At 40.0% G+C, this 144,179-nt stretch overlaps 2 protein-coding genes across 2 annotated transcripts; one reads left to right on the forward strand and one right to left on the reverse strand.

Moving 5' to 3' along the window:
• Window positions 1-42,321: 42,321 nt before the first annotated feature.
• LOC149287165 (ATP-dependent 6-phosphofructokinase, platelet type-like) lies at window positions 42,322-78,089 on the forward strand. The gene is made up of 22 exons (XM_089493227.1): window positions 42,322-42,412; window positions 48,714-48,787; window positions 54,397-54,474; window positions 54,885-55,074; window positions 55,306-55,471; window positions 58,927-58,971; window positions 59,063-59,171; window positions 59,288-59,383; window positions 60,826-60,918; window positions 61,635-61,760; window positions 62,255-62,319; window positions 62,978-63,047; window positions 64,137-64,283; window positions 65,119-65,189; window positions 66,449-66,536; window positions 68,105-68,257; window positions 72,912-73,076; window positions 74,190-74,287; window positions 74,742-74,871; window positions 75,734-75,833; window positions 77,177-77,282; window positions 77,936-78,089. The coding sequence occupies exons 1-22, from the start codon at window positions 42,322-42,324 to the stop codon at window positions 78,087-78,089; spliced, it is 2,415 nt and encodes an 804-aa protein (XP_089349353.1).
• Window positions 78,090-79,205: 1,116 nt separating this feature from the next.
• On the reverse strand, window positions 79,206-99,061 carry LOC149287166 (presequence protease, mitochondrial-like). Its single transcript, XM_089493163.1, has 27 exons — window positions 99,024-99,061; window positions 95,691-95,793; window positions 95,386-95,492; window positions 94,740-94,891; window positions 94,282-94,396; window positions 94,086-94,182; window positions 92,588-92,748; window positions 91,684-91,810; window positions 89,061-89,149; window positions 88,489-88,617; window positions 88,287-88,400; window positions 87,380-87,476; window positions 87,145-87,279; window positions 86,175-86,313; window positions 85,718-85,834; window positions 85,427-85,556; window positions 84,593-84,713; window positions 84,346-84,422; window positions 83,606-83,771; window positions 83,363-83,463; window positions 83,036-83,156; window positions 82,725-82,784; window positions 81,922-82,034; window positions 81,711-81,836; window positions 81,065-81,210; window positions 80,545-80,647; window positions 79,206-79,299 (listed from the first exon to the last, which is right to left on the reverse strand). Exons 1-27 carry the CDS (start codon window positions 99,059-99,061, stop codon window positions 79,206-79,208), a joined length of 3,078 nt encoding a protein of 1,025 aa, XP_089349289.1.
• Between the last annotated feature and the right edge of the window lie 45,118 nt (window positions 99,062-144,179).

Genomic DNA, 144,179 nt, shown 5'->3' on the forward strand with positions numbered 1-144,179 from the left:
TTATTGGCTCATATTAGCTTCTGTCACTTCATCACGTGAAGCACATGTAACTTGAACTGCTAAGCACTCGATATATTCTTCTGTCACTTCATTTCATGCCTCGCAGCTTCACTTTTACTTAATATAGCTCCATGTAGAAGCTCAGGTGCGCTTCTGGCTTGATCACGTTGACAGCAGAATACACAATCACAATCAAACTTACAATTTTACAGCGATTCAAATTATGTAAAAGGTTTGTCAGGCTAACTGCTGTGAAATGGCATTCAGACCCTTGGCAGGATTGCAAAAAGTAGTTGGCTTTTCTGATTACAATATTATTCAGATAAATTGTCAGCTTCTCTTTATAGAACGCCAAATGGGGAAGTATGGTGATTGACCTAAAGATTGTTTAACTCATTCATGACGCCAGGATTTCTATAATAAAAGTATAGTATTGCTGTAAATGAAAAAAAAAAGCTGTTTTAAGCTTTTTAAATAATATTATATCCTGATATACTGTATAGCTAGATTCTGATATTAGTGATAGAAAAATACAGTGTCTTCAAAGAGAGGTCATCATACCTGGTCATGAAATCACCTAGACCTCCAAGTGTATCCTATATGATGAAGACATGAAAAAGTCTATATTGTTAAATACTGCTGTACATCCTTAAAATCCACATTTCAATATATTATTTTAATTTTACTGAAATAACACATAATATATTGTGCACAAAGGCTTTCAGTGAGTTTTTTGTATTTAACCAAATGAATGTAGACAATATAAAAAGCATATTGCATTTCAAACAAATCAAGAATCATCTCAACTTCTATGTGGTTCTTTCTCTACCTCCTAATAGATTGTAAGCTCAAAAGACCAGGACCTTCCTCTCCTTCTGTACCATTAGATCTCAACGTGAGTTAATATGATTGTCAATTTAGTATACTATAAATTTTAATGTTATTATTATTTTTAACTAATTAAATTTTCACTCTCCTTTTTATTACCGCTACCAAATCTATCTGTGATTTATATAAGAAATTTAATTTCCACTATAGAGAAATACACAAATAAATGACTTAAAAAATATGCAGCTGGGTGGCACTTGCTTTTACTTGAGAATTATTAAGAGACACAATTATAACCAGACATTGGAGTTCTCTGCTCCCCCTGAACCATCCAACTTCCCATCTAGTAAAATGGCAAGTAGAATGATTTTGCAGAAAATTGGAATGTGTGGGACACTGATAAACCAGTAAAAAATTGACATGATTTTTCTTTTAAAATACTTAGTAATGCAGTACTGCATTCTTGACATTATATGGCTCAATGTGAGCTGTTGGCAATAGATAAATACAATATCATAATAAGAACACCATGCAAAATATGTGCCATGAATACATAAGGTCTCTCTCCACTTATGAATTCAATTCAACTATTTCAGAGATAGACATAGAGGATAAGCAAGCAACACTTGATATAAGATATAGGCAATTAGGTCTGGTTTTCTTCTTTAATACATATGCCATCACATATGGTATAACTGGAATTTTCAGCAATCTCAACTTGAAAGCTAAGTAAACATTCCAAAGGTTTTGTTTCCCTGCTATAGATAGATCAGCTCTCCCTCTCAAGCATTTTCTGGGGTGGTTGACGTTCATTACAAGATGTTACTTTTTTCTGGGGTCAGCTATGATTTGCATACCCAGAATATATGGTCAAGGTTAAAAGTGGGTACACGTGTCAAGCATTCAGAGTCCAGTAAATCTAACAGGTGCTGCTTATTAAAGCAAATCCAAACTGCCCGGGAAACAATCAAGGACAGGGTGCAAAAGATTACATACAGCAAAAGAAAAAAGGCTTTAATTAAACATTACAATGCCAGACATACTGATAACAGAAAAACCTATCTCAGATCACTCTAAAACTAAACTTAATAATATCTTTCAAAATCTTTATCAAAACACCAGCCTTTAATAGAGAGGTGCAAATGAGGGAATTGAAAATAAAAATCTCAGGGCTCTGTGGCCCTCAAGTTACTTCTGTCAAGTGTTTGTTCCACATATCCACCATCCCCCAGTAAAGTAAATCTTCCTTACAATAAGAAACACTTTATTACATTACATAAAAGTACAAATCTCAGTAGTTCTGTGGACCTCCAACTTCTACTGTTGGGAGGCTGTTCAACATATCCACCACCCCCTCAGTGAAGCAAAATAATGGTGATTGATAACTACCAATTATTCAATTACAACCCAAACCGCAAAGAGGTAAAATGATCTGCTAGGTGCCCTAACAATTTCTCAGCAGTAAGAGACCATTTGGGAATATTTTCTTTAGACAGTTGCTTGCTAGCCTGATTGATAAGTATCATTTTAAATTGGAATCGGTTTTGTCTAGGACACAATGCACAACCATTTGCATGAAGATTCCCAAGTACACACACAATGACTTACAGGTTACAGATAGCGATCATGAGCAACTCCCAAGTACTGGCATGGTGTCTCATGAACTCTCTCATCAAGTCGCACGTGAGTCTGGATTTTGTATATCACAAGAACTCACATCCACTCAATGGAAACTATTTTCAGTGGATATGTGACTTTATGTATGGGTTGGATAATGCGAGCGTCTGCAGCTTTAGTTAAGTGACATCAGTTGAGTTAACCCTTTAATCATTTAAGTGAATACCGTATTTGCTCGATTATAAGACGAGGTTTTTTTCAGAGCAAATGCTCTGAAAAATACCCCTCGTCTTCTAATCGGGGTCGTCTTCTAATCAGACCTCAAATAGAGTCTGATTAGGAGACTAAGATCCAGATCCCCCGCACAGCTGCAGGGGACCTGGATCCTCCTGTCTCACCCCCCCCCCCATCATACACACACTTACCGGTGCTTCCTGCTGTATTGCCGGGGCAGCGGGTTGACGTCTACGCGATCCGCGTAGACAACGTCCGCTGCAGCCGGAAGGAGGTGTGGCTAGCAGCGGGGGTTGTCTGCGTCCGTCGCGTAGACCTTCCCCGACTGTCAGAGATCTCTGATCTCTGACAGCCGGGGAAAGTATACGCGACGGACGCATACAAACCCCCGCTGCCAACTCCACCTCCTTCCGGCTGCAGCAGAAGGCGACGTCAACCCGCTGCCCCGGCTGGAAGCACCGGTAAGAGAGGGCTGAGAGGGGAGAGAGGGGAGAGAGGAGAGAGGAGAGGGGAGGGGAGGGGGGGGAGAGAGTGTGTGTGTGTGTGTTAGTTAAATGGGGGCATAGGGCATTTCTGGAGTGGCGTTAAGGGGGCATTTAATAGAGCACTCTGCCTCCTGAAATGCCTTATACCTCCCTATATGCCACTCTGCCCCATAATATGCCTTTTAACCCCCTAAATGCCAGAGTGGCATATAGGGGTATAAGGCATTTCTGGAGGCAGAGTGCTCTATACAATGCCTTTTAACTCCCTTAATGCCACTCTGCCTCCTGAAATGCCTTATACCTCCCTATATGCCACTCTGCCCCATAATATGCATTTTAACCCCCTAAATGCCAGAATGGGATATAGGGGTATAAGGCATTTCTGGAGGCAGAGTGGCATATAGGGGGTCAAAAGGCATACCATGGGGCACAGTGGCATATAGAGGGTTAAAAGGCATATCATGGGCCACAGTGCCATATTGGTGTGGCAAGCCTGGGGGCAGATGTGCGTAACTGGGGGACAGGCTGGAAAATACAAGAAATAAAAACAAAAAAAATATTTTTCTCAATCATAGCTTTTATTAAAAAAAATAGTTTACATGAATTAACATTTACTGGTAAAACTTTTTTCCTTTAGGGTCGTCTTATATTCAGGCTTTTTCTTTTTTCCTAAGTTAATATTCAGATTTTGGGGGGTCGTCTTATAATCAGGGTCGTCTTATAATCGAGCAAATACGGTATATCTCCCAATGTCGATTTTCTAATGTTTGTTGCAGTATGTATACTTTTGACATATATCTAGCACTTTACTTATTTAACTGAGTTTGACTTTGCCTCTGCCTGGGGAAAAATATTGTTGTACATAAGTGATTTCACCCATAGATGTTAGCAGTGCATTGCTATGTTCCATTCCTCATTTTTCGCAAGGTTAATTCTCAACTTCTCTGGAACAAACGGTCTACAGGTGAAAACTGTCTGTTCACAAAGCAGATGTGATAATAGCTACTGCTGACAGGAGAACACACAGCGTGAAAGAGTTATTCTGAAATGTTTGGTGATTTTTCTTGTTTGTTCTCTTCGTGCATCTGAGTTGAGACGGAGTACATATAAACCTGAAGGTGTGGGCTAACAATATTATCCCTCCTAGGCTTAACCTAGTTAATCTGTTGATTTTAACAAAAGCTAATCCAGAAAATTGATCACAAGCTGAACAAATGACAATGTGTGTGTGTGGGCGCATGTGAGTAGTTGGGTGGCACAGCTCATAGATGGAAGAAAACACATATACTGTACAGTAACTTATTATTTCCTGAAGCTGCTCAGTTACTCTACTTTGTAAGAAGCAGTAGCACCGTTGACAAGATCAGTTCCTTTAGACTGTAAGCTCTGCAAAGCTGGAACTTCCAAAGTCTATATGTTTATATCTGTTTCCCCTTGTACAGAGCTGCAGCTGCTTGGAGAAAGAGACCCAAATCCTGATCCTGGAATGTACACTCACACTAAAACACACATACAGACACTCACACTAAAACACACAAAAACAAACATGCACGCAGACACTGAACACTGACACATACTTCCACTTGCCCTGCTGCCCTCCCTTCTACCCACCAATGGTTGTGACTGAATTGTGGCGAGATAAAATGTTTCATTTTACTTTATGGAAGAAAGGGCTGAGTGGATCCTTTTTTCTATAAAGTTTAATTAGTGAGACAAACTGTTTATCTTGCCACAGTTCATCATTTGGTTAATGAGCATCCCTGACATAAAAGTGGGAAGGGGATGCAGAGTCCCACACTGAAAGACTATTATGGTCTTAGTTCTGGCTGCTCAACCATCCTTGTCCTCCAGGTGGCATTATAAGGCCCATTCTCTCATTCCCTGCTGATGCATATCTTGTTATATCTTGGAGTCTTAATTCTCACACTCAGCTGTATGCATCAGGCATCTTTTGTGGCACGTCAGATGTCAGACAAGTATTATCATCTATGTAGTGAGCTATTTGGTGGTCTTTTTGGTGCATCATTTGGTGATTGGCTTTCCAATATTCTTGTCCTTGGCTTGAACTGGCTAGAACAGGTGTTCTCAAACTGCGGCCCTCCAGCTGCTGCAGGACTACATCTCCCATAATGCTCCTTCAGCTAAGGGGCTGGCTGAGGAGTATGGGAGATGTAGTCCTGCAGCAGCTGGAGGGCCGCAGTTTGAGAACCCCTGGGCTAGAACTTTGTCTGAACTCTGCCTGCCCTGACCATATGCATAAAACCTTGACTATGATTTACATGTTGCCAGTGTTAGCAGTTTAAACAAAGCTCTACATTTCTGATACAAAATATACATTTAATTCTACTGTACAAAATGTACCTTTACAATAAACTTTACCTCTGCAACACAGTGCAAAACCTAACAAATAAACTAAGTACATTTTTGGTTACTTGTTATGGTCTACAAAGCTTTTATTTATCTCCCACAACTTAAATAACATGTTTGTTTTTGTATAGCATGAGTGACAATGTTGATATTTATGTGTTTACTTATTTGGTGAAAATACTGTATCAATGGATTCCAAAAAAAAATAAATGTAGCCCCGAAACAATAATCCAATGAATGTAATTCACGCACACACATAACTATTTCACTTCTAAACAGGATTTGTACACTAGGTTTATGGGAACTGCAATGAGCACAACGATGGCACCACAATATGCTAACCTTCTTATGGCCGACTAAGAACATAGACTCCCTGACTTATGTTGCCACAAACCTTTAAAATATTACAGCTACAGGAATGACATATTTTACCTATGTAAATGTAAAATGTTTGTTAGTAATCATTACAACAACAGAAATTAATAGAATCCTAATTTTATAGGGGTAATTTTAGGGAAATGTAGTGTCTTTTGAAGAATAATAATAATAATAATAATAGTAGTATTTCCTTTTTTCTATTATTAGCTTAATATAAAGGCTATGATCTAATTCTATGTAGTTTATTATTTTAGAGAAAAATAGAAAAAAAGTGCTATGAACTCTGGCGTACTACATTTATTATTTTAAGTAAAAAAGAAAAATCACAACATCAGAAGTGACAAAATTATGAAATAATAGATTAATGATAAATGGAGGTAAGGAATTTATTAAAAAATATCAATTGTAGGAAGGAGTGAGACATGAAAGAGGCTGTGAGTGTGACACGCATGCAGTCTCAGTGATTAGTTTAATATATAATTTGCTTGTTCTTTCATGATCCATAACAGCAAGGTAGGTTCTAAACTGCATTACCATCTATTACAGAAGGAACAAGGCTGATAACCTGTACAGATTTTCCTATTTCACTAATTGCATTTTCTAAACCTTTATTAACACCACCTCTTTCATTAAAAATTGTACTTCTGGTGCAGGATGTTGCTGCCCCCAAGTGGTAGAAAAAGAAAAGACAATGAAATTGTTAATAGTTCTGCATAGCTATTAGACCAGAACTGGTCATTTGGCACACTGGGCAAATTCCAGATGGGTCCCTGGCCAACAGTACCCCATACTCCACCAGCAGTGTGGCTGCTACAGCACGTGGTCAGGGTCTGGATATGTCCGCCCACATATTTTAAGAGCATAAAAATGTAATGTGCATTAATATTCTTTAAAATTTTTACATGTCCCTTGGTCTCTGTCCACGTGTATATTCTAATTCCAGTTTGTACGTACCATAATATTGTATATGATTCTTTATTTCCTTGATCTGATTCTATCATAAACATAATATATTTGTATTATAATTTCACAGACGATAAGATCATTGGTCTTGTCTTACGGGTTTATGGACTATGACCTCCTGAATTGTTGAATTCCTTTATGTATTCAGATGTTTTCTATATTTCTCTTTTTTGTCTTGTCCATGACATTCATATTGAGTCTTCCCTAATACTTTTTTTTTCGTGCAAACTATTTTTATCCTCATTTTAGTGTTCTAAAAAAAACATCTACCCTTTACATGTCTATTTCTGTTGCTGCCTTTCATGTCTTATTTAGTTTTCCACAAACTGATTTTCGGTGCCTTAGCACTTCCCACCCCATCTATAGTGAATTCTGCCATTCTTCCTCCTCTTTTCTCCACTATGGCTTCATCTACATCAAGTGCTCGAGGCTCTTGGGGCAGTGATGATTAAGAATTAAAGAAAAGCAAATGCATTGAGGTTGCTTCATAAGAAAAAGCTTATAAACTAACAGCATGTAATGAGCAATATCCAAGCAGCATGATCTAAGCTAGACCTCTTTGCAATCACACGGCCAGAAGGAAGGAGCAGATGTTAATATTCTCTTCTTTGGCAGCGAGTCCCAGCTCTCAGGGTGAACTAAAAAGGCAACATATTTCCCAGGGGCTTAGTCCTACACACTCCATTCTTACAAGATTTCAATGGCTACAAGCACAAAATCACATCCAACAGCATAATGCAAAATGTGCGTTTCAGCCACATCTAACAATATACAGTATTTACTATAGATATGGTCATAAATGCAGGGGTGGATTAACAAGGGGGCAAATGGGGTAATTGCCCCACGGCCCCTGGTGTCAAGGGAGCCCCACTTTGCCCAACTTGCAGAGACAAAGATAGACTCCATGATGGGCATCAATGATGAGTTAGCTTTCTGGATCTCCCAGCAAGAAACTCATTTTTGTTGTAGTCACATGTGCCTTCTAAAGAAAAAAGTAATAGAGTTACTATGTCAGGGTCACAGAGCCATCAGCCTGCAGCTACAGGAAGAGAGATACTCTGCAGGTAGGGTTCTGGGATCAGTGTTAATGTGTGTGCGCATCTGCGTATGTGTATTTATCTGGGGGTGGTATCTCTGTAGGAATACATGTGGTTATGCTTATTAGCATACCCGTGTTTGTATGTATGTCTTTGTGTAGAAACAATGAAGAAAACAAAGATGATCTATAAGGGGTCATTCAAATGGAGCATTCCTAGCTTTAATAGGAATTTGTAAAAAAAAAAATAAGAATTACCCGTTTATAATGCAGCTGAAAAAAAAAATATTTGAGCATAATGAGCATATTAATCGGACTGACCAATCTCCAAACAATAATATTACTAGCCTCCAAACAGTTGATCCAAATATTATATTTCATTTAAAATTGAATTATAATTTTCCTTTCTTATGAGAGGTACTAATTATTTTAAACTTAATAAAAACAGTAGAAGACATTTTCTACAAAAAGTGGAATGGATCCCTCAATAAATAATCGGTAAAGTGGGGCAAATGTCAATTTTTGTAATTATTAATTTTACTAGGTATGGTAATGTCATAAAATTTTTTCCTTAAGGATACAGAAACGAAATCTTGAGACCAGACAGAGGTTACATAGACTATCCTACGGTGAGTTACCATGCAGGAGAGTCTCAGGTTTTATCTCAGGTTTATCCTACCCACAAAGGCAGTCTAGAACACAAACCCAACAACCACATTTTGTCCTTGACAGGTCTCTTTAGAGAGGTAAACTAGGTTTGTCTTTAGGTAAAGTGAGCATGGAGGACCATGTCGAGACTAACCTTTGTTCTTGGATGGTCAAATTACCAAGGGAAAAAATTAAACAAATTTAGTGTGAGGCTAACTTAGCTGAGGACTGAGTTAAATAACCTGCCCTATGGTGAGTCCCCCCTTGGGAGAGTCTCGACAGTAAGCCCATTTCCGCCACTACAGAGGAAAAGTTTTCATCAGCCTGCCTAATTCTTTTGTGGGCAGAATCAAACCGATAAATTCTGTTTACAGCTCTATGATTGACACCATAAATGATAGCATGCAGATGCAAATAACTTCAATTTCTACTTCAAAGATATAACCTTCATTTTTGCGACTGGAATTTACAGTTTAAGAATCCGTTTGTTTCTTTCTCAAAAACACCAAAAAAAATAAAAGGTATAAAAAGTTTAACTTTCTCAGAAGACTTTTACAGTGTAACAGAATGATTGTACCTTATAAAAATTGTTATAAATAATACCCTGCGCACACAGTGATAGTCAGTCTGTTAATATGACTCTAAAACACTTATTTTTTACTTCTACAGAATGTTCCCTTTGACAACCAGTACAATCCAGTTGGTTATTGAAAGAACATTTCGGTAAAGAAATATAATATATATATATATCAGCGACTGTGCCAGCGAAGTAGACAAAATTGAACATACGCCTACTGAATGATGCATCTAAATAACGATACATTTATTTGGAAGCATCTTGATGGCATGACCCACCTTGGTAATGTGGCTACCCCCTACTATTCCATTAGATCTTATAATATTGGTTGTCATGGTGATAGAAGCGGTTACACTTGACTGTATTACGTATAAATATTTCAAATAGAAAAGGAAAATCAAGTGATCTCAAGAAATGGCAGATCCTACATTTTTTGTTCATGTGCAATTTAAAAAGTAAAAGTAAATTAGAAGGAAATATTGGTAGAAAGAATTTATAAAAACTATTCTATATCATAAAAAGTAAAAAAAAAAAAACAACAAAAAAAAAACCTCCATAATCAAACATGAATGGCTGAATTTAAATTTTTTTATGTGCTATATACCCTTTCCGATAAAGAGAAGCAAAAATGGAGAGAATGTTGTTGCCAATCATAACTGAATAAATTGGTGTGAAGGGAGGTAAATAAATATGTCGGTTCTACAGTTAGTCTGGGAGATGGCATTTTCAATAGCACTTGATATTGTAAGTCTAACAGTGCCATCCCCGCTGCAGTTTGACACAAGATAAGAAAACATAATTAGAAAAACAACACCGCCAGGTTTATAGTTTCAAGGCAATGGGTATGACACAAGAATGCAAATTAATAACTCCTTTTTAAAGAGCCATTTAGGGGATAATAAAAATATGTACTAAATGTTATTCTACTTTTAGAAAACTTTATCCCAACTTACTACATATTTCAATCAATAATACATGGCCTATAAAGCTTCATATATAGAGCAGGTCCAGACTGGTCATCTGTTACAAAGGATCGGTGGGCCGCTACCCAATATCGCTCAATACAAACCCAATCTTATCGGGTGTGCCGGCTGTATATGCCCAGCCACACAATACATGAGCATAGAAACATGGCCTGTGGCCTATGATGTATTGATGTCACTAGGTGGCTGTTGGCCTTAAAGCAACAGGGCTGCCTCGTTATCCCCAGTCCGGCCCTGCATAAAAAATTCAAGATTGACTAAAAGGGTCTTGCAGGACAGCCAAAATTAGACAATGTATTCTTTATGGAAATACTGTATATACATGGACTTCCTAACCTTCAGACAAAGGCCAGAGTGACCAGCTGGATTTGAGCTTGTTGGGTCGGTTTTCGTGTGGCATGATTTGGCTCTTGCCACTTGGAGAGAATGCCCACAAGTTGAATGTTGACAGTTGCGCTGTGTGTGTCAAGTATGGCTTTTGATTTAACATTTTCATCACCTTTGTAAATTCCTACAAACGTTTCACGTTTTTTCATTTTAAATGAAAATATATAACAGTATCACTGCTATCCATTCATTTAATGAAGACCTAAAACTTTACATTGATTTTATCCTGTGCATTTACTGGTTTGCGTAACTAAGATTAAAAGCTGACATTTCCATAACCAAATACATTGATAAAAATATATATACTTGCATATTCTCATATTAGAGATTGGAGACTTATGGTATAAAATAACATACCAGTTACATGTTTTGTTAATTTTAATTAATAATATAAAAAAGGAGATTCAAAAAAACTCCAGATTTTTTATTATGCACTGCCATCTAGTGGCCAGGAGAGATATGATATACAAAAAAACATGTCTTCATGTCAAAATACCATGAAACAATCCCCACATAGTACCAATGTCAAAGTTAAAATTAAGATCACTTGTCATGAAAAACAATATTTGACCGCGCACAGATGTTATAAAGGATTAGATCAGTGGGTAAATGAGGACTGAGTGTATTTGTTTTTATTGTTATCCCCCTGCATTCCACAGTAAAATGGACGGTGGGAGGCATTGTAGGGCACTAAAAAATATATATTTTCAAGTTGCACCCTTTTGTGCCACGTGGCATTTGAACAATTTTTTTTCTTCTATATGTTGACCCCTCCATTCCACAGTAAAGTTTTATTGTTGGGCTCCATTTCTTCCCAATATGTTAATCAGTATTTTAAACTCACATTTAACCTCAGCTGGACATAGGATAAAGAGTGAGCAAGCATTACTCCCCTAAGGTTTAATAAAAAAATCGGAGGAAGAAAAGGGGGCCTTGCCTTCTACCCTGTGCTTATTAAGAGGTCAACAGCAGGTTATTAGGAGCTCAGTTTGTGGCGTCTGTCACCCTGCTAGCTTTCTCTATGGGGAGGGTGAACTGTCTGCCGGTGGAGAAGCATGGCCAGTTGTGGAGATCACGGATCTCCCACTAACAGGCCCAAAATGAAGGGAGCGTGAGCTCTGTTCCTCTAGACCTCTTTTTCTGTGCTCCCTTGTGATATGGGCTGGGATTGATGCTAAACGCTACACACTGCAAGAGCCCACTGAAACACAGGCGTGTAGGAAGAGACCTTGTGTTCTCACCATTGGAGTACCGTGTTAAGAAAAAAAGGGGAGGGAGAAAGGAAAGAGAAAGGGAGAGTAAGAAAGCGATAAAGACAAAGGGAGATATAAAGGGAGACAGAGAATGGGAGACACAGTGAGAAAGATATAAAGATAAAGATAAAATGGAGAGAGATGATGGGAAAGGGAAGAGAGATAATGAGAAAGGAGAGAAATAGGGAGAAAGAAGAGAGATAATGAGAACGTGGAGAAAGAAAGGGGAAATATAGTCCAGGGACAGAAAAGGGAGATAGAGAAAGGGGAGAGATAATGAGAAAGGGGAGAGAGAAACTGTGTTTGTGATTTAAAAGTTTTCACATGTAAGCAAGTAAGCATGTGCCTGCAAGGGCAAGTGTAAACCAGGATGTTTGTGTGTAAGGGCGTGTGTATGTATGTGTGTATTGACTGGCGTGTATGTATGGGCAGGCATTCGTAATGGCACTGTATATATTGCTCTTTCTCTCTCTATATATATATATACTATAAAGTAATAGAATTATTCACTCTAACACATTTTTAACCCAGGAGGACGATTTCGTATTACTTTTTTTTTTTTAAATGGTAACATAAGTTATTAACAGGATCTGTAAATAAGATATAAGTATGTAATGTAAACATACTTAAAGTTCTTCTTTGTTAGTTGGAAATCCTCTAATTATAAGGTTATTTCTTATGTTTATAGCAAAAGTTTCTATTGATTACATATGCAAAGTGAGTGACAAAGGACACCCCTGTCTAGTACCATTCTTCAAATGAAACCAGTATGAATTTATTCCCACTATTCTTGCTGTTGGCATGAAATTAAATAGACGTGATAGCTCTGTGCATCCATTCAATAATTCCAAAAACCTGAAGAGTATAAAGCATATATACACCCACTAAAAGGCTTTTTTTTAGCATCTATTGACAGGGTCAGCAGGGGCGTGTCTTTTTTTATTCAGATAATCTAGTATATTCATTCTGGTATTATTGCAGAACACTCCTGGGTACACAACTAACTTCGTCTACATGAATCACTGTCGGCAAGATCTCCCGCAAAAAGTGTAGCTACAATGATAAGGAAATTGGACGGTAATAATAGACTTCCATAGCTACTTTATCTGGCTTAAGGATTGGGAGGATATTTGCTCTGAGCATTTCATCAGGAAAACTTGTGCCTTGGACAATCACATTAAATGTTTTTGTTAAATGTTCTAAATAAAAAAGCCTATTTCCTCAATTTCTCCATATTCATATTTGTTTTTTTCTAATTAAAATTGGATTAATTTTAGTCTGAATATTTACCAGTTCCTTGATTCTATCTTCAGTTAGATCTTCTTTGTTTTCTGCTGATAATTTATAAAAGGAAATATATAATTCTGATAAAGAAGCACCCTTCTCTCTTAGTCCTGTTTTTAAGATTTATAAAATATCCTCCAGATTTTCACACGTACTTCAAAGAAATAGTCAATAATTTTTGCGATATAATCTCTTTTATCTTTTTTGTACATAAATGAATCATTTAACCGCCAAGTAGTAAAAGGTTGTTTCATTAAGTTATCACTAATTTCAAAGAAAATCAGGCTATGGTTCGACCAACATATCTCCTAAAACATATCAATCCAAGAAAAATGAAGAGCTAAAAGAATAGGTAAAATCTCTTTTTCTGGGACGGTTCACGCACCATATATCAAATAAATTAGACATTTTCACAATATTATTCAGAGATTTGAATTGTTTTATCACTTTTTATCTGTTTTATTTGATTTATTAATCTTCTTGTCCATCCCTGTATCCAAAACATAATTGTAGTCTCCCGTGATAACTAATATACCTTCTTTAACCTTGTCCACCCTTTCCAAAACCTTAGTGAAATAGTCCACTGGAGTAACATTCGGTAATTATGCATTTAATAAAGTATATATGTCATTATTCAACCTACAAACCACTAGCACATATCTATTAGATTTGTTCGTTTGAGATTCGTATGAATTTTGTTTTTAATGAAAATTGACTTTCGTATGAATCTCCAAACAAGGACATTCAATTTTGTTAAGTTTGTTCATTTGTTTGCCTGCCAAGGATGAGTTATCTCTCCCTCTCACACATACAGGCTTAATCAAGCTATGATTAGCATTTTGGCAGCATTCCCAGAAAATGCAGTTAATGTTGAAAGTAGTTACATGTGTTAAGCATTTAGATGCCACTAAATCTAACAAGTGCTGCTTGTTAGGTATTAGCAAATACAAACTCCTCGGGAAACAATCAAGGACGAGGTGTAAAAGATTACTTACAGCAAAAGAAAAAAGGCTATAGTTAACCAATGCCATAGATATCTATACTGAAAGATACCCTATTCCGGATTACTCTAAAATTAAACTTTAAATAACAACTTTAACAATCTCAACCAAAACACCAACTTATATTAGAGGGGTGAAAATGTTGTTCTTTTGACCCCAAGGTTCTTCTGCTGGGAGGCTGTACTGCATATCCACCACCCTCTCCTTAAAGTAAGTCTTCCTTGTATTAAGTAAAACATTATTACAATAAATAAAAGTAAAAAAAAAAGCAAAAACTAAATTTCAATACGAATTCGATTGATCCTTTAATTCCCATCCAGCCTGGAACTATGCAATAAAATGTTTAATAAAATGCTAGACTCCAGAATCTCTAAAAAGCAGCATTCTCAGAACTTCTTCAAATGCTGGAGAAGTGGAAATAATCACATCAAGTGCTTTTGTTTTAATATGAAATCATAATTCCTTGAAATACGATACAAGTTAATAGTTCCGATAAAGGGAATGTAGTCTTTCCCTTTATTACAAGTACTAAAGGAAAGTACTCAGAGGTTGGGCAGACTAGATGGGCCTACTGGTTCTTATCTGCCGTCACTTTCTACGTTTCTATGTTTATTGATATTGAATTACAAACAGTCATACACAAATACATTGTATTTGTAATGCTTACAAGAATTTTAGGCAAATAAATTTTCTGTAACAGACGTGTACTGGCATGTTCTTTAATTCCTTTTACAAGCACACCTTTTTCAACTAGTGTTCTTAGCTTTCAAGGTGCTGCTAGTTTCATTTCTTCTTGGTCACAACGAAGACAAGATGACCTAATCTTAGGTTAAGAAGGTTAAGAAGGGGAATTTGACAGAGTGGGGCATTAAACTCACTTTCATTTTTCATCCAGTATCCAGGCATTAAATGTACTGTAAAGTATTGAATGGTATTCTGATGTAAGGTGGCAGGGTCAGTGGGCAACAGCCCCTCTGCCGCCAAACTGGGGGTTTCCAGGCTTTATAAAAGGGAAATTCAGAAATATTTATTAGACTTTGGTGCCAGCGGAAAATTAGACGAAATTTGTCCGTCTCTGTCTTCAGTTAAAATTTGTCTAACATTTTGGTTTTAGGAAATCCCATTCGTCTGTCCGGTTGCCATGGAAACAAGAAATAAACACAAAGAAGAAGTTGAATTAAAATGGCGAGATTCTCCTCCTCTTAGCGTAGTTAAAACGGTGGCCGCATGATTAAGACCCAATTATCATGGGGCAGATAAAAGTTTTTGGTTAAACAAAGCCAAATATTTATACAAACTATATTTACCGCACTGTATGACCTGATTTTTTGGTTCACATGTCTCACACGAGATATGTGCAGCGTGTCTCTCAAGGTGATAGATCTTTCATGTGTCAGCGCTGACATAAGTAGGAACGCAGCGGAAACCAGCGAGATCAGGTTGACCGTGGATCCGGGGAGGAAAGCCCTACCCGGAAGAAAAATGGCCTGGCTAAAACAGCTTAGGAAGTGATCGGAATCGCTTCCTAAGCATAATGGTGTTGCTGATATGCTCCGAGGAGCAACCACAAGTGCCATCCTGTAAATGACGTTGCCGTCATTCACAGGATGGCATCAACAATAGATCAATAGATATGAGTTCATAGAGGGTCTATCCAGACCCTCTTGAGAACTCTCGAGCTCCTCCTGCAGGTTAAATGTAAGTACTGCATCCAATTATGCAAGGTCAATGATGACCTAATGACTAATGAGTGATTAGTAAAAAAAAAAAAATTGTTCAAAAATGTTAAAAAAATAATAATAATAATATGGTAACATGTAAAAATCCCCACTGCCACCAAAAAAAAAAATATTTTTTTTTAATAAGCAAGTCCTAAAATTCTTTATCTTTACAAAAATTCCAGCATGGAAAGAGTTAAAATATTGGTATTACAAATGCCCATAGGGTGTCTCATATTAAAAAATGCATGAGTGGATGGGGTAAATTGAATTGGCATGGGGGCAGTAGGATCAGATGTCTAAATGGCATAAAAATACACACCTCACAAAGGCGGCCTTTTACCTCGCAAATAACCCTACAAACCCATGCATGGGGGGTATCACTGCGCTCAGGAGATGTTACTGAACACATATTGGGGTGTTGTTAGACACGGAGATATACCAGGAGCGATAAATTTATACCTGAAGTACAACATGTGTGAAAAAAATTAAAAAAAAATTTACTACCATAAAGTTTCACAAAGGCTGGTGGTAAAATTAGTGCATGGAAAGGGTTAAAATACCAGGGGTGTCTAGTTTTTAAAAATATATGATTTGATGGGGTAACTTGCATTGGCCAGCTTCAAAGATACCCGAAATGGCACATGGGGGAAAGAATTACCAGATTTGGAAAAAAAGGTTTTGAAATAGCAAAACGCTACCTGTACTTATTGCCCCATAACGTGCAGAAAAAAGCAAAAAAACATAAAAACATTGGGTATTTCTAAACTCAGGACAAATAGTAGAATCTATTTAGCAGAAACAGTCATTTTTTTCTAAATTTTTCACCATATTTTATACTTTTTTTAATAGTAAATATGATACAATCAAAACAATGTCATCTAAAGAAAGCCCTTCTTGTCCTGAAAAAAACAATATCTAATGTGTGTGGGTTCAGTAAACAGGAAAGAAGAAAATTACAGCTAAACACGAGCAGCGCAGAAATGTTAAAACGGCCATTGTCACGAAGGGGAGTGTTCCCTCTAAGCTGTGCGCTTGTGCACGCGCACATAGCTTTAAGAGGGAGCGCACACGAACAAAAATTGTGCGCCCAACCAGTAGCGTACCGGGGGGGGGGGTCCGCTACTGGTTGTGGACACGACACCCCTCCAGAGACGGACAGTAATGTCCGCCGCTAGAGGTGCAGGCTCTTAAAAAAAATCAACGGAGCGGGAGGTCTGTTAATGCAGACCTCCGATCCTGCCCCCTTGCGATGCGTGCGGCAACTGATGTTGTGCATCGGGATTTGATGTCATATATTCCGGCGCACAGCACTGAAGCCACGCCCACCGCCTCCACTGCACTGGAAGGAGAGGACACAGAAGAGGAAGAACGAAAAGGAGGAAAAGTGACAGTGACAGAGAAAAGGTAGGAAAACATTCTGTGAGAGTGAATTAGTAAGTGTGTGAGAGTGATGGGTGTTATGGTGTAGTTTAAACTGAATGTTTGTGAATGAGTGTGTGTGTGATAGCATGGATGTGTAAGTGTGTGGGGGGGATAGCATGGCATAGGGAGGCTGTAATCATATTCTTATCATGCTCAGGTTCCAGCATGTACTGGCTGCCTGAGCATGATAGGAGTGAGATTGCTGTTAGCAATTATATTTTTTTGTTAAATTTTGGTGTGTTAACCACACCTTTATTAAAAGTAAGTAACACACCAAAATTGGACAACAAATTCGATAACAATATTAATATATATATATGATTGCTAACAGCAATCCCACTCCTATCATGCCCAAGCAACCAGTACATGCTAGAACCTGGACATGATAGGAGTGTAATTGCTATTTATCATATATATATATATATATATATATATATATATATATATATATATATATATATATATATATATATATATTGTTGTTGATTTTTTTGTCTAATTTTGGTGTGTTACTTTTAATAAAAGTGTTTTTTTTGTTTTTGTTTTTAAAGGTGTGTGTGGGGGTCATTTTCGGTTTCAGTCAAGTGAATGCTAAATTTTCAGGTCCAGAATTTAAATTTCGGTGCATATATATATATATATATATATATATATATAGATACTAGGCCAGACACTAAAGTGGTAGGCCTACACCACATCAATGTTTGGCTTAGTATATAGTGATTGGGGTTATGCTGCATTATTGTCAATGTCTGGCTCAATGTATAGTGATAGGTGTTGTGTTGTACCACGGTCAATGTGTGCCTCTGTATATAGTGATAGGTGTTATGCTGTACCACCGTCAGTGCATGCCTCAGTATATAGTGATAGATGTTCCGCTGTACCACTGACAGTGTTTGCCTCAGTATATAATGATAGCAGTTATGCTGTACCACCCTCAATGTTTTCCTCAGTATATAGTGATAGCAGTTATGCTGTACCACTGTCAATGTTTGCCTCACTATATAATGTTAGCAGTTATGCTGTACCACCGTCAATGTTTGCCTTAGTATATAATGATAGCAGTTATGCTGTACCATCGTCAATGTTTGCCTTAGTATATAATGATAGCCGTTATGCTGTACCACCGTCAATGTTTGCCTCAGTATATAATGATAGCAGTTATGCTGTAACACGGTCAATGTCTGCTTCAGTATATAGTGATGGTGTTATGTTGTACCACCGTCAATGTCTGCCTTAGTAAATAATGATAACAGTTATGCTGTACCCCTGTCAATGTTTGCCTAACGATAGAAGCTATGCTGTTTTAAAGTGTGTGTGTGTGGGGGGGTCCCACGTACAGGATCCACCCCAGGTGCCAAATACTCTAGGTACGCCCCTGCGCACAACAGTTTTTCCCAATTTTTTTTTTATCCTTTATGCGGCCTGGAGCCTCCGCTCGTGATTCGCTCATAATTTACTTATGCAGTGAGAATTTCACCTTTAAAAAAACATTACAGTAAGTAATACTGTTGTGTAACTAATACTACATTATCACACTATAATGTAGTATAGCATATTGTGCGCACAAAATTTTGGCTCTGGGAAAGTTTTTGAACAAGAGAAATTTTCTGCGCACACCACCTAAGAAAAACTAGAGGGAACATTGACGAAGGGTACAAAAAGTAAAATCAGCCTTTGTCACGAAGGGGTTAAACAGTTATGGAAAGGGTTTGGATATTCAATAGTACCAGGAATGACGTTTCAAATGTTGGAATTGGTAATGTAAGTATTACATTCAGCAGAGTAGACAGTAGACCCAAAGGAGAAAATCTGTCATAAAAGGTGATCTGAAAGTACAATTAAATCGAAAAAGATTGTGCTTTCACGGGTAATGGAAATAGAAGAATTTTCTGCTGAGAAAGACTTTTTTTTTATAACCATGGGCACTAAACACTAAAGCCAAAATATTATTATGCTAAGGTGTTTTGTTCTTGAAATCCAGACAATTCAAAAACATACCAAACGGCCAGTTTCAAAATCCAAATTTTGTAATGCCGGATAAAGACAAATCTATACGAATTATGAACTCACACATAACATTTTGTCTCGCTTAGGCAATCTGAATAATACATCATGACATTCTATGACACTTATTTATAACACACTGTCTATAATTGATCACTTAATGACAAGTTTAGTAAGACAGGATAGGAAAAAGCTTTATTCGCTCATATGACATAAATGTAGATGAATAAATGCATACCTTGTGAATATAGGGAGTTTCCGAAATTGTCAGAAACAGAAGCGCTGAGAACAAAATTGGTGCGGCAATCAGCATTAGGTACTGCAACAATTTTCAATCATTATTTGTCAAAATAGAATTTCCATACCGCTGTTATTGCTTGACACCTTTAAAACAAAGATATGTGACTACTTTTGTTCTAATTATTAAATTATAAATAAAGCTTTTAAAATCCAGATAGCTCCTCTGTCTATAAAAGCAACCTAATGTACAAAATGCATGAAAAAACACAAAATTATTGCAATTAGAGCACCATGTCTGTGCATTTCTTTATTTTCCTATTGACTCTTAGTTCCATTGTATATATAAATATTTTTTATTGAATTCTTACACATTTAAACCAAGTTCTTAGATCTACATTAAATGGACACTCCAGGCATTATATGCACTTTAATGCATATGATAGGTGTGTGGTCAGTTAAAATATTTTGTAAATGCATGAGGGGATTCTGCAGAAACTCCCCAAATACATTTGCCTTTTTCCTTAACCCCCCCCCCGATACTAAATGCCCTGTCGAACACTGTGGGTTCCAGTTTAGACCCTGCTGCGCATGTATTAGGTCTTACCATTCATTTCAATGGGAGCACTTTCCTGCCACTAAGTAACTGCTTAAAGAGGTTTTCATTAGAAGTACTTTACTGCCACTGATTTTACTCCTTAAACAGCCAATTCTATGGGAAGACATTTCGGATCATGGAGGAGGAATTTGTAAGATTTTGCACCATGGTGCTTTCTTCATTTTGGATGAATGCATATTAAAGTCCTCACAGAGGTTTAGGGTTACCCACAGAGTAATTTTATATGCATTCTTCTATACTAGGGGTGTCAGAGGCCTTAAATTGTCCCTTTAGTGGTGGCAATACAATTTTCTTGAACCAATATAAGCCAAAATCAAACTACGCACCTTCTGTTTTCGGCCCACTTGGATTCTCATTGTGGTGGATCCACCTCAATGCTTAGGCCTATAGCATCCATACAGATATCGGTAGAATAACTTTACTCTTCCTCAATAAGATACTGGACACAAATATGTGGGCAAGGGCTCGGCCACAGCGTTATTGAACAAATATTTATCGACAGGCCAACTTGAGGACATTAACCACGTGCCAGCTGATGGCTGATTTAGGCAGTTACACCCAACTAATACACCAAGAGCTTCAAACCAGTATCATTCGTCAGCCCACACTGGCTTGGTCTGTCCCCATTTCCGCAGGTTCCGCATACCATATAGTACTCTTAGGTGACCACTGCAGCTGTGACTATTAATAATCCATATTAATCACCAGAGAAATTGATTAACAAACCAATGTCAGCTGACGACCAAGTCAGCACGTCAGGCAGATACACCCATCATATTCACAAAGAGCTTCAAATCAGTTGTATTGGCCACCACTGGCTTGGTCTCTCCCAATTTCCGATGTTGTGAATACCAGTATTAGTCTTCTTCGCAATCCATTCCAGGCTGGAGGGTGGGAAAGGTCCAGATCTTCTCCCTGCCTGATCCTGGTTGAAAAGGAAGTCTTTAGATACCTGCTCGATACAAAGTTGTAAACATGACCAATGAATGAGAAGGACACAAAGCATTCCTGCATAGGCCAGTAGTCATATCCCCCTTCCCTATTGGCCCCCTTCCTGTGTCTTGTACGCCTGTCCTTGCGAGTGAGCAGTTCCCGGTATACTATATGACCAAAAGTATGTGGACACTCCTCCTAATTACTGAGTTTAGGTGTTTCAGCCACATGCATTGCTAACAGGTGTATAAAATCAAGCACATTGGCAGCCATCTCCATAGACAAACATTGGCAGTAGAAGGGGTCATACGGAAAAGCTCAGTGACTGTAAACGTGGCACTGTCATAGGATCCCACGTTTGCCACAAGTCAGTTTGTGACATTTCTGCACTGCTAGATCTGCCCCGGCCTAATGTAAGTGCTATTATTGTGAAATAGAAGCATCTAGGAGTAACAACAGCTCAGCCACAACGTGGTAGACCACGCAAACTCACAGGTCAGGGCTGTTGGGTGCTAAAGTGTGTAATAATCGGCGATCCTCTGTAGCATTTCTCACTACAGAGTTCCAAACTGGATGAAGCGGAAAGCTGACAAAGGATGAAAGCGAACCAGGCCTTCATCCAACATTAGTGTGTGACCTCACTCATGTTCTTCTGGCTGAATAGGCACAAACTTCAACGTGTGGAGAGCCTTCCCAGAAGACGGAGGACCAAATCCATATTAATGTCCATGGTTTTGGAATGGGATATCCAACAAGCTAATATAGCTGCCATGGACAGGTGCCCACATGTTTTTGCTGATATAATGTACCTATTACTTAAATAATACTGTCATAAATCGACTTAATCTTCTCTCCTGAAATTTAAAATTACACCTTGCTCTATTAATCCTTTCTAGAATGAACATCCCATTGATGTTGAATGCCTTCATATATTTGAAGGTTTCTGTTTCATCTGCTCTCCTTCTTCTCTTAAGGTCATGACATTATTTCGTTAAGCATTCCATGCACTAAGCCAAAAAAAATAATTTCTCTCAATCATTTCCTATTTTTTGAAACGACATCATCAAAATCAGAAATAGAAACTAGGATCAGAGAGTAAAATGACAAAGAGGGATATTTTTATTTTTTCCTTTTTTTTTTTTTTTATACTTTATGGTAAACTTTACCGATAGGTATTTTGACTTTGGGGTGGAGTAGCTTTTAGCATGTTTCTGCATATAAGACAATAAGCTAAATATAAATCAATTACATTTTTATTACTCGTTTTTATGCTCACATAGCGTGCGGAAGCATATCCAGCGGCTGGTCGGACGCTGCACCACCAGATTGGCTGCTGGAGTGTGTAGTCTTTTCGGCCGGTAGCCCTCCTTCCTTCTTCGCCAAATTGTCTCTGCTGGCAGAAATATCATTTATTTCTTGTTACAATAATGTACATATAAAAAATCAGAAATTTTTATTCTTGTAAACCTGTTGCTTTCATTAAGATGGTTTAATTGCATTATTACTCGAGTGCTATTGTTGTATGTAACATTACTGTTATATTTTTACACTAAATATTTTGTGTGTGTGTATATAGTTTCATTTCATTTTCATTTTGTGTGATATCACTGGTTTGGGAAAGGCTTTACCCAAATACGGGTGAACTGTTTTGTGTGACTAGGGGAATAAATGCTCCATGTTTGTATCAGTAAATTAAAGGTAAATTATAGGTAAAGTCTTTGAGCAACCAAACATTGCAATTAACTACTCATTAAGAATCAACAATTGCATTAACTTAACTTTCTTTTTATCTCTTATAGGACAAAACAGAGAAAAGCATCTCCTGGAAATTGCAGGTACTGCAGGATATTGTATTTCCACCTCCTGCATAGGTGGGGAAGAAAATTACTTGGGGATTGCTGCCTAGCATACATACGTCAGCTTTCCAGAAAGGAAACTTATAATTCCAGAGCTGTTTGCCTACACTGATTAGCAAGTTTCATATTTATACCTCATTTATGTATGATGAAGAGACCTAAGAGGAATTGGGTGAGCAGGAAATGCGGGCATTTTCAAACATGAATAATAGTGTCAAAAAAACATAAAACGCAGAACAAAAAACCCCCAAACATATTAATGGAATATAAAGCCTATATATCCCAAATATCCCAATGATAAGTACATAGCTTTAAAAAAGGCCCATTCATATATGCATATATATATACGGTTTATTAGACATGTGCATTCAAATGCTTACATTTTAAAACATTTTTTTTTGCCGATTTCATGAATTTGTATGAATGTCTGGAGGGACATTATGAATGAATGAGGAGGGACCACAACAAAGCAATCAACAATGAAAAAGAGGGCTCTGAATTTTCATTTGCATTTTGTTGATTTTTCATTCTAGCTCACTCTTTCTCACTGTCACATTCTTACTCACGCTCTTTCACACTCTCTCTTGTTCGCTCTTTCAACCTTCTCGCTGAACATATTTGTGTCCCTGTCTCCACTTCTTCTCTTCTTGATCTTCCGTCTAATTTCTTCGCCTGCTTCTCCGTTAACTTCCAGAGCGTGTCTGCAAAAGTGGTGGAGCCTCCACAAACGCCCTCTCTCCCAAATTAAAACATGGGGGAGACGCTGCCCCTGTGGGGCGAGCCATGGCTCCTCCATTTTGGCTGAAGTACTCCATGAGACCAGAATACTGCAGACAGCTTCATGGAGAAAGAGAAGTGTTTAAGAGAGTATCATAGAGAGTGAGTGAGAGCGTGAGAGAGCATGAAAGCCCCCATCTGAGCTGAAAAAGGCTTTTTTGTCTTATACATACAAATTATTGTTATATTCTTCTTCTTATAATAATTGTAATATGTTATTGTTATTACTATTATTACATATTTAATAATTGTAATCTATATAGTATACATTATTATTTATTTTAAAAAAAATACAAGCCCAAGAGAAAATGGAGTCTTTATTGCTGATACCTTTTATTGAGGATGCAAAGTCGCAAAACTTCTGTGTTGCCCTTATAGATGGTATCAACTTATACTAAAGAATAACATTACAACAATATTAATAGGAATGGTAAAGCTCCCAGGGTCTATAGTTGTTTTAAGCATCTGGTTTTGAATTTTTAGTTACCCATTCTTTTGGAACCAATGACTGGCATAAATATTGTTTTATAGCATTTTATTTTACTAGCATCAGTGCCCAGATCTATACTGGTTAATTTAGCAGATATATTTGTCTTATTTTAGGTAATAGACCAAGCTTTCAAACAAAGCTATGGAACCAAATGGGTCTTCGTCATGAATTCTGATGAGCTTTAGTTTTGATAACTTTAAAGGTGTATAAAGTATGAATTATTAAATGTAAAATAAAAATATTATATAAGGTAGTTATTATTGATTCATTATTTACGTTGATACTTTTCACCAGAAATAGATGTACAAGATATCACTAGTCACATCGTCAATGTTGGCTAAATGGATTTCTCGGAACTTCTCACTAAACGTTCTGCCGAAACTCTCCATACTATTATTGAAACTGCCAAATAAAATGAATTATCCACAGTGTGCGTATGCTCACACCCAAATTTCCATAACTGAAAAGTATATGCAATCAACACACCAGAGGGCAACTGGCCAAACAGAGGCAGAACTAGCGTCTTTTTTCCACCAGCAAGAAATCTCCATTACAACTCATATGTATATATATATATATATATATATATATATATAATTATCTTTTATTTATATAGCGCCAACAATTTACACAGCGCTTCTTACAATACATATATTCAAGGGGTCTGACAAGACTAGACAAACCGTGGTGGAGAGAGCTCGGCTCGCAAGCTTACAATCTAAAGGGAATGGGGTGACAATCATAAATAGAACATGAATAGAGATATGCACGCACAATCAGGGCCAGGCTGAAGATGACTTGGTGGCCTTGGCACTTTAAGAACAGAGGCCGCCAAATGAAAGAAGTGGGGCTGCTGTCAGGATACTCGTGACATTACATTTTAATCTCACACAGCATGTGGCCAGAGATATTCAGCTGGTGGTCGCATATTGCTACGCCCTTAGGAGCAGCAGACGAGATGATTGTAGGGCACTGTTGGCCATCGGCCCATCAAGCATTTGCCAGGTGGGCGACATGGCCAGTCCATCTATCTATCTATAGAGCAATCTATCTGATAACTAATAAAGATCAGACTTAGGTGTTAGTATGCCGTAAAATAATTATAATACATTATAATATAATTAGTATAATAAATATAATATTAAATCTATGGTAATTTAACATTAATGTAAAAACACAGATAAAGAAAGAGTCAGGGAGCCTGCTTGTCACAATATTCCTTCTGATGGATTTGTCTGATTCGTTCACTCCCTTGCTCCTTTTCTAGAGCCAGGACATTTCTGGAAAAGTGAATGTCCTAGCACTTTATGAATAGCTACTTTACATAATTACAAGTATGGTATAGCAAGGAATTGGATGTTCAACAGTATTCTATTCTTTCATTCTCCATCATGTATGAACCCATCAATGAAGTCTTATTTTATATTTCTTGTATTCGTTTTAAGAGTGTTTAGATTAGAAACTCCTAAGAAATTCAATAAATTCAGAAAAAATGGAGAAATTAAGCCTTCAAGGGGCAGAACATCTTTCAGAAATGTGCAAAAGGATCTAACTGAAAAGAAAAAAAAAGTTCCAGCCCACACCACCCACATAATGCTATTTTGGATGCTTGGAAGTAGCTTCACCTACCCAGGTAAGTAAAAAAAAAAAGGTTTCATTTTTGCAAAGCAGGATCAAATGGGCAGGTCAGGTGCAGCCCCATTAAGGGGTTTTTGGTATAAAAGAGCCGTAGAAATTCTTCAGCATCACCCCGAGGACCTCCACAGTTCTCTGCGCCTACACTACCTTACAAAAAAGGTAAGATTTATTTTTTACTTCTCTTTTTGTTTCATGTTTTATCATTATTTTGTATTTTATTTTAAACTACATTTTATATGTAAAATGAAACGTAATTATTTTATCTTTTTTTTTTTTATAATTTGTATTCTGGCACTTTAGGCCAGCTTGGGATGACATTTTCATACTGTATGCCAATATTCAAAAAGGGGACAAAAAGTGACCCGGGGAATTATAGGCCTGTTAGTTTAACTTCTGTTGTGTGTAAACTGTTTGAGGGTTTCCTAAGAGATGCTATTTTGGAGTATCTCAATGAAAATAAGTGTATGACTCCATATCAGCATGGGTTTACAAGGGATCGGTCCTGTCAAACTAACCTGATCAGCTTTTATGAGGAGGTGAGCTCAAGACTGGATCGGGGTGAATCGCTGGATGTCGTATATCTTGATTTTTCCAAAGCATTTGATACGGTGCCACATAAAAGGCTCGTACATAAAATGAGAATGCTTGGGCTGGGGGAGAATGTGTGTATGTGGGTAAGTAACTGGCTCAGTGATAGGAAACAGAGGGTGGTTATTAATGGTACATACTCTGAGTGGGTGACTGTTGCTAGTGGGGTACCACAGGGGTCAGTTTTGGGTCCTATTCTTTTTAATATATTTATTAATGACCTTGTAGAGGGATTGTATAGTAAAGTATCAATCTTTGCAGACGATACTAAGCTCTGTAACGTGGTTAACACAATAGAGGACAGCGCACGATTACAAATGGATCTGCATAGGTTGGAGGCTTGGGCTGGGATGTGGCAGATGAGGTTCAACACAGATAAATGTAAGGTTATGCACATGGGGAAGAAAAATCCAGGCTGGGAATATGTATTAAATGGGAAAACACTGGGGACTCTGGATCAACACAGTAGGGACACAATATGTATATAGGTTGAACTTGATGGACTTTGGTCTTTTTTCAACCTTATGAACTATGTTACTATGTTACTATGTTACTATGTTACTATGTTACTATGCCATTTATAAATATTAAATATTTTCAGATACGATTATAGTGCTTTGTTTAAACTCATTAAAAAACTGGCCAAATGCTTGTTTAACCCCTTCAATCCCAGGGGTTTTTGGTACCTCAAAGCCCAGAGCAATTTTGCCATTTTTGGGGTATGTCGGTTTAGTGATGATTCTCTTTTCCTGTGAGTAGTGTACCCATGTAAACTATATATTGTTTTTTCAAGGAGAGATAGAGCTTTCGTTTGATACCATAGTTGGATGATTAGCTGAAAATTTAGAATGAGAAATTTAGTAAAAACTAGCGAAGATTAGAAAAATAAACTCATTTTTTTTTACATTTTCCCTCTGAATCCTCACAAAATTAGGTAAAGTGATGGAAAATCCCTTCCAAGTTCAATTCAGGTGTCCTGATTTCAGAAATACCTAATTTATATAGATTTTCCAGACTTTCCCAGCACCAGGGAGCATACTATTAGGTGTACAATTTTGTATAATTTTTATGCCTATGGCTTAACGGGTTTGGGGGTTGTGAACGGGGGCAGGAGGGTTATACTGGCTAGATGTTATGCTAGGGCAATGGGATGTAAGGTTTTTTAAAGAATTTTTTTATTATCTTTTTTTATATATTTTTTTTAAAATAAATTTTATTTAAATTTTTTTTATATATTTTTTTTTTAAAAAAAATTTATTTTAATTTTTTTTACATTTTTTTTTTTACACAGTAATGGTTAGAGGTCCTCCTAGGGACCTCCTGAACATACCAGTGATGTCACAGTGACATCACAGCTCATATTATAATTTTTTTTAGTATTATTTATATTATTATTTTAATGATTTATTTAATATTATTTTTAAATGACTAACCGTTTTTTTTTTCCAGCTTTTCTGTTACAGGCCGGGAGGGAGAGTGAGAGAGATGGTTTCTCACTCCCCTCCCCGCGATCCCCCTGCACCGATCACACTGTGATCTCTATGCAGGTCCTCACAGACCTGCATAGAGATCGCAGCGTCTCTGTGCCTCATCGGAGGGCAGGATATCCCCGCAGGGGATATCCTGTCCTCCGATGACCTTCCGGGTTACGTCAGGAATGCCCGATCGCGCGTTTGCAACTGCGCGATCGCGCGATTGGGCAGTTTACCGGTAACAGCTTACCGGCTTTCATGCCGGAAGCTGTTACAGGCGATCGGACAGCAGAAAGCCGGCAAAGCCGGCTTCTGCTGTCAGTGGGGAGTCCAGGCTGTCAAACGACAGCCTGGTCTCCCGTGCAGCGGCAGGGATGTGTCCCTGACGCTGCACGAAGGGCTGGACGTACCGGGACGTCCATAGGGGTTTCTTTGTGGGCGTTTTTTGGACGTCCCGGTACGTCTATAGGGGATTGAAGGGGTTAAATGAGAATAAATATGCATCTCTCAAGGTTAGTGAACTATATTTTCAGTTAGTAGACTGATTTAACAGCGATTCCATATATGAGTGAAAGGAAATTCCCCATTCAATTTTTTTTCAAATTATTTTTATTGAAATGTACACTTTTTATGCCTGCTACATCTTTATAAATAATCACTTAATAATCAAACACTGCCTGCTATTCTCCTTACTAGCCACAAGAGGTCAGCTTTTACATGTTTGTCTAAAAACATTGCAGTGCATTCGGATTCGTTCGTATTCTAATCGTAACAAAAAAATTTTGTTAATTCATACAAATGTCTGAAAATAAGATGAGGCTCATGAAACCAAAAAAAAATGTATCAAAAAATTTTTGTTTGCATTTACATTTTTTTTCCCCACTCTCTCTCTCTGATTCTTACTCACGCTCTCTCATCCTCCCTCTCAATGTCCTGGTTTTGTTTTGTTTTTTGGTCCTCTTCTCCCTGTTAGCTATTCCTGGCCTCCTGCAGCGCTTTTTCTACAGGGCAGAGCCTTTACGCACACTAAGAAGACAACCTCGCCCCAGATTAGAGGAATGGGGGGGGGAAAGACTGTCCCTGTGGTGCGAAAGTTCTCCAAGAAGCCGGAGTAATGCAGAAAGGTTCACGGAGAAAGAGAGTTTCAGAAGCGCTTCTCTTTCTCTGCAGATCCATATTTATTATTCTGGCCTCTTGGATAGCCTCTCCCCTATTCCTCAGATCGGGGAGACAGAAGTGGCCGGTGGAGAATGTAGGATGGCATTGAGAGGGGCGCGTGAGAGAGAATGTGGACGAAGAACTAATCATTCTTGGTTCATGTGCACAAGTCTGACCAGACTCCGTAGGGCGATTGCATATATGTATATATATATAAATAAATATATATATATACACTTAGTTTTTATGATGCAAACTTTTAAAAAAACTTCTGGTCCTATGCCAGGAAAGCCTTTTACATGTAACAATTTCATCCCACCCACCAAGAAGGAATCCATAATAAAATAGCCTTTTAGTACCACAATATGCACTATTGATCCTGTACAAAAATAATAAAAGCAATCACTTACCTTTAGGTTAAGTTGCGCACCAATCCCTCAAAGGTTTTTTTTTTTTTTACGCCACTGTTGGCTAGAAAAAGCTTCCATTGGGAGAACTTTATGCGCAAATATGCAGGGGGTCTCATCAGACCCTCCAAACTAGCTTAGGAGCTAGGGGACAGGGGACGAGGCAAATGCATATGAAGGGATCCTACAGTATACCCCATTCATTTGCAAGGAGAACCAAATGACAAGGGGCCGCTCAGCTATCATACCCATTAAACTGCAGCAATAACATGAAAAAAAAACCCAAAAACATATAAGGGTAACAATATCTATGACGATATATTTTTAAATAACGAGAATTTGTTTTCTGCTTTTTTAACCCATGGCGTACATCATAATTCTCTGTTTATTTCAGATGATGGCATACAAACTCTTTATTTCCCTGGCGGTATGCTGTCTTTTACCGAACGTCTTTTCAGATCAGCATTCTATATGCCGTGAAAATATTAGCTGGGATGATCTGCTGGATGAATTGCACAAAATTGTAAGTCACGTTTATTTTATTTATATATATATATATATAAAAATTCAGGGCCAGATTCATTAAATAATAATTTTAACATTATAGTGTCAACCCTTTCTTTCTTTCTTTCTTCTAGGACCACAAGTTTGCCTTTCATTGTGAGTTATCACCCAGTCACATGATTTGTGAGCCAAAGCATCTTCTTCGAAAGGTATGCTGGATAAGAGAAAAATGAACAATTCAGTAAATATATCAATACATCAAATGAATGTTACATTCCATTATAATAAATGATTACAAAAGGTTTGGAAGGTTTTGGGCAAAGACTGATCATGTGTATTTTTGAACATTTTTTGTGGCATGAAAAATGATCCATTACGAAGAAAAATCTTTGAAATACTAACCATTTTAGTATGTGTGGCAGTGCATGATTATTCATTAGGCATGCTAGGAGTATGCCTAGGGGCCACCAATGGATCCTTAGCAGGAGCTCCTTGTAATACTAGTGTGGCAGGTTCCACCACGCACAAGAAGGAGTGGAACCAGCTGCTTAGCAGATAAGCAGACTTGTTGTGTGTGTGTGTGTATTTATATCTGATTATATGGCTGCTTTTGTGTGTGTGTGTATAGAGGCCATGGGGGGTCTTAATCCGGCAATGATTACCGATGAGAAAGGTCAAAATGTTTGAATATTTCTAGCATTTCTGTACTTACTTTTTATGATGATCACTGAGACTGATCAGCGAACTAAAGAGTTGTTAATCATTAATATTGGTGAATGAGAAATCTTAAACAATTCAAAAAGTGACACGTTTACGCCGCCGATATTGATTTGTGAATCCGATCAATAATCTGTGATCAGATAGTAATCGGCTACATGATACAAATGTAAAAATTCTAATAAAGTATTTTTTATTAATAATGTTTTTGTTACCTTATGGCTTCTTCTCCTCAAGCCTGTGGGGACTGAAGAGACAAGCATTAACCCCTTCAATGCCACAATTGTAGCACTGAAGGGGTTAATGCTGCCCGATTGCTCTCAAGGAACGATGGTGCAGCACAAAAAAAAGGTGTACTTGCAGTAAGTTTTCAGCAAAATTGGGCAAACTGCATGTTTTATACCCGAGATTTGATACAGTAATGGGATCAGAGTAACTGTGTAATCAGATAACCAGTTTTGTACCCGCTGAGAGCACCCAATATGTAATCTGTAATGTCTTTGTAGTTTCACAAAATTATTTGTAGTTCTGTATAAATACACTGTACATCCCTCAAAGGATGTATATTTGGGCAGAACCAAGAGAACCTGGAGGGTCAGATGTTTTGAAGAAACTGTTAAAATTATTACTCTTTAAGAACATTTTTTTTAAAAAAAAAGTATTGAATACCATGTAATATTAAAACCTGGGTGCACATGTTACGTCATCTATTGCATAACTCCCAACCATAAGCCCCCAAATCAGGACTTTCCCGTGCAACGTGGGACAGTTGGGAGGCATTCTAGTGCCTAGTTGCCCATAGGGACCTCTGTGACTTGGCTCCCTATTTTAGTTCACCGAACATTATGTCTTATATCTCACCCAAAGGAACCAAAACAATACCCTTTGTTTCACTCTACTAAACCTCCATTTTCTGTCTTTCTTTTATTAGGTTAAATATGAGAAAGCAGCCGTTTCTCATCTACTCCATGAAATGATCCAAATATTTCGTAGGCACCAAACTTCATTACCGGGCCTGAAAAGAGTTCGAATATCTGCCAGTCAAATCCTTGAGGACCTGAAAACCTCTGTAAGTATTAATAATACTTAAAATAATGTGGGGGTTTTTTTTTATTTGTGATCCCTTTTAGTGGGTCAGAATTAAAAACTTCAAACAACACATAAAACCTGCAGAAAAAGAGATATCTAGTAAACAACACAGGGCGCCAATCTAATACTGAATAGACTTAAATTAATATTGTTGCATTACAAAAATCAATGCTTTCCGTAATTTTATTAGTTCAACTCAGCTGTTCTCTTTTTCATGCAAAGAATCCTCTTCTAAAAAGCGAAGTCCATGAGTCGGTACAAGAATGCTTCTCGAACATTAAGAATTTCCTAGAGAACAATGTAAGTATAAAATGACTAATGTTATGGTTACTGGAGTGGATGGGGTTCTAGGAGAACATCTTATTATATATATATATATATATATATATATATATATATATATATATATATATATATATACTGTATTGGCTCGAATATAGGCCTATATTCTGGGTCTAGCGCCCGACGCCCGGGACATGCAGTTCCGGGCGCCGGGCAGGCAGCGGGGTTAGGATACAGATCCCCGCAGCGGTGCAGGGGACCCGTATCCTACTCTCCGATACGCTCAGACAGCCTCCCCTGCCAGCGCTTTCAATGGGGGGAGTGCCGGCACGGGAGGTTGTCTAAGCGCATCGCGCAGACGTTCACCGGCTGTAGCGATGCGCGCGTAAACAACTTCCGCTGCCGGCACGTCTGCATGATGTGCTTTAACAATCTCCCTTGCCCACGGGGGGAGTCCCGGCAAGGGAGATTGTTAAAGCACATCGTGCAGACGTGCCAGCAGCGAGAGGTTGTTAACGCTTGCATCGCCGCAGCCGGTAAACGTCTGTGCGATGTACGCTAACAATCTTCCTTGCCGGCACTTCCAACGGCGGAAGTGCCAGCACCGGAAGTTGAATACGCGTGCTGCTCCGAGAGGACGTAGCTTAGAAAATCATAGAGAATACTAGCGTTGTGGCTCGATATTTAAAGACTGGACCTGAATGCAAAACTTGAATATTATAAATCCCCATAACATCTCTATCTCCTGGAACGACCTGGACCACCTTGTACAAGTGACAGGCGCCTTATTGTTCTATGGTTTGGGTTTTTTTGTTCAACATACCTTGGACAAATACATGTTAGGACAGCATGCAAGTAAGATTTTCTCTCTAACCTACACGACAATTTTTAGGCTTATTCTCATCTCTGAAATGTCCTTCCATTCGATTTCCCCCATGTTTTAAGATAATTATACATTTTAAGAGCACTCAAATTCCACGACACTATATACACAGACTAACCTCTTCTCGACACATGGCCAACATTTCCAATGGAACCATACCTTCATCCCAAACACTCTTTTGTCACCTACTCTAGAATTTTAGAATCTTAGTGACGCTTTCCTTAACTATTCTTTTTCAGGCAGGCAGTCCTTGCGCACTGGACCAAATTTTGCTCATATGCGAAGAAATGATTCAACGTATTGAAAACTGTAATTAGTAATCGCTAAGGCTTTTAATATGTGCATTTTTAGCTGGCATGTTTTTTATGCTCAGTATGTCTACTCTTTATTTTTTTTTAACTCAAACCAGTAATTTATTTTAACACATTTTGTCATGGCACTTGTTTGAATAAAATATGACATTAATATTTTCACTGTGTCTGCTGTCCTAATTTAATCTTAAAATCTTTAAAAAACAAATGGCCGGAGCACAATTTATACAATTTTAGGAATAGTAAGAAATGCAGTGGAGCTGTTTGTCCACAAGATGGTGCTAGAAGAAAAAAAGGCAAATTTATACAAATAATTTGAAAGTAATTATTTGTCATATACCGGTATTTTAAATACTCGTTAGATAGTTAGTTTGATTAAGTGTCGGAGAGGGTTCAGAAGAGGGCTATAAAAAAAGTAAATGGTTTGCAGGGATAAAAATTATCTGTAAAGACTTAAGGCATTTAATATGTATGGCTTGGAGGAAAGAAGCCATATGATAGGAACATGTACAGGAGAGAAGTTTATTTCAGAGGAGACATGTTAGAATAAGAGGTCATAATCTAAAACTAGAGCATCTGAGGCTTAGACGTAATGTAAGGATGTTTTACTTATTTACGGTCAAATCAGGGGTAGGCATCGGCATTGCTCTTGGTGGGCATTTACTGGGATCTGTGGTGGATAATTTAATGATGTTCTACAGACCTTCACAAACCTTGCCACAGACACTGGTGTCCTTGTACGGACACTTTGCCTATCCCTGGGTCACATTCTATGTGTCTAAGTGCAGAATTTCACATCAGTACATTAGATGGCAAAAAGCATCCATTGTCTTCCATCCATAAGACAAAATGTCCTTGAAGTCAAGGGCAGAACAAAGCTCCGTCACTGTCTTCTGAGTAGACATTAACATTAATGCAGAGGACAGTCCATTGATTGCTTTATATTTTCATTTTCCAGAGATAGAGTGTGACGGATGTTGATGCTATAATTATGGATGTTGGCTGTTTTCTGTATTGAGAATGTTATTTCCTGTAAAATCCCTTGTGAATTTATGGGTTGTTGAGCCAAACCTGAAATAGCTGATGGGCTACAAGTACAGTTAGATAATCATTAAATATCATAGCTGCCAACAGGCTTGTCTGGGCTGAGAAAGTAAAGTTATGCCATTAACTGTTAGCATATTTTCCTAGTTGGTCAACCATTCTTGACCCCAACATCCTTCGGGCTTATTAACCGTGGAAGAGGTTAATCTGAACCGAGTTAAACGCCTCATACATGTATCTTGTGGTTTGTAAGGACAAACACCATAGTGCACAGCGCCCAGGACTGCCCACTGACGTCAGCGGGCAGTCTCACTATATTATTTTTATAACGTTGGTATATATCTATAATTATTTTATATATTATTTACATTTTTTTTATTTGTGCTAACATAATTGCAAAAGGTTTTCTAATGATCAATCAGCCTTCTAAAATGATAAACTTGGATTAGCAAACACAACGTGCCATTGGAACCCAGGAGTGATGGCTGTGACAAAGGGCCATTGGAACACAGGAGTGATGGGAGTGAGAAAGGGCCATTGGCACACAGGAGTGATAAAAGGCCATTGGAGCACAGGAGTGATGGGAGTGATAAAGGGCCATTGGAACACAGGAGTGATGGGAGTGATAAAGGGCTATTGGAACACAGGAGTGATGGGAGTGAGAAAAGGCCATTGGCATACAGGAGTGATAAAAGGCCATTGGAGCACAGGAGTGATGGGAGTGATAAAGGGCCATTGGAACACAGGAGTGATGGGAGTGATAAAGGGCCATTGGAACACAGGAGTGATGGGAGTGATAAGGGGCCATTGGAACACAGGAGTGATGGGAGCGATAAAGGGCCATTGGAACACAGGCGTGATGGGAGTGATAAACGGCCATTGGAACACAGGAGTGATGGGAGTGATAAAGGGCCATTGGAACACAGGAGTGATGGGAGTGATAAACGGCCATTGGAACACAGGAGTGATGGGAGTGACAAAGGGCCATTGGAACACAGGAGTGATGGGAGTGATAAACGGCCATTGGAACACAGGAGTGATGAGTGGCCTCTGTACACCAATGAAGATATTCCCTTGAAAAATGTGATTCTTTCAAAAACAAGGACATTTCTATGTGAATGGTGGCGTGTTTCTGTGTGTGTGTGTGTGTTAATGGTAATATTGGTTCAAAAATGGAGGGTACTCTGAAACCTCACAAATTTATGTGGTTATACATCTTACCCTATGAGCATTCTAAAATGTATCAAAAAAATTTTTGGTAGGTTCCCTGAGACCAATAGGGCAGTACACATTTTTGTTAGGATCATACGAACAGTGGAATCCTGTGAAGACTGACTTGATCAGACCCCGGCGATCTGTAAAGGCGTTTTGTAAACAACAGCTCCTGTAAATTGTTTACCGACTTGGGTTATCTTTCAGATCTCGATTGTTCAATTATCTAATGCTGTCTGCAAAACAAAGCAAAGAAATCTCTTTCCAAACAAGCAATTCTGTTAATCTAAATTAGCGCTGCCAAACAGCAGTAATCACACCAGCGACGTTTTGAAAGCAGACCCTAATGCGGTGTAAATGAGATTAATCCACTGGTCGCAGAGAACGATAAAAATATCGGACCAAAAAAACCGATATCTTTCTTTTTGGGGATATGATTTTTACTCGTCGTACCTTGGAGAGGTCAACTACGTTCACTGGAGGAGCAATAATGATCGGTCTGAGCATTTCATGGACGGGCCATGAATGTTTAATAAGGTGGGTCACAGATCTTTCAAGAGCGGCTTTTAGATCCTCACGGAGTGCGTAACAAATACATCCAAATTATATTAATGTGGCTTTACGCCACCGGTTAAAAAAAAATAAAAAAATTCCCAGAATAGTTCATTCTAAAGAATGATCAGGTCTTCGGAATCTACAAATCTAATTACCTGAACATTCTTTAGTATAATTCCATCCATTTTGATCACTGCGGATCTAAGTTGTCCCCCCTTGTCCGGCACTGATCTTCAGAGGACTTCCAAGGACCTTTAAAAGTAGAAACTTGTAGAAACCTATTTGTGAAAAAAAAAAAGAAACACAATGCATTTAGAGGACCACACATACGGCCCTCAATCTTTTCTTGTCAACTTCCTAGCAACACACCTGTCGCACGTATATAAATACATTTAAAAAACAAACATAGGATCAGACCTTCCCAATCACTGGACCTTCCGTAATGTAGAGATTTTAACCTTTAAGCGCCACTTATTTTTCAAAGTACTTTTTTGTACGGGTGGTAGATAAGTTGAGCAGCTTCCCATCAGAAGGGGTAGAGGTTAATACAGCGAGGACATTTACACATGCATGGGATAGGCATATGGCTGCTGAATCTAAGACAAGACCAATGACTGATTTGACTGGTTTGAGTCTTTGCATCAGGAAAAACGGGCGACATTATGAAAGTAAAACAATCAGCAAAAACATTTGCTTTGCATTAAAGGTGCTGTTCCACTTATACAAAACATTATTTGCAGTCTCATATACTAAACAAATAAACCTTAACAGACCTATCAGTGTCTGTTTTTGTACCACAACTAGTGTTCCCTGCAAAATAAATACATTTAATAATTGACAAATTATTTCCATGGCGACTGCTCTATAATTAGCGCTTTGCTCCAGAATATCTTTTTATAATTTTGGCTCATCGGGGTGTACGTGTGAAAAGTGATTATGGCACAAAGTTTTAAAAGCGGTCTGATTGCCATAACAATGAAAATAACGGTCCGATCAACGGGAACATTCTACTGGTTACTATGGTAATAAGACCACTTTTTTAAACCAGAATCACTTTTTAAGCTCTTCCATTGTATTTTTTTCCCCCGCCTGTTTTTAGTTCTATAGCCTTAGGTGATGGTTGAACGATTGTCACGTTATGCATAACTAACTATAGATTTCTCCTATTACCTGTCACAGCAGACATGAGTTGACGAGAACAAAAGGGTTAATATCACTTTTCCTTATTTTTAATGGGTAGCAACCAAATCCCCATGATGAATAAACCGTGCGCACGTAAAACTGCTGGGGGCAGGGGATTCCTAATCAGTAAAATACCTCTGAGTGTCATCTACTTGGGAGTTTGGAATTACAGGTAACGTCGTTTAAGGCATTTTACTGGACCCGGGATACTCGTATCGATTGTATCGTAAGAGTTCTGTAACTGTGTAAAAGATGAGCGAGGGAGAGGGAGAGAAAGCCCGTGCAAAGCCTCTGGAAACCAGAAAAGCAAGAACTGGTTTGGCTGTGTTTAGTGTCAATACCGCACATTAAACTGGTATCAAGCTGCTAAAGGTGTATTATGTGGCCGCATCCCAAACTGGGAGTGAGTCTGGTTCAAACTGGTGAAATTCGAGATAATTTGTTTCTTAGAGAGGAGGATTTTATGTGTGTGTGTATGGGGGGGGGGGGACAAGTTAAATTGCCCAGCACCTTTTCAGCTCTGTCCAACACCTATTCACCAAATGGCACTGCAATCAAGGCATGGATAGACTAAGGCGAGGCCAAAAAATGAACAAGAATGGAATCTTTACATCTAGACGGCCCGTATGGTTAGATATCCCAATGGCTGGATGTGGCATGTATTCCGGTGCTGTGGTAAAAACACTAGAATGGCTTTATAACCCCCCCTCCCCAGAAAATACATCTTAAACCTAAAATACTCCTCACCCCATTCCCTCAAGATTGTAAGCTGTCAATTCTCGTCTGCGTAAACTGTTGGTGCTATATAAATAAAAGATAATAATAAAAGTCCCAAGGACGGCCCTGACTTTGGAGAGTACAATTCAGATACTTCCCAGGTGTCTATATGTAAGAGACCCTTTGTCTGTATTTCCTCCCCAATGTCCCTCTTTTCTAGGCGCTCAGAATGTTTGATGGGTATGAGTGTGTCACGGTGTTCCACATTCCTCAATGTCACCGATTAAAGAAACAGCAGGAGGTATTATCTATGGATGTGACATGTAGCGTTACTATTATTAGGCCAGGCAGGGGAACGTGCCTACTCGATGCACACAGGCTAAATATGCAGACACGTCTCAGCCTGCCGTTAGGTGTCCACCATACTAGAAAGGTTACAGGCTGACCTAGAATTAGACTTACGTTTAAAAAAAATAATTCCTGGGTTTCGCCTGAACTTTCCAAGTGTAACACTACTCCTCCCCCCCCCTGACTCCGAGTGTGTGTGGGGGGTGAACAGAGTTCAGTCATGTCCCCTCTCTGCCATTCCTGGGAACTTAATGGCTCCGGCTCCCTGGAGCCCTCCCTTACAGGAAATTCGCTGATGCCGGTGGGGGTCCCGCTAATGTCATGTGACACACAGTTATTTAACTGGAAAACAGGCGAGTGATCTGGTAGTGACCCACAGAAGCAGCACTTCTCCAAGAGTCTCTGGGCAAAGCCTGGGGAGTTCCCGGGTACACCTATTACATGCATGTTTAAATAACCTCACTTCTGCTGGGAGGCTGTTCCATTAATCTACCACCCCTGTCGGTGTCCCCAAATAGCCCAGCACAAGTCAACTTTGTCCCCAAACAGCCTGGCCTGTGCCATCTTTGTTCCATATACACCTTGCCTGTGCCATCTTGGTCCCCAAGGCTCAAACATCCTGCTAGTGCCATCTAGTGCCATCTTTGCCCTTCCACAATTTTACATCTATGATACACGCAAACACATTAACTCATGCTCTCCCTCATTCAGACAATTCATCCACATATTAACTCATGCTCTCCCTCATTCAGACAATTCATCCACACATTAACCCATGCTCTCCCTCATTCAGACAATTCATCCACACATTAACTCATGCTCTCCCTCATTCAGATAATGCATCTCACTCATTTACACTTTACTCCAATTCAATATTCTTACTACCCTCTTTCTCACTATGTACCCCCTCTCCCTCCCTTATCACCTTCTACCCCCACTCCCTCCTTTATCACTTTCTACCCCTTCTCCCTCCCTTATCTCTTTCTACCTCTTCTCCCTCCCTTATCTCTTTCTACCTCTTCTCCCTCCCTTATCACTTTCTACCACTTCTCCCTCCCTTATCACTTTCTACCCCTTCTGTCTCCCTTATTACTTTCTAACCCCTCTCACTTCTTTTTGCCTACTCACTATCTACCCTCTCCCCCTTTGTAGTTCACTCACCTTTAAGTCCTGCGGCCGGAGAACGAGGCTTCTGTCTTCCTGCTGTGCCGCGGAGCGCGATGCTTCACTGCTGGGCGCCGGATATGACGTCACATACCGGCGCTCAGCATGAAACGCCGGCACCGAGACGGAGGTAGAGGCCTCGTGGAGGAGACTGAGGGGGGCCGAGCGGTTGCTAGGCGCCCCTCTCTCTCCTCCGCGTCAAAAAAAAAAAAAAAAGCGCTTGAGGCTGCCATTGCGGGATACCCATCTACGGTATCTTCAGTGTTAATTTCTCTTTATTTTTTGTTTACTGACATTCATACGAATCCCAAGAACAGGAAGTTATGATGGCTGCTCACGTAATAATCAAATAAAGTGGCTTTCCAATACGCAGATTATAATATATATTTTATAATAAATGATATACATCCGTAAAGATCATTCTAAAGATTGAATTAATGTAATAGATTGTATATTGTCAATTTTAATAATATTAATAATAATAGTGCCCTTTCAATAAAATGTAATATGTGAGATTTGACAGATCTGTCTTAACCCCTTCAATCCCCTATAGACGTACCGGGACGTCCAAAAAACGCCCACAAAGAAACCCCTATGGACGCCCCGGTACGTCCAGCCCTTCGTGCAGCGTCAGGGACACATCGTTTGACAGCCTGGACTCCCCCCTGGCAGCAGAAGCCAGCATCGCCGGCTTTCTGCTGCCCGATCTCCCGTAACAGCTTCCGGCATGAAAGCCGGTAAGCTGTTACGGTTGAAAGTGCCCGATCGCGCAGTTGCAAACGCGCGATCGGGCATTCCCTTCCGGGTTACGTCACTGCTGACGTAACCCGGAAGGTCATCGGAGACGCTGCGATCTCTATGCAGGTCTGTGAGGACCTGCATAGAGATCACAGTGTGATCGGTGCAGGGGATCGCGGGGAGGGGAGTGAGAAATCATCTCTCTCACTCCCCCTCCCGTCCTGAAAGAGAAAAGCAGAAAAAAAAAAAGTTAATTCATTTAAAAAATAATATTAAATAAATCATTAAAATAATAATATATATAATACAAAAAAAAATTATAATGTGAGCTGTGATGTCATTGTGACATCACTGGCATGTTCAGGAGGTCTCTAGGAGGACCTCTAACCATTTCTGTGTAAAAATAATATATAAAAAATAAAAACAAATGTAAAAAAATTTAAATAAAAAAAAAATTAAAATAAAAGATATAAAAAAAGATAATAAAAAAATTATTAAAAAACGTTACTTCCCATTGCCCTAGCATAACATCTAGCCAGTATAACCCTTCTGCCTCCGTTCACAACCCCCAAACCCGTTAAGCCATAGGCATAAAAATTATACAAAATTGTACACCTTATATTATTATTATTATCCTTTATTTATATAGCGCCAACAGTTTACGCAGCGCTTAATACAATACATAAATTCAAGGGATATGACAAGACAAGAATTGACAGACTAAGACAAACCGATACATTTGGTGGAGAGAGCCCTGCTCGCAAGCTTACAACCTTATAGTATGCTCCCTGGTGCTGGGAAAGTCTGGAAAATCTATATAAATTAGGTATTTCTGAAATCAGGACAGCTGAATTGATAAACTTGGAGGGGATTTTCCATCACTTTACCTAATTTTGTGAGGATTCAGAGGGAAAATGTAAAAAAAAAATAGTTTAATTTTCTAATCTTTGCTAGTTTTTACTAAATTTCTCATTCTAAATTTTCAGCTAATCATCCAACTATGGTATCAAACGAAAGCTCTATCTCTCCTTGAAAAAACAATATATAGTTTATATGGGTACACTATTCACAGGAAAAGAGAATCATCGCTAAACCGACATACCCCAAAAATGGCAAAATTGCTCTAGGCTTTGAGGTACCAAAAACCCCTGGGATTGAAGGGGTTAAAATCCTGTATGAACGGGGTAAATAAACATCAGGATGCACGGCCTATGAACTCTTCGAGGGGGTCGGAATCAGTACAGCCTGGGAGCCTAGCCGGGCCCTTCTTCCCTAGCGTATCGCCTCGCCAAGACCCTGAATGTAAGAACCGCTGCGGAAATCTAATCAATCGTTCTGGAGTTCCATGAGTTTTAGGGATTACAGTTGAAATTCTGCTTGTACACAAAACATAAAGATCAATGGTTAATGTGTTTTATCTTTATATCTATATATATCTCTAGATATATATATATATGTATACATATATATATGTATGTATATATATATATATACATATATTTCTCTCTTTCTATCGATATATATCGGTCTTCCTTGCATGCCTTAAGGAGTAGTCACATTTATCTCCAGCTGACCCATACTACTGCCTCTTCGGAATGTGTCTCTGAGGTAAGATATGAAAGCGGTATGTCCGCCAGCCCCTCCCCGCGCTCCTCTACACATTCATATCACTTCCTATGTTACAGAACGAGAAGCCCGACTGCGCAGGATTCTCTCACCCTTTTCTGCTTTGATGTCCACAGCTGTCCAGTAAAAGCCCTCAGGCGCCTAACCACGCCCACTTTCGCATTCTTGACATTGGAATCGCCAGCCTATCGCCTGCAGCCTTCCGTTCTGCACGTCCCGCACAACTCCCAGCGACTTGAAAGTACCAGGGAGGGGGGCGTGACCAAAGATGAAGGGCGTGTCTATCGAGTAGCGGGCGGGGTTGGTTGACGGTATCTTGAGCTCGGTTGCTCAGCAGCAGAGCTGTCAGAGGGACATAGCAGTGGGGCGCCGAGAAGAGGAAGCGGCCTCCCCCACACCCGTCAGAGCATATTTTTTATTTATTGCATATATAGATATATATATATATAGATTATTTTAAAAAAGCTATTGCAGAAAGACGAGCAGATGTATACTTACATCTAGCAGACTATAAATATATAGATATTTATAATTACAGGTATATTTATTATTAGTGTTTAGAGGGTGAGAGAGAGAGGCAGTCATGGCCCAGCCAGCAGATAAGAAGTTTTTCGAGAACCTGTCCGGATCTGGTAAAGCAATTGGAGTCTTAACCAGCGGAGGCGATGCCCAAGGTAAGGTCACCTATGGCCGTCTTCATCTTCTTTGCAGTGGCGAGAGGGCCATCCTTTTCATTCCAGGTGCTGTGGACTACAACTCCCATCTTTCTGGGCTTTAATACACAGCAGCTTGAGTACCAGATGTTGTAAATTCTGTATTTTCCGTGTACAGAAAATGGATTCCTATCTCATCACTTCGTTTGGCCGCTTTCTATATGTATTGTAATGGCAAATACTGTGTTTTAATAATGTCAGCATGTATTGTTATCATTATTATTATATAATATACGGTATATGTTATTATTATATAGCACCGTCATATTCCATAGCTCCGTATGTATATATATATATATATATACACATCCCTATATTAGTCAGTTAGCCGCAAACAGGATGTTAGTGGCCAGCTACGGGCAGAATCCCTCCATCGTTTGGCCTGAGTCCTCCCCTATGGCCCATACAGTATGATTCTGCCCAGTGTACTGTACATCACCCTTTGGCCTTTATCTCAATCTATATCTCTTCTCCCCATCGCATAGAGAGGCCTAATAGCACATATAGCATCCTATACGTGTCTCTTTTTGTCTGGAGTCCTATAGCACTTTGTCCACTAGGTCACCCAGCATCCATCGGCACCCACCGTGCCCATAGACAATGCCGACGCACCCCAAAAATACGGCTGTGGCGAGGCCAAGACAGATTTTCTTTTAGTGCAAAATCTCTGACATGAACAGAATCACGGCGGGCGAAAGCCCCAACACCCCCCCCCCCCTCCGAAATAATCCGCATTCAATAAATGTGATTAGATTCATTGAGCGATTCCTGGAGGACGATAACCCGACCGAGAATAATCCTCTACCTGCAGAAATAGCAGAACACTTTCTAAATCGGTTTGACCCATAGGTATAAATAAAAACTCCGGAGCAAATTTCTAAATGTGGAGCAGTTACCATGGAAACCAGTGGAATGTTAATGCTGATTGCGCTTTGTCCTAGGGGGTTAAGACCTCCTGCACCTGCAGCCATCCTTATCCCCCGGGGGACATATGGCCTGCATGAGTGACAGCGATTCATTTCAGATGTTAACCCTTGTCATGGCTTCATTTGTAGCAGAGTCATCTGCTGTGTGATTACAATTCACATCATCCAAGCCAGTTACGATCTTGCTGAAGGTGGTAGGAGTCAGAGTGCAATAGAAAAGGGATTGGTGCAGTTTGCCAGGAAAAAAGCCTATGCTTTGTTGTTGGAAAAGACTAATGGTTTGTAAGCTGAGTGAGATAGGAGTTGCAGTCAAGGCACATCCTGAGGTCAAGTGGTTGCCGAGCTCTGGCCTACACCCATCCTTCTTCGAAGGCAAGCTTCTTGTGAAACCATTTTCCAAGTGCTACAAATCATGGGCCTTCAATAACTTGCATTCATATAATGGCATTAAAAGCTTAGCGGCAGTGACTGGGCATGCAGACTGTAGTGACAGGCCACCTATGATGGGAGGCGGATCCCACACTGGTTGCCTTGTGCTGCATTGCAGGCTTTTCAGTTAGTGATCACCCCACCTACAAATGTGATGTGAAGCCGTTAGCTGCGTGTTATCCCTATAATGTGACATATACCGTGGCAAAGTACAGATCTCCCTCGTACAGCCCAGACATGGATCGGTTACACATATGCTGGTGGGCGGTATATGCAATGTATAGAATATACTATCTGTTGCCGTATACACTGACGCTGTCCTAGTAAAGATTGAGTATCGGGGGGGATTGGGTGGTCATGTCAAATGTCAGCTATGACCAGAAGAACACCCAGTTACTGAAATGCAATGGAGACAACTTTGGCACACAGATCGTTAACAGTGTATCTATAGTAAATTAATAATAATGTATCGATAATAAATAAAATAATAAATAAAAAAATGTATTGCAAACCCAGTCACAGAATCCCACCGTCACCAGGGAAACGGCACCTTCCAGAACTAGCTTTTGTTAACTAAAACTCCCATCATGCTGAGGATAAAAGCCTGCGGTGACAGCCTGCTGGGAGCTGCTCTTCAAGTTCACTTTGTTTTACTGTATCTGAATTATGTTGTCGGACATGCTCCTGGGTGGTAGATAAGTGGGACAGCCTCCCAGCAGAAGTGGTAGAGGATAATACAGTGAGGGAATGTGAACATACCGGTACATGGGATGGGGGCATATGGCTCGTGGTCTGAGGTTGTTACGGGAGGAAAAACGGGCGACTAGACGGGCTGAATGTCTTAATGTTCTTGTGTTTCCTCCATCTATTCCATTTGGCTGCCTGTGCTTTGTGGGAGTTGTGTACCCCCTGCGAGACGCCTCCCCGTTGCTGTCTGGGTGTACGTGCCGCACGCTCACTCCTCGACTGCCTTCCTATGAGTCACACAATCTGGGAGGAAACCCTCTCTCTGTTACAGCATCGGCACCGTGGTATTCAACATACAGCACTCATTCATTCGGGGGGGGGGGACTCTAGAGATATTAACCCTTTCATAGCCCACCAGGAAGATTGGATACAGTCGCTCGCCAAAAGGGCTACCGAAATGGCTCTTAATACTGCTCGTCAAGGACTGTACTTAAATATAAACTTAATTGAGTCACCTGCATTCAAGCAGGGATATCATCCATAACCTACTGGGAGCAAAAGTCTTATATATGATCACAGCAGTGTAGGCTTTGAAAGGAGTCCATTCCAGACTGTCCTGAGAACCTGCCCCTTTACCCCGAGATGGGGCAAAACCCCTGAGACTCGGGGTCAAACCTCGAGAGTTTGCGGGTATGATCATCGGGTGCTTCTAGCTTTCGGGTTCTGTAAATGTGCCTCGAGAGCCTCCCGTCTTTAAGGCACACATGCTGTATAGGGGCGTATATCTCAGGTCTGTACCCCGAAATATCCGGAGCATTGCTTGAGACCCTGGAGGTATTTGTGACCTGCCCGAGGCGCAGGAGGCTGAGTGCTTTCCGATAATGACTTCCATGAAGTGTGAAGGCATAAAGAATCCATGGTATAAATCCCTCCCGGGGCCCGGGGCGCAGTCGTTGGGTATTGATTACTGCTTTCGGTATACGGAGGAGATCGGGGGCAACAAGGTCAGCGATGGAGCATCAGGTGCACATCTTCTGTGTGACCTCCCAAGGTCATCAGAACTCAGGAATATTTAGAAGCGAGATTGGATTGGCGGGGGAGGGGATTTTTTTTTTGGTCATCGGAGCCCGTAGGGGAGAAAAAATAAATCAGCAGCCAGCGGTTTAAAAATAGACCTTTTATCCTTAGCTTTTAGCAAAGGAGGCATTTGCTTTTTGTGTCCTTCAAACATCTCAAGAGCAGAAGACAGATTCTAGCAGAGCTTTCCATGTCCCAGAGGCACCCCAAAGGGTTAAAACACAGTTTGGGATCCTCTCGCTTTGGGGGGGCACACGCGGTACAGGTTTTTGGGGGGTATGAGATCACACTGCCTGCTCATGGACCAGTTGCTGTTTTTTTTATTAGTCCACCTGTGTTAAAGCAGCATTGTCTTTAAAACATCAGCATATTATCCATAAAGAGGAATTTAAATAATTACAATAATATTAAATGGACTGTTTGGTGGCTCTTAACAAAATAGAATTGCTCATTATAAAAAAATACTAACATGAGTAATGTACGGCATGATTATGGGCCTTATCGCTATAGAAACCAAAGGATTAACCCATTCCATTGGTTGCTATAGTGAATAGACAGTGTTTGTTCAGTGGAACCGTTTATTATGGAGTAAGCTGGGGCCCTAGGTATGGTATGAAGTGGTAATAGTAGTGCTATCACCATAGCAACCAATAAAACGCTCCAGCTCATAGCTCCGCCGACCTCTTTCTGGATGATCTATTTCCTTACATTAAAAATATATATCAACGTAAGGGAATATCAGCTGCTTTTACTTCCCATGAAGTATTTGGATATAACTTCAGGCACCTTGTACGTGGGAAAAATCCCCGCCGTGACTGTGTAACCGGCTCGTCGCCGGGCTGATTACATTCATCGTGTTACTATGAGAACATCAGATAAAATAAGAATCGGGAGAGCCGGTATTTTTTTGTCGTTGCTGATAAAAGTTTTACTAGAAATCCAATAAGATTATTATAAAGGTGCGACGCGGAGGGATATTCACTAAAGGGAGAGTTGTAGTTTTAACTCATTCATTATGAAGGGCCAACACTGGTAGAGCTTGGCTGGCCCTGTATAATGAATAACTTAATGCTTAAGGAGACGTAAAAGAAATCTCACTGGTTTTACCATACATTATACAGGGCCAGCCAAGCTCTTCATTCAGTAAAGCTCACTGGGGTTGGACCTTCATAATGTATAGTGAAGCGAAGGTGCTGAAACACAGCTCTCCTGTCAACGCACTATTTAGTGAATAGACCCCATTGTATCTTACAACTGCCTGGTGGTTAAGAGTCAAATGCAAAGAAAAACAGATGCTAAAAACAGGCGGAACGGTCATATTCTAAACAAAGTGCCGTTCTCTGCCGGGTTAATGTATATTATAATATTATGACCGGATAGAAGTGTTGCGGCATTTTATTTATCGCAGCGTATTGATTTCCGGTGACTCGTGGATTTGATGGATTGGGAACGAGAGACGATCTCTGCTCATTACGCAGTCCTGACAATTCCCCCCGCGGGAACGTTTTGAAAAATATTTGACGTGGAATTTTATGGCAGGGAAGACCCTCTCTCCTCGCCTGCCCGTCTCTCCCGATGTAAAGACTCTTCGTCAGTCGTTGGTCCCGATTCAGAAGCCAAATCCCTATCCCATCTATGTTCAAATCCCTGTACTGTAGTATCTTCTACCACCTCTGCTAGGAGGCTGATCTGCTGATGTGACATCATTCTGCATCTATATGCACCCTTTTTTAGCATTGCACTAACCGTGATTAAAATGTATAAAACAAAAAACAAATTCAGTTTATTATAATGGTGAAAAATGAGCAAAATATGGTTGAGATGAACAGCTTCGTTCCATACCTGGGGACCCTGGATTAAATATTAACCCTTTAATGGCCCATTATGCATTAAGCGACTCATCAAATGTGTTAACCTAATATCGGTCGTCATGGAAACCTTGACTTGCCGTTCTTTACAGATACACTTAATTACGTCACCCGCATGAAAAACAAAGATATCAACCATAAAATACCGGGAAAAGCACCAATTACGGGTGATTAATGTATCAGTGTCGATGACTCGGCTCCAGACGGTGTGGCCCTAAGATTTCGGCTCTTCGCCCAGAGACCGTGGAGCAAAAACCCAGAGAGTTCTGGGGTATGCTTTACAACTTTAATTCACTTAAAAAACATGATTTTTATACATTAACCTATTTGGGGTTATTTATGATGAACGTTCTGATCCAAACTTTTAGAATTGGGTTTCCTGATGAGAGACGGATCCCCGGTTTATCTGATTTAGATAGAATGCAGGATTTAACGAGTTTTATTACAGTCGGGGGAATCCGTGTATTGCAAAACGAGGCCCGTGTCATCATTGTCCTCATCTGACTTATTACTTAAAAGTGATTTTTGAATGGAGATGATATTATGACTCGGTTACGCACCGGACAGGAATGCTAGATCTCATAATGTTTTATTCATAGCAAGTCAACGGTTTGTAGCTGACAACACCTGGGAGGCAAGGGGGCAGTCGCTGGTTTAACAAGGAAGTTGGTGTTTTTACCATGTAATCAACGTGCATCCTATACACAACCCTGCCACAGAACTCAAGATGAATTATACGTGTACGAGTATAAACTGGATCATAAATCCAGCGCAGACGGGGTTAATGTAAATGACTATTGTAGCTGGAAACGGCTGATTTTTAATGGAATCTCTTCACAGGCTTACAGAGGCCCTTTATCGATCCCATCACTCCTGTGTTCCAGTGGCCCTTTATCACTCCCATCACTCCTGTGTTCCAATGGCCCTTTATCACTACCATCACTCCTGTGTTCCAATGGCTCTTTATCACTCTCATCACTCCTGTGTTTCAATGGCCCTTTATCACTCCCATCACTCCTGTGTTCCAGTGGCCCTTTATCACTCCCATCACTCCTGTGTTCCAATGGCCCTTTATCACTCCCATCACTCCTGTGTTCCAATGACTCGTTGTGTTCGCTGATCCAAGTTTAAGTTTATAAGGCTAATTGATCATTTGACCCCAAACCTTTGAACAGTAGTGTGTGTGTATATATATATATATATATATATATAGTAAGCGAGTCTGTGCCTTGTTGTATTCTGTATTTGGTAAAATCTGTGTTTTTCCTCCCCGAGGTATGAATGCTGCAGTTCGCGCTGTGGTGCGAATGGGAATCTACGTTGAAGCTAAAGTGTACTTCATTTACGAGGTTAGTTTCTCCCACCTTTCTTTGTTTTTGCAGCTTAAATGAAAGTAATTAAATCATAAAATATTCCTCTCCGAGATCAAAGTTCACGTCAGAAATCAAAAGTGAATTACTTAATGGTGCAACACCCTGTATCATACGCAATATCTATTATTTTTTTAGTTTTCTTTTTCTATGAGAGGTAGACAGCTTGTGTAATTTTCTGAATATACTATATTTTCGGGAACCTAGGAAAATGTAAGGTTATGCATTTGGAGAAGAAGAATACGTTATGTCATGTGTGATAAACTCAGCTTTATTATGAGAATATATAAAATAGATTTAAAAAAATCTTCTTTGTAATAGGGAGGAGTTGATAGTATCTGGTTGGGCAGACTGGACGGGCCGAATGGTTCTATGTCTATAGTTATATTAGCAAAAAAGTTAGCTTATTTTGTATTGTTGTTATCTACAAATTCCTAGGAGCTTTTACGAATAATTACTATACCAGCGAACTTCTGGGCTCCGGCTACCCAGAGCCTTCCTTTGCGTGACTGACATCAGTGGGAGATCCCGATGACGTCAGTGGGAGTTCCTGCTGACGGCAGCGGGAAACACCCCAGTTTAAGGAGAAAAAGGGCAGGGAGCGGGGCGTGTCAAGACCCCGCGACCCGGAGGATCGGCAATCTCTGGGTCAAACCTGGAGAGTTCCTAGGTATGATAATAACTAAATGCAGGATTAGACTAGACAGTCAATCTGAATACACATAGAAATGGGAGAAAATATAAATTATTACAATTTAACCCCTGTTAGCCGATGTTAAATTGCAGTCCCAATACTTCTCATGAAATAGGGGGTCCAGCACTCGTTTTAGGAGGTTATGCACTGAATTCTGGCTATTTTAGCATGAAATGATAAAATGATTTCTCTAAACACATCTCTAATTTAGTTTGAAGGGCAGAATTAGACGCGATAGGAAAGGGTTAAATGCAGCGCTGCTTATTTTTCACACTTTTAAATAAATGGCAGCTTTTACTTCCTGTTTGATGGGAAACTGAAATATTCCGCTACGGCGCGTTCTTCCAGGAATTATCTCCCTTCTTCCTAGGGGGCTCTCAGTTACTTGCCGTTGGCTAGTTCATTTGGATTTGTCTCGCATGTAAGCAGAAAAATACCATTTCTAGAAAGTTTCCAAAAACCTTAAAGCATGAAACTAGAGTCGCCAAATCCAAATTGCCCAAAAAAAGCCCCCAATGAGTAAGGAAGCTCAACTCCAATTATACATTTAGCTTTAAACGTTTCTGAGGGGGTAATTACAGCTTCCAAACGGAATCCCGTGTCCTTTTTAACACTAAAGGAAACATAAAAACGGCTTTTATTCTGTAAACTATCCCTGGAAGTCAACGCTTGTTGTTTCTAATCCGAACCCTAAAGAAAAAGGTTTTAAGTAACAGAAATAGTATTTTTTTCTATAATTTACCTCTCCCGTTAAGGATTTTTGGTTTTAATGGAGAGTTGGCTGGCGTCACTGGACATTTCCCAATAAATATAGGCTTTTTGGGTTGGCCCAAACGTTTTGTTTTACGAGGCTGGCTACGCGAAATGGGAGTTGTACTTTTGGCAGGCTTCCAATATTTTCAGGGCTTTCCCCTCCTGCTCAGTGGATTATGGAAATAAGTAACCATATCAACAGGGAGATGATCGTTTAACCCAAAAAATAATGTTTTAGGATAAGACATATCAAGAAAGATAAAAGGATCTCAACATGTATAGTGTGGAGGGGAGAGAGAGAGGAGGGAGGGGAAGAGGGAGAGGGTGAGAGAGAGAGGAGAGAGGGAGAAAGCGAGAAGAGGTCATAGTCTAATATTAGCGGGTTAGAGGCTTAGATGTAATATAAGAAAGTTTTACTTCTTATTTATCGATTTTTATAGCGCCATCGTATTCCGTAGTGCTGTACAATGGGTAAAAAGGACATAACAAATAGTACATAACAATTTTCACCTACAGAAACAAATGGTAAGGAGGGCCCTGCTCAAAAGAGCTTACAATCTACTTCACTAAGAGGGTGATAGACAGCCTTCCAGCAGAGGTGGTAAAGGTTCACACAGTGGTGGAATTTAATCAAGGATTGGGGTAGGCATACAGCTCTCTGAGTACAAAACGAGACACGAAGGCTGAATCCGTTTGAAGATTTCTATAGCAGACCGGATGGGCCAAAGCGTTAATGTGCCAAACCCTGGCTAAACGATAATTAATATAGCCTTAGTGAGTTAATCATAATCATTCGAAAAACGCAAGTTGGAGGAGGTCACCCGGGGTGATCCAACAGTCAGAACATGCGGCTGATTTAACCGAAAAATGTCAGAGCGGATTAGAGTCTGTTTGGCCACGCAAGAATAAAGTAGGGCATTTAATTGAGAAATCTGTCTTTTCAATAGTTAGCATAAAAAAGCACTGAGCTGCCAGCGCAGATTTATAATCCAAAATACTTTAATTTTAATAAAACCTCTGTATAAAAAATAACATCTATATTAGGTATTGCTTCTCGGCAGAGGGTGGGGCTATCCACATGTGGGGGTGGGGCTAGCCATTAGTGGGTGGGGAGTAGGCGTGCCCAGAGAAGCATGGCTCACGGCAGTTAGCAGACCTCTCCCAAGTCACATGATCTCACAGTAATTTACGGTTTCCGTGCAGTTACACGTCTGCTTTCACAGGTGAATAAAGTAGTCGTTTGTGCAGACAATGCGTTTCCGGTACATTCTGATTGTTTCGGTGGGAAGATCTGTTTTTTTTTGACGTCTTTAAGTAACGTTTACATCTGGGGGGGGGTTGTGTTTGGTAAAACAGAAAAGCGACAAACAGCTTTAGACACAGAGTATATGAAACTTGTTTAAACAGAACTTATCCCCCGGGGCTTGCATTCCAGGCGAACTTAAATAAACATCTTTACTACAGAAACAATTATTACAATCAGAGGTTTCCATCTGGAATTCTAAGGCACAGAGCTGGCCCTGTGAGGGTTTATTTGTTGCACCTAGCCTTTAAAAAACACATAAGTCTGCTACTTAGCATCAGGTGACTTGCCGGGGTTACTTAGGGGAAATACTTATTGCAGGGCTATATCATTATCTTTGTTGTCCCAGGGTAGGCTGCCAAGGCGCTCTCTCTTCTGGGGGGGGAGTGGCTTCACATAAAGGCGTGGCTAGCCAAGCATAGGGACGGGGCCAGCCTCAGGGAGCCTTTAGTGAGCAAGAACTGGGCGGGGATTGGGGGAAAGTGGGCAGGGCATGTGTAGGAATGGGGCTTTGAGAAGGAAGAGACTTACCCAAAGTCCCGTGGAAGCAGAGCTTCGCCTGGAGACTTCGGATTAACCCCAGAGAGATCCCAGGTGTATATTTGTTTTAAAGTTTCTATGGCAACAGCCCATTAGTGCGGGCTATTGTGTCACATTACATTTTTTTGTGTATTTACGACTAATAGGAATGGTTTTTAGTTATTATTATTTATTGTTTTATATAGCGCCATCATAATCCACAGCGCTGTACAATGTTGCATTTATTAAGTGTAAGTGGAACAAGAGCTTTAAAAAAACCCAAAAACAGGCATCGTCAGTTATTTTTAATGATATCCCTGAGCAAATGATTGCCTACCGTGAACAAGTGGTTAGTGATTCGAAGTTGGACCGTTACCAAAGAAATGTTAGCAGCTGATGAAAACCAGCGAAACCAGTCTCCTGCTCTCCAGACACAGTCCAGCTCACACCGTTACCGAGCCGCAGAGTGCAGACGGAAAGGAATTTTCCGAAGAATACATTCTGGCAGACTAACATTTCGACACGGACGCAGAAATTGATTAATTGGTATCTTTTAATGTGATCTACATCATAAGAGGGTCCCCGAGACCACCGAGTTCCGTGTAGCATCTTTGGCCTCTCTATAATATCTGAGAATTCCGTTCTGGAACTATAAGGATAAGGAGACAGAATGCCGTCTTCACCATTTCTTCCAATTAGTCTGGAATAATAGTTTGTTGTATTCATTAAAGGTGTTCTTCCACTTAGTTAAAACATCATCGTGTTCTCTAGCATGACGACATGCAAATAAACGCTAGCGGGTCTGTCATTGTATGGATGACATTTGAAGGTTTACTCATAAAAAAAACCAACAGAAAATCGTTCACGAAACGTTTCCAGTTTCTCAGATTTTTCTACCGCATGACAATGAAGTGTTCCCAGCAAAAAGTATGACTGACGGCAAAGTGTTACCCAGTTAAAGAGATACTTCAGTATCCCATCCTGCCCCAAACAAGAACGAGTGCATAAAGTTACTTTAAGTGTTTCAATAGGCATTCTTCAACTTATAAAGAAAGCAACATAACTTTAGGGGAAGCTGCAGCCCCAAAGCTGCAACACATATTCCCCACTCCGGGTATTCATTTCTCAGTCTCTGCTGTTGAAGCAGCCAATCGGCAACAACGAAGCACCCTCTATCAGTGCGAGCACTTACCCAACATGCTTGTGGGTGGTCTGGTTAGACCCACCTAGAACTCTCACACAAGCCAGTGATGGAGCTGGATGGTAGTAAGCAAGGTGCGCAGTTTAGGAGAAACTTAAAGGGACCGCTCGACTATCCTATGTGCTGAAGTGTTCCTTTATAGAATTATTTCCGGAAAGGGTTTGGACCGCAGTACCCACAATGCATTTCAGTTATTAAAGTGTAATAATGATTAGTGATTAGGCTAATGTTGCATTTAGTTACAGAACTGTTACATCCGGCAGAGTAGGTGGAACAGCACCTTTAAATCCATCGAAGCTCCCTTGTCAGATTGTTAGTTCTTGGGGAATATGGGGGGAGGGCAAATATTGGCAAATGAGAGGAATGCATATAACATGGCTGTATCCCCTGAACGCTGCATATAATCGGGAGAAATACAGCGTTATTGTAATATCTGCGTTTGGGAAACAGGATAAACCAGCTTCCCAATGTAAATTTATTCTGCAAACAAAGCAAAAAGGATCAAATTACCAAAATCGACACTATTTTGGCCTTCTTAATAAGAGTGCATATTAAAGTACTTTATGGGTAATTTAATATGAATTAATTCAAATGAAAAAATAAAGCGTTCTACCTTTGGGAGAAGCTGCAGCTCCCGTGGTGAGGGGCAAGCTTCAGCTGCCCTCCTTTCATCTCCGTAAGTGAGGATGGATCTCAGACCCTGCTCCAGGCACCAAGAAACCTACCTGAATGCAGGGCCAGTACCTGAAGCTCTACGTGTAATTCCACATACAGCCACCAGGGTGTCTAGACTAGCAGCATTTACCCACTAACTGGATCCCTTTTGTACCCCTTGGTACGTGTATTCTATGTATTCCTCCCATGTAAGTGTGTTTTGGACTGCGTAGAGCACATTGGCATGCTTTTTTACTGGGGCCCCTTGACTCGAGTGGCCCTTCTAAATACCGCCAGCCTTCCCACGGTAACAGTGGGGGTGCCGATCACTGTAACATTACATGGACCCGGAGATCAGTGAGCCAAATAAAGCCCTCTTAGTAACCATTAAGACACCAAATATATCCTATTCTACTGTGTCATATATTTAATTGGGGTGCCATTGTTCTTTTCCGTTGTAACAGGGGTACCAAGGAATGGTGGATGGCGGGGACAACATCGTGGAAGTATCCTGGGAAAGTGTGTCAAGCATCTTACAAGTGGTAGGTACAGAATCATTATGAAAACGCGACCTCGGGCATAATTAATGCCGAAATGGGAATATTAGAACGTTTATGTAAAATCAGATTATCTGCAGGCATCAGGACAGCGCTAAGTGTCAAATACACAGCATTATTATTATAGACAGAGCACCGGGCATGGTATTAAAATATTAAATGGCTTTTGGTTTTTAATGTTCTATATTTTAAGATAATGAAGATTTTCTAACTGATGGATTATACTAAGTTAGATCTTGAAGATTCTGAGTTAATGGTTGGCTGGATGAAAAATGTTACCTGCAGAATATGGAATTTGGCAACCAACTGTTTGGAATGAAAGGAAATAAAACGGGTCGATTAGGGGGCTGCTGGGTATTTCTGTTTTGTCAGTAAGCTCTTGTTCCTTGTGTCAGGGTGGGACCGTCATCGGTAGCGCTCGTTGCAAGGCATTTCGGACTCGCGAAGGTCGCTTGCAGGCCGCTTGCAATTTAATTCAACGCGGAATCACTAACCTGTGCGTTATCGGAGGAGACGGCAGTTTGACCGGGGCAAACCTTTTCCGAACCGAGTGGAGTGGCCTTCTGGAGGAGCTGGTGAAAAACGGTAGGTCGTGTTTCGCCCCCCATTGCATTTCCTCCTTCACTTGAGTCCAACAAACCATATTTTACACTAAAACATTTTTGGATCAAACTCAGTAATATCCAAGACCCAACTATAGCAGACCCAATCCCCTCAGAACCAGTACATCTGTTGTCCTTAGCAGTACTCTAGGGACTTTTTTTGTGGGTGTTTCACCAGTTGTTGACGTTGTTTAATTAAATGATATTATTACAGGCAAAATTGAGCCAGCGGCAGCAAAGAGCCATTCACATCTGAACATAGTGGGAATGGTGGGATCCATTGATAATGACTTTTGCGGAACTGACATGACTATCGGGACCGATTCTGCTCTGCACAGAATCATTGAGGTCGTAGACGCCATCATGACCACAGCCCAAAGGTAATCTTACACAATAGCCAGTTTGTGGTACCCTAGATAGGAGCCTGGAGTCTGGAGTAGGGAAAGCTTGCGTGTGCAGGGAAGCCGAGGTTTATAGAGTGCTAATGTATCATAACGCTCTACCACAGCTACAAAACTATGTTTAATATATCGATTAAACCCCAAGTCTTCAAACACGGGGAAATCATGATTAATGTTACCCTTTTTCGCCCTGTTACATATGTATACATGTCTCTGTTCTGATCCCCAAGTCACAAAGAGCACTAAATAAAGTCCAGGTGTCACCTATATGAAAAATATATAGTTTTGTCTTATATTTAATTTTTGCAGTAGGTAAACATACTTTTTGGCGTTAAGCTACAATGTAGATGTAGTGGTGAGATCTCATCTAGATGATTGTGTGCGCTACTAGAGAGATCATCTCCAAAACAACGTAATTTATTCTGGAAAGAGTCTGGAGAAGGGCTACCAAAATGTCTCTCAGTTTGCATGATAAAAAAAAATTTCAGAGGAGACAGAAGGAACCATGTTAGACCCTCTGAAATCTCACTCGAGCCAATGCTGGAGCCGGCTGGAGGTAAGTGCTGGTGCGATAGCGTTTGGACGGCTAGATGTTCCTCAAGGCAAGGAGATGGGGTGGAGGGGAAAAGAGATGTTCCCCATTATGCATTTCGATGGGAACAAAAGCAATAATATAAGGGGACACACAAATGTCACGTGCATTGAAGTGCATGGGATGCCTGGAGTGTACTTTAAAAATGGCATACTGTCACAACGCTATGGTCAAGGCAAGCACCAGAAAAACACTTTGGTCTTCATGATGATTGCTTCAGATCTAGCACTTTGCAGCAGAACTTGTAATCTCGCCTAGATAAATATATTTCAGGTTATAAATATATTTCAGGTTATAAATATATTTCAGGTTATAAATATATTTCAGGTTATGTATATTAGAAGACAGGAGATCAGGGAAAAGGATAATGAATCTGCCCATCACTTTAACCGTGAACCACTGGTGGTACCTGAGGTTCCAAATCCACCATTCTTGAATGTGAGGGCTCATAATAAGTCAAAAACACTTTGCTGTCTATTGTTACAGCAAACAAATTAAAATACATGAAAATATGGACATGACTAAGACATACGCCGTAACACAAGGTGTGTAACCATGGGTGAGGTAATGACTTTGTGCGTTGGGTGTGTCTTTTAGATATGTCCATATTGACATAAGTGTATTTCGCTTTGCTTGCTGTGCTGTGTATAGTTTAGGGCTTTTGTCACATCTGACACCAGAAGCTTACAGAGCTGTTGGCATAGAAGCTATTGTTAGAAACAAACCAAAATGGCGGCCCCTCTCTGTCACCCCAATGATTCATGTGTTACAGTTTGAATTCTTGAACGACTCCCAGCTGGCAAACGCACAGGACATGCCGGACAACGTGCTAAACACTCACACAATGTGACACCGGCGTACTCCGGCCCCACTGGCTTCCACTTGGCTCTCAATCTCATATTTGGGATTTTGTTGAAGGCGATAAATGACTGGGATTTACTTACAAAAGAAAACTCATTTAATGTAGACAAATGTACATAAAATAATAATATTAATATTAAATATTATTTAAACTAATATGACATATGTATATACTTATATATACATATTTAATATTATTTTGTTAATATGTACTAACAAAAAAAAAATTAATATTATTTTATTAATATATATATTAGATGCTAATACAATAATAGGAATATATAATGGGGTCCATGAGCACTAGCTCCCAAATCAGTAACATTAAATAGATGTTATTTTGCTTTTAAGTTAAATTTAAAGGTCACGGCACAGTAAAAAATACTATTATTAAAATTGTAGGTTTTAAAGAAAATAATTTTTTTAATGGCAGCGGGTTGTCTTTCGTGCCCTGTAAGATTATCGTGGTATCGTAGTATTGGGTCCTGCCCGTGGGTGATATCTGGTGTTATTCTGAGCGCGTTTTGTCCCTGTCCTTGTTTTGTCAGTAGCCGTGTCACCAGCTGACAGCCCGGGGTTATTTTCAGTTAACATTTTCCATTTTGTCACACATGGATTTCAGCACGAATTGTAATTGTGACAATTGCTGGCGACGTCGTGAAAAAATAGTATCCAGACCTGCTGATGGAGTTTACTAGAAATCAAAGAGTAAATGTGCCTTTTTTTTTTCTTTGTAAAATGATTATTATTTGTGTTACCGGGAAAATGCAAAATATACACAGGGTATAATGTAAAATAAAAAGCAGCTCGGAAAGCTATATGACGAGCCGGACAGGAAAGCTACATGCGCTGCCTCTCCTAGCACGGTTCTGTAATGAGGAACATGAGATTTTTTAAGTGAAAAATGAAATGTTATCCATTAAGGTAACATGAAATGGATCAGAAATCCAGCGCATGCACGGTTAATGTTGTAAATGACTATTGTAGCTAGAAACGGCTGATTTGTAATGGAATCTCTTCAGAGGCGTACAGAGGCCCTTTATCACTCCCATCACTCCTGTGTTCCAACAGCCCTTTATCACTCCCATCACTCCTGTGTTCCAATGGCCCTTTATCACTCCCATCACTCCTGTGTTCCAATGGCCCTTTATCACTCCCATCACTCCTGTGTTCCAATGGCCCTTTATCACTCCCATCACTCCTGTGTTCCAATGGCCCTTTATCACTCCCATCACTCCTGTGTTCCAACGGCCCTTTCTCACTCCCATCACTCCTGTGTTCCAATGGCCCTTTATCACTCCCATCACTCCTGTGTTCCAAGGGCTCTTTATCACTCCCATCACTCCTGTTTCCCAATGGCACGTTGTGTTCGCTGATCCAAGTTTAAGTTTGAAAGGCTAATTGATCGTCAAGAAACCCTTTTGCAATTATGTTACAGCTATATACACACATTATATATATATATATATAAGCGCATAATGGCTTCTTTTAGATAACATGTGTTGGTCTTTTTCACACCTTTTCAATTTGTTTTCTCTTTCTACTTCTCACCCTCTCTTTCCCTCCCTCTTTTTCTTCTTCGTTCTCTCTCCCTTTCATTTTATGTCTTCTTTTTTGACCACAATACTATTTAAACTTAGAATAAGGCTGGCAGGTTTCCACAAACTCTTTGTATTTCTTAGTTAACCAAGACCTAAACTGATTGTGTGTAAATTGATTTGTGACAACACACAGGGGTTGTCTTTTATCTGATTGCCTTAACCGATTGCAGAGCAAAGTGCTACCGGCCTTGGAGAAAAGCCAGTCTATACATTCCGGAGTCTTCCGGGGAAGTTCCGTGTTAGTTACATTTCACGTACAGAGTCCGGTTTTTCATGTGTTTGGTCGGTTGTCATTTATATTTAATGTGGTGCTTGATGTCATGGAGGAGGCGACTTTTTCAGGTTCATTGGCCCCTACTAACAATGTCCCATTTTTCTTGCAGCCACCAGAGGACCTTTGTTTTGGAGGTCATGGGGAGACACTGTGGGTAAGCAAAACTGCTAGACTGTTACTATGACAACCATCATTAAGTCAACAAGACTTTGACCGATGTCTGTTATATGTTTTTGTCTACCCAGATACCTTGCCCTTGTCAGCGCCTTAGCTTGTGGTGCGGACTGGGTGTTCATCCCTGAAAGTCCTCCAGAAGAAGGATGGGAAGATCTAATGTGTAACAAACTATCCGAGGTGAACGATCTGTGGGTTGTTTTCCGTAAAGTAGTCAATCAGCATCATCTCTGTTTTCCTGTCTCCGAACGAAACCATAGTCTCCTATTCAAGCGTTTGCTTTTTGTTTATCGTAGAACCGCGCAAGAAAGAAAAGACTGAACATTATCATCGTCTCAGAAGGAGCCATTGACTGCCATAACAATCCGATCAGTTCGGAACGGATTAAGGATGTAAGTATTCAATTTGCTGGACCTGAAAGCTTGTAGATAAGTGTAGTCCCCGTCATTATTCTCATTAAGGACGACCCGCTGTAACTCCACCGGCCATTTTGCGTGCCCCGTGGAGGGGCAAAGGTTTAAAAGTGATCTCATGAAATATTACTTTTCCGAAAGGGTAGTGGATGTATGCAATAGCTTTCCAGCAGAAGTGGTAGATGTTAATACAGTGAAGGAGTTTAAGCAAGCATGGGATAGGCACAAGGCCAAGCTAGATATAGGGTCAGGCCAGGGACTAAGGAAAGTCTTCAGAGGTTGGGCAGACTGGATGGGCCGAATGGTTCTTACCTGCCATCACCGTTATTGAGTGCGCTTCACTACTGTGGAATTCTAAGTCAGGAATAAATGCTTTATTTATCCATTCACAACATATTCATAAAATATCCTTCCACTTGTTCTTATTCTTTAAAAATATATAATAATGGATATTAAAAAAATAAACTCCATGCAGTGCAATATAATATTTCAAATACAATAAGAAACCTTGCACAGGTCTAATTAAAATATGCAAGGTTTTGGTAATCTGAGAAGCGAAAAGACCCAAGTTGTGTACGATAGGAAACTTGTGTCTGGAGTCAATGAAACATTGTTTAAAAAATGTATCAATACTTTGAAGATATTTAGTGCTTTTCATGGACTTTTAAAAGTGAAATATATTTCCAAATTTGTTTCTAGACGACTACTGCTAACCAGCTGGCTCCTAAATTATTTACAACCCCCCCTCTCTTTGATTGTGTCTTTCCCGAACCAATTATTAAATAATAGGATGCTGAATTGCTCTTCTCTTCAATTGATTTTATCTTTGCCAAAAACCAAATCAAGAAAATTGTCAAGAATTCTCTCTCCTCCCTTTTTCCCCCCATTTCACTCTCCCCCCACATCCTTTTTGCCGCATCTCTGCCACATGTATGTTTATTTTGTGTCTCTCTCTTCTATCGGTCTCCCCCGTCTCTTGCCCTCCCTCGTGCCTGCGCCTGTCTCTCTCTCGAGGAATACACCTGAGGCGGGCCGTCTTCATTCATTATCATGGCACACCATCTGGTGACCATCAATGACAAGACCTATTTATAATCCTCAAGCCGTAATTAGAATCCGTCTGCTGTAGCTGTACGTGTACGTGCTTCGTGTCCGCTCCCCACCAAAACTTATCGTGACGACTGGGGGTCATGTATCCTGTCGAGAGGGGGACGTCAGCTGATGAAGATGGGGGGATATAAATCTAAACAAAAGAACAGCTTCAGGTGGCCCATTTATCAACAGATTTAAATGTTTCCCTTTAGACCGCCAGATATTTTAGGAACTAAATCCACATGGCGTAAATGCTTTCGATACTATAAAATATATTAGTAAAAAGGCAGAAAAATGTCATTAAACAAACTTTTTGAAACTCTTTTCAGCTGGTGGTCAAACGACTGGGATTTGACACGCGTGTAACTATACTGGGTCACGTTCAAAGAGGTGGAACACCTTCAGCCTTCGATAGAATATTGGTATGTTCTTTGGGGTCTTCTGGATCTTTATGAGCTTCCCTTCCCTCGGCCCCCGTGGTGTACCCATTTTTTTTTAAAGCAAATTGTAGGAGGAACATAGTAATTGGTTTTTATTTGAGATGCATGTTGGTTTTTTTAGAGTTTTGTTTTTTTTTGACTATTATAGGCATGCTTGGCTACGAGGCACATTCAGTGACCCAGATTCCAAGCCCCTGAGTTGATTAATGCATTAAGAAGAGTCAACTCCAGTGAGCTTCTACTGTTTGAGATAAAGTAGGCCAGTATAATATGTAAAAACACACACCATTAATGACGTGGAAGTCTCCTTCCAGCAGAGACAACTATATGGAAACAGAAATATAGAGAAAATGTACCACTAATTTTACTTAATTGTTCCTTCTGAGATGATTATTCCAAGTTCCTTATCTGTCATTAAATTCTATGTTAAAAATATGCCAAGCACTTTTAAGGGGTTAATGCATTTTTGTGAGACGTCCTCTTTTAACTTTTTTCCGCACTAATTCGCTCCCCTTAGAGGAAACACTGCGATGTTGCTAGCCAAATTATTTAGGAAGCCCCCCAACGCAAATGTTTATAGAATGAGAAGGTACAACCGAAACCAAAGTTCCATTGCAAGTATCCATACTGTCTGGGGCCGCAGTTGTCCCGTCCTGTTCTATATATCGAGAAGGACACCTATTTCCCTTTCTGTATAGGCAAGTCGAATGGGAGTCGAATGCGTCTTGGCCCTCCTCGAGGCTACACCGGAGACTCCGGCCTGCGTGGTGTCTTTATGCGGAAACCAAGCTGTACGTCTGCCGCTCATGGAATGTGTGCAGATGGTACGTATCTGAGCCGCTTTAAAGCCGGGTATTAACTAAAGCTTGTCGGACGTAGCAGGCATTACCATTGGCGCTGATTCTTTTCCATCCGTAAATTAACCATTCATAATTGTCCACCAAACTGATATTTTAAAGTCTAATTGGATTTCTTATCAACTTGGAATACATTTTTTTTGGGTCTTGGTGTTGAAGGAAGGGGAGACCAACACTGGCCCCCTAGAGAAGATTGGGTAAAAACTCTTTATCACTCAAGACATACCTTACATACAATATTAATAGCAATTCAGTATTGTTACACATGCCTATGATCTTCTTTCTTGTCTTGCTCTTCTTGTTCATGACATTTAAAAGGACAGGTCCGGTTTATTTTATTTATTATTTTTTTTAAATAATTTGAGCAGCAGTGAAACCAAGATCTAGTCAACGGGCGACTTAAACCAAATTTAACTCATTAGTGACTGATGATATGTCTTTTGTTTTTTGTCATTTGTAAGACCCAAGAAGTCCAAAAAGCAATGGATGAAAGAAGGTTTGAGGATGCTGTGAGGTTGCGTGGAAGGTACGTAATATTAACTAAATCTGCAAAATTTGTGAAAAAATATACACTTGCAGTGTGGTTTTATGAGCTTCTGCCACATTTACTCTTTGGTTAGGGCGAGTCACGAATTGATTCATTCTAGAGGATTTATAAGGTCAAAAATCTATTCGGTATTGACTATTAATTTAACATTTGAAGAAATTAATTTGAGAAAGAGGTAATTTGGTCACATTAGGCTAAAAAATGTGTGCTTTGTCCATTTTCATAAATAAGTCAGATTCTCTTCTAAGCCCTTTTTCTGATAATTTAAAACATAAGGATCAGGACAGGTGAACCAAATCCATACATGTAAATACATTGTATGTTGAAAAAAAGTGTGGCACATAACTGGGTAGCAGTAAATTGTCTTATAAGCCATCTAGTAAAATCATATTGTCTTCTGGAACACATTTTAATCTGTTAAAAGACATCTTCAGCACTATATTCATATTAAATGTATTTTGGGGTCCTTTGTGATAGGACCCCAATGCATTTAATGCATAGTTCCTTTAATATACATCAGCACATAACCAAAGGCTGTAAAATTAGAAAATTAAAAAGTTCTAAAAACATACAAATAAACATACCAAGTAAGATAAAAAAAAGGTTTTCTCGATAACTGTGTCTATTGTGGTTTTAGGAGCTTTGAAAACAATCTCAACACATATAAGCTACTCTCCCATAAGAAAGCCGTGTCTGAACTCCCGAAGGTAAGAGACGTTGTTTGACGCATGCTATAAAATAATATCGCATACAGAAATTCAAACCAGGAAAGGCAAGTTATATTCAGGAATTGGCAACAGTCTAGAAAATTGTTCATTTGCTTTGTGATGTCATCTAATGTTTTGTAGCAGCATCAACTATACACCGAACTCCAGACCACAAAGTTCATCATTAATGCTTCCCAAATATTTGCATTAAGGACTCCTCTTGGTGTCCTACGTAAAAAACAACATCTAATATAAAATCAGCAAATTGATATTCTGACCTTTCTATGTATAAATTGGTCTTTTGTATATGGAATAATGAACAAAGTACCAGATTGACTCAACCCGGCAAGACTAACTTGACCGTCGGACTTCTCAATCATTTCCATAGCAGTTGGGTTGACTGCCGTTGAGTGAAACTGAACAGTAGTTAGGTTGAACTTGATGGAAACTTGATAGCGATTCAGAGCAACTCATCGAGAGACTTGAAATGGGTTAATTCGGCCAAGTTACCTCCTCGGCTTGAGAGCTACCAGAGTCAAGCAACACTTCTAGAACCCTATGTATTCATTCAAGAACTGGAGCTTGATATCTGAGGAGTTGTGGTTGAGAGTTCTTTTGATGAACTGCATCTGTCAGACCATTTTAATTAGATACAGAAGTTTGCTATGGCAGTCTGGAGTCTGTATTTCCTTGAAATACTCCCAAGGTCATTATGTGAATGCACTTAGGTGTCTATTCACTAATCCCTGTGGTTAATGACAATTTACCATCCGCCATTCATTCTCTGGCTTCATTGATTTCACCTTGGCAGACCTGGAAGTTTCAGTGCCCAGGTTACTACAAACCTCCCGAACGTTGGACCCCCTATGAGGAACTGAAAAGGCATTTAATTTAAAGGCCAATTAGGCCGATTTAACTCAACAGTGTTTGTCCCAAGCGCAAAAGCATCGTATAGAAATTATTGTCGGTACAACTTCAGTCTCTTGACAGCCCTCTACGAAACAGCAGATGAGCGCTAGAAATGCTGTTCTGACTGGCATATGATAGAAATGTTCTGTTTCCTAGTATATTTTTTTTTGTCCTTCGCAGAGTAATTTCAACGTGGCGGTTTTAAATGTCGGAGCTCCCGCAGCCGGTATGAATGGGGCCGTGAGGTCTGCGGTCAGGGTGGGAATTACTGAAGGACACAAAATGTTTGCAGTCAACGACGGATTTGAAGGATTTGCCAAGGGGCAGGTTTGTAATTCCATGTCTGCTATAAACATCGTATAATTGTAATTGCCTGATTAGCACTTCTAACCATTAATACACTTGGCACGCTTATTCAAGGATGCTGTAAGAGCTCACCATTGCTTGAGTAGCTTTTTGACGCTTTTAGAAGTACAGAGCAATGGAATAATAATTCCCTGCCTGTTATGGTTATTAAAACATGCAATTAAATACTTTATATGCTTATTTCAGATTTAGAAAATCAGGTTTAGGATTTCTTAATTTAGGAAGTTCTCTCTTTATGGTTACCATATCACATCATGGAACATGCCATTTGTTTAGATGGTGTACATACCCCTGATTAGACACTCGTGTAATCTAAATGAGTGCCCCTTACCTTAAACACCCCCAAAGAAGGACAGTTTAGTCACACTCAACACATGAGAAATGATGTGAGATCATATTTGGGATGTGGGTCCTCGCCTCTTTAGGGCTGAGATAGAGTTCCAATGTGTCATTGAGACCCTGATAGATGGTATTATTTTAATCCTACAAGCTATAAGGTCAATGAGTTTTAAAGAGTTAAATTACTAAAGTCTATGGAACACAGAGATCTGAAAAACTCTGAATGTCGCATGAATTAATGAAAATGCCTGAGGTTGAATGTGCTCATTCTATCCTTCAATGGACATGGACATACTGTGAGTGTTTCTTGTTCTTCTGTGTCCTGAGGTGGTGCTTTAAAAATAATAAATGCATCTATTATATGACGCATGCGTGTTGCTGCAGTTACATGTAGCACAATAGGGTTGCCGAAGAACCAAACCATCACACATTCATAATAATCCATTCTTTCTCTTAGATTAAAGAGATAAAATGGGGAGACGTTGGCGGCTGGACAGGTCAAGGTGGATCACTTCTTGGAACTAAACGGTAATTGTCATAATGAAACAATATCTGCATAGTGATTTAAATGTGTGTTAGAGCTCATTCTATTCACTGACTACATGGTCTTGATGTGGATGAAATGTAGTGAAAGCCGACCTAGGCCCTCGCAGACCGGACGTTGGCCAACACCGGCCACACACACCGTCCCGTGGATGCTTCACACATTAGGCAGCTGCCTGAGGAGCCATTTTTATATGGGGTATAACGGGAAGCAAAGCACATTTTTGCTTACCTTCTACATGCCCGTGTACCACATTTTAATGCATTTGGAGGGGCTACATAAAAGAATTCCACTATTTATTTAGGGATTTCATGGATTTTACGTGTGACTTTGGTTAGACGATAAATTATTTTATACTGTAATGCACTACCTTTCAAAGGTTTGGGGTCACTGAGCTGTTTTCATGGAAAACAAGGACATTTCTCACTGTAACATAATTACAAAAGGGTTTCTAACGATCAATTAGCCTGTTATACATAAAATTGGATTCACGAACACAACGGGGCATTGGAACACAGGAGTGATGGGAGTGATAAGGGGCCATTGGAACGCAGGGGTGATGGGAGTGATAAAGGGCCATTGGAACACAGGAGTGATGGGAGTGATAAAGGGCCATTGGAACGCAGGAGTGATGGGAGTGATAAAGGGCCATTGGAACACAGGAGTGATGGGAGTGATAAAGGGCCATTGGAACACAGGAGGGATGGGAGTGATAAGGGGCCATTGGAACACAGGAGGGATGGGAGTGATAAAGGGCCATTGGAACACAGGAGTGATGGGAGTGATAAAGGGCCATTGGAACACAGGAGTGATGGGAGTGATAAAGGGCCATTGGAACACAGGAGTGATGGGAGTGATAAAGGGCCATTGGAACACAGGAGGGATGGGAGTGATAAGGGGCCATTGGAACACAGGAGTGATGGGAGTGATAAAGGGCCATTGGAACACAGGAGTGATGGGAGTGATAAAGGGCCATTGGAACACAGGAGTGATGGGAGTGATAAAGGGCCATTGGAACACAGGAGTGATGGGAGTGATAAAGGGCCATTGGAACACAGGAGTGATGGGAGTGATAAAGGGCCTCTGTACGGCTATGTTGAGATTCCCTTTTCAAAATCAGCCGTTTCCAGCTACAATAGTTATTTACAACATTAACCCCGTCTGCGCTAGATTTCTGATCCATTTCATGTTTGTTTATATATATGTATAGTGTTTGGAATAAATAGTTGTATTTGTATTGTAGTACTCTTCCCGCTAAGTACCTGGATAAGATTGCAGACCAGATACGCGCTCATAACATCAACGCCCTCCTCGTTATTGGAGGATTTGAGGTAATTGCCGCAACCTTTAATTTATTCACTGCCTACAAAACACACACAAAAAAATATGAACATAACGCTGCTAACATTTTCATTGATCGTCTATTTCAAAACGATTTGTTTTCATCTGACACAGAAAAGATTTAGATAATAATAAGTAGATTGAAAACTTTTCATTTCAAACTCTTCCAAATAATAATAATTATTATACACAATATCACAAAACAAAAGTAATGTGTTTAGAGTACAGATCCGTTAAAATTGTGCAAATTTTGCTACAAATTGGAAAGCTATTACCATATAGTTGCATATATATATATATATTTATATATATAATACATATATGTGTGCGTATGTATATAGATTATTACCGTATTGGCTCGGATATAGGCCGCACTTTTTTCCCCCACTTTAAGTCTTTAAAGTGGGGGTGCGGCCTATATTCGGGGTCTAGCGCCCAACGCCCGGGACATGCAGTCCCGGGCGCCGGGCAGGCAGCGGGGTTTGGATACAGATCCCCCGCAGCGGTGCAGGGGACCTGCATCCTACTCCCCGATACGCTCAGACAGCCTCCCCTGCCAGCACTTCCCACGGGGGGGGGGTGCCGGCACGGGAGGTTGTCTAAGCGCATCGTGCGGTTGTCTAACCGCACGATGCGTTTTACCTCTGGCCCCCCGCCTGACTTACCGGAGCAGACTCCCGGGTGTCTTGCGGGGCCGGCGGGGGACATCTACGCAATACGCGTATACAACTTCCGGTGCCGGCACTCAGCGTATACGCGTATTGCGTAGATGTCCCCCGCCGGCCCCGCAAGACACCCGGGAGTCAGCTCCGGTAAGTCGGGGGGCAGAGGAGGACAGTGGCAGCATATCTCGGGGGGGGGGGGGAGTGGCAGCATATCTCGGGGGGACGACAGTGGCAGCATATCTCGGGGGGGGGGCAGTGGCAGCATATCTCGGGGGGGGGACAGTGGCAGCATATCTCGGGGGGGGGGGCAGAGTGGCAGCATGTTTTTTTGGTGCTTTTTTAAAGAAAGAAACTTTTTCTTTAAAAAAGCACCAAACTTTTAGGGTGCGGCCTATATACGGGGGCGGCCTATATCCGAGCCAATACGGTACATTGTGTGTGTGTGTGTATATATATATATCTGTAATGTATGTATATATGTTGTATGTGCATATATATATATATAAAGAATGTTAAAGATGGCCCATTTGGTGATTGTTTGAAGCTAGCATAGTTTTAGAGGGTATTATTTTTTACAGATTAGTGTTTTCATCATTAACGTTTGGTACAACCGTTCTTTTTAATTATTGCTCTCCAGAAGTCCTGTTATTATCAGTTTTTGTAAATTGGTTGTGTAATTTCTGTTGTTTTTTTATATTGTTTTACTCGACTCGTCTTTTATTTGTTGACTTGCCTTTGATTTTTGTCGTGCGTAGCGGTTCCTTCCGTAGTGTGCTGTGGTAGAAATGGCTCTCCCCGTGGCTCCCTAAGACATTCGATGTTAATTCTATTCTCCTACAAAGATCGTGTCTTGTTTTTTTTTTCCTCCCCACGCTATAAATGACGCATCTCAGGCCTACCTGGGACTGCTGGAACTGGCCGATGCCCGAGGGAAGTATGAAGAGCTCTGTATCCCTATGGTCATGGTCCCGGCCACTGTCTCCAACAATGTACCGGGTTCTGATTTCAGCATTGGTGCAGATACCGCTCTGAACACTATAACAGATGTAAGTCGGATCAGATATGTTTGAGTGCACTTGAGTAACACATTCTATAAAACAGTGCCTCTGTTTATTTACCAGAACAAGATTATCTGATGTACATCACATTTATGTAAAGGTCAAAGGTTAAGATATAACGTAAAGAAGTTTGAAGTTTTACTTTACCAAGAGGGTGGTAGATAAATAGATCAGCCTCCCAGCAGAAGTGGCTAATATGGCGAGGGGATTTAAACATGTATGGCATAGGCATACATCTACTGAGTCTAAGACAAGAACATGAACTTGTTGGTCTAGGTCTTTACAGCAGGAATGATGGGCAGACCAGATGGGCCGCATGGCTCTTCTCTGTCATCAAGTTCTATGTTCCTGTGTAAGTTCTATGAGGTTCTGGTAAATAAACGAGCAGGCGGCGGTGGTATGGTAAGTACTGCATGCTGCATGGTGCTTTCTAATCCTCTCCGGCATTTATTTTATGAATCCATCGCTTGCATCCGCTGCCTCGTTCCATTCACAATGTCCGTAGCCCAAGTTCTGTAGGGCTCTGCCCGCTTGTTGGCGTTTAATTCCTGCTTCTTTCCTATTTTGTGCTTCTGGTTTTCAACTGTAGTGAATGTTGTCCGTCATCAATTCATCCCACCTGTCACACGAGAACACGAAAAACACTCCGCTCAATCCCAGCCTCCCCTGACTCCGCAAAGTGCTTTTCTTTGTGAAACGCTCTGCAGAGGTGTTTGGCTCGCTGCCTGCTGCCTCGAGAACCGGTTGGCCTAGGGGGCGAATGCATTGGGAGCGCATGAGTGTGCCCCCCTCAACGCCTGGGGAGAGAGGCAACATAAAACACTGCTTGTGGAACACTGTCATCAGTGAAGCACTTGCCGTGTGCTTCACTGATCCCTATAGGCATAATTAACCCTATGCTGCCCAGCAGGAACAGTAACTGTTGCAGCCAAGGAAGGTCACACAAATAAAAATGATGCCACTACCCCAAATAACCCATAATATTCACTTTATTTTACTTGTCCCCAAACCTGAGCCCCAAAATGGCCCAAAACTATAAATAAAAAAATAATATATATATATATATATATTAAAGATCACAGTTAACCATTCCTTCTGGGAAGAAGTGCCATTTCCCCGCTGCATTCTTCCAAAATAGTTCTCCTTTACTTGGGCCACGTCGCTGCTACTTTCTACTGGTGCGCAAACCTCTCTATGTGAATATGGCTCATATTTCACTAACTGCTTCATCGAGGAAGTATGACCCTCTGTCCCCTCCGTAGGGCCGCAAACATAGGATGTCAAAGTAGCAGTGATGTCATGCAAGTGAAGAACAAAGAACTTCTGCGCGGAAGGAAAGCTAAATGCAATTTTCAATTATATTTATATTTTTATAATTAAACTTAGTTCCCATTTCATTGGATATATATATATATATATATATATATATATATATCCAATATCGTATTATATATATATGTATATATATAATACGTTTCAGTCTATTATCATTTAACGATCTCCGATACAGTCGCATGTAGCTGAGACAAATTACTTGAGTATTGTTGCTTTAAAACTCGCAAATACATTACATAAATACATCGAGCCATCCAGCCATACATCTAAATGTGCTTGTATGGAAATGCGTGCTATATATACACGTCATCATGGGTGAGATTTTCTAAGACTCTTCTTAACAACCAAACCATTCCTTTCTATAGGCAATGTGTTTTATTAGATAAGTTATTTAGATAAATAAATATATATATATATATAAATAAAACTTCTCAGGTTCTCAGGACCTGTAGAATTATTCCTCGCTATTATGTTATCTCTGCACTATTTAAGTTGCTGATTGGTTTAGGCAGCCTTTGTAATTTGATGGCACTATATAAAACAATAAATAATAATAATGTGTCCAGGGCAGGAATAATAGATAATTCTAGTTCTGCCAGCTACCCAGTGGTATAATAATCCCTTCCCTTTAAATACTCGCAAAGCAATTCTACCCGTTGATAAAAGTAGTCGTGCCCGAAGCAGTAAAGGCGACGGTTCCCCTTTTTTTCAGTAAAGTTACAGAAATGAACTCCTGATATAATATAACACTAACCGAAACCCGTCTAATCCTTGAATATCTAACATTTCCGTAGTCATCGGAATAGTAGTAAATTAGACCAAAACGCTGAAATCTCACCCAATCACAGCTGGTCGTCTGAAAGGCGCTATTTGTCTTGGCTTTACTTGATATGAGCGATTCTCCACCGCCAAAAGTATTCTTGCAGTCTGCACCTACATAAAAAAACACCGTTACATGCATTTTAGCTCAATCTGAGCCACTGAGGTTTAAATACCTTTTAGAGTTTATTAATCCGATTACCAATAAATAAAAAGAAACACCAGCTCCAGGAAGGATTAAAATGCATTTAACTATTTTCTTCTGTATCTTTCCGCTAATAAATAAAATGCAGAATATAACGATGATAACACAAGAATATATATAGACGATGATCCTGCTTCTCTAAAATTCTAACTGCAATAATTCTTTAACGACTGCTGATTTTCCTCCGACACTCACCATTAATTCTTATTCCCGCACTAATACTGAACTATCTGAACTCACTGCAGAAAACAAGTGGAGTAAAGGTGATGCTTTTTATCGGTCGTCGAAGTAGAATTAGAGCAATAGCTTCTGAGACAAATAATGGGGATTGGTCCTGAAGAAGAGGCCTAAATTGTCCTAAGAGCTTGCACTCTAATTCCACTCAGCCAGTAAAATGATCATGTTGACTCCGCGTGCTTCTTATATTCCCATGGCTGACATGGTAACACTTTCTACTCACTTCAGAAAGGAATGTGCACCAATGCAATCCCCCCCCCATCCATTCTTTACTCCCGGGCACTAAAGATGTCCACTCGCGCAGGTTTATTAACCATTTTACGGAGTCGGCAAAGTATCGCCGGCAGAAGAGCGCTAATTTCATTTTTCCGCCTATGGGAAGCCAGACCTCCCCACGCACGGCAGGGGCCGCTCGCACTGAGTAAGCATGTAACAGTCTGCTAACGTTATTCACGGGGCTGCTTCAGGCTTTTGAGAGTTTGCTCCAGTTGGCCGAGGCTCGCACTCGCTACGAGGAGTTTTGCATTCCCATGTGCATTGTTCCCGCCACCATTAGCAACAATGTCCCCGGCACTGATTTAAGTCTTGGCGCTGATACCGCTCTCAATGCTATCATGGAGGTAAGAACATTTTTACATTTCAACTAAAATAATAAACATGAAGTGCGTCGTACACTAAACAAACAAAGTAATAACTGTAACGGGGGTCACATAATAAACAATAAATACATCTGCAAAATGTACCGTTTAAAAAAAACAAAACGGGGGTCACATAATAAACATTATACCGTTTTTTACAGGGATCTGTAACGGGGGGGTAACATAATAAATATAATAGAAGAACATTCTGAAAAATGAAGTGCAAACGGGCAGGAAAGTGTTCACCAAATTCCAGTTTATACCCTACTTATTGATTTTTTAAAAACTTCATTCTGGAGCGGTAAAGATGGCTGCCAGTCGGCTCAGTGGTTGCACCGCCGGCACTCTAGGGTTAAATGTATGCACATGGCATCAACGGCACATAAAAATTATAAATCTGTGGATGACAAAGTCTGCTTGATGTGCAGTTTACCTTTTTATCTAAAATCCCTACGACAATATTAGACATACTGTACCTCTTTCTACAGATTGAGACCTCCCTAGGTCTCCAGGCACATGGCTTCCCACCTCCCAGGTCAATAAATCAACTAATATAACACACTGACTCTGCACAGCGCCCCCTGGTGACTATAAAAATCTGGACAGGGAGATAACCAGAGCTCTTATTTATTTGCATGCATGGGACATTCCTACGGCTCGTCCCCTGAGCACCCCCACTCCTGCTCTTTGTGGGAGGGGCCACAGCTGAGTTGCGGAGGCGGGTTAACCATGAGCAGGGGAAGGTCTAGCTCTCAATAATCTTGAATGATAGTAGATGGGCTTTAGAGAATAAGTAAGCGGGGCTGAAAGATTGCTCTGTCTAGGACTGAAGGTCAAATACTGCCTCAGATGTCTCGCCTCTGATCTCCAGAGCCCATGGGCCAAGTGGGAATATTTGTAGGGGCCTCATTTCTGTCTTTGTTCCGAGATTTGTTATTATTATAACTTTTTAAAAACAAAGAGACAAACGGCATTTAATAAAATAAGGTCATAAACTGTTTGGTTTCATTATTTTAAATAAATTATCTATTTTCACACATAAATGGCCATTACTGACTGAGGAGAGTCTTCCCAATCGACAGTGTTCCTCTGAGGTGGGCAGTCCAGCATTGAAGCAGTTAAAAAGGGGTCTTCATATAAATACATTGTTCGGTGTTGCCTTGAGCATGCGCAGTGCAGTATGACAAGATATCTGTTTGCAGGGGACTTAAGCCCAAAAGCAAATGCATTTAAATGTTCCTCCTCTTATTTTTTTAATTACCCGGCTTACGATTCGAGATATTCAGAACGTTCAACCTTTAAATAATATATTAGTGAATTAGTGTTATTGCACACAAAAAAATTATAGAAATCTGGTTAACTCAAGGTCAGCTTGCATTGAATTTTTGTAACATACATTTTATATCAGACTTGCGATCGCATCAAGCAATCAGCCAGTGGGACAAAGCGTCGGGTGTTCATCATTGAAACCATGGGAGGATACTGCGGTTATTTAGCCAACATGGGCGCCCTGGCTGCCGGTGCTGACGCCGCATACATCTTCGAAGAACAGTTCGACATCCGTGAACTCCAAGTAAGAAACCGGTTTGATTCTAGGCTCAGCATTAGCGTAAAAACGCACCCAGAACGGTTCTTGAAAGTATTTCATTTTTTTCACAAGGGGATACATCTGTATCGGCCAAAGCGAAGGTTAGGTCTTTAGTCGAAGTTGGTTCCTTTTATTGGGCCAACGTAGAAAACGTCCTCAGAGGTCTCATCCTCAGATGGAATCTAAGTGAGATAAAGTGATATGAACTGATCATATTACAGTGTACACAGTATGGACAAAAGTATCGGGATGAATTTGGGGTGGAAGAACTTGACCGAATGCAGAGCCCTGACCTCAACCTCATCGAACACCTTTGGGATGAACCGGAACGGAGACTGCGAGCCGGGCGTCTCGTCCAACATCAGCGCCTGACCTCACAAACGCTCTACTGGATGAATGGGCAAAAATCCCCACATAATCTCTCCGAAAAAACATTCCCAGAATAGTTATAGCTGCAAAGGGGGGCCAACTACATATTAATGTCTATGTATTTAGAATGTGATGTCATCAAAGTTCCTGTGTAATGGTCACATGTCCCAATACTTTTGTCCATATAGTGTATATACATGAGGCATATTTGGTAATACTCGTAAGTGATCTATATCCCCGCTGTCCTCTCCTCCATGCACTTGCTCAAATACAGCCAAGTACTTGATGGCTGTGGCCCCTACCAGCCCTGCACTCCTAGCTGACCCTAGACAATGCTTTAGCTCATTGTTGTCCTACCGGTGGCCCACAGGCTAGATGCGGCTCACCAAATGTGTTTAAAAGCTCCACGTTTTATCTGAAAAACGCACAGGTTTAGTTATATATTTTAAGGGCTGTTTGCGGCTGTCCACATTGAACTTCAATGACAACTTTGGGACAACTTTTGACCAGTGTCCATGGAAGACCTAAACACCATCCAATGAAACTGGGTTAATTTAATATGGATAATAGTATTAAGAGTGGGAGTCACATTTGGGGGTTACGGAACGGGGTTTATCTGTATTGTTTGAAGGAGCTGCTGGTGGAGGTTCTTCTGCAAAGAATGTGCCGCTCGATAACCCCCACGCACCGCTCCACGCTGACTTATATGTTCATGGTTACCTTTCACAGGCAAACGTGGAACATTTAACGGAAAAGATGAAGACCACCATCCAGAGAGGTCTTGTTCTCAGGTGCGGAGATCTATGGAATAAGACAGACACTAATAAGTGTCGGAGATACACAGGAGGAACTTAGCTTCGTCTTTGGGGCATTTAACATCAACTCGACCCAGATCTGCTCATTATTAAAGGGGCACTCCTCACCTCGCATGCCCTTTAATGCATACGATGGCTTAGTGTTACCTTATACTTTAAAGTTCTTATATGCATCTCCTGCTCAGCACTGCACATGCGCAACTCTTCCAGTTGATTTTAATAGAAGTGCTTTCCTGCTTACAAGCAGCCGAAAGGGACAATTGTGGACAGCAGGGGGGAGGGGGTTTCGGAGGTTTTTTTTTTGTTTGTTTTACAAAGTAAGATTGACTTTAACAACTTCAAGCTCTCGTTCTTAGAGAGAGAATACTGATACACTGGCATTATTGCCCCTATGAATGTCCATTTAAATAACTTATTAATGTTGGTAACAATGTAACCGATATCCTATGAATTACTCACTGAAAAGCCTTATCTGTTCACTTAGGAATGAGAATTGTAATGAGAACTACACGACGGATTTCATATACCAGCTGTATTTGGAAGAAGGAAAAGGCGTGTTTGACTGTAGAAAAAACGTACTGGGTCACATGCAGCAGGTAAGGCCGGCCAAAGGGCTGGAATTTGGGAATGGTTGCTACAGAAGCTGGAAATATCCTTTTAATTATTATGATGAGAGTTGGTACCGTGTTAGCTGTAGAATTACACGAGACAAGTGGAGTTTGAATGATACCTTTATTGGCTAAATGAGTAAATACAGATTGCAAGCTTTCAAGACCTCTCAAGTCCCTTCATCAGGCATGTTATACAACAATGTGATTATGCCTCCCTGTGCAAGGTGAAATCGTTTTAATGAGATGCGAAGCCCCTCCCCTTTCATATGTCTGGCGAATGTGGCAATGATATGGGCAGGGCCCCAACCTGATGTCATCTGGTGAATTGGCAGACAGTGCCACCTACTGGCCATGGCTTGCAATACCACAACAAATACCTCTAGGAAATATCACCATTTAATGTGGATCCGGGGAGTTGCGGTTTCAACTCCATGACTACACTGTACATCATTAAGACTGAGCTTCTGCTGCAGAAAGAGCTTGGCTGCCCCTGTATGATGCATAGTTAAATCAGTGAGATTTCTCCGTAGTCCCCTCTCCCATTAAATTATGCATTATACAGGGCCCACTCAGCCCTGGAGGAATAGTGAATTGATAGGGATGAAACCACAGCTCTCCCTTTAGTGAATAGACCTCTACGCTGGAGACGTCTGCAGAACCACATAGAAAAAGACTGACGGATGTATTTATTCAGTTGTGTTTCAGTGCGATGTATTTATGACTGCGTGCCCCAATCTGCAGGCATTTATTAACCCTTTAGTAAAAAAAAAAATCTCACGTGACTCTCAGGCAGCCTCCAGAATAACAGCAGACTTCTCTAACGTATGCATTGCATTTTGTTTCATAGGGGGGTGCACCTTCTCCGTTTGACAGAAATTTTGGCACAAAAATTTCTGCAAAAGCCGTTCAGTGGATTTCCCGTAAACTAAAGGAAACGTATCGAAAAGGTAGAGACTGATTTAACTATTCAGGTCCTTGAGTACATTTCTCGTTGTACAAAATTCCTTCCATGGCGTGTTGGTGAGTTAGTGAAGAAATGTCTCAAAAAAAAAACAACAACCCTAAAATAAGAGGGTGAGAGGTTTGATGTAATGGAAGAAATGTTAAATCACTGAGAGGGTGGTAGATAAGTGGAACAGCCTCCCTGCCGATGAGGTGGAGGGTGATATAGTAAAGGAATTTAAACATGCACAGGATAGGGATATGGATCCGGAATATAAGACAAGAGCGAGTACTGATTAAGGTCTGAGATAATAATTCCCCCTTGATATGGGTCGTCTCCTTTTAATTAATACATTTTTTGTTTAATTTTAATTTATTTAAAATTACAATAAGAAAAGGGTAGAACATGCATTTAAAGTTGAGTGTTTATTGCATTTCATTAGTGCCAAAACGTATATTATTACAGAGAGATCAGAGAAAGGAAAGGGGGAAAACCCCCAAAACAGAATTCTGATTCATGATTCAAAAGACAGAAAATTCAGATCATGGACTTTAGAAAGGTTTCAAATAAAAATGAGCCGACGAAAGCCGTCTGTTAGAAAACTTCTTATAGATGACCCAGGGGATGGGGGGCCGTATGAAACAGTTTAAATTTAAATCAGACATTTAGTTTAATAATAAATATTTTTATTAGTTCCTCTTTAATGTATCGCTGGCTTTTATAACAGAGAGCTGCAAATAGCTAAACCTGTTTTTTTGCCTTTTTATTGTTTTTCTTGCTGGCTATTCGGATGCTTAGAAGAAGGTAAAGTTTCACCGTTCTTATCTATCTTGTTTTTTCGTAAACTCAATCAAAATCAGAAACCTGCTTCATCTTTACTAATCCAGCTACCGGCACACAAAGCACCAATGCTTTTAGCCTATTTTTAATAAATACATAAAAAAGTTACGTATTTCTGACTAGTTACGTTATACATGTGCTTGCCTTCTGCCTCCTGTTGTGATTTTAATCATTTATTAAATATGCACAGGTCAGGCTGTCATGGAAATAAACGTCATCATAAATGCATTCCATTAACATCACAGGAGATTTTTTTATAACTGTACCACTTTTCCTTGTTAAACGATAACTATTGTGTAAAAAAAAAAAAAAAAAAAAAAAAAAAGATAAAAGAAATATAACCAGCGTATTTGAGCCTAGCAGTAAAAATGGCATTTTAAACTTTTATTTATAGGAAGTTATATATATATATATTTATATATATATATTTATATATATATCAGTTCCCTGAAAGTAGTGACTTTTTCTCGATAGGACATTAAATAAAACCCATAATTGTGTTTTCAGGAAGAATCTTTGCGAATGCAGAGGATAGCGTGTGCCTGTTGGGGATGCGCCGGCGCAACCTGCTTTTCCAGCCGGTCGTTCAATTGAAAGACGAGACTGACTTCAAGTAAGTAGCAAGCATCGGAGAAATGATTACTTATCTATTTACGCTGCCTTCAGAAATAATCGTAACGCTTTGTGTAAATAGCGCTTCTCAACCCCAATCCATTACTGGATCCTCCACTAAATACCGTCTCGTGTCATCATTATTCTTTATTAATGTTCAGTTAAGATTTTATCTTTCTCGGCTCTGACATCACATCTGCCTCCAGGTTACCCCTCCACAACAATCAGCACATCACGGGGTTAAACAAGCTTAGAAGGTGATCAACGATTGCCTAAATCTAAGATGAGACCAAAGGCGGATTAAGGTCTAAGTCTTTACATCACGAAAAATGGGCCGAACCGGTTCTTATCTGCCCTTAAATTCTATGTTTCTGTGATTTAAATCATTTACAAGCATTTTTATTGGGCTGCTGGCGCTCCTGAAATCCCGGCTGGGCTTTGGCCGTCGAGGCTTGGAGTTCTCATCCCTGCTCTAGCGGGGGGGTTTACAGCTGTGTAAAGCCATTATGATCACGGTCTGGAGAGAAAGGTTGGGAGGAATTTGTAAATACGATGCAGCAACCGGGTCATACACGACAAAAAAAAATAACCGTTCTTACCATCTGCCTATTTATCTCTAAACCCTGGTAACAGATCTTGTTCTTTCTGACCCAGGCACAGGATCCCGCAGGAACAATGGTGGCTGAAGCTCCGACCTCTGATGAAAATCCTGGCCAAATATAAAACCAGCTACGATATTTCCGACGCCGGCCAGCTGGAGCACGTCCATGTGCCCCGGCCAAGAGATGCCGAAGCAGGAGGCATCTGAGACGCCCGTTAACCCTGTCCTATATCTACCTTCTGTGCTAGTTCATGTTAGAATATATCGGTTACCACGTTGTCTCTTGTTATTTAAATTTTTATGGTTCCAGCACTTTATGTCCACACAATTTCCTTGACCTTGGAAAGATGTAGAAAGAAAAACATATATATATAAAAAATATTATATATACACAATATTCACTTTGAACCAATTGAGTCCCGCTTATCGGCAGCTCTGTGCAACCGGTATCTATTTTCCCTCTATTGCAAAAAAATTATATTTTTTTTGGCAAAGTGTGTAATGGTCGTGGGCCTTTACCGGGGGTCCCCAGTGTGTTGTGTGGAATTATGTTCTGCGTTTATTACACTTTATATTGGAGATCTAATAGATCCGCATTTAAATGTGCAAAGTCTGTTTTGTTTTTTTCTGTCCCTGTGGCAAGTTACGGATGCATTGGTGTCATAAACCAAAAATAAAGACACTGTTGTCAACGTCAGAATTTTGTGTTGTGATTTCATTGCTTTTGATAGAGCGATACAGCTATCATATTTAACTCAAAGAAACCAAAGAGCTGACAATCATTTCATCGGCAAACTCCAGGCTTTAGTGAACAGACCCCAGAGAGGTAGTAAGCGAGACACGCGGGCAAAAACACAACCAAGGCACCCGGACTGTAGCCATTTGGATGGTTTTTGCAACTTTACCCCCCCAGAAAATCGTAGTGTCCAAAAGTTATACGAAAACGTTATGTTTTTAATTAAAATATAAGGACTGGATAAGGTTTGAGTGGAATGGTTCTTATCTGCACTCAGATTCTATGTATTTCATGATCAGATATGTCTAATCTGAAATCACTTGTCCAGTGGTCACATTGTACCTTTACTCCCCCCATAAACATTTATATTATTCATTAAAAATCATCAGGTAAAGGAATACTGGAAAAAAAAATATCGCTCCAAGAGAGTTATGGCATTTATTTGGCACTATAGAAATATTAAGACATAAAAAAACAGCCTAAGGGTAAGATAAGATATATAAATTTAAATATTCTAGAGACTAAAATGTTTTACTTTTTTTTTTTCTTTAAATATAAATATAGTTTTATCTTCTTCGAGGCTGATTTTAACGACTTATCCAGGATGGATCTTTGGCTATGGCGGCGTTTTCGGGGCCCAGGATGGCGGTTCCATAAGGCCGCTGACCGACGGCTAGATACCTGGAAGGAACAAAAGCAAGTCGTATGTGAAAATGAACAGACTCAGGATATGCAATATGTTCTATTCATGAAATTGTGGATTGTTATTCAAGGTGGGATTTTTTTTTTTTCTCTCCCACCCAGAATACAGTGTTTAACCCCTTCATGACAAAGCCCGTACATGTACGGGCTCACAATGCGTTGTTTTTAATAGGTTTAAGGACAACCCTTTGTCCTTAAAATGTTAATCTTCATTTGTATTGATTTTCATCTCATTTTAACTCAATGGAATCTTGCAGTTTAGTTTTGGGGACGCTCCACACATATGCACTTTAACCCTTCAACCACTACATGGCTATAGCTAGAGCCAAAGGGGGTAACCAAAATATATTATTTGACTTGCCTTGATTTGGAAACACCCTATTTGCCCAGGATTTTAATTCATTAACCATTTTCTACCACTCTTTTCAAACTCCAGTTTCGTTTTGTGGTTGTCTAATAATGGTCACAGATATCATTACTATTACATATATTACGGAATATATATAATATTTTCATCCGTCCTTTGTAATGATGCTGTTTGTTCAACTAAATTAATTGCAAGCCAATTCAAATGACCTCATTGTTGTGTAGTGACCCATTCTGGGGTCTTTTAGGAATTACTGTGGCAGGAGACCCAATCAGGGTCTCCACAGCATCACGATGACGTCGCGGGAAGGTAATGCCCGGAAATCCCTGCTAAGTGTAACAACACTCAATGAGAGCGCCATTATATTCAGTCTGACAGTTCGGGGCCACAAATGTCCCCAGCTGCCATGTGACAGCCTGATCTCCATTCACCAGCAGGGATATAGCAGAAAGCCCATGATGTGGGGATACGTCCTTGGTCCTACAGGACTAACTTTTTGTGATGAATCTCATATGTCCTTGGTTGCAAAGGGGCATCTGATAGCTGTGTAGTCCCTTAAAATTTGTGTGATGCCACCCAAGGGGTTTGGGGTTCTGCAGAGCGTTTAATGATGAAGCACTTGACTTGGCAGATGGGGCTGGCGAGAATTCAGTATTTCAATATCAGAAACTTAAAAGAATATGAAAAAAAACCAAACTAAAATGTGACATGACTGCCCTTTAATAAATCACAACTGGTGACCTAAAGGCCAAATAAAGGTGGACTTGCAGATTAAAATTAAAGATGTCTGCCACACCAGTTCATACTGCAGCTTCCCAAAAATGCCCTTTACTTTACAAATAAATATATAAACTTACTTTACTGCAACGCTGACCAGGTCTGGGTGGCTGACAGCAAACAGCTGCTCTCTGTGCCTCTGCTTCATCTCATCGCTGACTCCATTTAAAAACAGATTCATGCCTTAAAATAAAAAAATAAAATGTACAGGAGACAGAGATTCATTCACCAAAAATGTATCCGCTACCTATACACTGCGCTTGCCAGGTTCAGTTTAGCATGTGGGCTGTGTGTGCAGCTGCAAGGTGGCCACGAGGGAGATGAAGACGTCCATCGATTTTACAGGTTCCGGGGCTGGTCAAGGGAGATCAGAGGATCTCCTGAATTAGCCCCCATGACCCCCACTGGCCGCAAATGCAGGGTAATGACTAGAAATCATGACTGACCAGTGAAAAAGGGATGGTTGAGTATGTATTAGGCCTTTAAACATTACTGAAAAATATGACAAAAGCAATGTAAAAAAAAACAAAAAATAAACAGTATGTGACTATATTATATACATTATACATATTATAAACGCAATTTGCAATTTTCGCCTACCTTTTAAATTAGGAGCAATAGGAGAATCCACTTGAGAAAATACAGACAGTTTGGATTCATCGATGTCCTCCTGGGTAAATTTACCACATTTTGCCCATTCAATGGCCTTTTCGAATGTGGACAGCGTTGACAATGAATTTGGATCCCTATAAAATATTGGATTATCCACGTTACAATTACCAAAATAGAAAAAAACACCTTTGAGGTTTTAATTATTAAATTGTGATTATAAAGAGCCCTTCCCAATAAACATTTAGCTGCGAGGACTCAGGGAACATTTATATGAGATTTAGCTAGGCATTATTCAGGGCCGGTCTGACACCGAAGCAAGAACGTTATTAGCCGACAAGCCCCTCTTTCTGATCAAATATTTCATTTGATTTAGAAACTTTATCACTATGTTTCAATTAGATTAGTTGCATCAGTTGTTACAGCTAGAAATGTCCTTGTTTTCCCATGAAAACAGCGAAGTGACCCCAAACTTTTGAATGGTAGTGTGCAATATATGTACATTTTTAACGAAATACACCAGCACACTGTTATTCCTAAAAATGAACAAATTTGTTTTTTTAAGAAAACAAAACAAGGCCAATTGGTCTCATTCACACACTCATTGTTTTCGCTTTGTTATGGAGATCTTTCTCACCGATAAGAGTAGAACGTGAAGATTCCATCGAAGCCGACCTTGGCTCCTCCCCCATAAGCCCCGCCCTTCTCCCGGATCTCCCCGTGAAGGAACTTGCTGCTCATCAGCTTGGCGAGTATTCGGAGGCTACAAAAAAACAGCAAACACAATGTGACGGCCGGCGGCTCGTTTTAAAGCATCGAGTTATTACGTACGACGTGTTGTAGTTTACCTGGCATGTTCCGGGGCTGTGTATGGGACAGTACGAATACATTCACCAATATAGTTTACAGGGAAGGGGAGGGAAAAGTGCGTCTTCATCTGACAAGGCTTGAAGGTTGGATCCTTAAAAACAAACACAGTTAGACAAGCATATTCCTAAAGGGAACAACAAGTGTGAAGAATAAATAAATAAAAAACAAACAAACATATCAGTTCAACTTTTGATCAGAAGCCCGTAGTTTTTTTCTTTTCTTTTCATCATACGGACTATACTCATTGGGGTTTATTCACCAAAAGGCAAGTTGTGCTTTTTATCTCCCTCGCTTCACTATATGTTATGAAGGGCCAACATTGTCAAGTTCCTTCAGCTAAAACGGCTGAGCTGACCCTGCATACTGTATAACTGAATAGGTGATGAAACTATGGTAAACTCACTGATTTAACTATACATTTTACAGGGCCTGCAGCAGAAGCTCACCGGGTTGGCCCTTCATACTGTACAGTAACACCGAGGATCTGAAAACACAGCTTTGGTAAATAAACCCCATTGAGGGTCTACAGAAAGTTAAGTTGGCAAAAGCTAAAATCAGAACACTTAGTCTTCAGATTCCCGTAAAAATCTGAAGACTCCAAAAATCTGATCCAAATGACGAAAAGGCGCTAGATATTCAATATAACGGTTTAATCAAAGTCAGCCGACGAAGTCAAGCCTGTATGAACAAAGAATGACACCGAAAAAATTATGCAATACATATACACGTGTGCATAAATATACGAAGAAAAAAAAAAGTACAAAAAAACTCATATGCTCACATAAATCAGCTTTCGGGTGATTTTTTGCAGACTTTCACTTCCAGGAGGACTTGAGTATTTCTAGAAATGTACACAGTGAAAGATTTGATCACATTACCCAAATGTAATATATCCACCTTACATTCCCTATGTTTCACAGCAACAATAAGAAGGCAGCAAGAATTCAAGTGATGATCACAACCAGAAATAAAGGAGAATAAATCTATGGTATTCCCCTGTTGGCTACCAAGTACAGCAATAACATCACCACACACATTAAAAGGCTCCCTGAAGGTGAAGCTAAGCTAAAGTTGTCTGGTGGTTTCACGTACCTCCAATATATGGGGTCGGACCGGCTTGCGCTCTTTTCGGTTCTTGTGGATACTGGCCAAAAAGTGCTCGACTTCTTTTGCCGCAGCAGGCATCATCTGCGAGGTGGCATTCACTGAACACCTGATACAAAGTACCACTTACATGTTAATTCTATAGAAATGGGCATATATTATGTTGAGTGCCGGCTAAGGGTGATCAGAGTAAGAATTAACATATGCATGGAGAATACACATTGTCTGTACCGACATGTACCCACCGGCTCAGTTTTTAATTGCAAATTACTGTGAGGATAAAGATGTAATATATAAGTAGCAATCAGGCTTTACCGAATGCTGTCACCAAGCAGAATGTACTTCCGGATGCGTGACAGCTTGCGCAGCAGAGAGCTCAGGTCCGGCATTTCAGCAATCCTTTTCATCAAGTTTACCTATAAAAAAGCCAAGACAAGGCAGCATAAATATATATATATGTCATCAATACATTATATAAGCAGTAATAATACCAAAAAAAAGAGTCCTATCGAATAAAATAAAAAAAAATCGTATTGGAACAAATCAAGCTACAATTACCTGATCCATTCCACTGAAGAGTTCCTGAAGTTCTCCAGACGGAGAAAGGGTTCTGCTGGCCCGTACAGCGGCATACAGATGCCCCGCATCGGGGATCCCGTTAGACAATTCCTGGGCGCTCATGCGCACTAAAACCCGCAGGCGCTCCTCATCATCAAAATGGGGACTACAAGCAAAAAAAATTGACGAACGTTGCAGCGCGTCATAAATACCTAAGCAATTAACTAATAAAATACTGTACTGATGTATCAAATTCCTGGAATAAACGTGGGTGAAAGATATTTGGTTTATAAATTGAGGACCATTTTAAGTCAGTGGCTGTTGGTTGCGTAACATGCACCATTAATTTACACTCCGGACCTGTCAACTAAACTCGTTGCCCCCCTAGAGCTGCGAAAAGTATTTATGGCAATAAATCCAAATACAGTCACTAATTGGGAAGAATAATCCAGCAGATACTCAGAATACGAGATTAATGCCTGCGAAGTTTGCCTATTTTTTTTTTTTATATTTCTCCCCACAGCAGGTGCCGTCACCTTTTTACATCATATAGCGTCTAATCTCAGCAGAATGTTGATTCAGAGACCATGTATGTATTTGTGTGTATATTATAGATTATATATTATATACTGAATACTGTATATTATTCAGATATAGATATATATGTATTACTCTTTTACAGCAATGGGCACAAAACATTTTGTATTAACTATTTTGAAGCTTGCCAAAAAAATACATACTTGTTAAATATTTCACTCCAGAGATGCATCATATCAGGCATGTTCCTGTCCAAGCATGATGATGAGAAGAGCACCCCCTAGAGGACAAAAAGGTGCATAAAACTGGGTAAGATAAACTGGGTAAACATCTTTTAATAATTTAATAACATGCAAAACTTGAGAAAATAGCTCCGTGTGGTGATATAATAATATTTACGAGCGAGGTGGCTCTGTTGGTTACGGTTTGATGGGTTATGTGGTCTTGTACCTGCTCGTAAGAGTCCAGATTGGAGTCGTCTGTGACGATGAGCGGAGACACTGACATCTGCCCTGTAGTTTGCTCAATTTGCTGGGCTTGTTCCCGATAATTATAAACACCGCTACCCATCCTGTGGGAAACAGCGAGTCGTTAACACACGGCACCGGCGGAAAAACACATGATGCAGGAACGATTCCTATTCCAGAAGCAGAACAAGAGTATCTGACCATTGGTTTTTTTTTTTTTTCTTTTCTAGCCAATAGCTCGGGTTTAAATCGGATGTATGTACGGGGACACAGATTACTGGGGAAAAAAATCTTAAATTCCTTTGCTGTGTTTGCCCACATTACCTTCTCTGTAAGTCTATGCCAGGTATCTACTCCTAACAAACCTAAATGCAAGCAGAAAAGCCATCCAATCATCACTTGGATCAGCTACATCTGTATCTCACTCTGGGTGGTACATGATTTGGGGAGAAGTCACTCTCCCTTCTCGCATACTCCCTGATTACTTTTAGACAGCCTGCCTAGTTCAAACTACTTTGATTTCTTCTCATGAACCCTTCGACTTATTGCGTGTGTAATTCTTTTATAATGTCAGCTCAAGAGCGGGGTCCTCGTAAGCCCACCCTACTTGTTAAGGAACTTTGTATGAAAGCGCCATAAGGCTAGATTGTAAGCTCACAGGCACAACTCTTATTGTATCTGCTGAAGTGTGTCAAGTATAGAGGATCAATAGAGGTTAATAATAATTATAATTTGTGTTAGATGTGTACACTGGGCACTGCCATGTAACAACTACTTCAACTTACATCATATAAAGGCAGATCTAAAAACAACTTACTTTGTAGCGACGGAACAGAAGAGAGGGACGTACGGCCGGAGCTCCTCGGGTAGCGTGTTTAGGCTGGATACCGCTCGGAAATACACCATTCCGTTGGTCGGCTGAGCGCAGTACTGGACGGGGACGTCACCTGCAGGCATCACAGGATCACAAAAAGGGAACGCACAACGGACATGTACTGTACCGTCCGGATTACAGGCTGCACCTTTATAGCTTGATGCCACATCATGCATCACGGAATGAGATTTTGTTTTTCTAGGTGTACAAAGTCATTGGAAATAAATTCATTACCTGCGTATGCTATTTCCAAATCGGTAAAAGGGATACGAGGTTCGATATCAGACACTTTGAGCGCAGGCAAACAGGACGCGTCGTGAGGTTTACTCTGCAGTTCTAACAATTCCAAACCTAAAAAGGGAAAGACATATTGTTATATTGTTACAGCTCAAATCAAGCGAACGACAGCCCGTGTTTCATGGTTCATGCATGGGTCACGTCCGCGGCTCTCTATACCATAAACATAGATGTGTACATACAGAAATCGGATAATAATGGGAATTCTGCAGTATAGAGGGTCACCACCACTAACAAAGTGTATGAAGAAGTAAAAAATATCAGAAACCTATGTGAGCGTTTCAGGGGGGAGCGAAGACAAAAGGCAAATTTGGGCGGGTGTTCTACGCACATATCCACCATAACGCAATCCGAATTGGTACGACTAAGCATAATGGTAGTTTAACTATGTAACCTTTCTCATATATTTGTTTTCTTTCTTCTTCAGACAAAGCTTTGACCTTTTGGCTCAGTTTCTCGGCTTCCTGCTCCGCTCGCTTCTTGTAGTATTCCTCGTCGGGACTCATGCTTAAACTCATCCGGTGTGGATTGTTCTGCAAATACAGAGAAAAGCCTGTGGGCTTCACACGCTCATCAAGAGAGTAGTATCCGGACTCCGGACCGGTCCTCTTACGTTCTATTTCTAGGCCTGAGATATCCATCTGGGATAACCCCAGAAGTCATAAGGGTTCAACGGACAATTGATGTTTTCTAATGAAATTCCCATAAGAACTCTACTTATTTGTCTATGACAATCTAACTATTACAGGGCACTTATATATTTGCCCATTTGCTTGTCCTAAAAAAGGGGGGGTAATTTCTGACCTGCTTCAATAGAAACCTTGTGTGTATATACGTTCAACGCAGAGATTCCACAGTATGAAGGGATCCTACAATGTTCTGGCATAGGTACAGAGACAGAAGAAACAGCCCGGGTAACAAAAGGATATATTTAGTGGAATGTAGGAATCAGGTGCTTATTTTGCGCGCAGTCATGGAAGGAAGTCACACATACAGAATAGAAAATGGATTCATGACGTAGTGGACGCGTCCTTTGGTGGCAGACGCGTCCTTTGGTGGCAGACGCGTCCTTTGGTGGCAGACGCGTCCTTTGGTGGCAGACGCGTCCTTTGGTGGCAGACGCGTCCTTTGGTGGCAGACGCGTCCTTTGGTGGCAGACGCGTCCTTTGGTGGCAGACGCGTCCTTTGGTGGCAGACGCGTCCTTTGGTGGCAGACGCACTATTGTTCTATATTAACGGTACTTGGAAGGAAGCAATTAGAAGAGGGGGCATTATGAAGAAAAGGTGAAGAATATACACTATTTGTGGTAAATAGTTATAATAATAGCACATATGTACAGACATGTCTAAATGGTTAATGTTACCTGAAAATATTGTTGGACTTTTTCTTGAAGGAACTTGGGGTTCTCTTTAAGGCGTTGTCTAAATTGACTTATCTTGTCTTCCATTTTCAATTGATCCACAGGATCGCTATCATGGTTCCAGGCAGAAGCGAGGTTCTGGTTTTAAAGAGGGAACAATTTCAATAAAAACTAGCATGCGTTCCGTACCTTAAATTTAGACACATTTTATGTATTATGTAACAGTTATATCACTTACTAAAGCGAGGCCAAGTCCAAAGCTGGTGGTCTGGTGCTTCATCTGGATTTCAAGTTTATGAAGAAGAGCTTCTATTCTTTCCGGTCTGAATCCATTCCTGGATCACATACAGAATCACAGGATATGCACATTAAAGAAAATACATACTTAACAAAGATGACTTGTTGATGTCACCATTTTACATCATCCAGGATTTTCAAACTACTTTTATTGTCATTCATTTGATAAACACAGAACCCATGAAATTACAGTAAAGTTCTAACAAGCAAATGGCACGACACAATGGACACTGAAATGACCCGTAATCAAACTGCATGGTCCATAAACAAGTTAAAAACATAGAAAATGTTTTGTTTTTTTTAAAAACAAGACGGAACATGGGCCAAACCAGGGATTAGGGGTCCTGAAGCCCTATTGGAAATACCCCTTCAGCCTTCTGGTATGTACTTGTTTGCTAATGTAGGAAGTAAACAAGAAGGAGGCAGCCCGCATCAGCTAAGCACCTTTACCCATATGGTAGGGTTACCCCGAGCCAAAATGGCCGACACCCAGTGAGGTATCCTGGTCTAGGGCAGCAGGTCCAAGAGTGCGGCAGTCCCCATGGAACAAAACCCAGTAACGTGCTGCTCAATGGGCCGGGTGGAAGGGAGATCTTTGATCTCCCCAACATGCTTTTTTACTCTACGGAGGCTGTGGGTATCCTGGCGCTCCATTCATGAAAGGCACGCCTTATATTGTATTTGGGATGCTGAACGTGGCGGCTGGTGGCCCCACAGGTAAATGCATCACTGCCCACATTCATAGATAGTATTCGCCCCACCGGCCACCCCCACTGGCTAGGAACTAGTTATAAATTTAGCAAAACGTGTCCGTACATAAAGTCGAAATGGGGTCACCCGATACTCACTCAATAACCTCATCGATGGTCTTGTAAATGATATTTTTCACAGTTTCAACATCGTCCTGAGAGATTCCCTGTAACCCAATGCTGAAATACGTGTCCCGAGTGGAGCTGCTAAATCTATCATCAGGAGAGAGTAATCTAGTTATTTTAGACAAATGACAATCAAATTTAACGCCCACAAAAAAAAAAATATGGTTTTGTTTACCCCGTATCAGGAGAGAAATCGGTCCCAAGTTTGGCTTCAATTAAGGCTTCATAGAAAGGAGAATTGGGTCCATCGACCAACAGCGCGGACAGAAAGCTTAACGTGAAAGCTTCAAATGCGTCTGTGATGCTACAAGACGCAGAATTCAGACATTTTTCACTGCAACGGATCTGATAATCATGACGCATTTACACTAAATATTCATCTTCACAAAAGCCCCAGGGGAATGTCAAATTACTAAAACTAAACGCAGTCGTCCCCCAAGGCTGAATATTTCACGTGGCGCTGGTCCGACTGACATGTCGCTAAAGGCTGATCTACTCTGGGAGGAGAGCGCTGGGGGGGGGGGGGGGGGGTCACGTAACAAGATACTTCTTGGCAAGTCAGAACTCCCCTAGGGAGCACAGCACTCGGCCCCTTGGGTCTCTGACTGTTCAATTGCTTAATTGTGTTAAAACTAAAACAAACTGTAGACCCATTTCAGTCTCTGGATGAAGAAGACCTCGCAACCCACCCATTTGTGGCCAACAGGTCCACTTGATACGGGAATGTGTTTAGAAAGCGTTACTCACTCAGACAGCAGAAAGCTGAGGCTGACCATGGTCTGTTTCGCTGGATCTGCAGCAAACGAGTCAACGCCACACGTTACGTGGTACTCCCTCTGCAAAAGACCAAGCTGGTTTATTATGGGCATACAAACACAATCAAGAAACCTTAGAATAGTTTTAGATTGAAAGTGTCCCTTTTTTCCCTACGTATGCTTGAAAAGATCATTTAAAATCTTAAATCCAGCCTCCCTTAGCTCTACGGCATTAAGATACAAACCAGGTGGGCCGAGCACACCAACAATCCTCTCCGTAATGACACAGACACGCTGAGTGCAACCTCCCGAGCGCAACCAATGCTCCGTACCTGCCTGCGGCGGACCCTGTCGTCACCACCGTACGCGACTTATTGGGTAGTGGAGAATATATAGTCTGTATAGATGTAAAAGCTGCCTTCACCAATATACATTGGAAGATGCCATTTTAATAAAAAAAAGGAAGTTGGAATCAGAATATGGTTTATGGGACTTAAATGCAGGCAATTCTTATCTGAGTGCAAAGGGCCACCGTTTCTTTCATCACACAAGGACAAATGTAACAGAGAACCAACTACAGGGACCTCAATGGGGAACCGTCACCAACACCGCGTTTAGCACAACTTCATTTACTAAAACTATCAACAGCCTGTTTACCAACCAGAGACATTTAGTTTAAGAGTTAATCTCAGAGTCGCGGCAGCCTGTGGCACAGCTAGCATTGTGTAATCAATTCCTGAACAAATGGACCGCTAATTGGATAAAACTTAATATTCTTAACTTAATATTTACTCAAGTTGAGAATATATTACATTTTACCCATTTAGCATTTGAGGGGGGGGGGGGGGGACAGAGTTCCATACATGCTCAGCAACACAGCGCTAAAAAAAAAAACAAGCTGCATGTCTTATGTAGGTGCAAGAAATATATGGATTTCTTCACTATGGATAGAACACAATGTTATTCCTGAGAACCAGCCAAGTTCATTGCAAATAACACTGGCGAATGGCTAAAGGTCCATGGTGGATTTTTATTCCATATGCGGCCTTCGCAGGATATAATAATGAGTAATCTCCATTCTGCGGGACACAGATTATACCAGGGGCGTCCAACATGAGACCTCGAGGTGCGGCCCACATAAGATCGGCAGCCAGGGCAACCGATCTTACACAGGCCGCACCTCGAGCCCTGCTACAACAAAAGCCCTGCTACTTACCTGTGGGAGGGTCTTTTGTACTGCATAGAGATAGCGGAACCCAGCAGAGTTCACGTGACATCACATGACTCTGCTCCAGTCCTGCTTCCTCTACGCAGAGAGAGCCCGCGCCCCCTGTTGAAGTCTGTGAGCGGCATCGAGGAGCTGCAGTGCAGGTAAGGGGGTGGGGAGGGTGTCTGAATGAGTATGCGTGATTGAGGGAATGAATCTGTGAATTAATGAGTATATGAATGAATGAAAGTGTGTGTTAGCATGGATGTGTAAGTGCTGGAACCTAGGCATGATGGGACTGTGATTGCTGTTAGCAATCACACTCCTATCATGCCAAGTCAGCCAGTACATGCTGAAACCTGGCTAGCTGCCCCACTTGTGTATTGATGCTGCCAGCAGCATGGGGTCTGCACATCACTTACAGCCACCCTGAACCAGCATGTACTGGCTGACTTGGCATGATAGGAGTGTGATTGCTAACGGCAATCACAGCAAGCACAGTCCCATCATGCCTAGGTACCAGGATTTACCTACTTTTATTCAAAATGTGAGTTTTTATTATTATTTTTAAAGGTGGGGGGTCATTTTCGGTTTTGGCTAAGTGAACTGTGAATGTTTTGGTCCAGAATTTTGATTTTGGTGCATCCCTAGAATAAATAGAACTATTTCATTTTTAATTATTCTGAATTTGTAGTCACAAAACTTTCTAGGCCCAGAAATCAGTGAGAGGAAAAGTAAAGGTTTTGTGTCATTTACTTTATTTTAATCTGCATATTTTATTAAAGGGCATATTTTCTCACAGTGAAAAATGAGTGCGGCCCACACACGTATACAATTCTGATGAAGCGGCCCCCTGCAGAAAAAACTTGGACACCCCTGGATTATACGTTTGGATAACCATTCACCTGGACCTTTAACCTTTATCCAGTTTCCTTCGCTGATGTCATAGATGGTTTCTCAAGAAATAGGGAATACTATGTGACAAACTGAGCCAAATCGGGACAAGATGAAGCAGTATGCTAATGAGTTTTTACACCCCATCTAATCAGTCACACTCTTAATTTAATTAGGGATTATACATTTTTAAGAAACATGCCAATCAAAGGTTAATAAGATGTAACAACAGCGCTGCCCTATAAAATAACACTCTAAAAATCCTGAGTCGGCACTTACAGATCATTGTTCTTGTGCTGGATCCAATGATTTCAGTCTTGCCCTGTGCCAAAATGGTTCAAGGCGAACCAGTACCGTATACATTTTATATTTCAAGTTCACTGCCAAAGCAACCACCCTCTTAATCTTACCAGGGACAATACATATGAAATGTCTTTCAGGTTACTAGACTGTAATAATGACCCTGCCCTAAATAAAAATAACATTATTAATAAAGAAGCGAGTTGGTACTTACAGGAGACTTCCACTTCTCTTGTGCTGGAACCTCGCTGTCAGCGTTTATTCTTCCGAACTTGCTCAGAGCGTCATTGTGTATTTGTTTCAAATGCAGCTCCAACGGAAAGTTCCCGTATGTTAAGAATCTACGTGGGGGGGGGACAAGGGGGGAGATTTTTATTGAATAAAAGATGCTATTGTTAAAATGTTTGGGATCACTTAGAAATATGTTTTTGGAAGAAAAGCAAGTTTTGTCCATTAAAACAACATGAAATGGATCAGAAAACCAGCGCAGACGGTGTTTATATTGTAAATTACTACTGTAGCTAGAAACGGCTGATTTTTAATGAAATATCTTCATAGGCGTACAGAGGCCCTATATCACTCCTGTGTTCCAATGGCCCTTTATCACTCCCATCACTCCTGTGTTCCAATGGCACATTGTGTTCGATGATCCAAGTTTAAAAGGCTAACTGATTGTTAGAAAACCCTTTTACAATTACGTTACAGCTAGAAATTCCCTTGTTTTCCATTAAAAAAAGCTGTGACCCCAAACCTTTGAACATTATATATGTATAAACGTATAAACTGTGTCCCAGCATAATGAAGATCTATGGTTATTATACCCTGTGAAGGCCGGATATAGAATACAAATCCACGCTGGACCTTTAACTACTACTGTCAAACAAATTTGCAAAAAATAATGCCATCAGGTCTTGGCCCATGGTCATTCCCCGTGCCCAACCTGTGTATCAACACGTAAATTAGAGAAAATATTACTTTGACAGGAAATAGCAATCTAATAAGAAAAACACTATTTATATTTTCCACCATTTCAAACTAAAATGTTTCTTATAGCCTTTATGACTATGAGTTAGATGTTCCATCTCGCAGATGAGCCTGGCAGTGATCTGGTGCCATACCTTGCATTGCTTGGGTGATAATGGGTGGCATGGAAATGCTTGAGTTGCTCCCACGTGAGATCTGGAATGTTTATTGGTTCTCCACCTGACACGACAGCGTACGTATGGTCAGGAAGGAGCTTATTCTGCAGTTGCTGAGCGAATACTCTCTCATTATCAGTCTACAAAAGAAAAATAAAACAAAATGAATCAGTAGCCAAGAGTCAGATTTGGCAGCCAACAACTACATTCCCAACCGCACAATAATATTTTGCGCATATTACAATACAGAATGCTATTTCTGCATGATCCTAACATCGCATTTTACGAAACAGAATACCGTATTTTTCGCTCTATAAGACGCACCTGCTGATAAGACGCACCTAGATTTTAGAGGAGAAAAAAAAAGGAAAAAATATTTTGAGCTAAAAAATGGGCTATAAAAAAAGGACATCATCCTCCCGTCATGCCTGCACAGAAAAAAGCTGGTCAGACATGATGGGAAGTGTAGTTGGACTACAAGCGCCGTACTGCGCATGCGCCGGCGCCATACGTGACACGGCGCTTGCGTCAAATCCCCCCGTCCTCTCCATCCAGTCCGCCCTTAGCCGTCGCAACGGACCAGAGAAGAGGAGAGGCGGCGACAGAGGCGGCGGTCTCCAGATGAAGACCTCCCCTGGACGGCGAAGCGAGACAGAGACTGTCCGGGACACTTTTGGTGAGTACCGTATTGGCTCGGATATAGGCCGCCCCCGTATATAGGCCGCACCCTAAAAGTTTGGTGCTTTTTTAAAGAAAAAGTTTTTTTCTTTAAAAAAGCACCAAAAAACATACTGCCACTCTGCCCCCCCCGCCCCCCGAGATATGCTACCACTGTCCTCCCTCCCCGAGATACGCTGCCACTGTCCTCCCTCCCCGAGATACGCTGCCACTGTCCCCCTCTGCCCCCCCCCAACTTACCGGAGCAGACTCCCGGGTGTCTTGCGGGGCCGGCGGGGGACATCTACGCAATCCAACTTCCGGTGCGGCACATCCGGCACCGGAAGTTGTATTGCGTAGACGTCCCCCGCCGACCCCGCAAGACACCCGGGAGTCTGCTCCGGTAAGTCCGCGGGGGGTGCAGAGGTAAAACGCATCCGCACGATGCGCTTAGACAACCTCCCGTGCCAAGTGCTGGCAGGGGAGGCTGTCTGAGCGTATCGGGGAGTAGGATGCAGGTCCCCTGCACCGCTGCGGGGGATCTGTATCCTAACCCCGCTGCCTGCCCGGCGCTAGACCCCGAATATAGTCTTAAAGTGGGGGGAAAAAGTGCGGCCTATATTCGAGCCAATACGGTATATCGTTGCCCCCCCCCCCCTCCCTGCCTGCATCTTCGCTCCATAAGACGCGGCTGATTTTTCATCCTACTTTGGGAGGAAAAAAACTGCGTCTTATGGAGCGAAAAATACGGTAAATAAATGCGGTTAAGATATTAATCACCATTATTAAACCATATGGGGGGGGGGGGGCGACAACTTACAAATGCTCCCTTCATCTCATTAAAGACAATGCCTTTGAAGATTAATGGAGAATTCAGATCAGAGGGATCCTCGTGTTCCAGCCTCCATCCTTCTTGCCTACAAAATAATGAATAATTTAGAAAGATGATGCTATAATTATACCTTATTCAATAAGTTAACTAGTTGCTAACCTGCAGTACATTTAAAATTACTTACCAAAAATCCAGTTCCCTTAAAACGGGGAAGAACACGGCATCCAGATAAACCGACATGAGATTCTGGAAGTCCTTGGGATTTTGCGTTGAGAAGGGATACAGTGTGAAGTCACTCGCTGAAAAATAGGAAATTCAAAATAACATTTCCCAAGGGATTAAATGAATACTGAACAACTTGGAGTTTAATATGAAATCCGTGAGTTTCTGTAAACGGCAGGGAGCTCAAGCATTAGGAGAAACCTGGTAGTCAGAGATCAAGGAGGTCATAATAAAGGAGATAAAAGGGAAAAAAAACACAGCCAGCCATGGAATTGAAGGACAGAAGTGTATATTATTTATTAACAATGTATCTTAAGTAAGGCTTCTTCCCCTGCAGGCAAAGGACCAAGGAGAACACATACGGTACTTTGTTTGTTGATTACGGTCTGAATGTAAACTTTGGAAGAGTAGGACACGTACCTGTGTATGCGTTCATGAACGTGGCCAATGATCTGTTAAGCATCTTGAAGAACGGGTCCCGACACGGGTACTTCCGGGAGCCGCACAGCACCGTGTGTTCCAGTATATGAGGGACGCCCGTGTTGTCCATGGGGGTCGTCCGAAATTGGACACTGCAAAGATGCAGACAACATATTCCATAATATATATATATATATATATATATATATATACATACATATATATATATATATATACATACATATATATATATATACATACATATATATATATATATATACATACATATATATATATATATATACATACATATATATATATATACATACATATATATATATATATATACATACATATATATATATATATATACATATATATATATACACATATATATATACACACACACTTTTTAATAACTGTCAAAATTGGGTACAATAATTTAGCCATGTTTTTGGGATGTTATGGAGTCAGAATTAGAACGCATGGATTTCCTTTTTTTCTTTTCAACTGTGGAAATTTTACCCATGTATTTACTGGCTCTCATGTGAGGCAGTTTGGCAGCCCCATATTTTAACCTAAGAAAACTATATATTTTTGAAAACTAGACCACCAGCCTGCATAGGCGAGCTGTCTCTTGGCGCACCTGAACAGGTTATTGGAATCCTCCCTGGCGACGTGCAGGTACTTTGCGCCTGTGCCCTCATGGCTGAGCTTCACAGCAGTTAAAGCAAACTCCGGGACAGGTGAAACCTACACGGGAAAAGTACCGAGAAGGAAAGTGAAAGTGAACATACATACATACATACATATATATACACATACATACATATATATACACACATACATACATATATATACACATATACACATATATATATATATACCAATCCAGAATAAATGTGGTTTACTATTCCTTGGGGTACTCGAATTCATTTACACGATGCCTACCTCGTTTACTGTAAATCCATGTATGGTGTCTCCTGGTTTATACTGTAACGCTCTTTCATTTGCCAAACTTCCCTGCCATCTCCTTGGATTCCGATAAAGAACACTAGATTAAAAAAAGAACGTCTCTGTTAATAAAGTTTAGCAGATTCAAGTTCTATTAGAGTATTACAGCGCCAGGTTTGCATCTTACAGGGTGGCCAACACTGAGCCTTCCTTTTAGGATTCTCTTTTGGTGTCACCTCCATGGACCTCCTCCTGTACCAGAACACATACACACATGGTCACACACGCACACACACACAGCTGCACACACAGTCACACACACATATAATGACACACACACAGTGACACACGCATATAATGACACACACAGTCACATACACAGTCACACACACATACAGTTACACACGCATATAATGACAGTCACAGACATACAGTCACACACACATATAATGACACACAGTCACACACACAGTTAGGTACACACGTAATGACACACATACAGTAAGTCACTGTTCCACGTGTTTGGGGACAATAAAAAACAGCTCATCAGAGGACAGCAGTTTCAGGTGTCACCCTCCTCCCACTGATGGTGACACTTCTAGCTGTAACGTAATTGTAAAAGGGTTTTCTAACAATCAGTTAGCCTTTTAAACTTGGATCATCGAACACAATGTGCCATTGGAACACAGGAGTGATGGGCGTGATAAAGGGCCATTGGAACACAGGAGTGATGGGCGTGATAAAGGGCCATTGGAACACAGGAGTGATGGGCGTGATAAAGGGCCTCTGTGCGCCTATGAAGAGATTCCATTAAAAATCAGCCGTTTCCAGCTACAATAGTCATTTACAACATTAACCCCATATGCGCTGGACTTATGATTCATTTCATGTTATTTTAATGGACCCCAAACTTTTGAACAATAGTGTACATCTATGTTTCTATATCTATGTTGTGCAAAAACCGTCTTAAGTGAGAATTTGGGGGATAAGAATAAGCTCAGGTTTGCCCTGTTAGTTTGAAAACTTTTACCAGCCATGAGTCACTGGAAATAAAAGCGCTTTATCATGCTGAGCCGGTAGCTGCAGCGCATGTTATCCAATCCCCAAATCTTAAACAGAATGTGTCTAGAGGAACAAAACAGTGTTACTTAAGCAGGGGCCATGGGGCTCTGATACGCCATCTACTTGTTCTTTGCTTTGAGTATTTAATATAACAAATATTCCCAAATAGTATTTAGGACCTCTTGCCTATTAGCTGGGATGTTATTGCGTTCTTCTTCTCCCTGTACATTTGTTTCTAATTTTTGAGAATATTTCTTAGAAGGCAGAAAAAAATATTTTTGAGTAGTACTTTGCTATACCCATCACGCAGCAGAGAAGGCTAATACCTAATTTTATATATATATATATATATATATATATATATACACACACACACACACACACAATGTGACAATTCCAATACAAAACTACAAGTGACAAGGAACACACGTGACGTGTCGCAAAGTCAACCTGGCTGTGGAGGGCCACAAAGGGCCCGCAATGTTTTCTTCAGAATAATCTGAGATGAGACATACTGATACATAAGATTCCTGTCGCAGAGACGAATGGCTGATCCCTTTCTTAGGCGTCTTTCAGCCACCTGAAAAAATCTAAAATCGTCACCTTTGGGGTTTATGTAATATATATAGAAAAATATAAATGTTGTAGAAATCCGTCTACCGCATAAGACTCATAGATTGACATACAGTATACATGCCATACACACACGTGTTCCAGAATTAAAGGGATTGCAGGTGAGTAAAGCAACATCGCTAAACAATTACACATGGATACAATGTATACTGATGTGTATAATTTTTAGCAAAACACAGTCACACAGAGCAGTGAGAGAAGGATGGGGTTACACACATGTGAAAATACATACATACAGAAGATACATGCATACATAATACATACATAAAGAGCAGTGGCGTCGGCAGGGGGGGGCCAGAGGGGGCCATGGCCCCCCCTAAATCATGCTGTGCCCCCCGGTGTGCCCCCCCAATTGAAACGCCGTCTTTTTTTTTTTTTTTTTTTAATAGATCCGGAGGAGAGAGAGAGAGGCGCCGAGCGGTCGCTGAGGAATAAGTTCTCAGCGACCGTTCGGCGCCTCTCACTCTTTTCCGCGACCGCGAGGCCTCTGCCTTGGTCGCAGTGCCGGCATTTCAAGCCGAGCGCCGGTATATGATGTCATATCCGGCGCTCAGCAATGAAGCCGCGCACACTGCGGCAGAACCAGGAAGACAGAGACCTCGCGATCCCGCCGCTGGACTTCTACAAGCCCAAGGTAAGTGAACTTCAAAGGGGGGGGTAGAGAGTGAAAAGAGGTAGATGATAGGAAGTGAGAAGAGGTAGATAGGGATACATTGTGAGGGAGAGAGGGGGTAGATAGGATAGATTGGGAGGGAGAGGGGGTAGTTAGGATAGATTGGGAGGGAGAGGGGGTAGTTAGGATAGATTGGGAGGGAGAGGGGGTAGTTAGGATAGTTTGGGAGGGAGAGGGGGTAGTTAGGATAGTTTGGGAGGGAGAGGGGGTAGTTAGGAAAGTTTGGGAGGGAGAGGGAGATATTAACATATATTGGCAGCAGGGGCTAATATTAATATTAATTGGCAGCAGGGTCTAGTATTTATATTCATATTGGCAGCAGGGTCTAGTATTTATATATATATCAGCAGCAGGGGCTAATATTAATATATATTGGCTGCAGGGGCTAAGTTTATATATATATTGGCTGCAGGGACTAATAATATATATTGGCAGTAGGGGCTAATATTAATATATACTGGTAGCAGGGTCAAATATTAATATATATCGGCAGCAGGGTATAATTTTTATGTATATCGGCAGCAGGGTATAATATAAGTATATATCCGCAGCAGGGGCTAATATCAATATATATCCGCAGCAGCGGTTAATATTAATATATATCAGAAGCAGGGTGTAATATTTCTATATATTGTCATCAGCAGGGGCTAATATTAAAGAATGAGAAATAACTGCCTAACGTGTGTGTGTATATATGTGTATATATATATATATATATATATATATATATATATATATAGTGTATATGTACCGTTTTATAATTGGCCCCCATACTTTGGTTCCTGGCCCCCCATGTGCCCCCCCTAAATATGAAAGCTGGAGACGCCACTGATAAAGAGATACATACATACAGAGCTGAATATATGCATCCATAGATACATACATAGATAGATACATACATACATACATGTGATATGCCATATTATACAGATATAGTGACCCGTGTATCCCGTTGTCCCTACCGGCTCAGTAGGAGCCCCGCTTTGAACTGCCGGATCATGTTTCATCCACTCTCTTGCTCAGCATGCCCAACTTCACACAGCTAACCAGTGACCTCTACACCCCACACCATCCTGCACGGCAATGGGTGGAACTCCAAGCTAGCGCGATTGTGATTGGCTGACCGCTGCCAAGACAGCCATGTGACAGAGGAGAGACCGGAGAACTTTCAGAGTTCGAAACGAGAGAGCGCAAAATGGTTTTCATCGGGCCATCCATTTATCGGCGCCATTTTGATGGAGCCTATGTGAATGTTGGGGAGACGGCCTGAAATGCTGTGCTACGATAAAACGACGGCAGCGTTTCGTTGAGCGCGCTGCACAGGAGACAAATGCACGTGACATTCTCTTTGCGTGGTTTGGTCTCTAGTAGTGGAACATCTCAGGATAAATGGCCATTGATTGCAGTCTAGCGTTTACCGGCTTCTTGAGCTGTAGGCTGGCTTATCAACCGGGTGTCCCTGGTTTAGAGGGTCAGTCCCGATTTTGGGATTCTGTCCCGCATTGTAGGGGCGGAGGAAGGGTGAGGCGAGGGCGGTACTCACCTCGGGCACAGGCGCCCGATCCGCTGCAGCCTGCAGGACTAGTTGGGAGATCACAATCTCCCTCTAGTCGGCTCAACATTAGGGAGCGAGAGCTCTGTCACTTCAGACCTCGGCTTCTTGCTCCCTAATCACTAATCAAGTGATGCCGAACGCGGGGATATGACGTCACATACCCGCGCTCTGCATCAGTAGACGGCGCGTAGTGAATGATGAGGGCGCGGTAAAGCGAGGTGACAGACCTCGCGCTCCCAACACAGAATGACGGAAGGATACAGAAGGATGGGGAGAAAGGGCAGTGTGTGTGTGTGTATATATATATATATATATATATATATATATATATATACACACACACACATATACACTGTAAGAGCAGTATAGGTATTTGTGAGCTGGGGTGTAAGGGCAGTGTATGTGTATATGTGCATATCTTGGGGGCAATTTGACAAAAGAAAATAAAAACAAGTAATGCATTTTCTCAATCATAGTTTTTATTAAATATGAAAAACTAGTTCACATTTGACTTAATATTTACTAGTAAAACTTTTTTTCCTATAGGGTATTCTTATATTCGGGCTTTTTCTTTATTCTAAATAAATATTCAAAACTTGGGTGGGGTCATCTTATAATTAAGCAAATATGGTATATATAATTTTATGTTATGGCTGGTCGGTTTATATGAATATATATAATCAGGATTTACATGAGTTTGGGACATACAGAGTGGTGTATGGGTGAGTTATAGTGGTGCATGGGGGGTATTATAAATTTCAGGGCATATAGGGGGTATAAGGCATATCGGGGGGCATGAAACATCTGGGGGTAAAAGGTATATCGGGGCTCAGTGGCATATCACTGGCATATAAGGAGTATAAGGAATATCGGGGGCATAGTGGCATATCAGTGGGCACAGTGGAATCTGGCATATAAGAGGTATAAGGCATATATGAGGGCAGAGTGGCAAGCTGGGGGTCAGATGTGCATAACCGGGGGCAGTTTGGTAAATAAAAAAAAATTTAAACAAGGCTTTCTTCTCATAGTTTTTATTAAATATGAAAAATGGTTAACACATGAGTGTGGAGACCATCCCCCCCACCCCCTCCCTTGCTAAGTTAACCCCTACCCCCCTCTTCCTCAATTAACCCCTTCAATGCTGCGATTGTGTATGACCCCCATCGCAGCATTGCAGGGGTTAATATTAGTCCCCACAAGCTTGTGGGGACAAAATATCAGTCAATGCTGTGCTTCAATGGAGCATCAGCATTGAAAGAGTTAAAAAAATGTAAAAAATAATAATTTTTTTTTAAAAAATAAATAAATAAATAAATTAATATATTTTTTTTTAATAAAATAATAATAATAAAAAAAAATAACAGCACTGACCTGAAAGTCCAGGGTGCTTCCAGGTCAAATGCTGGGCTGGGCTGATCAGATCGCTCCTGGCCAATAGGAGTGATCGGATCATTATGGCAGCCCACGGATGACCCTGCTCTACAAAGAGAGAGGGGTCATCTAGGGTAATTATGAAAAAACACAAATTATTAATAAATGGAAAAATAATTATTACCTGATCACTTGGTGACATTTTAAGTCGCTGATTATTGATCGGTCTCCCTGATTGATGTCAGCAGCCTAAACCTGTCACTTACAAGTAATCTGATGAAAAAAAATATTAAAAAAAAAATGTAAATGCGCATGTTCCAGTTTTGCCCTCATAGCTTCCTCAAAAAATGCATGAACCATGCATGTCAGGCCTTGTTGGACTCATGGGATGTTGGTGAACAAAATGTGGTGTTTTCTTCCACTGTTGCACTTATGGTGTGCAAGAAATTCAGTGCAACATTGAAATGTATGGGTTAAAAACGCAATAAAATAATTTCCCTGTGAAGTTTGGCAGACATCAGTGAAGAAATGGCTGCCTGAAAACTGTCAAAACTACCCTAGTTGAACACCTTGACTCGTCTACTGTTCATAAATATATACTTTTATGGGGTAATTTACAGTGGGGGGCTTCCAAAATGTCCCAAATGGGATATGGGCCCAGGAAACCAATTTCTGAAAGTTCCAAATTTGAAAACTAAAATGCGCATGTTCCAGTTTTGCCCTCATAGCTTCCTCAAAAAATGCATGAACCATGCATGTGAGGCCTTGTTGGAACCGGGGGATGTTGGTGAACACAATTTGGTGTTTTTTTCTGCAGTTGCACATATTCTATACAAAATATAATATAAAATCTAAAGCAACATTGCAACATATGCAAAAAAAACAAAAAAATATAAAAATACCTCAAAATTTGGCAGCAATTGGCGATAAAATCCCTGTTTGAAAAGTGTCAAAATGACCCTAGTTGTACACCTTGACTTATCTACTGTTCATAAACATATAATTTTGGGGGGATAATCAGTATCTGTGACAACTATTGCAGTTATTAGCCTACCATGCCAAATTTGAAAAAAATTACATTTCAAAAACGTGATGCATGCCTTGCAATATTTGCCCTATACTGGTCAAAATAGATAAAAATCCTGGCCATGTTGGGTGGTTTCCAAATCAGGACAACTTAATGAATATATTTGGGATAATTTTTTCCCATTGGTTCAATGTGTGTACAATTTGTATGTATACAAAACTGTAATAAAATGCGCTTTTTTCATTTTTTCCCCACTTTTTCCAGTTTATTTCAAACAAAACAATGTACTACCCAGCACCAATTGATAAGAGAGAAATTACAGTTGAAGAAAGACATGGCAAAAACACAAAAAACGGCTCCGGTCCTTTAGCGACACCCTAGTTTAAAAATCCCGGTCCTGAATGGGTTAAACTCTGAAATAATCAAGTCTTTGGCAGGTACACGAACACACAAAAAGAGGAATATTGGTTAAACATGATTGATTCTTTATGGGGTAAAACACCCTTTGACATGAAGTTAACTGCAAAACTGTACAAAGTGGTGCAGGACTGAAGAAAGGTGCGTTTTTATGTCATATTGCCCCAGTAAATATCCTTTAACTGCAGTCCATCAGATCAAAACATGATTGGGGAGGGAAAAAAGTGGGCTCCTAGATCCAAAACAAATTTGTTTACCCCTTGGGGTAAGACATTATATACCCGCGCGCTTTGCCTCTTATGATTCCATTCCCTGTTGGCAGGGGAGAGTTGTATAAATGGGCTGGTTGGGCAGATAAGTGATTTGTGTAGTTGTGGCAGGGAGGGGACGCCAACATCAGCATTTACCATTATTACAACTTTATTGACTATGATGGTATGATGAAAACATAATTATAATGTCACTCGCGAAATTAAAACGGTCAGAGAATGGCGTCTTACCCCACGCTTATTTTAATTAGGGGTAAACAGGAATAAATTCAACAATTACATCTGAGAAAAGTAAATATATAAAAATTCTATTTTTATACATTTATTAAACCAGAATTCTCAGCCAGCACAGAACTTTTGGGAGAGAGAGTCTCAAAAGCATCAAACCTCTTATTTATTGAATGTTGCAGGAACAATGCCACATTTCAAAAGCACTGTGTCACTGTGTGTGCGCACGGATATACTCCCCCTCTATAACTAATACACATATACTAACACACACTCACTCTAACACTGTACGTCTTCATATTCTTATATACATGTTCTTCCTCCCGCTCCTCCTCTCCCCGGACACCGCAAACCTAAGCTGACAGAGGGACCCTCTTACTAAAGTCAAGGGACGGAGTGCATATCTATATGTTTTTAGTTACCAATTCAGATAAAATGAGAAACCACAAGGATTAAGACTCCGTGGGCTTAAAGGGACACCCCAGTTCCTAAATTATTCCATCCTCAACTGCCCCATAATGTCAGATAAACTGCATCAGCCCTGCTTTTCCCAGTCTGCAGGAGACGGTAACCAGAATGTTGCTTACAAAAGTATACAGATATAGGAAGTTATTTTTGTTACATTGTTATATCGCATGATAAGCGTTACTGCGTTACTATAAGTGTTATTTTGTATATTTTGGGGGGGAGGAGCAGTTTCATATGGGCATATTGATGCCCTTAATATTGTTATTGCGTAATATAGTAATATATATATAATTGTTACTGTACACATAATTATCACTACCCTAGCTACAATCAACCTCTTAATCTCCAATATGATTCTTTTATTCCTTATTATATACAATAATGAAAGACCAATTTTGCTTACTTAAATCTGTCGCTTCTTAACACACAACATACACCTTTTACATTTGATATCTCTAGACAGACAAAGCTTCTGGAACCTAGACTATCAAAACCATCATGGTGCTACAGTGCATTGCTTAGTGTTCCTGTTAACAGGAAACTTATGACTAAATAGGTAACAGAATGGGGGGTTAATATTGAAGAGGAGGACTATAAAAAGGCTTTTACTAATTTAAAAAGAGTGTCCTAGTGTGTCTCTGCTCTAGAAGCCCTCATAAAAGTACTCTTCCAGTGGTACTTGGTCCAAGCCAGGTTACACCATATGTATCTGGAGGCATCACATAGATGCTGGAGGTTCTGTCCACAAAGTTGGACAATGTCCCATGTTGCAGAGCTTGAGACACTGCATATTTAACCTAATGTCACGACTAGTGGAAGATCTCTAGATACCCTAAGTTAGCCCTGTGCCATATTTTAAAACAATATGTTCCCAACATTAAAATGTTTGGGGATCATACTCCTAGCAGCTAAACAAGAAATAGCCCAACATTGGAAGAAAGTAGACCCCCCATCAATCTCTAAGGTCATAAGGAGTATAAAACACACAAATATGACACAGAGAAAATGTCTCACACAGGCTCTTATACGTTAAAAGCTTTTTATAAAACAGGGACATAGTCTTCATAAAGAACATGGAGAACATACTATTTTGCTGATAGAACGATAAAGCACCAAAATAATACAGACAACAAATACGGATATAAAGATTTAGCCAGATAGTTCATGTGTGAGGTCATTTTTCAATTATTTTCTGTCGGATGTTATCTGAATTCCCAACGCAGGAAATTGTTCATATGAAGAATACACAGGCAGACGGAACACTCTCGACAGTATCTTGTGAATCACAAAACCAACACATATGGGTTTGTTTGCGGACAGTCTTTTATTTATCTTACGCGCTATTATAAATGTTGAAAATCAGGTGCATTGTATTGTATTCTGTACACATTTATAATTTTGTGATGCAAGTCTGTGGAATCCGTGAAATCAAGAAAAATAAATCAACCTACCGACCGAGAGATGGGGCTCCTATTTAGTTTTTATCACCTTAGGGAAGGGGTTATGAGACCTCCTTTTCCTGCAATTCTTGGAACACATTACCGCCTGCCCAACATACAGATCTGGCATGGAGGAGAAAGCTGAGTGTGGGGGGACAGGGTGCGGATTCTTTAATCTGATTATTTAGTGTTTGGGAGAGTTAGCCTGTCAGGAGCATGGCACCCTGATGTGTTATAGAACTGGTTAAACGTTATAGAGGTTGATATGAATGGCATGGTCCTTCTGTGGGCAAGCAAGGACAGAAGCTTGCAGGTAACGTTGTCCTGGCCCACTGTGCTTGGTGTACGTCCAGTGGCATTCAGAAGGTGACTAAAATTGGTATAGATTTGAAGGCATAATAATGTCAAGGTTGGGTTAAAGGAACATTGTATCTTTTTAAACGGTTTTTAAGAAAAGTGCTGCAGCCAATTCTCATTGCAACCTCTTGTGTGTGAGTCTTTATTTCCAGAGTATGAGATAAACCAGTACATAGAGTTAAACAGGTGTCCAAAAAGCCGATATAATCGATTAGTATTATGCAAATATATCAAGGTGGCAACCCAGATAACTGCCCAATGCCTCTCACCAAGATGTCCACCAGGGGCAATAGTATGTAGTAGCGGGTTGACTATGCCCCTTGTATGGTGAATTAACCCTAAACATGCAAGACTGGGACCAGGGCATTTAATCCAGCCTTGTTTAGTGTGCTAAATGTTGTTTTTGTTGCCCATTTTGGGACTAGATTGCAGTTGGCCCCGGAATGAAAATGTTTGCACTGACTCTGCATAATGCATTGTTAAAGCAGTGAGAAGACATTACAAATTACCCATATAAATGAGCCAAATCAGTCTTTCTTGCAGAAGAAGCTCATAGGGATAGGTAGATGATAGATAGATAGATAGATAGATAGATAGATAGATAGATAGATAAATAGATATAGGGGGCATTATCATACTTATTCCATGCCACTGGTCTGCTAAAACCATCCGGTAATAAAGTCAAGAATTTACAAAGAAATACCAACATAAACTATTAATTGTAATGCTCTTGTTTTACACTAGATGGCGACAGAGGTGCACACTACGGAAGTTAACTTTAACTTATAGAACTTCGCCAAAGCTGTCTACTTCCACACATTTTTTAAATGTTGATGTTTGCAATTGTCATCACTTCCAACCTTTACGTTTGGAAATGCCCAGGGGCACGAAAGATGAAATCGGAGGAGCATTTTCAAATAACAGGCAGTGAATATCCTCTGGTTATTGCTATCTATAGGCACTGAGATGTTGTAACAAGGTGCTTATTAAGCAATAGTATTTGTTGTTAGAACAACTTGTTCTGAACAGAAGACATCTCACCTGGCTGTTTTGTAATATTAGCCCAGAGCATCATACCTAACAACTGTTATCATACAGCTTTTTCTTAAATCTTTGATTACCGTCTGCAAAGCAGTTACGCGGTTAAAACATTATATTAAAGGGACCATTTACTGACACTAAAGAAGGCTGCATATTAAATTACTCCGCCAGTACTTTCATATGCATTCTTCAAAAAATAAAATAAAGGACTTACCTGAAGCAGAAGCTGCTGTCCTACAGCTGCCGTCATCCTCCTTGGTACAAAGAATCCTAGCACCGATTGGCAGTTTGAAGTAGCCAATCAGCACCAGGAAGATGCTCCCATTGAAATCAATGAGCATTTGCACAGGGGTCTGAACAGACGTCCGCCCGCAGTGTTCGCCCCACCAGAGCAGGAGCTGACTAGCATTTCTAAAAAGGACACCACAAACATTAAAAAGTACTGCACAGCTATCAAATGCATTAAATTGCATATAATGGCTAGATTGTCCCTTTAATTGCATTTTTAACACATTACATCAAGTGGTTTCTTTATTATTCCATACGTTTATTTTCTAAGTGCCGAAACATAAGCATACATACTATCATTCATAATGATTCTAATCACTGCTCTAGCACCATTATAGTAAAAATAAACGTTTTTGAGCATTTTCTTTTTTTTCAGAACCATGGACAGGGGAACTCCTAAAACACAGGAACCTATAACCAGTCCTGATATGTATGATTCAGAATATTCGATAGGCATTTCTAAAATATACAAGAGCCTTTCATACTGTGAAAACATCTCCAACACCTGCATTATTATATAGGACCATCTGGGCTTATACAGGTCTATACATACATACCCACAGGGCTGCTGGCTATCTGCGGGACAGGGTGGTGATACACAGTTTTAATTTGTGGTATTTTTATACCAACAAATTAATAGTTATGGATTTATAAACACACTAGCATTTGGTAATCTGTAAATTCTAATAAAAAGTGGTGCCACTTCATGGTATACCACTGCCAGCCAGCCTGACCCAGTGCTGGCCTGAATGAATGGTCCAAGTGGTATAACAAGACCCCCTATTAACATGCGCAGAATGTGTCACTAATTTCAATGGAGGCCCTATCCTACTAGTGATTGGCTCCTTCAGGCTGCCAAAAGTAGGCTGCCATTGTCATCAAAGCTGTAGATGCAAGCCATGAGAAGAGGCGCTATTGCATCCGTGAGAGCCCTGAGATGCCTGCATGTTGTTGTTGAAGTATAGCTCCCACTACACTCAGCCAACATTTGTGAATCGCTGGCTGATGATCATGAGATTTATAGTTTGATTTCAACCAAAGAGCTCCCTGTTGGCAGCCCCTGTAAATCAACAAGAGTATAAAAGAGTCCAGTACAAAGAAGCAAAATAAATATTGGTTTTCCAAGCTTAATCACAGCCTTTTCCTTTTTTTGTTGGCTGATTATCACTGCATATGATTTTGTAAATGTGCCTTCATAGACTAAAAAGTGAATAATTATTACAAAATGTTATAATATAGAGCCTGGAAGTGTAAACATAACTAAACCCTGGTAACGAAAATCTCTTTCTTTGGGATTCTGTTAATATTGACAGAATTATCACCATCACAAAGGGGCAGATATAAAATAGCTGAAGCATACAAACAATATAAGAAACTGAAAAATCAAGGTGGGTGGTGGGCCGTTAAAAGACATAAAGCAGATATCGAATTGTGCTATTACATTATAGAACCAAATGGACAAGATTTATATTTCTCAGACTCGCACCTGGGAAGCTCCCATGGTTGGCTGCCTGGAGTTGCCACATTTCTGGAAATGTGGCTAAAAACAAAGGGTAGGGCTACTCGTGTAAGGGGCAGGAACAGCTTCAGCTAGTAGGTTGGAGTGGGTGGAAAGTAGACATGGAAGTGACATGAACAAACACCAGTCTCCTGCCCGGAGAGTGAACATATTAACCCAGATCCTCGGGAAACAGCTGAGTGGTTTCCCAATTATGCTCGTACCAACTTTTATATCAACCCTTCTCCTGGGTGAACGCAGTGGGTTTGGCCCTTCATAGTTATGTCATCTCCGTACCCAATGCCCCGCTTCCACGAGGTCTCCAGGTCGAGTCTTTCTTTCCCTGGGTAGGCGAGTGGTGTTTAGCCATGCCCACTCCTCACCCACTTTCCCTCCTACTCAATTCTGTCTGTGCTCCATGCAGGCTTAGCCCCACCTACATGGCCAGTTAGCCCCACCCAGGAGAGCTCTAGGTACCCCGCTCTGGGAAGTTCCAAGGTATGTACATCCCACTTCAGCTCACCTACAACTCAGAGTCTGATCAATGACTTTGTGTGTGTATATAATATATATATATATATATATATATATATATATATATATTATATTAATGCAATACACTATTCAACTTAGCATCTTTTATTTGCTGTGATTTTTTTATTACTAAAATCCATTTTAAAAAATATTGTGCTGTTTTCTTCTTTAACGGTTCTAGTTTTTGCATAATATAATTTTTTCAGACAGCTCCATATTAGCCACTTGTATGTGGTAGAACATAGAATGGCCCAGTCTTAATCACCCAGCCAGACACTCTGAGACATTAAAGTCTATAGAAGAACAGAGTTTGTTAAAATCGCCTTAAAGCATCAGCTCAGTGTGGTGTTTGAGCAGAGAAACCCACCCAAAATATCACATGACTGACAACAATGGCCGCCTCCAGGGCTCCAGACAAAGGGAGTTTATTGCAACAAAATGGGAAAAAAACATGTTTTTGTCAATGTCGCCCTATGTTACTGTAAACAGCACTGGATTTTATGATCGAGGAGAAAAACTTCCAACAACCAATCAGTGCCTGCTTTTTTGACACATGACATATACATGTTCCCGACAAAAATGTCAATGATGCAAAACGTTACATGATTACTTATGGGAAAGGTTTGGCCAGTACTGGGAATGATTTTTCTAAATGCTGCATTTAGTTACAAAAAAAACGTTATCGAGACGCAAAGGTAAAATCACAGTCGCTTGGAGATTTTCTTGGTTTTATGTTCTCCCTGCTCCATCATATGCAATATATGCACATTTTTTTCCCTCCTGTCTCCATGCAACACTTGTTACCCACTTTCTCTAAAACATTACAGCAAATGTCAAAACGGGTAGGTCTCCTATTGTCTTTGAAATGTTTGAACTTCTCTTTGGTATTTTTCCATCTCGTGGTGCAACCGGCCCTTTAAACTTTTCTTTATTAATAGGAGCAGAATAAGCTTTGCTGTGAAACAGGTTGTTCATTATCCAGTGACTGATTACATATGATTTTCTGCTCTGGCAGTAATTAATTTAAGTAGCTGGAATGCCAAGGGAGAAATAACGCGGTTAACATTTATATTCAAATGAGGCCGTTTGAACAATAAATTTCGCGGCCATCTGTTAATTTGGTTCAGAATTGTATAATTTTCACCGGTGGCCAGTCTCGGGAATGCAGTGTTATTGTTTCGGGATTGAAATATAAGGCTCTGGAATGGCACTTTGGAAACACTTCACTCTCCAGCTGACTCAGCTTTTAAAGGGTTGCTAAATTGGGTAGTAACGCTAAAAACAACTGTTAAAAATAACATTTAAAATGCAATCTGTGCGTAGTCTGGCCAGTTTGTTCATTCTAACTGGATTTTACTTAAATAAAAAAGAAATAAAATAGTGTGGTTTACAGCATTTGGATTAGGAAATAAACATTTTAAGTGTTCTGCCAAATGTGTAAATTATACAACGTTCACTAAGTATCGAGCCTGTGATTGTGAATGGTTGGTAATTTGTGGGAATTCTTCTCTTCTACTGTACCCCGGGACGGCTTTATTCAATCAGCAGTAAGGATCTCTGCCGAGTGCCAGACTCGACACTCAGAAGGTCGGTGTTTAGTAAGTGTTATATGAAAGTCATGTTAACATAACTACCATACCTACCATAGAACATTCTAAATGTGCTGACCCAGAGACTCTTGAAATATTAATCATTTAATGATCCATCATGGAATTCCATTGTAGTGTCTGCTAAGGAGACCTGCCAAATGCTTCTAATAATGTTCTTTATGAGAAGCAGAAGTTGTTGGGAGGTAAAGATGTTCTGAATTAGAATCTGTGACAAACCATTGAGAAGACACCCGTTAGGAAGCTGAGACATCATTAAAACAGAATGCAGTTTGATGGACTTGCTCCAAACTTTATAACCCTGAGAATCTGGCCTTTCAAACAAGACCTTGAGCTGTTAAAACCCACTCATGGCCAAATCCTGATGTGTCCCGGTATGCAAAGTAACATCATTTGTATATACATTTGCATCCCACGCTCTTTCAGATGTGGCCATGGTCCAGGGCATGGTCTACAGCTGAGTTCGACAACCCATGGAGATACATTTTTCATAATATACCACTAGCAAAATTAATAGAAAATTTTTTTACGCTCGGCACACCGTCAATGACACACTTTACACTGATCAATATCCATTTACAGGTCATAGAAATATATTGATCAATATGACCTTGATGGCGAAGTACTTGCCTGAACACTATTAAAGAATTAACTGTCCAACCCAACGTAACATCATCTTTTCATTGAATAAACGCAGTCAGCAAAAGCAGTTGTTTGCTTGATTATGAGCCCATGCAAACCTCTATATTGCTTCTAAGATGTCGCTGACACGTGAGCCTGTACAACACGTTAACAGGTCTATAATAAAAAATGTAGATAATTCTATTAAGCATTTAGAGCCAACCTGGGGAGGAAAGCAAACTTTATTCTCCCCTAAATTTTCTTTTTAATGGTTGACTAATCCTTTAACCCTAAACCTTAGCCCTGACCTTATGTGACACTTGGAAACATAAGAACCATCCTGGGAAAATTCTAGGGCATATGACGAGTGGAAATAAGCAACAATATTGAATACTGTAGGTCCCAATGGTTATTCTCGCAAATGGTGCACTTTACTTAGATTTAGCCCAGTTATATGGGGTAAAAAGTGATTTCAAGCAATTTTATTTACTTAGTCCATAAATGAAATGTTCCTGCTGATTAGACCATTGCATTGGTTGTTATGGTGATAAGAATACTTTACAAACTTGCACCAGGGTCATTTTTTTACTAGCCCCCTACCTTAAATTGAAGGTGATCTCTAATAGGTAATACGGACAATCATTAATGTTGTTAGCAGCACCGTACAAGTTTTTAATTAATTTTATAATTAGAGTATCTCTATCCCTAATAGTCAATAAACATAAGGAATACAATGTATGACTCAATGAATACAAGTATGGGGAATGTCGATGGGGTAATTGGGGTAATTGGTTCTTGCTTTTATTTGTTAACATGCTATGATGTATTCACCATGGAGTTAGAAGGTCCAAATCCATTCTTTCAGGTCCATAAACACAAGGTACCACAAGGTCTGAGATGGTTCTAGGTACCATCAAGGAACTTGACCCATCGATATGATGGGTATTTATATCCAATTACTATTTCTTGTTTTCCACTCTTAATATTTTGATGATGAACTTGTGTTACTGTTGAGTAACCATTAATAACGTCTGGCAATCTAATTAGACGCTACTCGATAACTCGCATCTCTTAGCTCTAAAAATCATGCTTTATGTAATTCAATTTGATTAAAAGAATTTTCCATTCGGCTGGAAGCATTATGGTAACATTATTTCCAAGGCATGAAAAAAAGACTATTATCTGCCATGTCTTGTGTTGAAATTTATTTTTTTTATTATTATATTGTTAGTCTGTAGAATGTCGGGCTGTTTCTTCAAGCAAAACTTAAAAAAGTCAATTTCCTGCTATTGATTATTGTGTATACAGTTCCCATGTTTAGTGCTAAAACGTTTCTGTGTAAGAGTGCAACAACGGTAAGGGAATAAAAACATAGAGGTCAAGGAAAACAGTGAATGGGTTGTTTAACGAGAAAGATAAAACAGATCACACGAGGTAATTAAAAGAAATACAAGTCTATTTCCACAAATGATACTTCTATTAACTTAATGAATACAATACAACAGATAAGCATGTCTACCGGGGCAGAGAGAGAAGAAAGGCTAATAATGAACAATCAATGTTGGAAGAGCTAAGGGCTTTGATTTTGAATGTAATTAAAACATTTTTATGCTGTTACAGTAGATAACCAATTTTCAGCACATAAGGATTAAAGAATATCCCTGCATCATCATCAGGAGGTCAACGTATTGACCTGAAGAACAAGCGGAAGATGTCATAACATGTCTTACGTAGAGATCGTAGGGATGGGTATTAACAGCTTTTTTACTTTAATATAGATTTTAAATGAGTTCAAGAGAAAGCAGTCTTAGCTTTGGTATTTTGTTCAGTTTGTGGAAGCGTATCCCCTTATCTGTTTTACACATCTGCAGGACTACAGATCAAGACTGATGCAAGATACGAGGTTTAAGCCCATACAAGCTTCAACAGAACATACCAGACATACACTCCCGTACATATCTCTAATAATCAGTACATACACTCATACCATAACAAACAACCCACACATACTAAACATCCTAGACCAGGGGTGGGCAATTAATTTTCCCATGGGGCCACATGAGAAATTGGAATGGTTTTAGAGGGCCAGACCTCTACAAACTACAAACTCCGAAGCCTTGTCCATTTTGTTAACTTATGTGCTGTTTAATAAAGTTATTCAAGCCTACGTCATTGGTAGAGGTGCTTGAATAAGTAAGGCCTGAATAACTATTAGCACAGCACAGAAGTGAACAAAATGAACAAGGCTTCGGAGTGCATACCGTATTTTTCGCTCTATAAGACGCACCTGCTGATAAGACGCACCTAGATTTTAGAGGAGAAAAAAAAGGAAAAAATATTTTGAGCTAAAAAATGGGCTAAAATATTTATTACAATAACTGAATAAGCTATGAACACAGTAAGACACACGCAGTAAGACACACACAGACACAGTAAGACACACACAGACACAGTGAGACACACACAGACACAGTAAGACACACACAGACACAGTAAGACACACACAGACACAGTGAGACACACACAGACACAGTAAGATACACACAGACACAGTGAGACACACACAGACACAGTAAGACACACACAGACACAGTGAGACACACACAGACACAGTAAGACACACACAGACACAGTGAGACACACACAGACACAGTGAGACACACACAGACACAGTAAGACACACACAGACACAGTGAGACACACACAGACACAGTAAGACACACACAGACACAGTAAGACACACACAGACACAGTGAGACACACACAGACACAGTAAGACACACACAGACACAGTAAGACACACACAGACACAGTGAGACACACACAGACACAGTAAGATACACACACACACAGTAAGACACACACACACAAACACAGTAAGACACACACACACAGTAAGACCTCCCTCCCTAACCCCCCTTCTCAGTATCTCCCCTCTAACTCCCTAACCCCCCCTTCTCAGTATCTCCCCTCTAACTCCCTAACCCCCCCTTCTCAGGATCTCCCCCCCGCCCCGGTCACTTACCTTAAACTCCTGTGTTGGAAGCGTGAGGCGTTTGTCTCGGGTGCCGGCGCTTCACTGCTGATCGCCGGCGTCTGACGTCATATGCCGGCGCCCAGCGTAAAGCGCCGGCACCCGAGACAAACGCTTCCAACACAGGAGTTTAAGGTAAGTGACCGGGGCGGGGGGGGACACCGGACTCATTGGTGAGTCACCAGGACACTCTTTGCGGGCCGGTCCGAGCTATTCAGCGGGCCGGATGTGGCCCGCGGGCCGTGCTTTGCCCAGGTCTGTCCTAGACAGACCCATGATGCATTGAGGGCCAGTCTCAAACTAAGTGGAACCCTTAGGAAAGAATACTTCTTGGTGCCCTTTGTCCAGTGTGACAGATGGCCAGTCCAGGTCTTCTTCTAATAATTGGTAACACTATTGGTTTTGGCGCGATTTACATTTTTAATCATAAGAATGTTCTTAACAGGGCCGGCCCGACAATGGAGCCAAGTGGGGCAACCGCTCCAGGTGGCACTTTTGAAGGGGTGGCACTTTGCCGCCCCAAGCCCTTTTTTAAAAAAAAAAAAGCGAAAGAGAGTAAGGGGCGCTGAGTGGTTTTCGCTTACCAAGCTGTCAGTACCCGCTCGGCGCCCCTCTCTCTCTCCTCTGCGGCGAGTCTCCCTGTTCGGTCTCGGTGCCGGCTTGTAATGCTGAGTGCCGGAAGACGGAGGGAGAGGAAGGGTAGATAAGGGGGGGGGCGGCATTTTAAAATTCGCCCCAGGCGGCATTTTGCCTTGGGCCGGCCCTGGTTCTTAAAGATATAAAACTCACTTTAAACCATATGAGCTGGGATAATCCTGAAATATTGTGTTCCACGTAACCCAAAAGACTGCTTTACAATTAATTTGTTAATTTCCCCAATTAATGTTGCATGTATCATATTAAACTGCCATTCTGCACGTGTTCACTCCCATGAATATAATTTTGTGACCGTGATAAATTGCTTAAGGACAACAAAATCTGCATTTTTTTTATGTATCATGTCTGCCACTAGGGGTCACTATACCATTATAATTATTTTATTATATATTTTTTCCCCCAAAACAGCTTTTATCCAAATGTAGGCCAAGAAACCACAGGGATAAATCTACTTCAAGTGTTTTATTAGCAGGCACAGCACTTTTTAAGGATGGTTGTGCTGTTGTTTATATGGTACAACTGAAAATCACTGACTCAATTATAGTGACTACTGTCGGAAACCAAGAAAGTCTATAAAACTTGTATTTTGGCATTGTTGAGATGCAATTTGGCAACTCTGATCTATAATCCCCTGTCTTCTACGCCTCTATAAATTCATTATGCTCTCACAGAGGGAAATATATGAAGGAATAAATAGCTGCAAAGATGTTTCCACCAGTGAACACTCGGGTGTTATTCTGCAAAGCCTATTCATAAACTCGACAATGACCCTTCCTACAATAACTAACACTGGAGCTTTCACTGGTAAAGAAAAAAAAATCTCTCCCACATTTCACAGTCTAGTTAATCCTCCCTATAGATTTTAAGACATTGCTTTACAAGCCAGTCTTTCATACATAGGACATGTCTTCTAATTTATACAACAATTTAAAGATAATGTTAGGATTTTAGATGTGTCCTAAGTAACTTCATTTGTAGCAAAGTTCATTTTGAGATTTTACCTGACCTAACCTACATAACACAACCTACATGTATATATATATATATATATATATATATATATATAGATATATAAAATTATTATTTTTATTTATTTTTTTATATGGCACCATCAAATTCCATAGCGCTGTACATATATATATATATATATATATATATATATATATATATTTCACTTGTGTGTATTAATAATAAATTGATTGATAATAAAAATGAATTACAATGTAATTTTATTGCTACTATTTGTAATTCTAGGCTACTCACTTGGTAGCATAAAACTAATGCAAACAATTTGTTTAATTTCATAATTTTGATATAGTAAATTAATTTCAGCGTATTATAATTGTTGTATATCAGATGGGATTAGACTATGTTTGTAAAATAGTCCTGCATATAAAAAAATGGTGAAAAAGAGCTAAGAATAGAAGCACAAATAAATCTCTTATTCTTTGTCAAATTCTTTTTGTTCTGCTTGACTTAATAAATGCTGAACAGTCAATTGTGAGTTACATTACAGTATGAACCTACAGTAAATATGTCCCATTCAGAAAATCATTCCTAGACCTTATGTGAAACTATTCATCCCAGGTAGTTAGTTTTCCATGTTTTAGTATACAATCTGATTTTGGCCCCAGGGTTGGACTGACAAGGAGGGATGTGAATTAGTACCTCCACATTTGCCTTCAACTTGCAATTACATATATGGCCACTAGGGGGTACCAAAACTAAAAGCCTAGTAGACCTTATTGTATTTGCAGCCACAGTATTGGTCAACTGGACTGTGACTTTCTCTTTAGGTTGATTGGAAGCATGGCTGCAAATTCAAATTAAGGGCTAATAATAGCTAATTTGAATAAATGTCAATTATCATTTTCATAAAAAAAAAATAACTAAATTGAAACAGATTAAGATATCAGCTTGTTCTCTTGACAACAGTGGCTGGGATAAGTAGATCATATCCACAGCACAGACCGCAAAGGTACTTGAGTTGCAGAAGAACAAACATGGCCGCTTTGATGTGACAGAGGTGCCGGATGTTTTCTCAGTCTACCAGGAGACAAATTGGGTTCTATTGTAGAAATATGTGGCTTTCCTATGCAATCTTAGTCTGGATCAGTCCCAGTACATGCTTATCAGGTCTCATTTTTAGTTGTGTTCGTATAGACTGGCACATTCAGGTCTCTATGGGTTACATTGCCATTAACAGCATTTATCACATGTAAATAAAGTAGCCTCTCCTCCTAAAACTATTTCGGAAAAAACTTGGTAAGAATAATGGCAATATTAGATTTTAGCAATAAAAGGAAAAATAAGATATTTATCAATGTATTATTTCCCAGCATGCAACTGAAGCCCTTTCCTGCTTGGCTGTTCATTGAACAACTGCTGATTTTAACGCTTTGTAATGTTTTTTATTGGCAGAAATAACAGGAAGTAGAAGTAGTGACTTAGGTGAATGCCCAAAGTTCCCAAAATGTGATGAGTCTGAGGAAGACTGAAATATCTTATGGTGGATATCATGCAGACCTTAGACTCTTTCAGACAAAGTAGCGTGTCAGCATGCATCGCAGCCAATCATGTAAGACAGGAAGTAGCAATTTTCAATGAATCATCGACGTGTTCCGCAATACCCATACTTTCTGATTTACAAACGTGGGAACTTTCTAAACGAGCTGACCTTGAGACTCATTAAATGTTAACCCTTTAATGGCCCAAAGTGAACATCGTATGGAGTGACTCAGCCAAAGATTTTAAACCAAATGACTCGGACAGTGTCAAATGATCTGTGTAGAATACGAATGAGGTTAGCTTCAGATTGTGTGATCCTGGGACTTTGCCACGTCACCCTGAGACCCTGATATTGGAGCAAAAATCCTGAGACTCGGGGGCAAATCCTGAGTTCCCCAGTATACTAATTTCAACGAGGGGATCACAGTAGTTGTGCTATGGGGAATAGTTAGATTTTTTTTTCTCCCAACAATGCTTATCATAACCTTTCTTTTTAATGATTTAACAACAATATCGCATTTTCTTATAAGTATCAATATTTTTAAGTCCTTTCCTTTGTAATAATAAAAAACAAAAAAAGTTGTTACGTCTTCACATATACGAATACTTCACACATTCCGAAAAAATTGTAAAAACGCATTTTTGAAAAAATGTAACGGAATATGCTTAAAAATGACATTTTGCATATATTACAGTGACAGCACAATATAAATTCAATCAATTCAATCAATCAATCAATAAATAATAATATATTCATTCTGTAGAAAGGGCCCACGAATGGTGGCCACGTCCTTTTAAACCGTAGTTTTTAAATCGGTCTTGTAAAAGATTCACAAGAATTCAGAAGTGCCTGGTATCCCGGTTGTCAGAAATGTTTTGTAAAAAGGAGGCTGCCAAATGGCAGGGCTCCAGACACTTTTACTAGCTGCGTGCTCTCTCCGTTTCCCAGAGAATGTGAATAGGTTTTTGTTTATTGTAACAGCTAATGCAGACCAAATTTATAATTAGTCCTGCAATTTCAACGTGTTTTTTTTTTTCTTCCCTGGGTACGAAGGGGTTGCAACTCTCTGCGACTATTGCAGAACGCATTCATGTTTAGTAGAGCATTCAATTGATGTTGTATAGTCATGTCTCTTCGGAGTAACATCTTGGTAGCCATGGAAACAGAAGCAGTTCGTGTTAAGACTGTCACTGGTGATCCTAGGAATGATCTTTAAAGGCAAGATTGCTCTTCGTAGAACCAAAGTGAATTAAGGACAATTATTAATCATGTAAACCACTTTTAATTAGGCGTATAACGCACAAGAAGCTAAGATCGTGGATTGTGAACGTTTATACCTCTTTCGTGTATTGAAACGGGATGTGGTTGAAGATGCCATTTTTAGTTTCTTTTTTCAATCTCTTTTTTTTACATTAATGAATTGCTTGTTACCAAGACATCAGCTGGCCAATTGAAACTATTCACGGTGACCCTTTTTTTTTAAGGGACTATGTCAGCTAAAGCATATTTTCCCATGGCCGGTAAAACCTCTTCATAAATTCCTCTTGGCGATGTCAACAAACACCTCGTTTAATGTTTGTTCCATTATCGCTGTATTTTTCTAAATTAATAGAATTGATGAGTCTAGTGCAAAATTCATCTATTATACCCAGGATAAAGTGCTCAGGATGCCATATTAATTCTGTAGATTGTAAGCCTTCGAGCCGAGCCCTCTTTAACTAATATATCAGTTTGACTTAGTCGGTCAATTCTGTTGCCTGTTAATGTCACATGGGTATGCGGTGACAGGTATGGAAGAGTTTTAGTTCTTAATGTTTTTGGGTTATGACATTTTCTGGAAAAAAAAATTATTTTCTGGAAAACAAAAAGGTATTGCGGACCATATATGTGTTTAAACTAAGATTAGATAATAAACTCATTTGATTTTATAAAGCACCAGCAGCTTACGTAGCGCTGTTACAGTAATGGGACAATAATAAGTTTAACACATGTTACGTCATACTTATACAGAAGAAGATGGTCCTGTTCTTGTGAGCTTACAATCTATTAACCTTTACATGATGCCCAATGATGAGCCCACTGGAAAGGTTGTGTATGAATGTATAACATGAAAACCATCCATACGCTGTTCTGTAGATTTTAGATCAAATGTATAGCTCAAGAGGAAACTTTTCTTAACAAACGAAATTATTCTGTGACCTAAATAAACTAGTTCAATGGGAAATCAATAATTTGCATAGCAGACTTAATTGCAATTCCGCAGAAGAATAGGATCTAATTAAATTTTCCCTTTCCACTTAATATATCCATTTGCAATACTGATCAATGTATAGCACCTGCCACAGATACTTTAAACACTGGAAGGTGACAAATGGTACAACACATTTTATTAATACCATGAAACTCAGCATAAAAAAACAAATATTGTAAAATCTGTGTTATTTTGTTTAATTTCCAAACTATGTTCACTGCCTGGTGGGTGCAGGACTAGATCTTTAGAGGCAATTAACAACAATAAGTATATATATATATATATATATATATATAGAGAGAGAGAGAGAGATAGATAATAACTAAGGAATTCTGTTGATGTAACATTACGATAAATCTCACCCTCTCTGGTCTCTCTCTTGTGAAAGGAGCCTGTAAATCACTCTAAGGGCTCTAAGCTAGGGTGACACCGGACGGCCCCGTGATTGAGACCCCTGCCTCTGTTTCTACTTGTCCCCAAAGTAACTAGGTCTTTTGCTTTGAAAATTCATAAAATATATCTACATAATTGTAATAAAATGTATAAGGCCTGATTACTGGCGCAGCTAAAGAGGGATCTACATCGCTGGTCACTGCCTCATGTGTCGTGGCATGGCAGAACCAATGTCATCAAAATGAACGTGCTCCCGAGGGTTCTGTACCTTTTCCAGACCCTTCCCATTTCTATTCCAAGGTCTTTCTTTAGGGAACTCCGTTCCCTTACGCTCCGTTACGTTTGGAGGGGTCGCAGTCCTAGATTGCGATACGCCGTTCTTACTCGTTCCAAAAACATGGGTGGCCTGGCATTGCCCGATTTTCTCGCTTATTACCGTGCCTCCCACTTACAGCGCCTTCTCGAGTGGAAATTCCAACCGCCACCGAAATTATGGATCATTCTGGAGCAAGCTACCGCACACTTCTCCCTCTCCTCCTGCATGTGGCTTCGCCCGGGAGCCCTGTTGACCCCACTCTGTACTAACCCGTTTGTCCGTGCCACTCTGACTGTCTGGAAATCCCGTGGGGTTGGAGGAATCCTTTCCTCATTCCCCTCTCCACTGACACCAGTCGCAGGCAATTTAGAATTTGCTCCGGGATTGGAAGACGGGTATCTTTCCTCGATGGGCTTGAACCCTAAGGCCTGCATCTCTGACTTCTGGGACAATGGTGCTCCTCTGTCTGCTGGGAGGGTCTTCCCTCCTCCTGGCCCTGGTATACTCCAAAGTTTTCGCTTTTCACAAATCACGCACTACATCCACACACTTCCAGGTAAACATAACCTCACAAGGGACCTCACGGCTTTTGAGCGGATCCTTCAATTGGATAAGATGCCTCGGGGTGGGGTCTCAATCATATACCAGCTTTTGAACATGGGTACCCCTACCGCCCCCCCCTCATTTATGGGTGCTTGGGAGGAAGCCCTAGGGGAAGTCCTCACTGATAACCAGTGGGAGAAGGTTTGTGTTTTAACTCACAAAGGTTCTGTAGCCTCAAAATACCAGGAGACGGCATATAAGATTCTCACTATGTGGTACAGGACTCCAGTCTACATTGCTAAGATTAGCCCGGGGAGTGACCCGTCGTGCTGGAGGTGTGGGGAGGAGATTGGTACATTTTTGCATATCTGGTGGGATTGCGAGAGGATCAGACCCTTTTGGAAGGGCGTGCTGCGTGGTTTGGAGGAGGTGTCAGGTCGTGAGGTGCCATATGCCCCTGGTCTTTGCCTCATCTCCCTCACGGGTGAATCTCTGACTTCCATGAAACGTTCAGTTTCTAGACACCTTCTTAATGCTGCCCGTTCCCTGATCCCCCGATACTGGAAACGCACTGAAGCCCCGTCCCTTCGTCAATGGGTTACTCAGGTTGAGGAGATTAGAGAGATGGAGGAATTAGTCCACCTGTCCTCTGACAGGATGGCAGCATTTACTAAGGTCTGGGCAAGCTGGTTATCGTTCCTGTCATCCCCAGTTCTAGCTGAGCTCTTGAGGTGATGCGGTTGGGCGGCTCCCGTCCTTACTCTCAGGTCTCTCCCCTCTTCATATCCTTGTCCCCCACTCTCTTCCCCCTTCCTTCTTTATTATTCTCCTCTCCTTCCCCCGCCCCCCCCTCCCCCCCCTTATTTTTTTTTTTTTTTTTTTTTTTTTTTTAAATTATTTTATTGTGGTCCGGGCGGGTGACGGTTGCCATTGGGGATGATGTGTTTCGGTGGCCTGAACCATCGTAATCCCTCGTGTGTCTCCATTGTACTGTCCTGTCTGATTTGAATGTTTTCATTTGTCTTCCCCTTCTTGTTCCCCTCTTGCTTATGCATGTTCTGAGTTACGATGTGTGATTACTTGACCATGCAACATAGGTTATGTTCTGTGATACAGGAGACATTTACACTCACCTGTCTTCCACTGTTTTATTTCCTCTCTTTGGTTGTTACGCGAACCGCCTCACGACTGTCAAATTGTTAGACCTCTTCAGCAGCCCCTGCGTGGGTATCAGCGTGACTTACTCAGCATTGTCCGATGCATGTTTACGTGGGTCATTCTCAGTTTTGACATTTATGTATCTCATTGTCCGAGTGCTCATTATTGTACTGCCTTGTGTTGTACCCCATATGTGTCAATAAAAACGTTATTTACCAAAAAATGTATAAGGCCAATACAAACTTCAAATAATTGGAACACATATAAATGTATGTGCGTCAAAAATAGGCAGAGTCACTTAGATGCAAACAAAGGTAAAACATTTAATACGAACAAAAAATAGAAGAAGAATATAAAAAGTAGATAACAAAAATAATATAAAACAAGTCTTACAAAACCTTGGAGAGGAATTTAGTTCATGACATCTGTCCTATGCATTCCTGAGGATGGAGGGAGGGAGTGTTGGGACGAGAAGAGTCCGTGGATAGCAAGTACATCTCCCCTCTACCTCTCCTCCTATGCTTCTCCAAGGCCTTAACTTATATACACGGTTTGAATAATGATGTCAGTCTTGTCAGTCTATTGGTCTTCACCTAATTGGGTAAACATGCTCACTAAGATCTTTACACGTCTAAACCCTATTTTAGGTGGTGGCTGTACGCATACTGTAATGCCCTTTTAGAGTTACAACTATACCATGCATTAGCAAGCTTCTATCCTATCTATAGAATGCCTGTTCAGCAAATCCTTCATTCCATATTTTAAGGTCAAGGAAACCTTGAAGCCTATCATTGAAACATATTAATATATCTTAATAATCATTTATTTATGAACAATGATTACATATCTTTGACTATTGCCTATACCAATAATTATATATGGTCCATTTCATATTACTAGGGTTAAAAGAGATGTTAAATGTGTTAGAATCTTTTACAATAATCAATCTCATTGCAATATACAATTTAATTTATTGAATATCACCCTTAAATAACATTTCTCTGAAAATGAATTTGACAAAAAAAACCACGTATTTAAGCATAGTAGCTAACTGTCCTGAATATGTTAAGAAACATGGACAGAGCATTATAGAAAATCCTGCTGCATCCACTAACCCTTAATAACATTGACAGAATGTTGATAATTATGTTTAAATCACTTATATAATTACATTAACATATCCCTGGGTTTTAATTAAAAAGTTTGGCATTTTTCACCATTATTACCGTAAGGATTTCCTTAAAGGGTCACTCCGGCCATTCTATGCATGTTAAATGCATAATTCTCATGTATTCCCCATTGCAAATGTATTGAGGAATTCTGCAGAATACCCCATTTGCACTTGCCTCTTCGTCGGCCCTCCAGTGCTTCCTGTGGTCGCGCCTTATACCCCTTGTGCACATGCACATAAAGCACTCCCATTGATTGAAGCAGCCAATCAGTGGCTTTAAAACTGGACTTTAATATCCCTTTAATGTCCCTTTCACAGTACCATTAACCCTGTCCTACAGAATCCCCCCATATGCATTTGCCCATTCCCCTGCCCCAGCTATTTGCCATCCATGAGATGGGATTTTAATGGGAGCACTATCCTGCTATTGATTGGCTGCTTGAAGCAGCCAATCAGTGGTGTGATACCTTGGGACAATGAGGGGTCAGTGGCGTGGAACATCGGGACAAGGAGGGGTCAGTGGCGTGAAACATTTGGACAATGAGGGGACAGTGGCATGAAACATTGGGACAAGGAGGGGTCAGTGGCGTGGAACATTGGGACAAGGAGGGGTCAGTGGCGTGGAACATTGGGACAAGGAGGGGTCAGTGGCGTGGAACATTGGAAGGGGCAAGAAGTTTTCGTCATAAGTTAAGTCATACAATATTCATGATAATGTTTTTTTCATACTTTAGCTCACTCACATAATACACAATAATCATAAATTAAAGCTGAAGGAACTGATTGTCTTTATCACTAGACTTTGCTTGATTGTGGAAACCAATTTAAATTAGTATCCTAACAACCTCATTAAAATGTTCTTGATTTACTCTGCCCTGTTAATCACTGTCAACCCTCTCCTGTTCATATTGTTTTGCATTTATTTTAGTTCAGATTGCATTAATTGTCACTTGAACATAATCGCCCTTTATACCGGTTTTGATTGTAGTGAATTGACTAGGTTTGCTTTTTTTAAATCATAGACACATGCAAATAAATGTGTCTTAATGCTTAAAGAGGTTTTCTCTAATTAACATGTGTTTAATCAGTTAACTTTGCAAGTCGCTATGTCACTAAATATTAAGTATGATTGTGAAAATATGATTGGCATTCGAGGTGTTAACCAGTGCTGGGAACTGATGTATCAGCATTATTCATAACATTTGATGGTATCTGTTATCATAATATCATTTATTTCTATGTAACACTCCTCAGCTCTGAGCGCTTGTCGTTATTATGGCACAGCATGGGTTAAATGGCTGAAGATAATTGTATCATTTGTGCCATTAATCTTTGGCTATGTCCTAAACCTAAGCCTGTCAGCACCACCAACGAGCTGGTTACAGGGGAGATCTCCCCAAACGGCTCATTTACACACGGAACGCCGGGATATGACATCACAGCTGCCATCCCCTCCACGCTGCATCCGTCTTCTGAGCTCCCGGGTATATGATGTCATTTTCCAGTGCTCCACCTTTGAAGGATGCGTGTTGCTGGGCAGAAGTAAACTATGGATGCGGTGCCAACTCTAGTGTTAATGGGCTGATTGGAGAGATCATTGACATACCCTGGAACTTTTCCAGCTGCAGGATGCGGGCTACTCGCTGATGCCAGTGGCGGTTCAAGCTGATGTTGCGGGACAGACCCCTATTTAAGGGGAAATGGCCGGTAGTGGGGAATGTCAGGACCTCACTCCTGCGACCTGGAGGATTCTGGTGTTGACCCGGAGAAGCAGTGCTTCTCTCTGAGTCTCTGGGCAAAACACGGAGAGTTCCCAGGTATGATCATTGATCTCACTTTTAACAGGGCCATTGAGCAGTGGAGCTACAAAGAGCCCAGAATGATTGCCCACCTGGTAGCCTAGGCCAGAATATGTCATTTTCATCTGTAAGGCTCGTGGGATCCCATTTTCCAAAATGGGAAGCTCAGACACACGGTCTCCTTGCTGTCCCGGTGAAGTAGTTGTGCGTGTGCACTGATGTGGCACACGGAGTACAGAGGCTTTTTGATGCTCCAGCGAATGCCTGTTCTTTATACTGCTTGACTAGTTACATTTTGTATAGCCAAATTCAGCTATAGCAGCCCTAACTTTCCATTGACTCAAACTACAGTGATTCACAATTACATCATCCCTTTTTATTAAAACTGATCTCACCTTACGTCATTACAGTTGACATCACCTTTCCTTCAAACCAATCCTGATGCAAACATAAAGATTGCCTGTATATATTTATTTTGCCAAAACTCTAAGGATGGTTCAGTGTTTAGTTGACCATACTCCAAGTCCATCTCCTTGTGGGTTACTGGGGAAGCCAAGACCTTGCAGGGCTTTATAAGCACATTTACCTTGTGAGTGTTGTGATATACCAGCGGCATGCGTCCCTAGGTATGTAGACTATTAAAGGGGCAGTTGGAGATTAGATATACAGATCAAGCTGACCCTAATTGACACAGATCTGGTCTGGTCCATACTGGCTATCTGGCACAAGTGGCCACCGGCCGAACCAGCAGCAGATCAAGTGATGTAGCACGCAGTATAAAAATGTAGGGTGCAGCCGCACATATACAGCCGTTGGACACACTTACCTCATTAGGGCCAGGGCTGTCCAGCACTGTATCTCGTGGATATGTCATAGACTTTTATTGTATAGCGTATGGTACAATATATTGTATCCTATCCGTAGTATGCCCTATTTTTTATTTCCCACTACTTAGCTCCTGAGACCTACGTTTGCAAATTCATACTGAAACAATCTGGATCCAATTTCTGGACAATAAATACATAAGTTATAATTGTTTTAATGTGTCAGTGAACAAAGCATTTTCTTTCGTTATCTTGCTGCTTTTCAGCTATAAAACTGCTAAGTGTCACAAATGTGCAGCCTATTATGCCCACATAAACATAGATCTGATTTGAATCAAGATCAACTTCATTAGTTAGCAGACAGAGGCTTGCGAAGATTTAATTTATTTTTTTCTAAATAATATTTCACACTTGGCATGCAACAATCCCAGCTGTCAATTATCACATTAACACATTACAGATGGCGGATCGCTCGCCAGTATTTAAAGCAAGAGTTAATTAAATGTTGTTTTGAAAATAATAAACTGAATAAAATACGAACTTAACCAAAAAAAATGTACAAAATAAACAATATGACATAATTAATCATCCACATTAATGAAATGGGTTCAAAACATACTTTTGTTATTCACAGGGTAAAATAATTAAGAATAGATGGGATGTTTAAAAAAACCCACTAATATTTAGTTGCTATGGTTGTTGCTTTAATAAGGGACACTAATGAGAAACGCCGATCTCAGAATTATTGTGGAATGAATACAATACTGCATTATGGGAAAGAAATACAAATTAAGGCATTAAAAAGGATATTTCTTGTTTTGCAACCTAAACACACTCCCTATAGCCCCGCAAGTCCAAACAAGAGAAAAATGGTGATATATCCTTATCCATGTTAAAATAGTTGTTTACGGGAAACCATAACAGATGTGCTTTAACCTCTTAAGGACAAATGACTAGTATAGTCATCTCAAGAAGCTGGCGTTTAATTCCTCACTGACTACGGTATGTTCCTCAATATTTCAGGTGTCAAGAGGCAGGGAGGAGCAGGGTTGGCCCTGGAGGTGGGCAAGACCAATGGTGTGGCCCCCTGCCTCCGGAGTGAGTCTAGGGTTAAGGGCACCTAGATGCAGTATTTCTTCAGTGCCCCATAACTAAAACATGCAAACTCACTTTAATGCCATACTTTTACACATACATACACACACTTTCTTTTCTCTCGCACCTCTAACCTTCGTTTCACCCCATACACTCTTAACACCGTACTCTGAGACATGCACGCTAACACAATACACTAACAGACACACCCTCTTGCTAACACCATACACTAACAATCATACACACTCTAAAACCATGCTAACACCATATACAACACCCATCCATCTCTAACACCAAATACTAACATACACACACTCATGCCAACACCGTACGCCAACACACACAAGCTTACAGGATAGGCACACATGCATTCTAACACCATACACACACGTGCTAGCACCATACAATTATTCACACTCTACTGACATAGAATAGCACACTCACTCTAACACCATACACTTACACACACTCACTCTAACACCATACACTTAGACATACATACATACACACACACTTTCACTGTCTCCTACTCTCCTTATCCATGAAGCTCACACAGCGCACCCTCCCTGTCTCTCACCCCGCCACATGTACATCACACAGAGCCCTGTCTTCACAGCAGTTTGTGCTCTCTGTGTGGCGCACCCCTGACCCACATTACCTAAATAGCCTCACAATGCTAATGTCACAAGGGAGCTACTCCCTGGGCTAGGGGTAAATTCAATAATGGTCTTGTTTGTTTGTTTACAGACATGTGGATGAGCTTACTAAATATGAAAGGCAAAAGTGCCCAGCTGTACAGAAAAACCAAGGCAAGAAGCACAACCATAATGTCTAGAGAAGATGATGACTAAAAGTTCTGGAGCTATGGATCTTAAAATATATATAAAAGGGGTAATGACAGATTTTCTTCCAGAAGGAAGTATTCATTCACACCAGAAAGTATAGGATGGTGCTGGAACCTACCTACAAATAAAGCATTGGTATGAAAGTTACACACTGTGGGCTCTGTATCATGTTGCACATTCAGCAGAGTTACCATTTAATTCTTTTGTAATTCTTTAATTTAATTCTTTAATTTAAATTTTTTTCGGGGTGGTTTACTAAAATAAAAACAATACAAAAAATGAAGTGTTCCCAGCACATACTAGGAATGAAGTTTCTATCGTAGCATTTGGATGCAAATCTGTTAAATTCAGCACAGTGGGTGGAACGGCTCCTTCAAACAGTGCAAGAACCTTACAAAAAATGTGAGTACATGAGCCTTGTTATATTCACCCACCACTCCTGGATGCGCCAAGAGATGTTTCTTTAATAACAATCAGCCCGGAATCAGACAATTCACGTAGTACATTGCAGCTCATTTTTTTTTCATAAAGAACGTGGTGGATTCTAATTTTGTTTTTGTAGTATGCTTTTGCATAATGATTATGAGCTTTTCATTTATGACAACTCAATATATCAAGACCGTCTTAAAAAATGAATACAATTTATTCTTTTTATGCTCTATTGATTAATCTAACCATTTTTAGATGGCCACTCTAATTCAGCACCTTTTAATCCGTGTCACAGACTTCGATAAAACACACTTCTAATGTGTTTCTGCACCTAATGGATCGTTAAGCCTCTTCCTCTTGATGTCATTGCACTTTTCAGGTGGTGTCATATATAACACACATGCCAATGCACCTATGTATTGATAATCACTCAGCTTTCATTTATAAATGTAGCCTTACTGAATGACATATTTAATGCACCGCGTAACGTAATGGTCTTGGTAAATGACATAGAACACAATGGATTTGTCACATCAATCAGGTTTCATGGAACAGAATTCCATTCTCACATTAGTATGATCCCCTATCCATTCTATGGGTCAATCTGTTTTTTTTTGGTTTTGTTTTTTTTTGAGGGTTTTAAAATCGATTGCACAAGAAATAGATTTTCAGGAAAGACTAAGGCACCTATATATGAATAGTTTGGAAGGACGTGTAGAGAGAGAGAGAAGAGATGCAATAGAAACATTGAAAGACACAAAAGGAATTAAAGAGGCTGAGATGTAATGTAAGGACATTTTATTTTACTCAGAGAGTAGTATATAAGTTGAACAGTCTCACAGCAGAAGTGATATAGGCTAATACAGTTAGGGAATTTAAATAAACATGAGATAGACATATGGCTACCCTGAATCTAAGACAAGACCAAGGACTGGTTGAGGTTTGAGTCTTTCAATCACAAAAAAATGGGCAGACTAGATAAGCCACATTCAATGTTTCTATGTACAATTTTAAAAACAGTTCTACCTTCAATAAAAAAGATTTTGGAGTGCCAATAATTGTCTATCCTGAAGGGTAAAGGAAGTTTATTATGGTGCCTAAGTCATTAGACGATTACCGGCCTTTAATGCCAAGGCCACCTCCTCATCGACAGAGGAGTCATCCTACGGATATGGAGCTAAAGGATTTATAAAATCATGCTATTCGGAACGTATTTATTTTGTCATTGGCTATGCTGAGGGATACCTTAGGGACATGGATAATTATTATCCCATAGTGAACATTTACAGTAAAAATATGACAACGTAAGCTCTTTGTCAGTTACATTTCTCCAGACATGGTCAGTTTTATTCTTCACCGCACTTATCCTGTCCAACCGAACAAAGCTTACCAGCTGAATGCATGTCGATTAATCCGAGTTCTCTTCCCCAGGAGCGTACAGGAACATGAAAGCGAAATATAGCTTCTGACACAATGTTTGGTGGGATGATGCAAGCAAATATTTACAGGAACATTTTGAATTTAAGTCTGCTAGTCAATGCTTCTGACCACACAGCGGTTTGCCCTAGAGAGGACAATAAAAAAATGTGGTGGATGAACAATTAGATTAGGATTGTCGATACTCTGAATTAAAACCAAAAACAATATTTTGGGTGTTAAAATCCCTAATTTACAAAAAGCCTTGAAATAAAAAAAAAAAAAAAAAGTCTGTATTCTGTTATAAATGTCATAATTTCTGTAGATGATTTGTGGGGGTTTTAATTTGCATTTTTTGTGAAATCTAGTATATTCCTATATAATATGCTACAGACTTCTTTTTTTTTTTTTACACTACTACTATGTACACCAAAAGTAACCGAATATTTCTGGTTGATACTACCCAGAACTGCAGGCAAAGGGATGATTCCTTTTCCTTGTAATGTTTCATCTCCACCCTTGGCAGCTCTCCTGATACTAGTGCATGCCTTGTCTGCTTTGAGTAATATCAAGATTTATGTCTTATCTTATTAAAAATGCAAAGAATACAACAAAAAAATTGGAAGGCGCATATGGAGGAGGCTTAGAGTAATATGTTGCATAGATAAATATATGCTGTTTTCCATGCGGCAGAAAAATTAAGCTAAATGATAAATCTGCTCCCTGTACATGTAGATGATATATAACTTTTTTTTCCCTACAAAGTCAATATCAATTTTTTCCTTTCCCCTGGAGAAGAAGCATGCGTTTGTACGCTGTAAAGGGATTATGAGCTTTGTACAGCTGTTTAATTAATGGAACCTTGAAGAATTTGGACAAGAATTTTGGGCGGACAATATATTTAACAGGAATATAATAACATATTTAGCAGGGATACCTTAAATATATTTCACTCCTGCCTGTATCAAAGCCCTTGGCGCGGTTAAGAACATTGCACTTAATCTAAAAAAAAATGCTAGCAATTACAGAGTTGCCTTGGAATTGTATAGATATTTTTTTCTAAACAAATAATAATTTTTATAACAAAATGTTATAATAGCTCAGTAGAACAGACAGCATTGTTGGCTAAGCTAGTCTTGTATTTTTTTGTAAATATTATCTAAGTGTCATGTGATACATATATGCTAATTGTGTATGGACTGCGATGAATTCTGGCCTGGGGCGACAGGTCTAAGAGGCAGCGGCGCTCCGGCCGCCAAACTGGTGGGCAGATGTGCCACTGTTCAATGGGCACTGCGTGTTTTTAGGACACAAACTCCCGGGGTCTGATGTCCTATCCAGTGGTGTAGACCCTACCCGGGGCATCGCCCCAGCTGCCCCCCGTACATATTCAGCATCCTGAATGCATTAAAAGGCGATATGTGCCTTTAAGCGTCTATGTAGGCTATGCTGACCAGGTACAGCCTTCATAGCGTAAGTTAGCCGGTTGGGCAGCAGGACATCGCGGCTTGATTATTATTATTTATTGTTTTATATAGCGCCATCAAATTCAGTAGCACTGTACAATGGGTAGACAGGACATAAGAAGTAGTATGTAACATAACAATCTGACTTATAGAAACAACAGGTGAGGAGGGCCCGGCTCAAACGAGCTTACAGTCTAGAGGATCACACAAGTTGGCCTCAGCCTGGATACTGGATCACTGGTCATATCTCAGCGCTTTGCTGAGAGGACGGTGGCTTCGGAGGGAAAGGCTGGGCACAAGTCAGGCCTCGGGCAATGGCGGAGGTATAGGTAGATAGATCTTTGTAGAATCATGCACAATATCCGTGTCTCCCAAACTTCACCACCGGGCGTCCCGATTCCTTGGGATAGAAGTTAGGCGGTATGAACCTGTGATTCTTCGAGTAGTTGTAAGACCCTCCATTCTCTCTCTCTATATATATTCATCATGGCAGAAAATACATCCATGATTAAATGGATTTAAATGCACATGAAAAAGTGAGGTCTGTTCTCTACATTGTAAACTTGCAAGCGGGCCCTCTTTATTTAGTGCATCAGTTTCATCTTGGTCTGTCAATTCTAGTTTTGTTATACCTCTTCAATATATGTATTGTAAGAAGCGCTGAGTAAATTGCTATATAAATCAAATATAATAATAATATTGGGCCAAATACAATGATTTCACTTTCTGTTCTTCCATAAGCCAGTGCATTATACTAGTTCCTGAATGCATTCAATAAAGTTCAGAGAAAAGAGGATTTCTTTTATAAACTAAACGGATGGATTAAGAAGATTTAAAGTATATTAACTTTTTTCTTTGCCATGAAATAAGAAAAAATATATTTACGGTTGACTTGATTTCCATGTAGGTACTTACTTGACAGATTGTTTCGAATTCCATTTTCCACTTATGAAAGGTTGTTAAAGTTTCTTAAGCAAGCTGGATTTATATTAAAAGAAAAGTTTGTGCAATTGTTCCCTTATGAGATCGAGTTACAAAAAAAAAGAAACCTCCACTTACCTGCTGATGCTCACCTCCTTCTACCAGCCTTCTCCTTTTTGTTTATTGTTCATATTTGGCACCAAAATGTTATAAAAAATATGTATTTGTGATTTGGCTGTAAGTGGTAACAGACAATAGTGAGTAATGGATCATAGTATATTATCAAGTCCAAATAATTACATGTATGAGATATTTTATTATCTGTATTTATTCTTAATAACTATATCTATGTTCTGGCTTACGGTGTGGTACAGAACCCAAATAATTTTATGTACACGATGCTTTGTTTTGTGATACTGAGCTAAAATAATTCTATATATTTTATGGCGCATTGTCTGCTGTTAAATAATATATTGCGTTCTGCCCCATAGCCACAAGAATGCTGTTGATTTTGGGGACATAGGTCAGATACGTACATGTAGACTACCATGTGTGGGAGGATAGATTTAGCTCTGTACGCTAATATTCTAATGTGTATGAGAAAACAAATGGCCGGCAATATTGATCCTTACGTAAATAATAATTAATCACCCAGTCAGAAGATAAGCCTCCTTCATCATTTTTTATTATTCCCAAAGGATCTGAAGTCACTTTAAGCTCTTCTCCACTGGATAAAACCATGGCAGCTCCATCATTCTTCCTTTTGTGGCACTAATTGGAACTAATTATTGTTTTTCGTAACTAATTTGACATGAACTTTGCTCCTCTCAGTTTTTAGCATAGACTCTTATTAGTTATGTTCAAATGATATATAATAAACCTAAAGTAAACTGTCATTTTTCCCATATCCTACTTTTCTTGGTTTAGAATCTTGTATTAACCTATGTAATGGTAGCTGCAGATTAAAATAACTTTAAATTCATTGCAATTACCTTAAGGATACCAATGAAATTGTATCTGTGTAGTATCAACTGCTTAGAGTGAGGAGTGAGGTGGTGTAAGTTCGGAAGGCACAAGCTATATAGAGTGATGATAATTGTCTGTAATTATATTAAAAGTTGTGTCTCCTGAAAGCAAAACTTAAGTAAAAGCTGCTGGTAAAAACTGTTATTTTAAGGTCCATGGTTTGGACGTTGACCCACTTGTCCACTGAGCTCCACGAGGTGCTGCACTTTTGTCAACCACCAGGTTTTATCCTACAGAACGCTGAGACCTCTGTAGATTATGTTCACTCACCAACAAAATTTTGAACTAAAATCGAAGCAGACGACATTACTTCTCCCTGTTGTGGAGTCAGAGCGGGAAGCTGATGAGGACTTTGATGGATCTGCTGCTAGAGAGTCTACGATTTGCTTGCCTTCCCTCTCACTGTCTAGCAAATCTCTACAGAATATACAGGTTAAGTTAGCCCCAATTAAGGTTCTACTTAATGAAATGAAGACGTATAGGAGATATCATCCACCTTGTGTAAGAAAATTGTGGATTTTGGAGATTGCACTGTCCACTTAGAATGAAAAATGGGAGCGCTTGCCTTGGCCCGCAATAATCTAGTCGACCAGTAGCTAGATTTAATTCAAAACAAACTGATGGATCTAGTAGACCATCCAAGAAGAAGTCTGAGGGGATCCATGAGGATGTTTCTCGTGCAGAGCTTCCAAACTTTCATCCTACTTGTGTATTTTAGATTTGACTTGATAGGACACACCAGGTCCCCAAGCCTTAAGACCTCAAACCTTCTCACTAACGTCTTGGCGGATTAGTAAGTTCTCACTTTCCGAAAACAGAAAACCCTTGGGGAGATCACAGTTACTCTTGGGCAACACAATGTTGGTTGTAGATAGGGGTACTCCGTCATCACTTCTAGAGGGTTCCACCGTAATCATCTCCTCACCTGAAGAGTTATGATCAATACTACAGCTAAGGGTTCACCCACTAAACTGGATCAGCACCTCTTTGTTAGGATAAAGATGTTTGTACATCACGAAACATAAACTTATCTCCAACACCTTGAGTTCATAATTAATTGTAACATTTATTGGTTCTATCAAGGAAACACTACTGGTGCTTTAATTGTTTATGCCATACAGGATACCTAAAAATCTAAGTACATTTTATGTAAAAAAAAAAAAAAAGAAAAGAATATTGTTGTTCAGAATGCATTTTATTACTCATCACATATAAAAAGAAGCTTTATTATACAGAAAAAACTCACAGAATATGAACTCCATCACAGTTTGTTAAGAAATAAAGTACCAATTCATTGAAGCACTCCCTGTGAGTGACGATAAAATTAATTATTCCTGGCGCATATTTAGTTACAATCTAAAAAAGGTTTTCACATAAATATCAGCTGTATATATGCCTAATGCTATGGCATTTTTCCGTTTTATCTTGAAAACTCCGAGCGCAGCAAAATGTTTATCATAAAAAGCATTTTGATATGAGTTATTGACAAACCAGTCTACTTGTCAGTTGTAGAAATGTATGGCTTTTACCATTCTGTCAATTATAGAATTGTGCAATTTCAGCAAATCCGACTACAAAAAAAAAAAAGAATCTACAGAACCTGCTCTGAATAAATAAACCTGCTCTGTCGATCTGTTCTTAGGTTCGGTTTTCATTTAACATTTTAGAGATATATGTAAGCTGTGCTATATGAAGTATAGGAAGAGACTTTACGACTGTACTGTGAGTTTAAAATATGTCTTATGTGTATAGCTATTCTCGGTGAGGCATACAAAAGCGCGTAGGTATGCAATGATTATTGCCAGGAAAATAAAGCTTTTCACTTGCTATACTAACAAAGGTGATCTAATTGTTTAAAGGGACATTCTAGCCATCATATTACTAGTATTTTTTTTTTTTATATATATATTATGATTATTATTTATTGTTTTATATAGCACCATCAAATTCCGTAGCGCTGTCCAATGGGTAGACAGGACAAAACAAGTAGTATGTAACATAACAATTTGACTTACAAAGACAACAGGTGAGGAGGGCCCTGCTCAAAGGAGCTTACAATCTATAGCGCCATCATATTACCCATCGCAGTACAATGTGTAGACAGGACATGACAAGTAGTGCATAACATAATTTGACTTACTGAATCAAAAAAGCTCACAATCTAGAAGGAGTTAGGCTATATTACACATAATGTACTTTAATGCATACATTTTCATGGTGTCGCCCGTAACAAATGCATGGGGAGATTCTGCCATATCCTCCAAGCTCTTAGGTCTGCAGCCCTTCTGGTGCCATTTACTCTGTCACATTGTAAAGGTTTATCTTAATAGACGCACCTTGTTTTCTGAACATTCCACCAGAGAATACAAAATGTATTTTTTAACAATGCATTATGCAGGGCACTTCATGCAGATGACTTCGGTTGGCCCTTCATAATACTTATATTAAAGTAACTCTCTTGTAACCCCACATTAGCGCATAAACCACAAAGAAAGGGAAATACACAGGAACACAAATAGAAAGGCAAAGCACATGACACATGCAGCGAGTGCTAGATAGAATCAGACTCTGCGGTGGAGATAAAAGGCTGACGGAAGCAACTCAACCCAATAATTATGTTGGATACTACCGCTTCTGACAACTTTACTCCCTGGAAAGGTTTTATGTCAAGAAAACGTGAGCCAGTGCTTCTCTAGTCCACTGATATTATAATTCAAGATGGTCCAAAATGTATTTTATAATTTTTTGAGGAACATCTAATTTATGACGCTTTCATAGTTAAAGACCTTTGTGATGATTACTGTTCCTAAACTTCCAACCAATGCCCCAACACTTGGGGAGTAACAAATCTGAGCTGCATCTTGCTCCAGAAGTATTTTGAAGTAGCTGTTATCATCTGGCTTGTTTCCATATCTGTCGTGCAAGGAGATGTTATATGTATTTCAAAGATCTGCGTCTCCAATGCCACCACGGTCCCTTCTATTTCTCAGGTCCCTTTGCCATGCGGGAGACCACTAGCTGGAAAGAAGATCATGTATACATTGAACCCACCATTATAAAGTATTTGGGGTTTACAGCATGACCTGTTTAACCTTAAAATGCCTTAAACCTATTAGGAATGGGTCCAAAAACTAGATTCATAAAATCATGCAGATTTCACTTACTTTTGGAAAAATATTAAAGCATGTAACTCATTATTATAAGCCATGATGGATCAATATTTAATGGGCTCAAGTGAAATTCCATTAAAATGATCTATCTGAATTTTTTAAAGCATTATAGTCGAAGTGATAGTGACTATAAGCAACCAAATCCACTTAGAAAATGTTACTTTATTGCTTCTAGTATTGTTTAAATAAAGTGATTTTAATGTGCAAATTTATTCAAGGCAATTGCCATCAGTAATTAAGAAAACTATTCCCATGGAGCTGATTGTATCTCTAAGATGCATAATGTATCAATCCACCCCCCTCCCCCGCCATACAATATACATTTTATGTGCTTAATGCAATATTCAACACGATGTATCTATTCAGCCAACAAAGTGTAAAAATTAGGACCATGGCTTATTTCAAGCAAAGTAAAATATAAAATGGAAATTTAAAAATCTGTGGGTTTTTTGTGGGTTTTTAATGGCAAGCATAAGAGATACTAAATGCAGTGGGTTGAATTTCACTTACAGATTGCTGATGAATAAATAAAGCCAATTGGTATATATTGCATGCATCTAGAACGTCTGTTAACTCTATACAGGGATTTTTTTTATCTATACAGGTGTGTCTATACCAAGGTGTATTTACCTTGTGTGCTGTCCTAGGCCTGACCCAGGGCAGCAACCTCAGCCGTTCATCTCCACGGCCTCTGTTCTCACAAAGTGCAACGAGATGATGTCATATCCCGGAGCTCCGTGACTTAATGCCGCACAGGGCCTTTTAAGGCAATATATAGAGGCTGCAATTTATAGAGAGCTTCCATAGCGTTAAAAGGCCGGTTAGGTAGAGCAAAGACCCACTTGTAACCTCCCTACTAGAAGCAGTAGGGCGATCTACCCCCTGGTTTTTCAGCAGGGGGGTTGTTGCCCCCTTGGACCTGGTACTGTCCCTTTTGGATCTGCTGTGGCCCTCTTGGGCCTGCTGCTGCCCCCTTGGCCTAGTCCAGAATATGCCACTGAGTCTGCCCTCCAGACTGAAGAACCATAACAAGAAATATAAGTCAAGTTTTTGTGTTATAACAACACTAGGATTCTAAACTTATAGATACGCCATATAATAGAGTTTATTGTAGCCTCCGCTAAACAGATACCTCATACCAGAAGTTACAAGACTTTTTTATGTTCTTTCAAACAAACATGAATATAATTTATATGTGTGACTGACAGTCTGAGATGTTAAATTAAAATGTTAAAATGTTCCATCTTTTTGTAATTCACAGAAATTTTCTCATATGAATTTCTGAGTCATTTCCTATCTATTTTAGGCTTCCTTCTGTTCACCCTCATAATTAAAGCTGTTTAAAATACTGTACTCTATAAATATGTCAGATATGGAATTTACTTTAGTGGCTTTAAATGAACAGCATTTGTTTTCTAAATTATTTAATTTTTTTTAAAAAGTGTAATGTCTCCCCATTTTTCTTGAGCATAAAGCGCAGCCCTGTGTACAGTAACGTAGGTCGCCATTGACAAAATATTTGCTCCAATAACTATCCTTTGTCGGCAGACCTGGAGGCCGCCATTGTTGTCCGTTGTGTAATAGTTTAGATGACTTCCCTAGCTAAAACACCACACTGAGCTGATTCTTCATGGCAATGCTAATGAAGTCCTTCTTGCACAACTAAATCCTTCCCTAAATGGACTTTCATTAGTCAGGATCGGACTGGGTGATTAACACAAGGCAGTATAATAGGGAGTCAAAGTGTTTGCCTAGAAGATAAACTTAAATAATATTAAACCATTGTATAATGCATTAGAACTATTTAAATGTTCTAAATGTGATATATCATCTTTCGTCTAGGTATCCTATACAACAGTAAAGGCTACTGTTATTAGGAGAAGCCCATAGTTGCAACTTCTTAATATAATCAGAAATCTTGGGGTTTCTCCCACTTCCAGATCCATGGATCTCCTCCCACCCTGTCCCATGTTTCTCTCACTTCCCTGTCCCATGGTGCCACTGGTGCCACGGGTCTCAAAGTCCAAAAAATGGACCACCGTGCTCCAATACTCAAGAGGGGGCTATCTAGCCACCAAAGCCTACAAGGGCCAAGAGAAGCCGGCCATAATATCAAATGATATTAAAAGGGGCTGCTTTCCTGGGTTCCCCCGATGGCGACCAAGCTTAATATGACATGCAAAGGCTATGGGATGTACACTCGTTTTTCACATTCTCAATTGTTTTGCACCTTATAAAGTTTTAATACATATAAATAACATATACTTGAATACGTACATACACAGTTCATTTTCTCAAGCTCCAAGCATGTTAATGTTATAAGAGACAAAGGAACCCAAGAGCTCCAGCATTTTATTTCCTGAGGAAGCACGACGATACGAAATACGTCAAGGATCCAGATGTAATGAGCCAGGTGGGAAAGTGTGTGGGCAAACAACAGTCCAAAGGAAATCATTCTTAACATTCGCACGGGCTGTACTCGGTATGTATTGTCTTGACATTGTTCCCCTCTTATAATTGTAATTACAACCTAATCTAAATATTTGAACTTGGTTCTATTCCCTTGCATTTTCTCCACCTCTGAACTTCCTTCATTGTAGTGTTTTCTACAAAACATTAAGACCGTGTAATTATTGATAGCTAAGTACATACAGCTTTTCACGCTTTTACACTTGAGATTATTGACTATATTACTACTGGCAGAAAAACTGTGATATATAAATGCATAACCTTGCATTCATAATGAAACTTTATGGAACATTACATGTTAACCCCTTAAGGATAATTGGCGGTCCCTAAACCCATTGAAAACAATGCATTTTGAGCCTGTACATGTACCGGCTTTGTCATTAAGTGGTTAAAATGGTTAAAAATTCTAGTGCTTAAGCTATGGCTTATTGTTTTTTAGTTTGGAAACGTACAAACATATAATTTTACATCAGATAAAAAGCATTTTGATGACAATAGTACCTAGAAACATCCATTCTGACCATAACTTAATTCATAAGAATTGGGGGGGGGGTGTTTGGAAGAGACACGTTAAAGAATTGTAAATGATAACATAATAAAAAAGTCAATTTTAGTAACTATACCTAGAACTAGAAAAAATAAACAAAACTAAAGTGGAGGCAAATTATGAAGATAAATAAATGAGAAATCATTTCAGAGGTGACACATCCACTTCACTCGCACTTAGTGCATTGAGTGGGTATTACGTAAGGTGGAATTATATATGGTGTATGTGCACAGTAGCACGCAAAATTAATGTCAACATTATGTGACCAGTCTAAGTAAAGAACAGTAAATATAGTAACCAGAGAAACCGTGGATTTAAACAAGAGAGGAAGCCATCGAGAGCTCTAGATGGTTAGATCAAATAAGGAAACAGGACAATAGAAACGTGATATAACAGAAGAAGAAAACTAGATACCAATTACATTAAAATTAGTTCCATGTTATCAGCAATAACTGTACAAGAAATGGGTTGGGTTTTTATAGTGATAACTGATTTATCTAACGCAGAAAATGATAAAAAAAAACAACCAAAAACAACAGTTCTGCAAGGTGGGGTGAAAAGACACAGATTTATTTATGAAAAGTCAGCTAGCTAAAGATAATTATATAGTTTGACACCTGTACCATCAGTCAGCGCTGGCTGAGTGAACACTTGGGGAAGTCTAACAAAACCCCCATGCACGCAAAACACCCCTGCTTCAAGCAGCCAATCAGGGATGCGAAACTTGGGATCATGGCGAGGGCATTCTGCTTTAGCTCTGTAGCTGCAGCTTACCTTGAAGACAAATATTTGTTTAAATTTAACTACTTTTATCCAAATCACCACTAGATTGCCTGCTCTTGTGGTCAGACCTGTTATATCCTAATACAGACATGTCACTTTTTGTGCTTATTGCCCTGGTCATTGGAGGTAACCCTAGGCAGCGTACATTTAGAGGGAGCACCAGCAGATTCCACAGCACTATTGGAAACATAGAATTTGCCGGCATATAAGAACGTTTGGAAAATATAGATTCATGATCACTTTATACCTATCCAATGCATGCTTAGACTCTACCACATCTGATGGGTGGTTGTTCCATTTATCTGGCACCCTTTCAGTACAGTAAAACTTCTTTACATTACAGGAGGACAGTAAAAATTACGATATCAAAAAGGGCGATATACAAAAATCACCTGTATATAAATGAGGACGCCGCCACCACATAAGTACGTCCTTCCAGTTTTTAACAACCATATCTTTAGGAGACGTATTTCAATGAAAAAGAATGCACTTGGTGGCTGAATTATGAGGGGGGGGGGCAACCAAATTGTGTCCAGGCACCCATACTATATGATCTAATGTAGGAAATTTTGCTTATGTGCCATCTTGTCTTTCTACTCACGTTGTGGGCAATTCATTGACCACCCATACTTTTAAATACCGATCGATCAATATATCAGTTGCCTATTCTACTTTTTTTTCGCAGTCGTTATATATCTGTGTTACATTCTTTTTCATTGCTTTTGGATGTATGCAATGGCAGAACCAAACAAAATGGAAGGAGGTTAGGGGTTTGGAAGCTGCGGTCCCAACTGATTCTTGCTACAATGTTATTTTCAAAGACTGAGTAAAATAAAATTGCCAAAAGGTCAAACAATGCATGTCTTGTCTTGCTGGGTCTTGGCTAACAGTCCAATGCTACTGACTCACTCCTGTTTCCATTCATACATCTCAATCGACTTGTATTTAACACATTTTATCTGCCAAGATCCTAGCATTTGAAGGGAATTTAGCAAATATCATTTTTGAACCTTTGAACTCCTGGAATGAACCAAGCTAATAAACATTACTAGTCTATGCTAGCTATTTTGTTTTGTAGGGATTTAATATCTTAGTTTAATATCTTTAGTTTTTTTCCATTGATCCTCTCAGTCCCCGAGTCATAATCTTTTTTCCATCTTACATTGTTTTTATTGATTATGAATGAATAAAAATATGATGGGGGTGGATGAAACTGGTACAACGTGGAAAGCTATTGTAAAATATACAAAATGAGAAGATCCATATTTATTAATATGTCTTCTGAGTATCATCTGTTGGTGCATGCTTCAAGCCCTAGGCTCCATTCTATATGAATGCTTTATCAGTCATTGACCACCGCACTTGGGTGAAAAAATAATGTCAAATGAGGAATATCTATATCTACATCTACAGACATTGTTCATATGAGAGAATATTCATGAAGATTAATGAAGAGGTGTTGATGGGAGGTGTCTGTTCCAAATGTTTGAAACCTAGGAGGCCATGTAGGACATCCCAACTACTGCCAATGAGGCCCATAGGACTGACCAGCGCAGAGATGCTGAATAAAGGCTTTCCATGTACTTTCAGCCTCAAAATACTAAAGTGTAAGCTTGCAAGAGCAGGGCCCTCTTATCCTTTTTTTTGCCAGTTTGTTATTATTTGTGATTTTCATTTATTTTACTGACTCTGTTGTAACAGCGCTACGGAATCTGGTGGCGATATATAAATAAATGTAATGACAATCATGGTAAATCTGATGTACCATTGTTCTTCCCATTTTCTTCTGTAGTGGTTGTTAATATATTAATTGTGTATTATATTATTTTCTTTTTGTGTGTTGCAGTGTATTGTATAGTAGAATGGTGATTTGATGTATTGAATCATTTTTAGTAACATAAACCTGGTGTCCTTATCTGCAAAGTGAGTTTTGAGATGGGACTATTGTTTCTATCCTAATAGACTATTGTTTTAATCCTAATGTATATAATATTTGTACATGACTGCTTAAGCCTATAGCCCAAACAGTAACTCCACACAATACCCCAAATAAGACACAACATGATTGGTGTGGGTAGAGCATAGGCCACAGCTTTATTAACACCCCCCCCTTTTTTTTGACCAGCGAACAAAACATCAGTATAATAATAACCAGGCCCGGACTGGCCATCGGGCAAACCGGGCGTTTGCCCGGTGGGCCGGGCCGGATTGACTTAGGGGCTGATGGAGCTGCAGCTCCAGGCCCCTACCTTAAAATAGGCCCAATCAGGACCGAACTGACTGGGCCTATGCGGCCTCTACGGCCGCATTAACGCAGGGCATAAGGGGCACCTGCCCCTTAAGCCCGCCGCAACTGCGACCGGGTCCGCCACTCTAAGGGGTCGGGAAGCCCCCACCAGGGCCGGCCTTACGGGTCTGCGGCCGCACAGGGGTTAAATTAAAACATCGGGGTTTTTTTTTTTTACTTTATTTAACATCCTCCATGTTAAATAAAGTTTTTGTTAACTTTAGTTAACATGGAGGATGTTAAATAAAGTTAAAAAAACCCCCCGATGTTTTAATGTAAGCCCTCTGCGGCCGCAGACCCCTGAAGCCGGCCTTGGTGGGGGCTTCCCGGCCCCTTAGAAAGGCGGACCCGGTCGCAGTTGCGGCAGGCTTAAGGGGCAGGTGCCCCTTATGCCCTGAGTTAATGCGGCCGTAGAGGCCGCATAGGCCCAGTTAGTCCGGTGCTGCCGCGGGCCCGGCCGCAGTTGCTGCTTGCTCTGGTAAGTAGGGTGAGGGAGGGAGGTGCAGTGAGAAGGGGCAGAGGGGGTTAGATAGTGAGAGGGGTACATAGTGAAAAGGGGGAACATAGTGAGAAGGGGCAGATAAGATGGGGAGAGGGGGTAGTGTGAATGCGTATGAGAATGAATGAATGAATAAATGTGTGGATGAATTGTGTGAATGTGTATGACAATTAATGAATTCATGTGTGGATGAATTGCTTGAATGATTTGTGAGACTGCATTAATGAATGTGTTAATGATTTGTGTGAATGAGTGAGTAAATGCAAAGATGGTACATGAAGAGTGGGCTTTAACAATAAATAAATAAATATGGGCTGCTCAGGCTTAAATGCCCGGGCCTATTTTTTGTCCCAGTCCGGGCCTGATAATAACACATAACTTTAAACGACCCTCCAGCTACCAAACCTTTTGGGCCCGGTAGGTGGTTCCAGTACCACATGCACCATGAGTGCTAGTCCGTTTGATGCCATCAGCCGCCCGTCTTCAGGACATGCCTCCCCGAGCCCCTAGGGCAAACTCCTGGATTACAAACTCATAAACGCTGGCCAGGGGCGGAATAACACCGCTGCTGCGACAATAAAACAGAGAAAAACACAGACAAGACAGAACAATCTCATCATAAACCGACCCGAAAAATAAACCAAAAACCAGAGGTGGGAGGGCGGGACAAATTCTCCCTGTGTGGCTGCTACAGGAAGGTAAATAGGGAGCTGACCCCCTCCCTTCACCTTCTTTTAACCCCTTTGAGCCCGCAACAATGTTGCAGGGCTCACCCAATGAGGAAGGAGGGTGCTGACAAGACTTTTGCCTAGGCCAGCAGTCATGTCCCCCTTCCTTATTGGTACAGGGGCCCCTTTATTATTATTATTACTACCTTGAATTTATTAAGCGCCAACAAATTATGCAGAGCTGTACAATTGGGGCAGTTAACACATACATAACAAATATACATTATTACATTATAGAAATAACACCCACAATGTTGTAACATTTTGACAGCGCCACATTGTGTTACTTAAAAAATATATTTTTTTAAATGATTGAGAGGTCCCTATTAAACAAAATTTACAGGTACCTCTTTGTCATACGTGGCATAACAACAGGAGTGATAAAATATATACAACTTGCCATTATTATTCATATACGCCTAGCACTCTGACTTCAACAATGTACATATTATTATTGTTAAAATCAAATAATCTATAGTCAAATAATTTATGCATTACTAAATTGTACCTATATCCCCATACAGCTTGATGTAGTAAAGCTGTAGATTTAATTATTCTCTCTTGGAATTCCCACTATTAATCTAATATAATGTTTTCGCAGCCAGTTATAACAGCATATAAAATAATGCACAAATGATTCACTAACACTTATGATAATCACCATCACCCATGTCCTGGCACCATTTTTCCTAGCGTCGGTAAGAGAATAATAATTCCCACAGTTCCCACAGGCTGAAAGCCACCAACCGTGGCATTTAATATGATCATTAATAAAATTGTTCATATTGTTTTTTATCTGTTTATATCTCTCTGCATGCTTTGGTATAGAATGTAATGTAAAAATAATCATACAAAATTACATTAAACATTTTAAAGGATTAACTCCTTAGGAAAGTGAAATTGCATTGAACGATTGGCCTGTTTGTCATTGTTGAAAGGGAATTGTTACCCTCACGGCTTTTGGCATAACTAAATAATACAGGGCGGAATAACTTAATGGAGAGAAAAAATAATGCAGCTCCTGAGAACAGAAAGTTATGAATACATTGGGTTACAAATAAT

This window comes from Sceloporus occidentalis, unplaced genomic scaffold (assembly GCF_023333645.1).
Source record: "Sceloporus occidentalis isolate IW3139 unplaced genomic scaffold, rSceOcc1.0.p SCAF_63, whole genome shotgun sequence".
In the NCBI taxonomy this organism is placed as follows: Eukaryota; Metazoa; Chordata; class Lepidosauria; order Squamata; family Phrynosomatidae; genus Sceloporus; species Sceloporus occidentalis.

Excerpts from the sequence above, each read along its gene's own strand:
- LOC149287165 (XM_089493227.1), top strand. The coding sequence starts at position 42,322 with ATGGCCCAGCCAGCAGATAAGAAGTTTTTCGAGAACCTGTCCGGATCT. Across the intron at positions 59,172-59,287 it reads TGTGTAACAAACTATCCGAG|AACCGCGCAAGAAAGAAAAG; the intron begins GTGAACGATCTG and ends TGTTTATCGTAG. Across the intron at positions 75,834-77,176 it reads AAAGGAAACGTATCGAAAAG|GAAGAATCTTTGCGAATGCA; the intron begins GTAGAGACTGAT and ends TTGTGTTTTCAG.
- LOC149287166 (XM_089493163.1), bottom strand. The coding sequence starts at position 99,061 with ATGATCCGGCAGTTCAAAGCGGGGCTCCTACTGAGCCG. Across the intron at positions 94,397-94,739 it reads GTTCATGAACGCATACACAG|CGAGTGACTTCACACTGTAT; the intron begins GTACGTGTCCTA and ends CCTATTTTTCAG. Across the intron at positions 88,618-89,060 it reads CTCAGCTTTCTGCTGTCTGA|CATCACAGACGCATTTGAAG; the intron begins GTGAGTAACGCT and ends TGCGTCTTGTAG.